Raw genomic sequence first — 121,896 nt, 5'->3', positions numbered from 1 at the left:
ATGGATAAAAGCTATAAGATCATTTCCAAGCAGCTTGATGTTCCAGTTACACATATTATTGAAGGAACATTGATGACAAATTACAGAAATGGATAATTGTCAGAAGTCAGAACTCTGTCTCCCCCCTCTGGTCACCATCCGGAACCATATCCACAGTTCTAACCGCATTTCCTGTATGCTTCACACCTGACTCTCATTCCACTGAATCAACCACAGCATACCTACACAGCTCTGTGTAATATGCACTGAGCTCGGCTCAAGAGGAAAACACTGGACTATTCTACAGTGGTCTTCAGTATGCCCTGACCCAAATACTATTAGACTTAATTGGAAGGTGCTGAAACATGCCATCTGGAAAAGCCACCCTTTAAACCAGAGAAAACTGAAGCAGTTTGTTCACGAGGAGCAGATCAAAACACCTGTCAAAAGGTGCAGGAATTGTTTGATTGCAAAGATATCCTCAAAAGCCACAAAATATTAAGTTAAGGGTGCCACCGTTTTGTTCAGGTCTATTTTAAGATTTTATTTTTGTAAATAGGCTGCACAAGTTCTGAAGATGGATTGTTGTAAATAATTTTCTCTGAATATCAGTTGATTTCATAGAATTTTTTATTTGTTACTTTTTTCTGATTCAAGTTATTTCTTCACCATTCTGAGTTTTTCTTTCATTGACCACAGGGTCGCAATAATTTTGTCCACGTGTGTAGAAAGGGTCTGGTGGACATCTCATTGATGAGGATTGCAGCAGTGCCCCTTGGAGGTCTATTTTTTTTTAAACTTTTAGGACTCAAACAAATCCAGTGAATCAGAGTCACAAGTATAAAACAGTGTAAGAGACGCCTTTAAAAAAAATGATGAACTGCAAAAAAGGTAAGGTGTTGAAGCTCAGCCTACAGGTAAAGACAAATTCTACAATTTGGTATGACTCTTTGTGATTTAAATCTGGGTATGCTTGGTGCCAGATTTATTCTGGGCTAATTATGTTAGGTTTTGTTTGGTTCTGGAAATATTTCAGTGACACTAGCACCACCATCACTATTATCATCATCATCAATAATCCTAAATCAGAAGTCTTCTCCATTAGGCTCAGCAACAGGCTCCTCCCCTTCCTCCTCAAGGCTTTCAGCAATTGGCTGGTGGATCAGAGGCTCTTCCCCTTTTCCAGCCCTTGAGAGGGCGTCCATCCACCTGCGCTGGAGCTCCTCCCCCTCAGCACTGAAGTAGAAGGTCAGGTGACTTTGGCAGATCTTAAAAGTATGTCTTCTGTCTAGGCGGTCACATGGCTCAGGGAAGGAGACCTCGAAGCCAATCAAAGGCACACTGCGCTGGGCCTTCACATCCTTAGGGAAAGCACAAGTGAATCAAGGTTTTGCTCAGCGCAGTCTCCAACATTCTGAACACGCTCACTGCTGTTGCATACCTGTGGAGCTCCATACACATAGAGCACCAGTGGCTCGTTCTCAGGGATGACTAGCCATGCTTTCTGCCAGCCCCGCCCCACCCCCTTCTCCATGATGTGAAGGAAGCTGCAGATAACACTGTTCTCTGCCGCCAGCGAGGCCTGTTTCTATGACAACAACCAAGTGTAACTGACATGCACATACACACCTTTGCTGTTGTCACATTGATATCACACAAACCTCTAGAATGGATCGCCTCCTCTGGTTACTGCCACTCAGCGCCCCTGGCAACACGCCCACCAGCATAATGTAGCAGTCCACACACACTCGGTTAGTGCGGTTATTATCGTATGATAGACGTGCACGGAACTCAGAGCACTTTCCACAAACCACCTGAAGGGTGGACAGAAAAGCAGAAGGTCACATAACGAAGGCAACAAGTAGAGAACACAAAAGGGTGAGGAGACACCCACGTGTCCGCAGGCCTTGCAGTGGTGCCGTCTCTTGGTGATGGAGTTGAAGGGCTCCTGACACTTCATGCATAGGGTCACCTCCTTCTCCCTAATTGGGGTGGGGGCTCTCTTTCCCAGTTCCACACAGCTCTGGAGGAACATACACAGTTTGGTAAGGTTCCAGCACTAAAGGCCAATACTGGGGTGCACTGTCTTAAAATACCGGGGAGTGGGGGGGCGTGGTTTCGTCATCTCGCAGTGAGCAGCTCAGAGGACGGAAGCTGTCCGGGGTCTGTTCATGGCGCTGGACTGCAGCCTGCAGGGCCTAAAGAGACAATGAAGGGTTATGCTGACTCATAAAACTCTTCAGAATTTCCGGCCTTGCAGGTCACATGTACTGTCATCAAGTGTGTGTGTGTAACACAGAGCTGGAACTCTCAGGGCCTTATTATGTTGTAAAGGGTTTGACCAATCAGGAGTGAGTGTTCACCTGGATCCATTCCTTTTTTTCCTCCTCCGTCCTGTAAACACATAATAGCGGTCAGTGCGACAGTCATGATGTACACACCCTGGTGCACATGCTGTGGGCATACCGGGCCTGCAGCTCCAGGGATCTCTGCTTTCCAGACACAATGAAGGTCCTGGGAACAGCAGGGCTGCTGGTCTCCTTGAGCTTTAGAGACACATTTAGTATCAGTTTTTGGAAACAGAAGAGAAGAAGAAAAGAGGCCCCTGGGCTCCTTCTTGGAATCTGCAAAGACTCCACTCTCAGAGGGAACTAGTGTGGTGAGCTTGCAAAAGTTGCAATCCCCTTTTACTCAAACATTTTTTACAAGAATATAATGAATATTGTCAACATTGTTTAAGCTGAACTAAAAGATATAACTTAAAATTTGACTATATTACGAATGTGGGCGTGGTTGACAAAAAAACCTCAGTTGCCAAGGAAATCCAAAAGTTTCTTTTTTCTGATTCTTTTAAATATAGGGTAAGATATGACTTAATTGATTCCTGGAGGGAAATTCAGTTGTTACAGCAGTCAAACAAGAAATATAGCAGTTAGAAAAACAAATAGCATGAGGAAGAATAAAAATAGTTATAAAAATGGAAGCAAAAGTACACTTCATCAAAAATGAGTAAATTCAGCAGCCGTTTCAGCGGTCCTAGATAGTGGAACTGCATTTGGGACAAAGGACCTCCTGTAGTGTTCCTTTCTATATATTCCACTATATTGTGCGTTTGCCATTTTGTAGTGCTGTCTAAATCTTTAATTCCAACATCGAGTGACCTACAATTTTCCCAGAAGTCTGGGAAAAACCAGTGTGCATCGATGCTCACTAGGTTGCCATTAAAGAAAAGAAGTAGTGAGCATGGTGTCTGAATTGTTTTTTAAATCCTGTTTTTTTTTCCGGAAGGCACGTTTAAACTACCCTGAACTCTGGCTAAAATCCGCCTGAACTTGCTTACTCTGGGTATGTCGGTTCCAAAAGACTGGATATGGGTTAGTGTAATTACACTCGAACGGTAACCTGGGCTTAATGCACGTGCACGGCAAGTACATAAAGACATTCTCAATGGATCACCAATTTCCGGAGTCACCATGGAAACGCATGAAGAAGAAAAAAAGAGCGCTATACTCCAGTGAGACGGAGTGTGAGATTTTAATGAAGACGTATGAAGATTATACGTCCATCAAAAAAGTTCAACCTAATTTTTACGTCTATCAAACTCAATAATTGTTTTTACAACTCAATTTACATATTTATCTAACTAAATGTCATTTTACTCCAATTCAAATAAATGTTTATCCATATTAATTTATTGTACTTATTGAACTCTCATATGTCTAAGTTTGAGGCTGCAGATATTTTCATTTTTCTAACTTTAAAATGAATGATTCAATGTGGATTTGCAATATGAAGAAGATATTCATCTATCACAGGGGTGGGCAAACTACGGGTGGACCCGCATCCATGTTTGGTCCGGCCCACGGAACAATATCAGAGACCTATGTTTTTTATTTTTATCTGGCCACACTATCAAGACCTGCATAGGACGTGACATTTTATTCTGCAGTCTGTGCTCCAACCTTTCTACATCGCAGTTCATCTTTCCTGGTTTAACTCATTCTTGTAGAGCGATTATGCTGCTTTTTTTAAACAGCGCACCCTGATCTGTGTCCTGATTGGCTGGAGACCCTGTCAATCAATCTCCTCTGTGCCCTGTCTTAGTACAGAAACGTGGAGCGCTTCAGATCTACAGAAATATGTGGTGGCGATCAGATCTTTGTTTTTTTTCTAAGATCCTGGACCTAATTTCTATGAAGGGTTGAGAATTTAACCAAGAGAAAAGGTGAAAATGTAAGAAACAGACGTGCAGGACACAGCTGCTCAGTTTTAGCGCAAACTGTGAGATGTGTGTGGAGCTGCAGCCCTCAAAGTCTCAATGGGTCAATGACGGGAGAGGAGCCACTATTTATTGTTTTATCTTTTTAATATATCAGTATACTTTTTCCTGACTTTTTTTCTTTGAAAACCAAAGTTATTTGCTCTTTTTTTAATTTCATAAATAGTGTTATTTATTTTATTAAAAAGATAATGAATTAACAACGCTTTATTATAGGGCTTTACAATAAAAGAAAGATAAAAGAAGTTTAAAGAAAAAGAGTTATTGTGGCCTCACAAGAAAATGTTTGGGACCTGCTCTAGCATCCATGTGGTGTTGGATGATTTGTTGTTTTTTATTCTTCCTATCATTCAAACACCACATGAACGCAGCATTACTCCAAGTTTTACCCGATGTACATTAAGCCGTTGGTGCAATTGGCTCTAAATTGATAACAAAAGTTTTAACCTAGAAACTCTAAAATGTTCTGTTTTAAAATATAATTTTCAATCTAAATGTTTTCATCCAGATTCCATGTTATTTCTCACTCCACGCATCTGCTCCTGGTCCGGCCCTTCTATCCAATTTTAAAACCCTATGTGGCCCGTGAGTCAAAATAATTGCCCATCCCTGATCTATCATAACTCTGAATTTAACTTCAGTTCTTAAGACATTGTGGAGCAATAGTGGTGCTAAATAATCACCATCCTCTCCCTCCCTCTCACTCATGGTGCAGAAATAATGAAATATAACAGGACAAAATAACTCGGCAAAACACAGCTAAACACTTTGGTCAAAAAGCCACACTTAAACCCCAATCCATCCAGACAGGCAAAGGGAATGGTATCCCACAATTCTTTGCGCTACCAATCTGGCAGCAGCACTACAGTTACACCTACTTAATTGAATGAATTTGAATGAAAGTAAAATAATTGATAACAACATGTTATTTTTAAGCAGACTTAACTAAAAAACTGATTTATCTTAACTAAAGCAAATAATTAAGTTAGATCAAAGTAAATAAGTTTATTTTTCCCAACATCCATGTGTGGTCTTATCACCCTCTCATGGTGGAAAAAGTATCATCTGAGCTTCTTCATCCACTAAATCATCTTCAAATGGACATTTCATGCTGCTTCACCTCTCTGTAAACAAACTAACCTTCAACTAAACCTGCTCCAGACCAGGTTATGTTCAGAGCATGAGTTACTATGGCAACTTGACATACCCTGAAACATACCTCCATTTCTGGAACAGAAAGCTGAGGTTGTACACTTCCTTAGCCTCAAACTTACCATGAGAGCTAGCATAACCTGCTTTCTGGAATACCTCCCAGGGCACTAGATCGTTTTTTTTAGTAGTTAGGGAGTAGGGAAGTAATTTGAACGTAGTCCAGGTGTATAGAATGCTGGCAAGGGACATGTAGTAGCTGCTTAGCAAGTGAGGTTGGGGAGCGAGGAGTGCCGGAGGGCCATACAAAACCACTTGCGGTTTAAATTCCTCTAAAAATCAGTTCTTCAGGTAGCTTCGACTTTCATTCATATTTTCAAGAAGGAAGCAGATTGACTGACAACATTCAGGATGTTTGACACTACTAGTCTACAATGGTGGGCTTCAAAAAGCTGAGTGTCATCTGAAGAACTGTGGAACATTATTCCATTATGAGTGACTGAGAATTTACTGGCTGGACCGCTGAGGTCCAAGAATTCAAATTCTGGGGCATTTACATGTCATGGAGATTCAGATTTATGAATCATACATTCAGTTTTTCTGCTGCCTCTGCTTGGAACTCTCTCCAAACTGAACTGAAATGGTCTAAACCTGTTTCATTCTAATTTCTTCATTACTTTATGTGTAGCAGAAAAAAAGATTTCATACAGTAATGGCATTGTTTTTAACCTAATTTTAATTTTGTTACTGATTACTAGTGCACCTTGCATCTCCTAAATGTTATTATTCTAATGATGCTAACTTGATAATAACTTAAGCACCTTCTATCTGACTACATTTCACAACACAGCCCCCTTGCTTCACCTTATACATTTTAAATTGTAATAACTCCAAGGTCATTGTTTTGATTAATATTATAACTATATTCCTTTGACGTGTGGTGCTGACCTCTTTGAGGGTGACCTCAATGGGTTTACTTCATTAAATAAAGGATAAATAAAATAAATGGTCACAGTGGAAACAATATGATTCTTCAAGATATGGATACCACCTATGGACACTACCTGATAATTCCAACCACTTTTCTAGTCTGTAAGTATTTCCTAATCCATGATAAAAGGCTGCATTCATATTAAGCAGCACTAAAACTAATGTTTCCTTTAAATCAGTAATGATGTAGATGGTATTTAAGGCTTTAACAAGTGCTACCCCAATTCAAGTAATATTTAATTTATTTTTTATAATGTGCCATTTTTAATCAAGGTTTTAAGAGTGCTTCACAAAAAGTTAAATATCAAGTCAAGCAATCATTATAATCACATTTTTAATGAAAGGACAGAACCCTGGATAGTTTTTATAACAGAAGCCGGGTCCTTAGAGATCTGGTGAGTAACTCAGTCACTCTGTAAAAGTTCAGAGTGGAGGTTTCTAAGAGTCCATTTTTGTTATCTAACATAATTTATGTGAAAAATAAATATGATTTAAAATCGAAGTTTTAAAAATTTATTCCAGTCTAAAAAAAGAGTAACCTAAATCAAGTCCTGAACTTTATCCATCCATTTCCTTAACCCGCTGTACGCCTTTCAGGGAGCCTAATCTGGCTACTGTTGGGCGAAGGTGTGGTCCATCTAGGACAGGTCGCCAGTATTGTCGCTGTGCCATACAAATACATACCCTCAAACACTAACAGTCACACTTAGGGAAATTTAGAGTAATAAATCAAACAATAAAATGTGTTTTTGGACTGTGGTAGGAAGTCAGAGTCCCCAGAGAAAACCCACACATGCACTGGGAGAACATGCAAACTCCACACAGAAAGCTGGGATTTGAATCAGGGCCTTTTCACAGTGAGGCACATGTGCTAACCACTGCCCACCATGCAGCCCTCCAAATTATTATAAATCATTGGTTTAAGGTGATAAATCCCTCAGAGCAGGAAGCCTCACCTCCATGCCATTAACGTCAATGCGTGCACGCACGCTGTACTTCTGACCAATCAGCCGGAGCTTAGGGACGCAGTAAAGCAGCCGGTCATAAAACTGTGGAACACACAAATTATCATTACTGCCGCTGCTTTGGACCCAGATCAGCAAAGCTTAAAAAACAAACTTAATACCAGAATCAGGTATCGGTCCTGAGTGGTGCCATTTTTGTTGGACAGTTTGAGGATGTGTCCCTCTTTGAGCAGCTCGTTCGTTGGATTAACAATGTCCTCCTCTCCACCCAACAGCTCGTACACCTTCAGAAGCTTCCTCATGCGTTCCTGATGGAAAAATAGAATTTAGGTTCTTTTGGTTCACTGACAAGCACACAAGTAACTGTGTGATTTTCCATCATCATAAGTGATGAATCTATGATATTAATGTTAACTCCAGTTTTTAACTCATTAGGTCTTGTTCTGAAGTATGCAGCTATAAATGACACCTCAATTCCAGAAAGATATTTCTGTTGCTTTAAAATCCCTCAGTCTTACCATCTTCCTGATTGCGGCATTGGAGTGTTCGGCTGCAGTAGCAATCAGCTCCAGAGACTCTACAGATACAGACACATGTGCAGACCATCAGACTCTGGCATAAGAAGAGGGTAAGAAGTAGTGCCTAAAGTTTAAACTGCAATATCATTCAGATTTTATCTCAGAAAAATGCAAAATGCACCCTCCATTTACTCCACATCCTTCATCAGATGTAGAACCTTCATAAGCTGTAGATTCATCTTTAACAGCTGTAAATTATTATATGCTCTAGACCAGGGGTGCTCACACTTTTTTGGCATGTGAGCTACTTTTGAGTCGACAATGTCTGGAAGATCTTCCTGTGTGCATATATATATATATATATATATATATATTGGAAATGGCAATGGAAATTGATCAATTAGCATGGAAATGGGGCAATTACCATCACAATGGCAAGCAATTAACATCACCCAGTGAGGGTCTTTGGACAAGACCCTTAGCGCTACCGCCTACTTCACAACATAAGAGACAATGACCAACATGTCATGCCGGTTCAGACGTCGCCCGACCAAACAAGGTCTGCGTCAGGTGCTGAGGGACCAGAGCACCCTGATGGAAACAGATACCTGGAAAGACCTCAGACCTCTCTGTCCAGAAAAGCGCAGTGCTAGGAACAGCTAAGATACTGCCCAGGACCCTCCAGCTCCAAGGCCTCTGGTAGAGGACCCGAGCTTGGAGGAGAAACCACCCGCGGAGGGTGAGTGGGGCGTGTTTTTTTTCTTTCTTATATATATATATATATATATATATATATATATATATATATATATATATATACTATTAGTAAGTAGTATTTTACTATTTACCAACATTTACTATTAGTAAATGTTTGTTTATGGGTTACATGTTTGTTTGAACATTATTGTTTATGTACTGATGATTAAAAACTACACAGTAAGATTACACAAAGATACTTTTGTATTAACAGATGAGGCGTTTTATTACAAAGACAGAAAGCAGCGACTATCATGTGTCATGTTCTGCTGTAAGGCGTGCTGTTGGGGGAGTGTGGCATTTCCAAAGCGCTGCTAGCTCCGTACGAAGCGCGTGCCACGGAAAAAAAATGCTTCCTTAATGAACTCGTATTTACAGGGCGAGAACTGCACAGCTGATGGCAGGAGGACAAAATAAACACTTCAATAAACACTCCGGTTGTCCGGAGTGGTCTTCTGCCGGAGTGGTCTTCTGCCGGGGACTTGACCTGCCACGGGACAGAAAGCGACTTTCTGATGACAGAATTTGTGCTCAGTGAATTTAAACATGCATTTGCAGTGACGTATTTTTCAGAGAATGTCCGATTGGCCGTTCTGCACATCAGTCATGTCCCGTTCTTCTCAGTGAGGATTTTGATTGGCTGGTGGATTTTTTAGAAGTCCTTTTTATTTTGGTTATTTATCTTTGCTGACCTCCAATCTACCCTCATGAATGAGGGTAGATTGAAGATCGACCGGTCGATCGCGATCTACGTAATGAGCACCCCTCCTCTAGACTCTCTTGCATAAATTGCTGACCCTTTATGAAATGCAGAACTTGCACTCGTTTTTGACCTCTTCTTTAAGCCAAAAAACACCTGCTGTACACTTCATTGATGTAGATCCCTCAATAGCTGCCTTTTATAATATTGTTGTTAATATCATATATTGTTGATATCATATCCCTTCATGAGTCGCCACAGCAAATCAGCTTTCACTGACTTGCACAGGTGGTTTTGGAGATTTTTTGTAAAAAAAGGATTCCCTTCCTTCTGCACACCTGTCCAGGCTCTCTGGCAGCAGGTATGTGCCGATCTATCAGTCTGGCTTAAGGTTTCAATCACGGCTTCACCGTCACTTTGTGTGCTTAGTGACATGAGTGCCATCGATTTAGAAGGAGGATTAATATCTATCATTTTCATAACTCTTTGTATTGCTAAAAAAACAATTTTAATAAATTGGAAAAACAAGAAAAATATAAATATTAAAGCTACAAGTAGCATTTAGCGGGCCCGAGCACGTGCCACCGCCTGGCACGAGCGACCGCCCCGTGAGCAACGCCCTGCTCGAGCCATTCTCGTTGTTTTTTCTTGTCCATTCTGGAGCTCCAAGATAATGTTAATATGACAGCAGCCTGTGTGTGGGGGGGGGGGGGGACTGTATTCTGTTCCCTTAAAGGACAAAGACTTATGCATATAGCATGAAAAAATTTTTTTAAATCTAAGCCTCATTTAGACCTGCTCAATTTCTCATCAAGTAGAAGAAGGTTTTTATCAGATTAAGAAACAAGCAATGATGATAATTGCTATCACTGTTCCTAAGAATGAGAACAATAGAACTCATTCAATTTCCACTACAATGTCTAGATGAGTGTCAGCTATGTCTGATAACTTTGCCAAATAGCTGGACCGGGATCTTGCAAAGTGCAGAGGGTTTACGTCCAGTGTGATGAGTCTGTGGACGGCAACAGTACAGCATAGCCTTTGGTTTCCACAAGAGAAGAACTCCTGACACATCTGCCCTAACAGACAACTACAAGAGGAGTTGAAATGTATAACACGGTGAAGGAGTTTTTGTGCAGAAAAAGGTACCATTAGAAAAGCCAGTAGCAGTGACTGCAGACAGGTTTCATCACTCACTGTAAGCTGTAAAGCTGACCCAGACTTTCCAAAATGTCTGCATTACTGCTGCGTCATTCACCAGTAGGCCTTATGTGCAGAAGTGATTGGTTCTGGACACATAATGACTCCTATTGTGAAAATCATAAAAAAAAACCTCAGCTGCAAAGCAAAACAGAACAGGATTTTTAAGGTGCTATTGGTGGAGATATCTGCTGAATATGGTGAATATGAATATGGTGAATCTGAACTTGTATTCTTGACTGACATTACTGGAAAACTAAACCACTTGATCTGCGAGCTGCAAGACATTGGCAAAACTATATTTTTTTATTGACCAGCCTGCCTGAGCCAGTGTTTTTCTTGTGGGGATCTTTTCTGCCAGGGCTTTCCGGCTTGGTCAGTGGATGTTGCTGCAGTTGTCTCCCTTGCTGGGACAGCTGGAGTTAAACATAGCAGCCTCACGGCTGTGAAGTGGACCCCGTTGCTGTCCCAGTCTGGATGGGCACTGTGGTGATGTTCCAATGTTCAGGCTGGCTCCTGGTATGAAGAGATTCCCAATTACCATTTCCTAACCGCAGAGCCAAGGATGTGTTTACATGTTTAGGTCAAAAATGTGATGAACAGCTTCATGTTGTCTATTGATGTAAGTTTAAACCTAAACATGCCACCCTGTTACTAATCCAGTTGATGTGGTTCTCCACCTGTGTCTAGGTGATAGAAAAGCATTTTTTTATATTTAGAGCTCTAAGCAAACAAACAGTTGTCTATACAAAAGACATTTTTACAATTGTGCACTTTTAGCAGGACTCTGAGTACATGTGACCAATGTATGGTGGATGTTCACAGACTTTGTTTAAAACTGAAGGTGACAGAGACTTTGGAGAAGTAGCTACATTGTTCTGGACTTCTTTGTTTCACTCACAGAAAAGTTAAATTGGTGGTGCTGAAAAAAATTATCTTTTTAAAATTGCAATTTCTAATTTGGGTTTTACATTTTGTGTTCCATTTTTTGTGATTTTATTAGAAAGATTTGTTATTTATTTGGTGTTTAAAGGTGGTACATATTGTATATACACAATCTTCTTAGAGACATTTGCTATATGTTGTGTTTGTTGTCATTGTAGTTTAATTTTATTGGATGTATTGAAAGGAAATGAAAAGAAGTTGCAGCATTGATTAAAAAAAGCATAAAAGAGACATTTACTGTCTGATGTTACATCTGTAGGAGTGTACTGAGGCTGGGTTTTGTTTTGGAGCACATTCATATGTTTTGTTTGTAAAAAAAAAAAAAAAAAAGATAAAATATAAAGTTAATTGTATTTTGGATGAATAAAAAAGCAATGATTAGTGCTAAGGATGTATAAAAGACAAACAAAACAAAGGAAAATGCTGTATTTTAGGGTTGAACTAGGCTTTCTAACTGTTCTACTTTCTGTCTGCCACTCCTGGCTAATTTACATGTGAGCACACAGCCGGGGGTTGGGGGGGGGGGGCTAACTCCACTCCTGCAGCAGGGGAGACTGATGAAAAGCTTGAGGATGTAAGATTGAATAAATAAAATCCTAGAGTTGACCAGTTCATTTTATAAATGTAAATATTTTTTATTTTGGTGCTGATAAACTAAACAGAAGTTATGATAAAAATATTTGCTTGAGTCAAAATGTCCCAAAATTTGCTTTTAGCACAATAGGGTGATTAAGGTGGTTAAATGTTTCTCGTACGTATAGAGCTGCTTTTCAAACGTGGAGCTTTGTAGGACGCATCTAATTCTGAAATCTCAGCTTCCTGAGACAAACGGCTGATTTCCTATAAAGCTTGATTATATGACTGCAACGGAATCGACCACTTCCTGTTTGGCAGTGCCTTACGCAGGCACCGTCAGATGTGCAGCCATGAAACTTGAGATGATGAGAGAAAAGCGTTCTGAGTATCTCCAGTTTTAATTTCATGCACATCGGAAAAAGCACATAGAAAATACAGGGCAGAATGTGCCCCATGCAATAACTAGGTGGCGCTATAGAGCTCGTCCAAAGTTGTCATATCCATTGGTTCAGAATGGAAGCCTCATCACCTCTATTGAATTTCAGTGAGATTGGACAAGGAATGTGCACGTGAGAGCAACTTTTGTGTGCATGGCGAGACGCCCAACTTCACCGCTCTGTCACGACCACACCCCCGCATTGAAAGTTATGGCTTTTTATCAGAGTAAACTTCAATGGCTTTTCAACAGGTGGACATCATTTTGAGGTGTGTCAGCTCATCCTACTCGGAGCAGTGATGCTCCAAGTAAAACATGTCATTTCCTTTTGCCAGCAGGTGGCGCTACACCTGTTCTGGATTTTTCCACTTCTGATGTGGTCAGGGTCAGACTACAATCATGCATATCAATTTTGGATCAGATTGGATTTTGCATGGCTGAGTAATGGCCATTTTTCTTTTCATGGCGTGTTTTCAAAATGACCTCCATTTTCGACGCGCCGCCACGGTCACAAACATCCGTAAAAACTTAAAAGCTTCGCAATTTAACATCGGACATGTGTTTAGTTTACAAAACCAAAGTTTGGAGTCATTACTCCAAAATCTCTAGGAGGAGTTCGTTCTAGAGCGAGGCCTGCAATTGTCCAAAATGAAGCAAAAATGACATATTGACCTCAATATAGCAGACTTCCTGTGCGAGTGACAGGTGGGTCCTTTCAGACTTTTTTGTAGGTCTCCATCTGAAGAACATGCCCTGTAAAAATCAAGCTTGTACGTTAAAGCGTATGCGGGGCGTCGGGACAAAAGTCACTGTAGGTGGCGCTATCGAGCCGTTTTTGTGCGCCCATGCCAATCTCCTATAAAATACGAAATTTTTCGCGACTCCTGATGTGTGTGCCAAATTTGGTGAGTTTTGGGGTATGTTAAAGGCCTCAAAAAGGCGACTCTTCCGGTAGAATAATAATAATAATAATAATAATAATAATAATAAACATTCGAATTACAATAGGGTCCTTGCACTCCGTGCTCGGGCCCTAATAAGTCAATACAGAAATCTGCTGTTTGATCATATCAGCTTGGAAAAAAAGGCAGCACAAAGTTCAAGTAACTTTGAAAGAACTCAGTCTCTCTGGTCTCCCATTGCTAACTCCATGACTCAGGGGGTGGGATGCCTGGTCGTCGCTGCTCCTTGTCTGTCTGCTGTGGTTAGGGGTGGGGGTCGGGGCCTACCAGTGCCAATTGGGGGGCGGTGGGGAGGCCTGACCAGAGCTCTCCCAGGGGCAGCGCCTGGGGGCAGGGGCCTGGGCTTGCTCTGGGGGGGCGGCTTTTTCTGGATCCTCTCTGAGGGGACCTGGGCCCTATGCTGGGGGGGGCTGGGGGACAGCTGTTTGACCACCGGGGGACAGTCTACCAGCTGTCCTCAACTTACCCCCTTCCTCATATAATCTCATATTAGGGTGAGGGGGTGGGGGATTTAGCCTGCAATGCACCATGGGGGGAGGAGCTACTTGGCAGTGGTCCCCCTCCCATGGTTGCCGTATGGAATGGGCCCCGCCTCTCTCGGTTTTATTTGCAACTTAGACATTTAGGGCCCCTTGGTGGGGAGGGTGATGGGACATCACTGAGTATTCAGGAGATGTCCCGTCAGTGCCCTACCCACCAATGTGGATAGCTCCAATAATGCTAGCGATTTTTGCTGCAGGATTAGGTAGTAAACTAGATGGAGGGCCTATAAACAGATGATGGAAAGTGGGGGTGAGCTTACTCAGGGCCAACAGTCCTGCCTTTAACAGAGAGATGAATGTCTTTGTTTTTTCTAACTTGTCCTGCCCAACAGTTGAGAGAAGAAAGCCTTTTGTGTTGGGCATATTTTACTGTCACAACAGGGATTATGAATTTTTGGACAACCAAAGTGTATACAGCCAGGACCATAAATATTTGGACAGAGACATTTTTTCTAATATAGTTTCTGTACATTACCACAGTGAATTTTAAATAAGACCACTCAGATGCAATTGAAGTGCAGATTTTCAGCTTTTATTCCATGGGTTGAACAAAAAGATTGCATGAAAATGTGAAAAAAATAAAGCATTTTTTAAACACAATCCCTTCATTTCATGGGCTCAGAAGTAATTGGACAATTGACTTCCATGCTATTGCATGGGCAGGTGAGGGTAATTCCCTTGTTATGTCATCATGAGTGAAGCAGATAAAAGGCCTGGAGTTGATTAGAGGACTTGTGCTTGAATTTTGAAGATTTGCTGTGAACAGACAACATGCGGTCAAAGGAGCTCTCCATGCAGGTGAAAAGAACCATCATTAAGCTGAGAAAACAGAAAAAAAAAACATGCCAGAAACTGCTACAGTATTAGGAGTGGCATAATCAACAGTGTGGTACATCCTGAGAAAGAAAGAAAGCACTGGTGAACTCAGCAACCCAAAAAGACCTGGACGTCCACGGAAGAGAACAGTGGTGGATGATGGCAGAATCATTTCCATGGTGAAGAGGAACCCGTTCACAACAGCCAACCAAGTGAACAACACTCTCCAGGAGGTAGGCGTATCAATATCCAAGTCTACCATCAAAAGAAGACTGCATGAAAGTAGATACAGAGGGTACCCTGCAAGATGCAGGCCACTCATAAGCCTCTAGAATAGGAAGGCTAGATTGGACTTTGCTAAAAAGCATCTAAAAAAAGCCAGCACAGTTCTGGAAAAACATTCTTTGGACAGATGAAACCAAAATTAACCTCTACCAGAATGATCGCAAGACAAAAGTATGGAGAAGGCGTGGAGAAGCTCCTGATCCAAAGCACACTACATCATCAGTAAAACACGGTGGAGGCAGTGTGATGGTCTGGGCGTGCATGGCTGCTAGTGGCACTGGGACACTAGTGTTTATTGATGACGTGACACAGGACAGAAGCAGCCCAATGAATTCTGAGGTGTTCAGAGACAAACTCTCTGCACAGATCCAGGTGAATGCAGCCAAACTGATTGGACGGCGTTTCATAATACAGATGGACAACGACCCAAAACATACAGCCAAAACAACTCAGGAGTTTATTAAAGCAAAGAAGTGGAATATTCTTAAATGGCCAAGTCACCTGGGGCCTCATTTATAAAACTTTTCGTAGGATTTGCATCAGAAGTGGCATACGGATGAAACATAGGACGTGCGTACGCACAGAAATATTCGGATTTATAAAACCGTGCGCACGCACATCTTACGGATTTTTCCCTTAATAAATCACAATCAATTCTAAATGTAGCGCAGCTTTTGCCGCTTCATGACACGCCCATAGTTGCCTATAAATAGTCAGTGAAACGCCCACAAGTTAATATTCATTGATTGCGAAATCATGGCAAACACAGAGAGGAAATCAAAAAAACACAACTTCACTCAATGTGAAGTAGAAGTTATCGTTGGCGAGGTGGAAAAGAGGAAAAAATTGTTGTTTGGAGGGCACAGTGTGGGCATTACTAATGCCAAAAAGGCACTTGAGTGGCAAACGGTGGCAGACGCCAGGAATCCTAGTGTTGTTAGGACTTGAAGTGGGACTGGCACGGCGTGGTTCCTCCGAGTGCTCCTCTGTAACGCCGGGCCCAAAAGCCTGCAGAGGTCCAACAGGACGGCTCGAGGAACTCGGAACCGGCTCATAAGCCACTCGTCCTCGTTTGCCAGCAAGTCTTCTTGCTGTCTAAAGATGCGTTCACTCCAAATTCTTCCATTTACCACATCTTCTAAGAGCGCAAGATCAGCCATTGTGCGTCATTACGCATTGTGATGGGGCATTTTATTTCCATCCATTTAATTACATCTGACAAGCTACAGATGTCCGTAATAATCGACGTGGAAATGGGAAATTGTTCAGCGCAAATGTAATGTCTTGTTGCTTTCTGAATGGTTGAGACATACGCCATACATTGTTTTATCAAAAATAAAACAAACTAAAGACATGAATACCATAATTCCGTAGCTTATGATGAAATGTTTTGCTATGAAAACAACTTTCCCCAGTGGACAATTAATACATCTGTCCGTCTAATTGCACCTATATCTGCTCCACCAGACGGACACATTAACGAGAATATCAGTTTTGTACATTATTTCGTTCTGTTAACTATATTATTTATGAGGATGAATTGCACAACATGCCAATATTGCAGAACATATTTCACTTTTCTTTTTGCAAATATGTGTTCATTTGAATTTCTGTTGTAATTTTCGTTTGATTTTTTTTGTTTGTTTCACTGCTGATCGATCAAACGGGTGTTCGTGTAGGCTGTTAATTGTAAGACTTGCTTTGTGAAGTCTTCTTGTTATTTATGAGAGGCAGTATTGTCATTTTCACTTTCACGTGTTTCTTCCATCTGTCAACCGTGTCGCCATTTCTCATTTCACCCGTTTTTGTGCGTACGCCTGGGTCAGAGCTTGTGTGAAGGACCGCACATTTGCCCGTCAAGTTTTTTTTTTTTTTTATAAAAATCAATTATTGCGTAGAGAGTGGCGTACACCTTTTATGCGTACGCAACGTTTATAAGGCCCCTGATCTTAACCCAATTGAGCAGCATTTCACTTGTTGAAGACTAAGCTTCAGACAGAAAGGCCCACAAACAAACAGCAACTGAAAGCCGCTGCAGTAAAGGCCTGGCTGAGCATTCAGAAGGAGAAAACCCAGCATCTGGTGATGTCCATGAGTTCAAGACTTCAGGCTGTCATTGCCAGCAAAGGCTTTCCAACCAAACATTAGGAATGACCATTTGGTTTTCAGGTTGTCCAATTACTTACCAGCCCCTGAAATGAAGGGATTGTGTTAAAAAATGCTTTAGTTTTTCACATTTTTATGCAATCTTTTTGTTCAACCCATGGAATAAAAGCTGAAAGTCTGGGGGGACTCAAGATGGCGGCGTAGAAGGGTTGATTTTCTCTTAGCTCTGCACCACTTCACTGTTTTTTTCAGCATAACCCCACTAAATCTGTCATCTACATCCTTTTTAAGGAAAAATAAGTAAAAACTGGCTTTTTATTATGAGCATTGATGAGTATTTTTTGAAGTGCCAGGACAAGATGCCACCGAAAGAGAGTAGAAAATCGGCTAAGACGAACAAGCCCGAAGCCACTGCTAGCTAGCCCGGCCAGCCTTCGATAGCTGAGGAGCAACAGGCACTAAATGACGCCGAGAGTGCTCTGGATCCGGCTTTTCGTCAAACCATACAAGTAATAACTGCAAACATAACTAAGGTGATAGACGAGAGGCTGTGCCCACTTTCAAGGTTGCTGGAGACCCATTCTCAACAGCTGAAGGAAATCGAGGAACGAACTACCGAAATGGAGGATCGGATCTCAGCGACGGAATACACTACCGACGTGGCCAAAAAACGGATCAAGGCGCTGGAAAGCCAAATACAGGCTATGACAGAGCATGTGGATGATCTGGAGAACAGAGGCAGGAGAAAGAATATACGAATTATCGGCTTACCAGAAGAGGCAGAGGGAAGTAACCCCACAAGGTTTTTCGAAACCTGGATCCCCAGCCTGCTCGGGATGGAGGCCAAAAACGGCCGTGTTAAAATTGAAAGGGCGCATCGCACCCTAGCTCCCAAGCCGGGCCCGAATCAACGACCTCGCCCCGTCCTGATCAGATTTCACAACTTTGTTGACAAACAGAGGGTCCTGGACGCAGCAAGACGCAATGGGTCTGTGAAATTTCAGGAGTCGAACATCATGTTTTTCCAGGATCTGTCAGCTGCAGTCATGCCCAAGCGGAAAGGATTTTACGAGGTTAAAAAACATCTGCGGTACACCAGCGCCAAATACATGATGCTGTACCCTGCCACCTTGAAAATCCTACATCATGGAGAGGCCAGGAGCTTCGACTCACCTGAGAGGGCCATGGCATTTACTGTCACTCTAAAATAATCTGCACGTGAGTCACAGGCGTCTCGGGATAGTTCCTGTCTCTCTCTCTCTTACGGAGCACTGCTCAGTTTGTTACAACCGTTCAGTTGGCTATATGCTCTACAGAAATTTGTTTGGTTTGACTTTGCTCCACTCCTGCTCAGAGTGGCTTCAATTTAGTGAAGCACATGAAACATTTAATTAATGCCATATTTTTATTTAACATGGTTTAATTCCCTTTCCCCAGAGGGAGGTTTTTCTTTTCGCTTCATTTTATTATACTTTTAAAGGTGGTTACCATGATAATAGTGGGTTGGTTTTTATTTTTGTATGTGTGTGTATGTGCGTGTGCGCGTGCATATATGCATTTATATGTATATACTTTTTTTTTCTTCTTTACATACGGAGCCTTAAGAGATGTAATCTGTGAGTGTGTAAGAGTATGGAGGGGTTTATGTTCTATGTCTGTTAATTTTGTTGTTGTTGTTTTTTCTGATTTTTTCGTTGGGTTACAGCCGGGTGAAAAATCAACATAAGATTTATGGCACAAGCGGGAGCTTACATCTTTTCTTTAGTGGAAAACATTATGGTTCTTGACACATTAAGATTGTACACTTGGAATATCAAAGGAAGTCATTCTCCTATTAAACGGAAGAAGATTTTGATGTCCCTGAAAAAGGAAAAGGTTGACATTACTATGCTACAAGAAACCCACCTGAATGATGAAGAGCATTTAAAGCTGCGACAGTGTGGTTTTGACCAGGTCTAATTCTCCTCCTTTACCAGTAAAAGTAGGGGTGTGGCAATACTAATTAGGAAAAACTTGCCAGTTAAAGTGTCCAAATGTATTCAAGATAAGTGTGGAAGATTTGTGCTCATCTCAGCCTCCTTGCATGGGGAAAATTTTGCCCTTCTTAATGTTTATTATCTACCAGGCAATCCTCTTAATTTTTTAGTGGATGTTTTTAACAAGATATCTGAGTTCGCAGTGGAAAACACAATTATAGGAGGCGACTTCAACTGTCTCATGAACCCTTTGATAGATAGATAGATTACCTGCTGGCAATACGCCCCATCAAAACAGTCGAGACAAATTTTTGGACTTTGTGAAGAATTGAGGTATGTGGATGTTTGGAGGACACTTCATCCAAAAGAAAAAGAATTCACTTTTTTCTCTAACCCTCACAAATGCTACACAAGAATTGATTTTTTCTTTGCCCCAAAACAACTCTTACAATCTGTAGTTTCTTGTTCAATCGGTAATATTGTAAAATCAGATAATGCAGCAACATATCTGAACGTTTCACTCAAAAAACAACCAAAAAAACCCTGCATGCTGGAAAATGGACAGCACACTGTTGCAAGATCAGGCCTTTGTGTCATACTTCTCAACAGAGTTTAGGGCGTTTCTCTCCATTAATACTCCTTCCGTCGACACTCCATCTCTGCTCTGGGAAACTGCAAAGGCTTATGCTAGGGGCTTAATTATATCCTACTCTGCCACCAAAAGACGCCAAAACTTGGAACAGCAAACTCTACTGGAAAGAAGATTAAACGAATCACAAATGGAATACATAAAGAAACCGACAGCAGCTAAACTAAAAGAAACTGTTGCTATTCGCGCTACGCTAGACTCCCTTCTAACAAATAAAGCAGGGGAAAAATTAGAATATGCTAAACAAAAATTATTTGAATTTGGAGATAAGCCAGGAAAATACTTAGCTACCCTAACAAAAAAGCGAAGGGCAACCCAGATGATTGAGTCAATCCTGAGTGAGTCGGGGACCTGTTTATCAGATCCTAAATTAATTAATTACACCTTCAGAAGCTTTTACACTAAACTATGTAAGTCAGAAAACACCAACAATGTCAAAACCTTAATAGAGGCCTTCTTTTCTGAGATAAACCTCCCAACTATATCTCAGGATTCAAGACTGAAATTAAATGCCCCGATCTCTGCCCCTGAATTACATCAGGCTATTAATCACCTCCAAACAGGCAAAGCTCCAGGCGGCGATGGACTCGGAAGCGAGTTTTATAAAGCATTTCAAAACCTTCTCACAGAGCCTATGTTAAATATGTTCAATCATTCATTTAAATGCGGAACTCTACCCCCTTCGTTAAGAGAAGCTAATATCTCCCTTATCCATAAAAAAGGCAAACCCTCCGAGGAATGCGGCTCATATAAACCAATTTCGCTGTTAAATGTTGATCTAAAAATCCTCTCAAATGTGTTAGCAATACGCTTGGAGAACCTTCTGCCACTTATTGTTAAGGAAGATCAAACTGGCTTTATTAAGTGTCGGAACTCGTATAATAATGTTAGAAGGAGATTAAATATCATTCAACTCTCTGACCAAAAAGCTTTGGACGGTTTGGTAATTTCCCTGGATGCGGAAAAAGCCTTTGACCGAGTAGAATGGTCGTACTTATTCTTAACACTTCAAAAGTTCGGTGTGGGTGATGGCTTTATTAACTGGATAAAGGTCTTATATACTCAGCCACTGGCTGCAGTTAGAACTAATGGCTTAAGGTCAGCTAATTTTGTGGTCCAGAGGGGTTGCAGACAGGGCTGCCCCTTGTTACCTCTTCTGTTTGTACTGGCAATAAAACCACTAGCAGAATATATCAGGCAGGACCCTCTAATGATAGGACTGGATCTGGGGGGGGAAATCACACAAGATCACACTATATGCGGACGATGTATTATTATTTCTGAGAAACCCCTCTCTATCGGTCCCTCGCCTTAGTCAGATCATGACAAGGTTTGCTGCCTTCTCGGGTTACAAGATAAATTTATGCAAATCAGAGGCAATGCCCCTTGGTTATGTGCAGCAACAGCCTAACAGCCCCAATCCCTTTCCATTTAAGTGGTCCCCTGCAGGCCTAATATATCTAGGTATACATATTCCTCCTAAATTTAACCAGATGTTTCGAATAAATTTTGACCCATTATTCAACAGAATAAAACAGGATCTGGAGAGGTGGAGCCTCCTTCCCCCTATCGTGGTTAGGCCGGATCTCCCTCCTGAAGATGTGTACCCTCCCATGTCTACTTCACACTATACAAATGATTCCCATTCTGTTTAATTGCAAAACCGTAAAAAAATTAAATGGCTGGTTCAGCAGTTTTATTTGGCGTAAACAGAGACCACGGATCAGGTTGTCTACATTGCAGTTACCGTGTGCTCTGGGTGGGCTTGACTTCCCTGACATCAGGAGATATCAAATGAGTGCCCATCTGAGACACATAGCTGATTGGATTAAAGATGATGCATGTTCAATCTGGCTGGATGTTGAGAAATCTCTTTCAGCCAGTCCCCTAAGTAATTTTCTTTTTATCAAAAAGCTAAAATTTATAACAAAAACTTTACAACAACCCAGTCACCGTCAATGCAGTCAGAGCATGGAGACTTACACAACAAATGGAAGGTAGGCAAGGGTGTACCTCGGCTCTCACCCCAATTACTGATAACCCTGACTTCCTCCCTGGCACCTTGGATATAGTCTTCAAAAAGTGGTCAGCTAAGAGAATCTGCTCTTTGGGGGATCTATTTAATGGTCCAACCCTTATGTCTTTCAATCAAATTATGGACAAATATGATATACCGAGGAGCGATCTGTTCCGATATTTCCAGATCAGAGACTTTATTTTCAAGGATTCTTCACTATTGACTGATGTGACAGATGGAAAAACTGGTACTTCTCCATCAGGGGGAGGTCTCCATGAGAACCTTTTACGCTGCCTTGAAGAATTGCTCTAATGCTATTTCTCGGCTACTAGTCGAAAGGACCTGGGAGAAGGAGCTGGGTGTCACAATAACAGAAGAGATGTGGGAAGACATTTGGGATAATGCAAAAAAATAACAGTGTGTGACCGGACAAAAGCAATACAACTAATGATTCTGCATCGAGCACATATTGCCCCAAACCGCCTTTCTAGATACAGAAAGGATATCTCTCCATTCTGCCTTAAGTGTAAGACGGGGATCGGCGATCTCACTCATTATTTCTGGTCTTGTATAATACAATAATATAGAGAAAAAATACAATTCTGTATCTTAATAGATACAGAATTACTGGAGAGATGTCTTATTTGAAATGCGAAAAATTCTGAAAGAGGACCTTAGGTCTGACCCAATTTCTCTGGTTCTTGGCATTCCCGGCTGCGGGATTACTAATAAATATCATAAAAGGCTTTATAACATATTGGCATTCTGTGCAAGGAAAAACATCCTTCACTACTGGATTAAAGACAAAACCCCCTCAATTTCTGGATGGCAGAGGACGTTAATGGAATACATTCCTTTGGATCGCCTGACTTGTCTCTCACACTCCAAAACTGATATCTTTGAGAAAACTTGGAGCCCATTCCTTGACTATATTAATGTGAACATTTCTGCCATTATAATAAGAGCATTTGTGCAGAAGTGTATTTTCTTTTCATCTGCTGTACTTTATTTATTCACTTAATTGCATATCCAGCTTAAGACTCCCCCTGCATTGTTAATGGATTGTGATAGAAAACCTTTGATGTACCCAACACATCTTGTCTGGAACTAGTTTTTCTTTTCTCCGGCTGTTTTCCTTTATTTTTTATTTTATATTTTTTTACTTTTTATTCATTTTTATTTTTTATTTTTATTTATTCACTTATGTATATATTTCTTTCTTCCCATATTGCTGAGATATAGGGGCTGGCTCCCCTCTTTGCTTGTTTGCTTTCGATTATGTCCATTTTATGTATTGTCTTGTTGTGTGTATATGGTTATTGACAAAATTGGAAAAAAAAAGTAAAAAAAAAAAAAAGCTGAAAGTCTGCACTTCAATGGCATCTGAGTTGTTTTATTTAAAAGTCAATGTGGTAATGTACAGAAACTAAATTAGAAAGAATGTGTCTGTCCAAATATTTATGGTCCTGACTGTATTCGAATAAACCGCTTTATATTAATTATGTTTGTAAACATGTAAACATGTACACAATGCAATTACAGTTCACTATCGCATACTTATGCATACTTATGCTTACAGTATGATAAAAAAAATCACAGGCCTCTCTCATCTTTCCTTTTTGTCCCACTGTAGACTACATCTTGTCTGAAGGATACCAGAGGCTGCATAGTAGGGGTGCAACAGATCACAAAACTCATGGTTCAGATGGTGTCACAGTTTGAGGGTCACAGTTTAAATCAAATAAAAAGATAAAAGCCTACAAGTATTTTTTTTATAAGCTTCAAAATATAAAGTACTTTAAACATATTTATATATACATAAAACAAATATATCACATAAAAACATATGATCATGGAGGCATATTTTTAGAAACAAAAAATTTATGACATTTTGACTCAAGATATTCTCAAGATGCTCATATAAACAAAGTGCAGTATTGTGCAATCTGGGAAATCTGGAAAAAAGACAAAGTATATGTAACTCTTGTGCTATCCTAGGCACTTTAACATTGGGAGTTGGGTCATCTAGACCCACTAGACAGAGCTCTGAACCTTTTTTCTTCAATGATTTGTGATCTTCACTGGTGTCCATGGATTACATGAAATCTTTCCACCTTTATCCACCTTTGTCATGGTAGGGAGAACACGTCAATGGAAGGGGGGGGGTCATCTAAGATGGCACAAGGGTTAAAGCAAAAAAGGAAGAGAAGCAGGGGATGTTACAATTCACCATTTTAAATTTCTTCAAAGATCCCTGCTGCGATAAAACCCCTCTCACTAGGGACAAATGGAGAAGCGGGTTTCTCCTGCCACAGTGTTGGGACGCGAAAAGCTGTCTTAATTCAGATGCTGCTACTGCTCCTCTTCACAATGACCTCATGAACCTAGACTCGCCCTGCTCATCTATGCTTTTGTAGAACTCTTCAAAATAAATAAAATAAATCTCTGAACATTTGTGTCCTCTATAATGAGGTCAAGAAAAACTTTTGGCAGTAGCACCTCCCACAGGCGGCGAGAGCGTGATGTCTATAAACACACTTTCGGACACTCCTCTAACAGCGACTTTGACGCATGTTAAATCAAAGATGGTGTACGTTAATTGCGTTAGGTATAATGCACACGCTTGGGGTAGTGGTGTGATCTGAGTTACAAATACGTGGCTAACTAGATAGATCACAAATTATTTGCACCCCTAATGCAAAGTATTGGTAGTTAAGAGTTTTTCCAAACAGCATAGAATGGTGGTGTGTAGGATGACTCTGAAGATAAAGAAAGGGCAAAGGTTTCCTCCTAAACCAAGAAAAAAACTGAGCTCATTACATTAGGTCCTAAAAATCTTACAGATGCTCTGTCTGATCAGATAGTCTCCCTGGATGGCGTAAATATAGCCCCCAATTACACAGTTAGAAACCTTGGGGTTTTACTTGACCAGGATTTATCATTTAAGGCTCACATATCACAGGCTTGTAAAACGGCATTTTTTCACCTGTGCAATATAGCTAAGATCAGAAATATACTATCTAAAATATACTGTCTAAAAGTGATGGTGAAAAACCCATCAATGCATTTGTTACATCTAAGCTCGATTACTGTAACTCTTTGTTAGCTGCGTGCCCTAAAAGTTCCTTAAGAAGTCTCCAGCTTGTTCAGAATGCAGCAGCTAGATTGTTAGCAGGAACTAGCAGAAGAGATCACATCACTCCTTTGTCAGCGTCCCTTCACTGGCTTCCAGTTGAATCTAGAATCAAGTTCAAAATCCTTCTGCTAACCTTTAGGGAACTTAAATGTTATGACCCTATCTATCCTATATTAAAAATCTCGTAGTGCCTTACCAACCAAACAGAAAACTTTGCTCACAAAATGCAGGACTGCTTTTCCCATTTGTTAACAATATTTGACTAGCATTGTGTGTATTTAGTACTACTATTTTTAGATTTCCAGTTTAGGAGGATAGTTTTCTTTGCGATACATACAACGGTGAGAACCATAGAAGCCTTGTTAGATTCTATATTGATGTTTTTCAGGTCACCTAGTAAGCAGAATTTGGGGCATTCAGGAACCTTATGATTAAAACATATTGATAAGCCCTCACAGACCTTACGCCAGAATGATTGGACAGGTGGACATAACCAGAAGGTGTGCATATAGTCGTCTATGTTGTTACTTGTGCACTGTGTGCATACAGCAGACTGATTGAGACCCATTTTAAATGACTTCTGTCCGGTGTAGTCAATTCTGTGGAGAATCTTGCATTGGATAAGTTGCAGATTAGGACTTTTGGTCATATTAAAGGCATTCAAACAGATCTGTAGCCAAAATTGATCACTAGAATTCAATGATAGCTAAGACTCCCATTTTTTCATGGGTAAGTAAATTGTATCATCAATGTTAGATATTAACTTGTAAATTTTGGAAGTGAGCTTTGGATTTTTAAGGTCAATGAAACGTGTTACTGTAAGGGGAAGGTCTAGGTCTATTTGGGTCAAGCAATATTTAGTGCGTATAGCTGATTTAAATTGTGATATTCTAGAAATTTGTTTTTACTAATCCCATAGATTGAGGATAACGTTGAGAGGGACATAAATGTTCTATTCTGAATTATATACTCAAACTGATGGATTCCTTTGTTCTTCCATGAAGCAAAATGAATCATGTTTTTGTTAATTAAAATGTCAGGGTTATTCTAAATGGGGGTAAGTTTACATGGAAATAATGTGAGGTTGTTTTTTTTAAGAAAATCCCACGAGGCTGTTAGAGATGAGCTGATGTTTAAACTTCTGAAGCATTTGTGTTGTTTAATTTTAGAACTGAAGAAAGGTAAATTAGAAATATCTAGGTTATCACAGAGATTTATAAGTACTTTATGTTGCCTGTTTGTAGTTTAATAGATGACAGATTTAGATAATTGCAATTAATTGGCAGAATTGTGCTTTTAGACCAGTTTATGGAGTATTCCGAAACTGAGGAAAATGCATCAATTAGGGAGATGATTTGGCAGATGGAAGATTGTGAATTTGGAGTAAATAGTAAAACATCATCTGCGTAAAGACTTATTTTGTGTTCTACATTTCTGGTTTGAATGCCTTCAATGTCTTGACTTTGCCTAATTGCAGCAACTAGAGGTTCAATAAATAGTGCAAATAAAGACAGAGATAGTGGACAGCCTTGTCTGGTCCCTCTTTGTAAGTTAAAGCTTGGAGATGTTTGATCATTTGTTCTGACACGAGTGTTAGGAGAGGCATATAATATTTTAATGCAGTTAAACGATTTTCCTAAGCCAAATTTATTCAGGGTGGCTTTGTTCCTCAGTTGGTCTAGGCCAGGGGTCGGGAACCTTTTTGGCCAAGAGAGCCATAAACGGCACATATTTTGAAATGTGATTTCGAAAGAGCCATACAACAATGTAGTGTCCCTGTCCCACACTGAGGCACGGAGACTTAACCTCTTCTAAGGTTCTTTATTCTGGTTACTGCAGACCGCAACAAACACCGTTCAATTAATTCAGCAACTCCTGAATCTCTCCCGCCGAGACGAGAGCGCTTCTACCAACTTTATATTCCCCTGCTCCTGCTCCAGCCCTCCCATTTCCCTTATTCGGCCCATAGCTGAACCCCATTGGTCCAAATTACCTAACAACAGGCTGAGCGACAGAACTGAGGGCCAATCAGATCTCTGCTTGATGCGTTCAATGAACTCCAGAACTTTTAACGCGGCCCAACAGCCAAGTTACACTCAGTCCGCGACAATTTTTTTAAAACTAAATATACGAGTGAATGTGGGCATTTGATTTAATTTCAACATTTTTAAAGTACAATAAGTCTGAGGATTCTTTTTAATAACATTGTTATGCTGTTGCTAATAAATGATGAGTATTTCTCGTGGTAGTTCTACTGATGCTCTTGTCTGGTTGATACGTGGTGAGTTTCTGCTTCATGCAGGCGTTGAGACTTTAACGTGATCGTAGGTCTGAATGTTCTGTAGATGTGAGACAGACTGATCACATGCAGACCTGGAGTCAAACACACACTCACACGCTGGAGTGAGTGACAGGAAGCGGGTTTTACGTTTTTACAATCCCTGCGGGATTCACCTGCTGCCTGTCCCCACAACACCTCAGCCCCACCCTCTGCTTTCTTCTTCACACATCCCGTCCTCGCATCTGCGCGCTCTTTCTCAGAGACGGGAGCGTGCAGTTTTAGGCACGGCAATTCACAGGTTTCCGGGTGGTACCAACTCTATGAAATAATAGATAATAGTAAACTGATAGTTTTCTCTCCAAGCACCGCTACTACTGTGCGCCTCTGGCATTGCATCGCGCCCGAGAAGGACTGGTCTAATTAAAGAAAAAAAATATATATAATTTTTTTTTTTTTTTTAACTTGTCCTGTCCAACAGCTAGGCAAACAGATGAGAGCTGAGGGCCTCTTGTGTTGGACATATTTTATTTTAACAAGAGGGGTTATTCATCTTCAGACAAACCAAAGGTATGTCTGAATAAACCCCTTTTGTAATTTCAATCATGTTTGAAAATCTTTGGTGTTGGACCGGACGGAAAAGGAAAGAGGGGAAGAAGAGAGAGGGACGTTAGAGAGAGGGGGGGTAGGAGGGTGATAATCGGAGGGGAAAGGGGGGCCTGGGCTTGCTCCCCCCCCGGAGCAAGCCCAGGCCCCCACCCCCAGACGCCGGCCCTAGAGGAGCTCCGGTCAGGCCTTGACGGGACCGAGGAGGCCAACTGGCCGAGGCAACCACTGATTGCCTCAGCGGAGACCCCGACCCGTTAGCCCCCCCAACCCGTACCAATAATAAAGGGTCTACTTTCTATTCTGGTCCTGTTAGACCTCAGTGCAGCCTTTGACACTATCGACCATGGTATTTTACTCCATAGATTAGAGCATAACATAGGGATCAGAGGATCTGCTCTCCAGTGGTTTAAATCCTATCTGTCCGATAGGTATCAGTTCGTTAATGTAAATGGACAGTCTTCTCAGTGCACTCGAGTTAAGTATGGAGTCCCACAGGGCTCAGTCTTAGGACCCATCCTGTTTACGCTTTATATGCTACCCCTAGGAAACATAATCAGGAAGCACAGCATTGATTTTCATTGTTATGCCGACGATATGCAGTTGTATTTATCCAATAACCTGACCAGAATGAGGATATAGAGAAACTGAATGCCTGCATCAGAGACATCAAGACCTGGATGACAATTAATTACCTCCTCTTGAACCCAGAAAAAACTGAGGTCATTATACTAGGTCCTAAAAGCCTCACAGATGCTCTGTCTGCTCAGATAGTCTCCCTGGATGGCATAAGTATAGCCCCCCAATTCCAGGTTCCAAGGGCAGGGATGCCAAGTATGGTTTAGTCTGTTTAGTAAGTTCAGTTTAGAACTTCCTATTGAATTCTATGTATTAATGATCCTTGTGATGTTATGTTTACATTAAAACTACCTGTACGAAGCTCATTGAGACGGCTGTTGCTGTGATTTTGGGCTATATACATGAAATTGAAGTTTAATTTAAATCAAAGGGAAGGAAGAGGACAACCCAGTGGAAGCTGAAAAGGGAAGGTTTTTGCATGACTTTTAAGAAGCTGTTAAAACAGGCGGTCAAACCAGGTGGTCAGGAGCAGTGACGTGCAGTGAGGGCAAAATATATAGTTTAAAAAATACACGAATTAAATATAACACTTAAACTCTTCAAAATTTAGAATAAAAATTACATATTTAAATATGAACGTTAATTTTTAGACATGTCTACTCTATGATTTCTTTTTTCTTTGTGGGTTCTCTAAGTTTCTTTGGTAAAAAAGTAGCAAAAGTATGAATTTCCTGTTGAAATACACGAGAAACCGGCAGGTGAGGCCCTGCGCCGCACACAAAGACATGTGTAATTAAAAAAAATTAATTAAAGCATTTTTAATTAATTTTTTTTCTTATTTCTCAACAACTATCTAATAACATTGGTGTCAGTTTGTGACTCATTTAGTGCTTTTTTCTGGTAAAAATGTGCATTAGAAATACAGTTATGAAAGTGTCTAGGAGATATGGCAGGGGAGTTTCACATTTATTTGTTTGTAGGATAAGCCCCTTGAGATGTGTCATCTCGTTTTGACTGGGTTGTTCAAAAGGATCTTAGGTGGTGTGAAGATACTTGAGGAATGGCAGAGAAATGTGATGGTGCCCATTTTTAAGAATAAGGGAGATGTGAAGAGTCGTAGAAACTACAGAGGACTAAAGCTGATGAGCCATACATTGAAGTTATTGGAAGGTGTCGTTGAAGCTAGACTAAAAACAGAGCAGTAAAACATGCATGCTAGTGTGTGTTTTAGAAAAGGCAGCGGGAGCAAAACTGAGTTGGTTGTGATTTATTTTTCACTTTTTCAGTCAATCAGCATCCGAGAATCCATCAAAGTCCTCATCTTCTGTATCTCAAATGAACAGCTGGGCTAAATTTCTATGAAACACGCCAGGTTCCCTATCATCATCATCAGAGTCCTTCTCGTTGCCGTGCGGCTCCTTGTGAATGATTTCTGTACTTTGAAAGCAGTGCAAGCAGACACGTTAGCTCAAGCTTCTACAATCCATTCACAAATTGGGGCATAACTTGCCTGGCACTGCCTCCCAAAACAATAAAAGCTGACTTTTTCCTGCCCCGTTGTGTGTTTTGCTACCGCGCTGCTCCCTTTCTTCTCGAAATTGTGACTCACCGGGATGTCGAAAGTCAGCGGTGCCTCGTCCATGTTGGTGATGTGGCTGGAAGTGATCTTTTTATTGCAGTAGGAGCAGAAGTTGATCAGCTTTTGATGGTAATCCGCTGGAAGTTGCAGCACCACTGTAGTCCTTGCCCGGATGGAAAGATGAGGGCGTTTCATAAAACAATAGCAAAAGCTTCCTCTGTAAGTGTTACTGCTCTCAGTCAAATGGTGACAGCAGAAAGAAGCTTCTCCAAGCTGATAGTTAATCCATCGCTGGAGTTGCCTTTTTTCCGCGGAAGCTCAGCAGCGTCTTCTTGACCTGTCGGAATTCGTTTTCCAGCTTCCTCCACTTATGAACCAAGGATTTATTCATCTTGAATTCTTGCGCAGCTCCTCCCATGTTCCTCCGCGTAGCAAGCTTGCAGTTCCCACAACAAAACATTAGGTGCACCGTCTCATATAGCGCCCCCTACATTTTGGAGAAAATTTAAGACTTTTAAGTGTGCCTTATGGTAATGAAAATACGGTATCTTGGGTCAACAGTTCAGAGGAATGGAAGTGTGGAAAAGAAGTTAAGAAATCAGAGCAAACAGGTTGAAATAGATGGAGAAAATTGTGAGATGTGAGGTGTGATAGTAGAGTTTCAGCTCAAACGAAAGGAAAGATGTACAAAACTGTGGTGAGACTAGCAATGTTGTTTGTCCTAGAGACAGTGCCACTGAGGAAAAGAAAGAAAAAAGAGCTGAAGGCAGCAGAAATGAAGATGCTAAGTTTTCACTCTTTGGGATTGACCAGGATGGATGGGATCAGGAATAAGTACATTAGAGGGACAGCACATGTTAGAGGTTTTGGAGATAAAGTCGGACATATCCAGAGGAGAAACAGTGAATATGTTGATACAAGGATACTGAGCCTGGAGCTGCTAGGCAAAAGGTCCGAAGCAGGGTTGCCTACACTTTTTTGGCATGCAAGCTACTTTTGAGACAAGCTCCAAAAGAACAACCTATGAAGGTTTGTATGTATGTATAAATAGGGTTAGGGTTAGGGTTATAATATATTATATATATATATAAATGTGTGTGTGTGTGTGTGTGTGGGTGTGTGTGTGTGTAAAAAAAAACGCCCCTCTCAACCTTCCGCGGGTGGTCCCTGGTATTTTTCCAGTTTCTCATGTTCCTTCTTCCTTATGTTCCCATCGCTTGGCACTGCCACATCCACCACAACAGCTTTCCTCTGTTCTTTATCCACCACTACAATGTCTGGTTGGTTCTCCGTTACCATTCTATCAGTCTGGATCTGGAAGTCCCACAGGATCTTTGCCCTCTCATTCTCTACAACTCCTCCAGCACTGTATCCTCTGCTCTCCATTGCTTGAGACATTCACTGAGCACACTGTCAGTTAGGGCCTTGAGCTTGATGCATTCATGCATCTTGGATGTTTCATCCTGGATAGTGGCTTCTACGCTCACTAGTCCTCTGCCTCCTTCCTTGCGGCTAGCATTCAGTCTGAGGGTGCTGAATTTGGGATGGAACCCTCCATGCATGGTGAGGAGCTTTCGTGTCTTAACATCCGTGGTCTGTATCTCTTCCTTTGGCCATCTTATTATTCCTGCACGGTATCTGATTACTGGCAGTGCGTAGCTGTTTATTGCCCAGTTCTTATTTTTGCCATTGAGCTGGCTTCTCAGGACTTGCCTTACTCGTTGGAGGTATTTAGCTGTTGCAGCTTTCGTTGTTGCCTGCTCCAGGTTGCCATTTGGCTGCGGAATTCCAAGGTACTTGTAACTGTCCTCAATGTCTGCTATTGTTCATTCTGGGAGTGAGACCCTTCGTGTGTGGACTACCTTGCCTCTCTTTGTCACTATCCGGTTTCATTTCTCGAAACCCGAATGACATCCCAATGTCAGTATTGTAGATCCTGGTGGTGTGGATCAGGGAGTCAATGTCACGCTCGCTTTTAGCATATAGCTTGATGTCATCCATGTAGAGGAGGTGACTGGTGTTGGCCCCATTTCTGAGTCGGTATCCATAGCCATTCTTATTGATTATTTGGCAGAGGGGGTTCAGACAGAACAGCAGTGGGGACAGAGCATCACCTTGGTATATCCCACATTTGATGGACACTTGTGCAAGTGGCTTCCCATTGGCTTCAAGGGTGGTTTTCCACTGCTTCATTGAGTTTCCTATGAAGGCTCTTAGAGTCCTGTTGATGTTGTACAGCTCCAAGCATTCAGTGATCCCCGTGTGTGCCATTGAGTCATAGGCTTTCTTGTAATAAATCCAGGCTGTGCACAGGTTGGTGTGTTGTGCCCTGCAGTCTTGAGCGACTGTTCTGTCAACCAGGAGTTGGTTTTTGGCTTCTGTGGAGTCTCTACCAAAGCCCCTCTGTGTGTTGCTCATGTATTGATCCATGTGCCTATTTATCTTGGTTGACAGACAGGTTATTGGCCGGTAGTTGGATGGGACTGCACCCTTTGAGGGATCCTTCTGGATTAGGATCGTTTGCCCTTTCATTAGCTATTCGGGGTGAGTCCCATCTCTCAACAGCTGGTTCATTTGTGCTGCCCAGGCGCTCGTGTAGTCCGGTGAGTTTCTTTAGCCAGTAGGTATGTATCATGTCAGGGCCCGGTGCTGTCCAGTTCTTCATACCTGAGACTCTTTCTTGGATGTCTGCCACTGTGATGGTTACTGGATTCTGTTCAGGGAGGTTGCTATGTTCTTTTCTCAGAGAGACCAGCCACTGGGCATTGCTGTTATTTGCTGTCTCTTTCTCCCATAGGTTTTTCCAGTACTGTTCAATTTTCAGCCTTAGTGGGTCTGCTCGGCTGTTTTGACCCTGCCACTGAGCGCACACTTTCACAGGCTGAGTTTGCAGTGTTACGGCTGTGGGCCGTATTTGGTCTTGGTTTATTTGTTTGTTCTTGTTTTCTGTGTGTATTTATTTATCAGAGTGGGACCTCTGTGTTTTTGTGCATCTTTTTGTATGTCTTTGGTTATTTTCAGGTGTGGTGGAAAGGGTGTGGCCTCCAATTGGACAAGCTGGTGGAGGCAGCCTTCAAAGCCACCACTTGGACCTCCAGCCGGTGAGAAGGGAGCTTGGCTGCAACCAGTCTCCAATGCTGCTTGGCCCTCTTCTCCATTTTGTTTTTGTCTTCCCCATTTTGTTTTGTACTTCACCACCTTGTTTTGTACTTCATCACCTGTTTAGTTTGTGTTGCACCTTGTTCTGTCGTCCTTCGTAGTTCTTCGTAGTTCTTTGCAGTTGTGGTTTTGTGCCCACTCTGTTTATCCTTTGGTTTATGATTTTGTTTAAGTGAAGCTGTAGGGGTGAACTGCCATTTTGTTTAGTACATGTTTTCTCCTGTTTTTGTTAGGTTGGGGAGGTCATTGTTTTGTCTTTGATTTCCCTTTTCTTTCATTTGCAGGTAAGATTACATGTTTCAGTTAGGTGGGGTTTTGTTTGTTATTTTGGCCTGGGTTCACCCTGAAGCCTTTTTGCTTCACTTTTAGTTCATGTTGATTGTTTGTTAATTTGTAAATAAATTTGTTATATTTTGTATGGAGACATTCGTTTGGTGTTTTTGTAAGTCAATTAGTAGCCAACAACTTTACTTTTTATGTTATGCCCCCCTAAGTACCCCTAGACTCTGAAGGGGGCGTAACACCAGTGCTTCAGGTAATGGCATCTGGCTGTATCTCTTAGGTACTTACTTTCTCAATGTACCTCTTTGAGGCTGTCAGCTTACTCATATCCTTCCGAGTTGCCTTGATTTTCTCTTAGATCTATCTATCTATCTATCTATCTATCTATCTATCTATCTATCTATCTATCTATCTATCTATCTATCTATCTATCTATCTATCTATCTATCTATCTATCTATCTATCTATCTATATACATATATATAGGAATAATAAGATGGCCAAAGGAAGAGATACAGACCACGGATGTTAAAACAAGAAAGCTCCTTACCATGTCTAAGGTGCGGTTAAAATTGGCAGGTAGGGTGCTAGGAGGACATCCGCTGCTTGCTGGCAGTGATGTCCAAGCACCCCCCCCTACCAAGGGCCCTACATGTCTAAGGTGCAAATAAAACCGAAAGAGGGGGGGCCCACTCCATACGGCAACCATGGGAGGGGTACCACTGCCAAGTAGCTCCCCCCCAAGGCGCATCGCAGGCTAAACCCCCCACCCCTTCACCCTAATATGAGGTTAAATGAGGAAGGGGGTAGGTTGGGGACAGCTGGTAGACTGTCCCCCCGGTGGTCAAACAGCCGTCCCCCAGCCCCCCTAGCACAGGGGCCGACAAGCCCCCACCCCAGACCCCGCAGCCGAAGCGGATGACCCCCAGAGCAACCGGGGGCCCCAAGAGGGTTGTCCCGTCCAAGGTTATAATAGTTTCGGATTTTTTATTAGTTTTAGTTTTTATTTCGTTTTGAAGTTTTGTTTTTAAATTTATTTAGTTTTAATTAGTTTTTAGAGGCAGCTTTACTAGTTTTTATTTTTTGAAATTGCTTCGTTTTAGTTTAGTTTTTATTAGTTTTAGTGTTAGTTTTAGTATTTTCTTTTTGTAAATTAGGATATTTATCAGGTGAATGATTCAAAATCCCCAGAATAAGTATTGTATAATAAAAACTCAATCAAAGATCCATTTTGAAACACTTATTATTCAGAGGACACAAGGACAACCATCCTTAAATTAAAATACAACAGCCGACAACAGCATTACGTTTCCTGCTCCCGCCTCTTTTTCGGGGGAGGGCGGGCGAGATGCTAGCTTGTCTAGGTACTGTTGATTTGCGTTTTTGTGTGCGCTTTTTAAATGTACTTTTCGTAGGGTTTTTTCCCTTTGAGGAGTGTTCCACAAATTTTGTCTCCTGCTTCGACTACAAGGCACTTACTTTTGTTTTCTACGCTGTTATATTCAAAAAAGTCCCAAATAGGACTCTCCCGCTTTCTCCCAACTTTTAATGCAGCCATCACGCTCATGTAAATGTCTATGACCACGCTAGCCGCCAGTGTCTGACAGACATCATGTGACGTCACAGACAACGTGATGCCGTAGGGAAGAGCCCTGCGCGGGACTATTTTCTTCATCCCGCTCCCGCCCACTGAATTTCTGACCAATCCCGCCCGCTCCCGCAACGTATGCGTTACACTCCCGCCCGCACCCGCAATATGTATGTCCTCTCCCGCCCGCACCCGCAAAACTCAGAGAATTTATTCCCGCACAGTAATAGAGATGCATTGATTTTGTATCGTCTCCAGTCCCGCAGGAAAAAAACACATATTTGTATTGATATTATTAAAGAGATTCATGTCCCTCCCCCAGCCTCATCTTTTCATGCATTCCTCTTTTGTGTAATTTGCAACTTAATTATTAAATATATTTTCACTAATCCTGTTCGGCTAAAAGTATGCGTGTGTCCGTGCGCAGACAGACAGCCTGAAGCGCGCTGAACCAGCTGGTAAAGATGCAGGTCAAAGTCATTTGAATTTATGGAGGAAAAAAAAACATTGTAATGGTTCAACAGAGCTGAAAATTTATGAATTAATTTTTTCCTGACGGAAAAATACTTTTTTTTAGCTTCAGCCTTTTCCAGTTTTGCTGATTCGCAGATCTGAGAACCATGCGTGACTCAGGATGAACCTCGTTTGTGTTTCTTTTCTACTTCATCAATTGACATCATGTCCCTGCCAGGCAACCTGCGCAGTGTTGCCGGATAGATTGACAGCTCTTTCATCCGTGTGCTGCGCTGTGGCGCCCGGACTATCGTGTCAACCTACGGTGACCGTATTTTGCGCTCTCTGTGTAGGACACATTGGGAGGGCGGGGATAAACAAATCTCAGCTACAGAGGATGAACAGGTGAACAGGTAGAGAGGAAAAGCAGGTAGAGGGGGGGGGGGGGGGGGGGGCTTTGGTTTCAAACTCTGTCAGAGAGATGCAAACACGGCGTCAGATTCAGACGCAGTTTTGACTGGAAGAGTTGAAGCAGAGACTTTCTCGGATGATTTTATGAAATCAAACATGGAAACATGATTACCATGTAAAACTCTTCAAAATAATAAACCTGATCTCTCCACATTCTTCGTGTCTACCATGCATTGATGCACACATCGCTCCATGCAGCGATCAGACCATAACTTTAGCTAGTAGCTCCGCCTACACGCGACCGCGGTATCAGGCTTTAAAGAACACACTAAGAGGCGGGGCGGGGCGTTGCACACCCCCAACAACAGGTGAGATGACAGGGGCCGTTGGGCGTCTCTACCTGGTGCGTTCACGGAGCTTCAGTACATAAGAATCCAACAGCTGCACAGCCTAACGTAGTCCGCTAATATATATTCATGAGAAACTCATGGCAGCACTGGTCCCGCGGGGTTTATTTTTTGCCGCCCGCTCCCGCCCGCAGCACAAGTCAAACCGCCCAATCCCGCGAGATTTGGATTGGGTCCCGCGGGACCCGGCGGGACCCAATCCCAATGCAGCCCTCTACCGTAGGGGCCAAATACACAGTAAAACTAGCAGCGTGAAGTAAATAGATTTTATTTCAACCCAAAAGACTTATGTATTAACAAAGACGAAAACGAAGTATTTTTTGGGGTTAATATTATTTAGTTTCAGTTCGTTTTATACACACAACAAACAGTTTTAGTTAGTTTTCGTTTTTTTTAAAACTCTCGTGTTTATTTTTATTTAGTTAACGAAATTTTTTTTTCAGTTCTAGTTTTAGTTTTTTCGTTCGTTTTCGTTAACTATAATAACCTTGGTCCCGTCCCGTCCCAGAGCCAGGGAAGGGCCGATCCCAACCCCATGTGTAGATGGTCAGCCCGCCCAGCGCCGCTGGGCCCCCCCCCCGAGCAGGGCCCCCCGCCAACCCCCCCAGCACAGGCAAAGGGACCACCCCCCCAAGCCAAGCCAGGCCACCACCACCCCCACGCCCCCCACACCCAAGCCCAGAGGACCACGCCGCGCCCCAACCCACCCCACCCAGGCACCAGACCCGACCACCCGACCAACGGAGCCCCCACAGCCCCCACCAGGCACCGGAGGCCCCGACCCCCACCCCAAACCATGGCAGAAGGGCAAGGAGCAGCGACGACCAGGCCCCCCACCCCCTAAGTCATGGAGTCAGCCACGGGAGACCAGAGAGACTGAATTCTTTCAAAGTTACTTGAACTTTGGGCTGACGTTTTTTCCAAGCTGATTTGATCAAACAGCAGATTTCTGTATTGACTTATATTTATATTTTTCTTGTTTTTCCAATTTCTTAAAATAGATTTTTTAAGCAATACAAAGAGTTATGAAAATGATAGATGCTAATCCTCCTTCTATATAGATGGCACTTATGTCACCAAGCACACAAAGTGACGGTGAAGCCGTGATTGAAACCTTAAGCCAGACCGATAAATCGGCACATACCTGCTGCCAGAGAGCCTGGACAGGTGTGCAGAACCACAGTGCGTGCATGTAGCTGTCGGGTAAATTACTGTCACAGTGCTCGCAAATGTCTGAGTTACTGAGACCCATCTTGAACATCCTCTGTCCAGTGTAGTCAATTCTGTGATGAGTTTTGAGATGGATTAGCTGCAAATTTGGTCTTTTTGTCAGTTTAAAAGTGTTTAGGCAGAGTTCTGTCCAGAAGCTTTCATCTGTGCTGATGCTCAAATCTGCATCCCATTTTGTTGTTGAAAGGGAAATATTGTTATCTAAATTACATAAAAGCTTGTATATTTTGGAGAGAGTTCTATTCATTGAAAAATTAATCAGAGTGGTAACTACATCTGGTAGCTTTAAATCATTGTTTTTATATTTAAACTTTTTAGTAATACTTGATTTAAGTTGCTGACATTCCAAGAAGTTATTTATTCCATGTTTGTCTTGAAATTCCTGGGGAGTTATGAATCTTCTATCAATAATTACGTGCTCTAGTTGTTTTATGCCCCCTGCTTGCCAAGCTGGGAAGTGAATCACTTTTTTGTTTATGAGGATGTCCGGGTTGTTCCAGATGAGTGTCATTTTGCACGGTCGAATTGATGATTTTGATATTTTGAGAAATTCCCACCAGGCTGTTAAAGTGGCGTTTATATTAATAGTTTTGAAACAATCCTGTTTTTTAACTGTTTGGCTAATAAATGGTAGCTCTGAGAGGTTGATCTTTCCACATAACGCCTGTTCCAAGTCTAACCATGAGTTGGTTTCTGGATTATTTTTTAACCATTTTAAGATGTATTGTAATCTATTTGCAAGAAAGTATTTGTGGAAATCAGGTAATTCTAATCCTGCACAGCTTTTTGCAGATTTTAAAGTTTTTAGACTAATTCTTGCAGGTTTATTGTTCCATAAAAAGCTTGATATGGATGAGTCTAATGTTCTGAACCATTTTAATGGCGGTTGTGTGGGAATCATTGAGAAGAGATAATTAACTTTGGGTAAGATTTTCATTTTAACCGTGGCTACCTTGCCCATAAGGGAAAGAGGCAGGTTGGTCCAGCGTGTTAGATCGTCCTGTATGCTTTTCAGTAATGGGGTGTAGTTTAGCTGCACCAGTTCTGATAGTTTGGGGGAAAAGTAGATAGCCAGATATTTGATATTTCCTGTTTTAACTGGAATTGTGAGCCTTTGTTCCATATTCCTGTTGAGTGGTAATAACACAGACTTATTCCAATGAATGGAATAGTCTGATATAGAAGAGAATTCATTAATGATCATTGCTGTTTCATTTACAGAATGTAAATTCCTTAAAAACAGTAATATGTCATCTGCATAGAGACTAATTTTATGATGGCTGTGTTTGGTTTTTATTCCTATAATGCTCTCATTCTGTCTTATTGCTGCAGCTAGAGGCTCAATGAATATAGCAAAAAGAGAAGGAGAGAGTGGGCAACCCTGTCTGGTTCCTCTTCCAAGAAAAAACCTGTTTGAGGTCTGTTTATTAGTTCTAACTGATGCATTGGGGTTGTGATATAATATTTTTATCCAATTGATGAATGCTTCTCCAAAACCAAACTTATGGAGGACAGCAATAAGGAACTTCCAATTTACTCTGTCAAAGGCTTTTTCAGCATCCAGCGATAGTATGGTCATTTCCTGGTTTTCAATGGTGGCAAAGTCTATTATATGAACTAGTCTACGGACATTGTCATCCGAGTGTCTGCCTTTGATGAATCCAGTTTGGTCGAAGTGAATTATGTGAGGAGTGATTTTTTTCTATTCTCTGTGCTAGTGCTTTGCAGATAATTTTTACATCTGCATTGATTAAAGAAATAGGTCGATAGCTCGAAGGACTAGTGGGATCTTTGTCTGGTTTTAGAAGAAGAATTATGTTGGCTGAGTTCATGTTAGGTGGCATTGATTGGCTCTCATTGATAGATGTGACCGTTTTATAAAATGTTGGTGCCAGCTGTTCCCAGAATTCTTTATAAAACTCAGCAGGAAAGCCGTCAGGCCCTGGTGCTTTACCATTAGGCATAAGTAACAGAGCTTCATGTAGTTCAGACAACGAGAGCGGAGAGTTTAAGTTTGTTATTTGATCCTCATTTAACCTGGGTAGGTTTACATTATTAAGAAATGAGTCAATACTTGGATTGATCTGTGATGTGTACAAATTTTAAAAAAGTTTTCAAATGCGTTATTCATTTTGACCGGGTCGTGAGTGACATTTCCTGTTTGGTCCATAATAGAGGTGATTGATGATTTTTCTCTATTAATTTTAAGCTGATTAGCCAGTAATTTGCCTGATTTATTAGAGTTTTCAAATATTTCAAGTCGTAGCCTTTGTATTTGAAATTGTGTTTGTTGATTAATGATGTCATTTAACTGCAGTTTTAAATTTTTCAGATCTCCCAGAATGTGTTCCTGTGCAGAAGCAGCATAAGCAGTCTCCAGAGTTTTGATTTTATTTTCTAGTTCTAATAAATCTGCTTTCTCTTTGCGTTTTTTGTGCGTTGAATAAGAAATGATTTTACCTCTCATGACTGCCTTTGCTGTTTCCCAAAGAAGGCATGGTGAGATGTCTGGAGTATTGTTGAAGTCTAAGAAGGTTGCCCACTCTTTTTTAAAGAATTCAAGAAATTCCTGGTCCTTTAACAGTTTTTTTGGGAAGGTTGCGTCAGGAAGGGCATCCGGCGTAAAACATTGCCAAGTTTACCATGCGACTTGTTCGCTGTGGCGACCCCTGATGGGAGAAGCCGAAAGAGGAAGAGGAATGTATTAAATCAGAAATGGAGCACACAAATGATGGATGTTTAAATTCATTTTTTAAGTTTTTGTCTGAAACAGAAGGGTCATCCAAAAGTATTTTGTGTGGAGTCTTATTGTGAAAGGTAGTGCACTGCTCATGCTATGAGTTGTCTGTCAACAAAGGAAAAAATACTTTATTGTTGTTTGGCCATAGTAAAAGGGAACTCAAAGACCTAAGGATATGACAACCGTAAATACTTCCATCACTTTCTAGGTAAGAATCGGTTTTAATTGTCTTTTTTTTTCAAAATGTCTCTGATGATTGTAATTAGCTAAAAGTGCTACATTGATGAGTTAACTGTTGCTAAAGGAAAGTTACACATGCGCAAAAGGAACCCTATTCTATGAGGCGCCGTATAAGACATTATTTATTCTGAACCATTCACATTCATACATTCTTGCTCTCACAGTCATATATACTCTCTTTCGCATACATATATTCTATTACGCATACATATATTCTCACTTGCACATACATGTATCCTCACTTGCGCATACATGTATTCTCAATTGCTCATTCATATATTCTCTCTCTCGCATGCATATATATTACCTTACACATACATACATTCTCACTTTCATTGTCACTCTTAAAAAAGAATATATGTATGTGAAAGACAAGTATACATGTGCGTGTGAGGAAAAGTATATATGTGCGTGTGAGAGAGGAGTATGCATGAAACGGAAGTGACTTTGCATGAAAAGGAAGCCACTTTGCATGAACCGGAAGGCAGATGATTTCTCGTGCTCTGATTGGACACAGTGGCACCTAGTCTAAAAGCAGCTGTCAGCTCTCGTCTGCCCCCTTCTGGCGAGGCACGCCTCTCCAGCCGCCTTTTATCAGCAATTATAGCCAGCTCTCTGATGGCACGTCACTGTTAAAACTGAGTCCTGCAGTCAGACATAAGGTTGAAGCACTCCGGAGCCTCACCTGGAGCTGTGATCGCGCATCACTCAAATTCGGCAATTTTAACCTCAGAAACTTTGGAAAACATATCTAGTCAACCGAAAATGTATCTTTAACACGGTGAAAAAAATAATATTTACTTAATTTGCTTTTTTCTATTTTATCATAATATGGTAGGAAGGGTCTGTAGGTTCTGTTATGACACATCTAGACCTGTCTCGTGATATGCACACGCAGTCATTTACTGACATGAACAAGTGCAATTCCACACTCTAAAGTCACAGATCTTAATAAGTGTAAATCAGAAGAATTCATAAATGGTATTAGTTTTTCTAAGACACAAATTGCTGCAGTTTACCTGAAAGCATAGCTGGTTATGCGGCTGGTACATTTGTCTGAGAACCCTCCCCAAGTGACCCCCCATCCACCACCCTAACTCCGACTGATGACAGGTAACGTACTGTAATTTCCGGATTATACACACACAAGCCACATGTTGTTACCAACTCTATCGGCCCGTCACTGATTATCCTGACCCACAGACTGCGACTGGCTGCAGTCTCAATGAGGGAGGAGTTAACAGTGCGTCAACCCATTTATTTGAACACACCCACACCTGCCAAACAGCCTGCACCTCACTTCTGTTCACAGGTCCCTCAGTTATGGTGAGAAAATTTACACCCGCGATTCCCCACTTCACATGAGTCTTAGGGGTTTAAGGCGGGGCTAACCCCCAGGTCGCCACAATGTGTTGTAGATTGAGGATGTATATGTGCTGAAACCGCGTGCATGTTTAAAAAGGAGCAGGGAGCTGCAGCGGAAGGAGGGAAAAACGGGAGAGCAGCTCTCCTCTCCTTCCCTCTGTGACATGGCCACAATATGGTGGTAACAGGGCTGGTTAAAAAAAACATACCAGTAAAAGAGAGCAGCAGTGACTTAAAAGCGCACACTTCTGCGCAGCGCGTGCGCCAGAAGTTTCCGGAGCAAAAGCGACACACTGTTGCACCGCAGACGCCTCTTGACCCGCTGGCTCCTTGTCTCTCCCTTCCTATCTTCCCTGACTGCCCTCGCGAGGGGGGGCCAGGGAGTAGTGCTTCGTGCCCCCTGACGTCTGGTCCTTGCGCGCAGGGTGCGGCTGCCGGTGGACGGTGCAAACCGTGTCTCTAAACAGACTAACCAGACTTAAGTTTTGTGTTTGAGGGGCGGAGAGGATGCTTTGTTACGTGTGGGATCCTTCGGACTGCCATCAGTCCCGCAGCTTTATGTGAACGAGCAGCCGAATACAGGAGAACCATGTCTACATCTCAAACAGTGGCTTTGGGGCGATGTGAGCTTTGCAAAGCAGAATGCCACTCAGTCCTTAGAAACTGTTCAAACAATCACGTGGATTTGTGTTTCTAGTCGTGTCCTGACAAAATAAAGGCTGATGTTATTCCCACATATTTACGTTCAGCCAAAATGCAGATTGCAGCATTTCCCGCATCGATTTATATTCATCCAGGATAAATGTTGTTGTTACGCAGCCTTCACCTAACCCGGCAACCCGCAGCTCTTTAGCGCTGCCCTAGTGGCTCGCTGGAGCATTTTCCAAAATGTTTGAAAATGTAAAAAGATGCGGGAGAGAAATATATTTTTTGGTTTTAATATGGTTTCTGTAGGAGGAAAAACAAGACACAAACATTAACAACGTTTTCCAATGCTTTAAGAATGCGTAGAAAAAACTTTTTAACGCCAAGCAGGTATGTCACTCGCAGAGGGCGAAATGGGAGCCACGCTGCCTGGGAGTTGAGCAGTAAATCAATTGGCTGCACTGGAGAAATGTCCGTGTCCCATACAAAGCACGTCTCCAAACAGTTTCAGAGAGGAGCAGACAGAAGGCTTAGGTGAGAACATAGTCTCTCTTCTGTCATTACAAGCCCCTTTACTTAGAACACGCACCACATTGAATATTGCACAGGGCTCATCAACCATTCCCCCTCCCACACTCATGGTGCAACATAAAGGAATAACATAAGAGGAAGAATGAACTAAGGTGGGACAACAAAACTGGCATATGAAAATAAACGTGGGCAAACAGAAACGCTCATGCTGAGCCCTTATTAGATCAAGAGACCGTATTCCACAACCCCCTGCTGCTAACAGACCTAAAATGCACATGACCGCCTGTCACGGCTGTGGTCGTATTTGGTTTTGGTTTGTTCTGTTTGTTCTGTGTTTTGTGTATTATTTCTTTATTAGAGTGGGACTTCTGTGTTTTGTGGATCTTTGTTTGTATGTCTGTGATTGTTTGCAGGTGTGGTGCATGAAGGTGTGGCCTCAATTTGGACAAGCTGGTCGAGGCAGCTTTAAAAGCACCATTTGGACATCCAGTCGGGGGGAAGGGAGCCTTGCTGCAACAGTCTCCACTGCAGCTTGGCCCTCTTCTCCATTTTGTTTTGTATTTCACCACCTGTTTAGTTGTGTGTTGCACTTTAGTATTTTGTATTCTTAGTTCTTCGTAGTTTGTATTTTTGTGCCCACACTGATTAGTCTTTTGGTTTATAGTTATGTTAAGTGAAGCTGTAGGGGTGAACCGCCATTTTGTTTAGTACATGTTTTCTCCTGTTTTTGTTAGGTCAGGGAGGTTAGAGTTTTGTCATTTATTTCTCTTTCTTTTCATTTACAGGTAAGATTACATGTTGCAGTTAGTTGGGGTTTTGTTTCTTGTTTTGGCCTGGGTTCACCCTGAAGCCTTTTAGCTTCACTTTTAGTTATTGCTGGTCGTTTGTTAATTTGTAAATAAAGTTGATATATTTTGTTTGGAGACATTCGTTTGGTGTATTTGTTACAGTTAATTTGTTAGCCAAAACTTTACTTTTTTATGTTATGCCTCCAGTCACCCCTAGACTCGGAAGGGGGCGTAACATAATTGGGGGCTCGTCCGGGATTTAAAACCAATTGTGTTCACATCATTTGTGATTTAAGCTGTGGGTTTTTGTTCAGATTTGATTGCATTTGGAAACTTTGGTTAACAGTTTTTTTTGGTTCACTTAGACTTGGTTGGCCAGCTTTTTTCTTTGTGGGCCATGTTTGGCTTCGGAGACAAAAGCATTTCAAAGGGCAGTTGTCTAAGCATGAAATGCTACAATCACCAGGCGGACCTTGGCTGGAGACATAAGTTGGAGGTGGTGTAGGCGACGGTGTAGGAGTGGAGGCAACTGCATTTGTTGCCAATGCCACTAACCCGATCGGGCGGCAGCAGGTGCGTAAGTTCCTGCAGCCGTAACCGGTGCAAGGGCAGACCCAACTCTTGTGTTTCAGACTGGGGTTGCCAGAGAGAACGTCAACTGCTCTTCAAATTATGTGAGTAAAAACATCGCTCTTAAGTCACTCTGAGCTTGTACTAGCAGGTTTGAGTGCATTGTGGCCTCTTTGTCTTGACAAATTTGAAGTTGGTGTTTTAAGCACACCACATGGTTTTTTGTACAACTGGAAAAAGAAAACTGTTAACCAAACTTGTGGTGATTTTTGTGTGGTGCAACATTCATTTTGTTTAGTTAATTTTGAAGAGTTCTTTTTGAGTACTAGTCTTGTGAGGCTAGTTGACGGGTGCGTGTCTTGCGGGGTGCGCACCCCGATTTGACGGGTGCATGTCTTGCGGGGCGTGCACCCCGAGTTGACGGGTGCGTGTCTTGCGGGGCCAGCACCCCGAGTTAACGGGTGCGTGTCTTGCGGGGCGTGTACCCCGAGTTGACCGCGTACCCCGATAGACTCGGAAGGGGGCGTAACACCGCCACTACAAAATTACTTTTTTTTAAACTTTATTTTACAAAACGAAAGTACAATACAAAACACAAATTTACAAATTAAACTTCAGATATGCCAGGGGAGCATTCTTTTGTTCGAATCCTCAAAATAAAAATGAGATCAAAAATCGGATTTCTTTATTACATTTCTTTAATTTTATCAAAGCAATGAAACATAATTTATTGATATTGTGGTGGTCACGTGACCTGCAGACACGATGGCTGTGGAGTACTGGTGCTCCTCCGTCTCATCCCCCATTACTTTTAATAATTTTGAATCTAGGACCTCTAGTTGGACTTTTGTTGGTTTATAGTCCGTTCAAAATGTCCAACAGCAAGAAATCCTGTGAGTCGCCGGTCAAAAACCCTCCTGCCAAAAGAAAACAACAAGAAACTGGTGACACGGCTAGCGCTAGCATACAAGAGACCTTAGCCTCGACTTTAGCCGCCCAGCAAGAGCGGTTGGAGGCCATGATGACCCGAATTTTAGACAATGCGGTGGAGAAACTCAACCATTCGATTACAAATATGCAGAAAGATCTGGATGCCCTGGTGGTGGATGTGCGAGGACTGAGTTCCCGGACCGAGCATGTGCAAAGTGAGATGAGAACCCTGAAGCATCAAGTTTTGGATAATATATCCGGACTTGAAAAAGTGCAGCTCAACCTTGCTTTGCTGGAAGATTATAATCGGAGGAACAACGTGAGGATCACTGGAATTCCCAACAATGCAGAGGGGGGGAACGTGGTCGCGTTTCTCCAGGAGAGCCTCCCCAAATGGCTGCCGTCACTTGCTAACATGACCATCGAAATAGAACGAGCCCATCGGGTCCGCAGCGCTAAACCTAGAGGGGATTTTCCAGAAACCATGATTCTTCGTTTGTTCCGACACGCAGATCGCACCGCAATTCTAAATGGGGCTCGCCCGGCGGAGAGGAACGGCCCGATCCAACATGCCGGTAACACGCTGCGCTTCTACGCAGACTACAGCGCCCAGACGAGCCAGCGCAGGAAGGCCTTCTCCGGAATTCAGAAGAAGCTACGCGAAAAGGGCATCATGTCATTCCTGATTTACCCTGCAACCCTGAGGATCTCTTTGCACGGGGAACACCACTCCTTCACAACCCCTGATGCAGCTGAAGGATTTCTGCGAGAATCTCAACAGATGGAGGAATGAACAGAAAACCTGTAACTTTCACCACCTGGCGTGATGAGGAAGTGATGCAAAGCTGGACATCAACATTTAAAGAAGCAAGAAACTGATTAAGTTTGATTTGAATGGCCCACGGTTCAATTTAGAATATAGTTCTGTGTTAAATAAATCTGTCATTGTTACATATTTGGTAATGCTTAGGATATTTTTTATTGTTAATGTGAGGTCAATTCAAGTGGTAATGGGGATGGGCAGGAGTCCTGGAGTTCTCCACGACTTGTGTTTTGAGGTTGTCACGTTACACAGAAATACAGATTCCGGGGGGCTCCCACTGAACTACGTAATACAGTCTTTGACAATGATTGAGCTCACCATGTTAAGTTTAAATGTACAGGGTTTGAACAATAATATTAAGAGGGTAAAGTGCCAACAGCTCATGCACTGACAAAAAGCAGATGTTGTATTGATACAAGAATCCCACCTCAAACAGGGGGATGTCTCCAAAATACAAGATAAACAATACAAATTGATCTCCTCCTCTAGCAGCAGTTCTAAATCTAAAGGAGTCATTATTGTGTTTAAAAGAAATCTTCCTACAAAAATTGAAAAGACCTATAATGATAATTTGGGGAGGTTGACATATGTTTGCACAACAATATATGACACAAAACTTGCCTTTGTTGCAATATATGCCCAAACAATTTTTGAGAAGAACTTCTACCCCAGTGTTATGCAGGAATTGTTGACTCTCTCAGAATACAAGTTGATTATTGGAGGGGATATGAAGGCAGTATGCGACCTAACACTAGATAGATCCACCGCTACGTTCTCATACGAGCAGCAACAAGCTTCGTCAGAGCTGAACAACATCATAGACAATCTTAACCTTATTGATATTTGGCGGATTCACAATCCAGACACACGTGACTACACGTTTCTCTGCACGACAACAGTCGTTCTCAAGAATTGATTATTTCCTGCTGTCCCAAAGTCTTAAGGAATGTACAGCTAATAGTTAATTAACAAAGACCCAGTCACTGATGCTAGGTTTATATGGATGGCGACTAAAGGTTTTATACGCGACTTCACAATATCCTACACTTCATATCAGACGTCTGGTAGTTTTGACTATGGAAATTGCAGTGAATTCTTACAAGAGCTAGATCTGCCCTCTCTACAAGTGCATGAGGCAGCTGATTTGGGTCGACCAATAACCTTACAAGAACTAAAAATCACACTGAAGAACATGTCAGGTGGTTAATCCCCAGGCCCAGATGGAATCCCACCGGAAGTATTGTTGAACTTTTGGGACCTTTTGGGGCCGATTTTGCTTAATGCAATAGAAGCAGCAGTGGAGAAAGGTGCCTTTCATGAGCATACTAATGTTGCTTTAATCACACTAATACACAAGAAGGGCAAGAATCCACAAGAATGTGCCAGCTATAGACCTATATCTCTGATAAATGCTGACATGAAGCTATACTCCAAAATGCTAGTAACTCGTTTAGAAAGCTTCATGGATAAACTTATCCACCCTGATCAGACAGATTTATGAAGGGCCGCCAGGCTGCTGACAATGTACGTCGCTTGATACATGTAATCGAGGGATCTAAACAGTTACATGAACCGTGTGCTGTTTTGTCTCTCGATGCGGAAAAAGCATTTGACAGACTTGAATGATAGATAGATAGATAGATAGATAGATAGATAGATAGATAGATAGATAGATAGATAGATAGATAGATAGATAGAGTACTTTATTAATCCCGAGGGAACTTGCATAACCATCCGATGCTGCTCAAACATTCAATAGAAATTTAAAGTAGTTGAGTAATAAATAGTCATAAATTCATAAAATAGTCACCCCACTAAAAACAGAATAAAAGGAATAAAAATATAAGAGCAGTAAAAACAAAATAGAAGAAGTAAAAGCAAAACCATAAAAGTGGTAAAAAGTAGATGCCCGTTTAGTGACTCCTCCTCATGCCCCCTCCCCTCCCAGCAGCATTGAACAGTCTAATTGCACTCGGTGCAAAGGACTTCCTGAGTCTTTCTGTGGAGCATGGCAGAGAGCGAAGGCGGTCGCTGAATACGCTCCTCTGGTCACTAAAGAGTCCATGTAGGAGGTGACCAGTGTTCTTCATGATGCTGTCTATTTTGGACAGCATCATGGCAATACTTATGGGCTGTACTAGAGAGATTTCAGCTCGGCACAAAGTTTATTCAATTAAATAAACTGCTATATGCTAACCCCTCCGCTATGGTCACCACTAATGGTTTAAACTCAGCCCCCTTTAGCATTTTTTGGGGTACAGGACAAGGGTGTGGGCTGTCCCCCAGTCTGTTTATCCTTTCGCTTGAACCACTGGCACAATATTTAAGACAGTTCCCTGTAATATCTCCCATTTTGATTGGACCGAGTTCTCACATAATATCAGCTTTTGCAGACGACATTCTCATATATCTGACAAACATAGATCAATCTATCACCTCTCTCCTGAGTCTGTTCGTAGAGTTTAAACAACATTCAGGTTATAAAATTAACACAAAATCTGTTCTCATGCCACTAAACGAGGAAGCACAAAATATCTCAATATCCAGCCCAATCTTATTATCACGGACCATGAAATAGGAATACAGATCACAACATCTCTTCAGAATATTGTTAAAGATAATTATACAAATACCTTGAATGTTCTCCCTCGAATCAATTTCTTAAGCATGATGATCCCAATATCCCCTTCGGCAGACTTCTGGGGGAAAATTGATAGAGAGGTGCGCCAATACATATGGGGTGCTGGTCGGCCGAGACTCAAACTCTCTGTGCTGCAAATACCTAAAGATCAAGGAGGACTCTCTCTCCCTAATTTTAAAATTTACCATCTGGCTTTTCAACTGTATCCTATCAGGACCTGGCTTGGTAGAAGCCAATCAACCTCTTGGTTAAGTCTTGAGAAACATATAACTTATCCCAGAAGGCTGGAAGACATTTTGTTCTCAGGAGTTAAAATAAATTACTGCAAGACACACTTTGGACCCATCATTTCTAATATGATCAATAACTTCAGACTGGTAGAAAGAATTTTGAAAGGAAATACAAACTGGCATTGCGACTCCCCCTTGTGGCATAACCTAAATATTCTGGTTGCAAACAAACCTTTAGAGTATAAACCATGGATGCCCAAAGGTATTTCTAAGATTTTAGATTTATTTAACAATGAAGGCATGCTTAGTTTTCAACACTTACGTAACCTCTATGATGTTCCCAACACATCCTTTTTCTTTTACCTACAAGTTAGATCCGCACTTACGTCACATAAGGTCTCATTGAAGACTAAACCCCCCTTCACCCATTCATGGATTGGATAAACTCTCATTCTACTAGAAAGCTGGTGTCTGGATTATATTCCAAATTAATGTTTAGTAAACAGAAAAAGTTATTGGTGTTCAGTGCATGGAGGAGAGACTTGGGTCTGGATGACAATGATATACTTTGGAAGAAAGTATGGAACAATATTTGTAATTCTTCCAAAAACTCAAACCACCAGCTTATACATTTTAAGTTTTGCCAAAGACTTTATTACACCCCTGCTACAATGTTCCGTATGGGACGGGTTCAGAGCCCAAATTGTAATTTGTGTTCACTTAATTCTTTTGGTAGTTTTAAGCATGTGATGTGGGACTGTCCCCCTGTTCAGGAATTTTGGAGTCGAATATCGAAGATACTTTCTGAGTTAATTGGTAAAAGTATTCCATGTGACCCTATTGTGCTACTTCTCAATGATGACTCTCAGCTCGGACTCAATAAGCGGCAACAGCGATTGTTGCTGGCAGGTCTTGCAGCAGCTAAAAAACTGTTAGCCAAAAGATGGCTGCCACCTCATGATCTCTGCACCAGGAAATGGTTGACATACTTCCATGACATTGTATTGTTGGAACTATCCACTGCCAGGATAAACAGAGCACGATCCTTGACTTTGGACATGTGGTCAGAGGCCACGTATGACGTGGCACACCCAGATTGCTGGAACCCGGAAGAAACTTAAAGCAAATTGTAGTTCCAATAGATTTAATGCTTTCTCAGCGGCGTAGTATTGTTCATAGGCAGGAACAATGACGTCAGTATTCTTGCCGATACTGCGTGGCGTTGGAATAGGATCCGAAGCGGGGCGAATGGTCTCCGATCCCGAAGAGGTTCTTAGACTGGAATCTTGAAGGTCAGTACAGCGAGAGACAGGAGCGTGGCGTGATGGAAACAGGATGGATTGAGCTGCTTGCGTGGAGGCTGGACCAGGTAGACACTTGTGATGATGAAAATCTGAGAGACAAGACGACGTAAGTACGAGGACAGAATTGAACCATAAAACTTAGCTTAAGGCGACCAGACATATGCACCGATTAGAAGTAACGAACCGGCGATGAATGCTGGGGTTGGATCTCCTTATGAAGGCTGGAGCAAGATGAGGTGAGTATCCACAGCTGGTTCTAATCAGCAGAGCAGAGAGGGGAGGGGGAGAGTAGGCTGCCAGAGGCACCATGACACATACTTGGTATGTTATCAACAGGTCGCAGTGCTTAAAGAATATAACATTCAGCACCACTATGAATGTTGAAGTGAAGATCACAAATCATTGAAGAAAAAAGTTCAGTGTGGGGTCTAGATGATCTCACTCCCAATGTCAAAGTGGCAAAGATAACACAAGGGGTACATGGATTTTTTTGTTGCTTGAGTTTTCATGTGGAGCTGTACTGGCTTCAGGTGGCCTAAAGATAGTGTCAAATGAAGAAGCTTTCAAAGAGGGTTCTACCACTACCTGGACTCCATGGGGTTTCTCAATCCCCCATTTTATCATTAGTGATTGAACCCACTTATTTAAAAGTCCTCAGGTGTGTGGTGATGTTAGTTCAGTTATTTGAGTTTTTCCTAAGTTGCAAGTTATTTTGAGTTTGTTAAGTTGACCTCTTTTATGGGCCCCTTTAAAAACATGTCTGTTTAGTTGGATTTTTGACATTAAAAATCATTTATTTTTGAACTAAACATCTGTGCTCTTTGCCGTGATTGTCTGATCCATCACACTGACCAAGGTCCTCAATTTATATCATCTGTGTTTGAGGGAATCTGCAAATGATGGAATATCCAACAAAAACCAACTTCCCCATATCATCCCGAAACCAACTTAACAGAGAGAATCAACCAGAATCTAAAGGCGATGATTGCATCTTATTTGCACAATAACCACAAAAGCTGGGATAAATATCTGTCTGAATTCTATTTTGCATTAAACACAGCAATGCACGAGTCTACTGGTGTCACCCCTGCTGAGTTGAAATTGCAACGACCACTTAAAGGACCCTTTGATTCTGAACTTATTCCTTAACTGTGTACACCAGATGTTCCTGCATATACAACAGCAAATGCTGAACTGCCATAGTTTTTCAAAGCTAATATTAATTATGTAAAAACTATAACTGAGAACGAAGGGATGGGGAGTTCCAGGAAAAAGACAGTATGGCTGCATAGACATCCATAGAGCAGACTGGATAAGTCATTCATTCATACATCATCTTCTAATCCATTTTATCCCTTTTGTGGTCACGGGGCAACCGGAGTCTACCCCGGCCATTTGCAGACGAAGGCAGGGGACACCCTGGACAGGTAAGTCTGTCGCAGGGCCACAATCACATTCCATGCACTCTCACATTCACACCTATGGACAATTAAGAGTGACCAGTTAACCTATGCAGCTTGTTTTTAGGACAGTGTGAGGAAGCCGGAGTCCCTGGAGAAAACCCACGCATGCCTGGGGAGAACATGCAAACTCCACACAGAAAGGTCCCCCATTGATATTCTGTTTCAGGTCCCCCAGCCGGGGGCCTTCTTGCTGTGAGGCAAGAGCGCTAACCACACAGCCTGGATAAGTTCTTTTCTGGAAAGTTGGCGCCGTGATGGAAGGGACCTTATAGGATTACAAGACAAGTTGGACCTCTGAATTTTGAGGTTGTTCTTGAGGATTCTGGTGAGGACCTGCGCATTCACGCACAGGGAACAATACCATTGAGTCCTAACACTTTTCCAAGAATTGTTAATGACAAGGATTTGAAGGTTTTGTGTGATTTACTGGATCTTGAAAAAATAAAAAAAACAGGGGAAAAGGAGTTTGACAGTTTGCATATCACCCTGATAAAATTCCCCTGTACGGGTCAGAAAGGAGAGGCGTGACCTCTAATTAAAGGGCCATCAGCTGTGGGACAAGGAAACAAAAAGAAAGGCAGATGATCTGGGAAGTGAGAAGTCAGAGAGAGGAAGAGGAAGCTGAAAGACGCTCCAACTCTTAACCCGCTTCCACAACCTGAAAGTCCGATATCGTCTGAGTGGAACCCTGATCAGATGCAGCAGAGCCTTCCCCGATGGTTTACTGCACAGGGCCTCATCCTGCATCATCAATTTGCACTATCCACCAAACATCTGCTCATCCACACACTGTCACAACATTTGCAAAATCTTCCAAGATTTTAGTTTTAAGTTAATGTTTGTTCCTTTCGTTCTTTTCACCTGCAAAAGTTGACCCCTTCTGTTTCAGACAAAAACTAAAAACATTATTTAAACATATATTATCTCTTTGCTCTAATTTCGATTTAAAAGATAAATCAGAAAATCTAAAAAAAAAATGTTGTTGTGTGATGATTGAATGATACACGGATTCATCATGTTCCTTCTGTCCATCTTTTATGTCTTAAGTATGAGAGGAAATAGATATATAAATCAAAACAACCTGCTGATAATTAAAAATTTCTCTTATAAGCAATAGTGTTCAAATTTGACAAATATATATAATATAACATAATATTATATATATATATATATATATATATATATATATATATATATATATATATATATCTTTTTTGCCTGATATAAAAACTAGCTTTAGAGTAGAGAGTAGAGAATGCAGGGTTAGATGGGTTAGATGGAGGAAGCTGTTTTGCTTTTAGCAACACCCGAAGGGAAAAGCCCACAGAAAAAGAAGAAGTTTTGGTGTGTGTTGCGTACTTTGAGCATCACTGTGGTCTGGTGCGTCCTCAGGCAGTCGATGGAGGTAGTCTTTTAACAGCAGCTCATAGCGAGGAATCCTCTGGACTGGTTCAAGCATATGGTGCTGCAGGGTCAGGTTTCCACAGCGCTCCTCCCGCTGCACAAGCACCAGAGCACACAGATACAAGCTGTCACACACAGGCAGAATCAACTTAGATCTTCTCAGCACCAGCTTTGTACCTGTATCTCCTGGATGATGGCCTTGAACTGAGTTGACCTCTCCATCCAAATGTTCACCAGTTCCATAGCCCGGTCAAAATTCTTCACATACTCTCCATACATCTTTAGGAAAGGAGCGAGCTTCTGTAGAATATCACCAATCCGAGGGTTGGTGGTCCTGTGGTACAATAAAAAATTAAATGAAAGCAGCTCTTGAGAAGGACAAGCTGAAGAAGAGAACAGGCCTCCTACCACTCTTCCATTCGTTTCTGCAGAGCTGGCAGCAGGAACTGCTGATGAAAACAGTAGATGGAGCAAATATTGGAGAAGATTCCCTGAACCACATCATTGGGAAAGGATGAGCGGGACCGAGCCTCCTCTAGGAGTCGGGCACAAAAAACCTGCAGAACATGGAGGTTTGAGTCAGAACAGACACCTCCCATCACTGGCTGGAAATGTGGACAGGTTTTCATGGCAACAGGATAGCAATACATAAAAAATGCTCTTCAAAGATTATCCACTTGCTAAATTTTCCTCCCGAACTCACTTGGTCCAACAGGTGGAGCTTGGACACATATGAGATCTCAGTGTGCAGAAGTTCATTGGCGATGTTGAAGACTCTCTGGTGGACAGACAACTGGACGAAGAGACAGACAAACCTAACATAAGAATTAATAAGAGCAAGTGAGAAAGCAGCTGTCTTCATAGTTGTAGGACCAGGATCCAGCTCCATGTATTATAGAAGGTTCTCACCAAAGTGACACTGCAGAGTAATCTTGCTTAATCTCTATAAAGTGGAAGCCTATTAAACTATTAAACTTAAAGACCCACTCTATAAGAAAATATGTAAATTCTTAGTAATTGCATTGCAGATTGTCTTATCAACTTGTAAAGAGCAGAGTAGGGAGATCCCTTCTGGTTTGGAAAGGATAACTCTGCTCTTTAAACAGATATATTTGCAGCCAGTGTTTAAAGTCCACCTCCGATGAAAATCATGTTTTTTTTTAGTTTTTGACATGTACTTGTGGCATTTTTCTTAAGAAAGAGAACAAAGGTGATGAGAAATCATTTCATGCAATACGCAAGCTCCCTGATTCACCCCATCCAGTGTGCACAAGTTTAAGTAGGGGACAAGAGAAGATGGTACATTTCTTCAAGTCTTGCACTTATTTCTAGAGTGTCCAAGGCTGGATTTTGTTAAAGATCTAAATGTGTTCTCCGCATTTGTGTTCCCTCTCTGAGTGAGCTAGAAGGCTTTTTAACGCATTAACCAGAGAGGGTAAAAATAAAAACAACAATAAAATTGAGGGGGAGGTTGGCGGACGAGTGACTAGACGCAGGCGTCTGTTCTCCCGAACTTTTATAGCTTTTACAAGTCAAATCCCTAATTATCTGACCCTGTCCAAACCGTGTTGTCATTATAACTCGAAGAGTAAATTTTGACCGTGAACATGTCGCGTAAAAACAGAAGACACGAAGAAAAGGAGGAAAAGAGTAATGTCGGAGTCTTCACGGCAGTGCTAAAGGCTAAGCTAGCGGAAACCAAAGCGGAGTTGCTGGCTGATATCAAATACACTATGTATGAAGCCAAATTGATTAATGTTCAAGCCTCCATTGACCACTCTGAACGCATTGTTCCAATGGAAATAGCAGCGGATTCTACCGCTGCTTAAGTGGCTGACATTCAGTCCAAGCTCTCTTCCCTAACTCTGGACAATGCTAAGCTAAAGGCAAAGCTAGTGGATGCTGAGGGACGAAGCCGCCGCTACAACATTCGCGTTGTCGGGCTACTGGAAAACATCGAAGGCTCTATGCCCACTGCCTTCGTCTTGCAGCTACTTTTTGAAGTGCTTGGAGCAGACATTTTGACATCTCCCCCAGAACTAGAAAGAGCACACCGCTCGCTTGTTGCTAACCCAGGCCTTCGGAGAGACCGCGGCATGTCCTGGTTTGCTTTCACCGCTTCCAGACCAAGGAGCTTGTGGTGCGGCCGGCGCACAGACTACGAGGAAAGCTGACCTATAGAGGCTCTCCCATTCACATCTTCGAAGATTATTGCCCGGAGGTTTTGGAGCAGCGCGCCCAATACCGAGACGTGATGAGGAGGCTTTATGGACTGGGCTTTAATCCGGCCCTGAGGTACCCGGCAAGGCTGTCAATTGTGCTGAAAGACGGCTCCAGGAAACATCTTCCCTCCGTTAAGGATGCCACAGACTTTCTTTTTCATCATGGCGGAGAGTAGGGGCCAGAGGTGAGTGGACTGTTCTATAGGTCATAAAGCTACGCATAGCATGATACCTAAAACAATCATACTTAAAAAGAAAAAAAAAAGAAAAAAACTCGCTGCTAACTTGTTTCTCAGAGATTTACATACATCCTGTTGTAAGTTTTCAAAATTTTGTTAAGCTAATGTTCTCCATCTAAAGGATCTTTTCATATTGATAGGTTTAGTTTGTTTTAATTATATATATATTTTTTATTTTATTTTTAAACTATTACCTACGCTCCTTTTTTTTTCTCTTCATCACATTCAAGTTCTGTTCCCGTTTTACCTCATTACAGTTAGTGCTTTTTCTCTGTACTTATTTAAAATTTAGAAATTCGTTTTGTTATTTCCATTTTTTACTGCTACTTATATTTTATTATTTTTAACTGCTTTATTTAAATTGCACCTTTCGATGCATACAGTTTGAATACAACACGCATTTCAGTTTCTTTCGAATTTGACTCAACCATTAGTTTATATTTGGGAATTGAAAATATGTAAATTCAGGTTGCCCAAGGAGGTTCTTCAACAAAGTTCGACAAAGTGGCTGTTTTAAACAATGGCGATTTAACAGTCTTGTTGGCAGAAGAACCCTACAAACATTTTATTCAATCTCAGATTTCCTTATTTTTTTATTTGAATGATTTGCCTGGAACAAATAGACTCATCTTATGGGAGGCTTCCAAAGCGTATATCAGAGGTCAACTCATTTCTTACATTTCCGACAAAAAGAAAGTGGAGACAGCACAGATTAATAACCTCTTAAAGGATTTAAAAGACATTGACCAGCAGCTCTCTGTTGATCAAGATCCGGAACTTTATAAAAGACGCCTTATTCTACAAAGTGAGCTTGATCTCCTATGCCTTATGCCTATCTGTGACTGATCGCAGGCAAAGTGTGAGCTTTGTCCATTCTGTCCTGCAGCTTTCTGGCGTATTCCAGTCCAGCTGGAGCCCCCAGCACATCAGAGGGTTTCCCAAAGGACATTTCTGCTGGCGTGCGTAGCTCACGTCCCAACAGGTAGGTAGGTGTGCATAAGGTGGAGTCGCTTGACGAAGCCATCAATCTGGGGGTGTAAGGGAGTGGTCAAAGTTCCTCCCTTGGTCACTGAATGACCTCAGCCGCCCTAAACCTGGAGAACATGCCTTCCACCAGGGCATCTGCAATGGTCTCTGCCTCTTGGTCTGCAATGACATATGCTTCTAGGCATTTTGTAAAATAGTCTATGGCAATAAGTACATAGTGGTTACCTCTCTCTGTGCGGGGACATGTGCCCGTGTCCACTGCCACTCTCTCCATTGGGCCTCCACTATCAGCTGCTGGAGTTCAGCACGAGAATGATCAGGGGGACCTTTGTACACTGTGCAGATGTGACAGCAGCGGCAGAATTCTTCCACATCCCTCCTAAGCTAGCCCCAGTAAAACTCCTGTCAGATGTGACAGAGAGTCTTTGGAACCTCAAAGTGTCCGGCCCCAGCAGCTCCATGGCAAGCCTGGAAAACTGAGTCTCTCAGTGTCCTAGGGACCATCAACTGCCACCGCTCTTCTCCGGTGGCTGGCTCTCTCCATGCCCTTTCAAGCACTCCGTCCTTCAATTTTTGGGATTAAATTTTTCATTTCCTGCTCTTACTGTGCTCTCCATTTGGTGGGTAAACACCCTGTGTCAGTCTGCAGACTGGCCCACCGCCTACACAGGTGTTGTTTTGCTCCTCTCTACTGATCTTGGCTTCTGGGGCCTCTCTCTTTTCGCAGTACCATCAGCAGACCTGGGCACAGGGGCATCGAGACATGGCGTCGATATTAGCATTGCAAGCTCCTGGCCTGTGCTCCACTGTAAAGGAGAATAAAACCAGCTTCTTCAACCAGTGAGCAATCTGATCTTCAGGCTCTTTAAAGGTCATTAGCCAATGCAGAGCAGAGTGGTCTGTCCGCACCATGAAGGAAAGGCCACACAGGTAGTATCTGAAGTGGTCTATGGCTTTGACGATAGCCAAGAACTCTCTGTGAATCCCAAAGTTACGACGCTTTGTTTTATTGATTATCTCGCTGAAGTAAGCCACCACTCTTTCACCTGATGACCCTGCCTGGCTCAGCACAGCCCCCATTTTAACATTATTGACATCCGTATCCAGAATGAAAGGCACGTTGTGGTCTGGGGGGTTAGAGAGTTTGTCAGAGCCTTCTTCAATTAGCTGAAGCCCCGCTCACACTGATGTTGAAACAAAGTTATAATCTTTCCTCTGCAGGTGAAACAGAGGGGCAGCAATACAGGGAAACTGCCTGTAAGAGGAGGCTAGCCTGAGGAAGCTCTTTAAGTGGTGGGCATTGGCCAGTACTTCACAGTCTGCACATTCTCCTTTAAAGTGCTGATGCCTTCACCCCCAGTTTTGTTTCTCAAAAACTCCAGTTCACTCCCCATGAAACAGCAATAATTGGGGTGAAGCTTTAGGCATACTGCAGCAATTCTCTGCAGGACTTTACTCTACGATCCAAGTTCTGTTGTAAAAGAGTCCGAATGCACCAGAATGTCATCCAAGTAGACCAGGCACTCTTGTCGGGGGGTAGTGGCCAGCATTTTCTCCATGAGGCACTTAAATGTGGCTAGAGCGTTGCACAGGCCAAAACTGAGAACACAACACTGCCAGATCCCCCGCCCGGTGCAGAAAGCAGTCTAACCCAGCTAGTACGCAGCATGACCTTTGCATGATGCAGCATGACCACCAGACCCTTCCAGAAAGGAGAGCGCCCTATGGACCATATAGAGGACTGCATCCTCCACTCCCATACTGTCCTGATAAGAAAACTGAAGGGGGTCTAGCGCCCCCTCCAATTGAGGTTTGAGCTCCTGGAGCAGCTTCTAAATGCAAACAAATCTTGGCCTCCACAGATGTTGGTATCCACAAACAAAAGCAGTAACAGTAAGCTGTGAGTTGTTAAGATTCAGTTTGTTGTTGATAATAAAGCAGAATAAAAAAGTATTTATGAGCCAAGTCAAAACTCAAAACCAACAGACCCAGTTCTGACCCAACAAGTTCAACACAAAACAGTTTGGCCCCCTCTCTCTACACAGCTTCTTCAATAAGACCAGGCTCCTACAGCTTGACCATTCAACTTCAACTTGACCCAGTAACATTACTTCTTTAGAGGGATCCCATCCCTCTGGGATATCTTTATAAAAAAAGCTCCTCTCTTCCTGAAAAGCAAAGGATCCTATTATTTTAATAAATATGTACCACACCACATCCCCACCCCACCCACCAAACTGATAAACACCCTCTTTGCACAGCACATGTGTTTGTCTATTTTACATAGAAGAACTCTTCTTACCTCAACAGAGTCTTGCATGTCTGTCTTAGGGGTCTCCATCACTAATGTGACCTCTACTTCCTCCTCCAGATCGCTGTCTCCCTCCTCAGAAAACTCTCGTCTCTTCCGGCCCCCCCCTTTCACCTCCCTTTCTTCACATGTGTAAGAGGATGAGCTAGAGGGGCGCAGTATGAAGGTGGGGCTGCATGGATAAACCATGCCTCCATCATCCACACTAGTAAAGCAAAGCTCCTCACTGTGCGATGGTGAGCTGATGCTGTCAATGCCACTGTCGCGATTGGCTACCTTTCCATCTGTCTGCAAGTAGGGGAGGGACATACTCTCAGAGAGCAGCTCCGATTGGTTGAGAATCGCCGCTGGCTGCAGCAGTTGATCATTTATCTCCATAGTGACCACATGAGCATCCAGGTGTGTTTCTGAAGTGCTGTAACTCAACTCTATGGACAGATGTTTCTGACAGACGCCATCTAGACATGCAGTAGCCAAATCTTCATCCTTCTCATCATCCTCTTCATTAACCTGCAGCGCGCTCTCTTCTCTCTCACCGTCATCAAGCTGCATTATATCATTACTTTCTGTTCCCTCACTTGGCGGCTCATTCTCAGGAAGGGGGGGGGGCAACGATGACAATGGTTGTAAAAAAGGCAGGGATGAGGTAGGTTCCAGTGAGCGAGCACTTAAAGCTCCCGCAGTGATGTCAGGAACCACGATAATCTGCTCTCTGTAAAAAAACAGAAACACTCATGAAGACCACCAGCACATTATTCTGACCTTGTTCTATGAACTTTATCTTCCCCGGTACCATCAACAAATAACCAGCTAATGAGACCAGCTGATTATCTGTGTTGGGAGCATTTCTTTTTTTTTTTCCGAGCGTTTGACATTCACTGTCTTCTGCATGACATGGGGAAGTAATCATGACTGGCTAGGTAGTCAAGTGGGAAGGGGCAACCTCAGGCTCTCCAAGCTGTGCAGCACAGCCGCCAGGATAAAAACAATTGGACGTTTCAGTGACAAAGGTTGCATGTTCAGGCTGGAAATGTCTACACCATTTTACTTTAATTCAAACAAAAGTAACAAATGTTAATGACAAATGCTCGAGGTTTTCCGGAACAAAGACATTACCGACATCCGTCCGATTCGGCAAAGATTTTATGTTGGATGCCCTTCGTGATACAACCCTGTGTATTTATCCAGGCTTGGGAACAGCACAATGAGACCCTGGCTGGGGCCCCCTTGTGGCTACACCAACACACTCATCTAGAAGTTTCTTTTCTTGTTAGGAGGCCTTCACAGGGCCTATATCATGCAAGATCAACTTTATGAGCTTTTAAGTGTATTATAATGCTCATTCCTCACAAAAAATAACCCCAAAGCGGTATTTTGATCCATTCACACATCTCTTAACATGTCTCTACAACCTGCTCCCCAAGCGCCAACCCCTCCCAATCCACGAAAATGAGTTACTTCTCACATTGTGACGTAGATAAGTGAGGAACAGCCACTTCCAGGAAGAATCTTCCCTGCCAGCACTGAGCCCTAAGCTAAGACGGACACCCACTTTCTCCACAGAGCTTGCTAGCGCTAATCCACTTTTCACATCGATTTTTGGTAAAGTTCGGATGTTGTTTGTTTTCATGGGCGGGATCGAGACATGCTGCTGAGAATGGGGCACCCACAAAAAGGAGCAAAAGGCGGTGGCTCAGAGATTGAGTCATCTTACTTTCGGGTAGTAAAAAAGGGCTTCAAAAACAAGTCATCGTTCATAAAAAAAACGTTTTCTAGTGTGCCAATAGTAAAATATCATCATATACAGTGGGGCAAAAAATAATTAGTCAGCCACCAATTGTGCAAGTTCCCTCACTTAAAAAGATGAGAGAGGCCTGTTATTTTCATCATAGGTACTGTATACCTAACCCAGGGGTGCTCATTACGTCGATCGCGATCGACCGGTCGATCTTCAAGGACATGAGGGTAGATCGCAGGCCAGCAAAGATAAAAAAAAAAAAAAAAGTACTTCTAAAAAAATCTACCAGCCAATCAAAGTCCTCACCGAGAAGTACGGGACTCGATTGACATGCAGAATGGCCAATCGGACATCCTCTGATACATACGTCACTGCAGACGCGTTTAAATTCAATGAGTGCAAACTCTCTGTCATCAGAAAGTCGCTTTCTGTCCCGCGGCACGTCATGTCCCCGTTAGAAGACCACTCCGGACAACCAGAGTGTTTATTGAAGCCGCCCTGCGTGTGCCAGGTCTGCAGTTCTCCCCCGATAAATACAAGCTCATTTAGGAAGCTGTTATTTTCTGTGGCACGCGGTTCGTACAGAGCCATCAGTGCTCTGTTAAACCGTGCATGCTCCCCGCATTGCACGGTTTAACAGAGCATGACATACCATGGTTGATGCTTTCTGTCTTAAAACGCCTCATCTGTTTATGCAAAAGTATCTTTGTGTAATCTCACTGTGTAGTTTTTAATCATCAGTACTTAACAATAATGTTCAAACAAACATGTAACTAATAAACATAACTAACATTTACTAATAGTATTTTTATAATATATATATATATATATTCAAAAGTAGCTCACACGCCAAAAAAGAGTGAGCACCCATGACCTAACCTATGAGAGACAAAATGGAAAAAAAAAATCCCAAAAATCACTTTGCCTGATTTTTAAAGAATTTATTTGTAAATTATGGTAGAGAAAAAGTATTTGGTCAATAGCAACAGTTCAACTCAATACTTTGTTATATGCCCTTTGTTGACAATGACTTACAGAAAAGGTTTGACAGCTGTTTTCACAAGGTTTTCGCAGACTGTTGCTGGTATTTTGGCCCATTATTCCATGCAGACCTCCTCTACAGAACAGGCTATCAATTCCCTCCTAAGATTTGCTATGGGGTTGAGATCTAGAGATGGGCTAGGTCACTCCAGGACCTTATTACAAAGCCACTCCTTCGTTACCCGAGCAAAATGGGTTTGGGATTGTTGTCATGCTGAAAGACCCAGCCATGGGTTGGGGCGACAGTGGCTCAGGTGGTTGAGCGGGTCGTCCAATAATCGAAGGGTCGGCGGTTTGATCCCTGCTCTCACCGGCCAATTGTCGTTGTGTCCTTGGGCAAGACACTTCACCCTCCTTGCCTCCAGTGTGGCTCCACTGGTGTGTGAATGTGCATGTATGATCCCGGTGATGGTCAGAGGGGCCGTAGGCCCCCAGTCTGCCCCAGGGCAGCTGTGACTACATCAGTAGTTACCATCACCAAGTATGAATGAGGAGTGAATGAATAATGGACACAATGTTAGCGCTTTGAGCGTCTGGAAAAGCGCAGATAAATCTAATCCATTATTATGTTTTTTCTTCAATGCCCTTGCTGATTGATGGAGGTTTTTCACTTAAAATCTGATGATAGATTGTTGTGAGACCAGAGGAGCTTTGCAGTATCCAAGCGCGGACACAAAAATGGAGTGGCGAACTGGGTTTTGTTATGTGGCAGAGGGGATGAATGGAGGGGAGGAGAACAGGCCGGCAGGTGAGCAGACTGGCAGGAAGGCAGACAGGCAGGAAGGCAGACAGACAGATGAGCAGACTGGCGGAGTTTGCTGATAGGCAGGGAGGCAAATACACGGGCTGGCAGATTCTCACTCATGAGGCACAATAATCTGGCGTTTGCCGACTGCTCCATCTCTGAATAAATAATCTCTGTAATGAGCTGCAGGTGACGAGATGATGAGAAGCAGGTGAGGAGTAGTCACTGCAGAGGCACGCACACGGAACCACAACATAGATGGTCCATTCATTCTTTTCTTTAAACAGATCAGTCATCCTGGTCCCTTTGCAGAAAAACAGCCCCAAAGCATGATGTTTCCACTGCCCTGCCATGCAGTAAGTAGGTGTTCTTTCGAAGCAATCAGCATTCTTCCTCCTCCAAACATGACGAGTAGAGTTCTAACCAAAAAGTTCCATTTTGGTTTCATCTGACCATACAGCATTCTCCTAATCCTTTTCTGGATCATCCAAATGCTCTCTAGCAAACGGGCCTGGAAATTTAATGGCTTTAGCAGGGGGACACGTCTGCCACTGCAGGATTTGAGTCGCTGGCTTTTGTTACTTTTGGCCCAGCTCTCTGCAGGTCATTCACTAGGTCCCCCCACGTGGTTCTGGGGTTTTTGCTCACAGTTCTTGTGATCATATTGACACCACGGGTTGAGATCTTCCGAGGAGCACCAGATGGAGGGTAAATAATCATTGGTCTTGCATGTCTTCCATATCCTAATAATTGCTACCACAGTTGATTTCTTCACACCAAGCTGCTTACCTTTTGCAGATTCAGTCTTCCCAGCCTGGTGCAGGTCCACAATTTGGTTTATGGTATCCTTAGACAGCTATATGGTCTTGGCTATAGTGGAGTTGACTGTGACTGTTTGAGGTTGTGGACAGGTGTCTTCTATATAGATAAGTTCAAACAGGGGGCATTAATACAGGTAATGAATAAAGGACAGAGGATTGTCTTACAGAAGAGGTTACAGGTCTGTGAAAGCCAGAAATCTCGCTTGTTTGTAGGGAAATTACTTATTTGCCATTTAATTTTAAAATACATATTTTGTCTCTCATAGGTGTTAAACATGATAAAAATTACAGGCTTCTCATCTTTTAAGGGCTGACTAACACCTTTTGCCCCACTATAGCTTAATCTGAAAGGTTTAAAAAAAAATCATCATGTAGGCCCCTTAAAGTGAAGGAACTGGAAGCAGCACGCTCACCGCTCAAACCTTTCGATGAGTGACAGCACGCAGGTGGGGGACGCCATTCCATCTCCATGTGTCTGCAAAGTCCTGCATCCTTGAAGATCTGCGTGCAGGGGTCTGCAAGTAGGTGGAGGTGGGAGGGGCTTATCATACATTCGCGGGCGTGGCTTTGAAAGTCCTGCTTGCTGTTGAAGGTGGGCTGGCTTCGGTGGCACTGTGGAGAGTAGGATCACATGCCAACTTTGTTAGAAGCCATGAGGCCATGGAACCGTGGGGATGAGTAAACACTAACCCTGTGGTTTAGGTCCAAGTAGCACAGGCTTGTTCCGGTTCAGCAATGCGGGGGAAGGCAGCTCTGGTGGCCCAGCGCTGTTCACGGGTGGCAACTTTACCAGCTCCCCACCCTGTTCAAGGGATGCTGGGCCTGACAAGACTACATCAGGCCCCAGGCCAGAGCATGACTCCTGGGGAGGGACAGCATCAGGTACCCCTTGGTGGCCACAAGAGGAGCAGGTTGGCTCCAGAGAGAGGCTTTTCATCAGCAAACTGGGACTGGAGGAGGAGGGGCCTAAGGAGGAAGGAAGAGTCAGCAAGGCCCTGTTCACCAAGAAACTTTTAGAATTTCACTTTCATAACATTTCCAACTGAATACAAAAAAAGCTTCTGACAATCCTGACATAATAATCAATTTTATTTGTTTGGTGCCTTTCTTGGTAGATAAATAACAGTTTAAACCAAAAATTGAAACAGCAGTACAATATACATTTATAAAATAGGCCAAAGCAGTCAAGGTAGGTATGCAAGTAAGAAAAGATGGATATTTAGCTTCTTGGTGAATAGAGAACCAGTGTTTCGGTGGTCAGGGGCAAGGGAGTTGAAAGCAGCTAAAAGCTCTGCTCCCATCTGTGACAAGGTGAGCAGTAGGGACAACCAGATGGAGAGAGGAGGAGGAGGAGGATCTGTGGGAATGGGTGGGTGTGGCAAGGCAAACAAGGTCTGACAAGAATGGAGGGACAAGAATGTGGATAGAATTAAAAGTTAGGAGAAGTATTTTTGTATATGATCCATTTGTGATGTTTAGGCAGTGGAGCTGCTGCAGTAAAGGTGTGATGTGTTGGATGGATAGAGTTTGTGTGATGATTCTGGCAGCTGAGTTGTGATCATGTGGGAGTTTACGGAGTGTTTTCTGACGAAGTACAAACGGTAGGGATTGCTGTAATCCACGCAGGAAGGAACAAGGCTATGGACCAGGAGAGCAGTGTATTGAAGACTGAGGGAAGGGCAAAGAAGACAGATGTTGTGAAGGTGTGGATAGGCAGGCCGGGTGCAGTTATCATGTGTGAGGTTAAAAAGAGGGTGGTGCATGACATGCTAAGTTTCTTCTAGACTGCCAAGCTTCCACTGCTATTTCAAATAAAAGAAGCGCCAGATTCTCCATAAGGTACCCAGGAGGTTTCAAAAAAAATTTAGTCTATCAATATAGTTTCAGAACAACTATGTTTCTGAAGGACTGAAAATGTTATTGCTTTTCAGTTTTGGTTTCAAACAAAGAGAAGGTTCTGAACACATGCTCTCTTTGCTTGTTTTGACTGATTGTTGACACGGGCATCATGTTTTAGGATATTCTCATGTAGATTACTATGAATGTTTTCTTTAAAGATTAAACGGCTTTAAAGAATAAATGATAAAGATCATCAATGATTCTATGCATTATTAGAATTTGAAAAAATGGTTGGTTCAGATAAAGCTCAAGCAATCCTGGGTAAGCAATGTATTCTTTCTTGTGTTTCCTGTTGTTGAAAATGAGGCAAAGGTTTGGCATAGTGTGGTTTCTGCTATGATCCGATCCTGAAAATAGATGTTTCAAACCAACAGGAGAACCTCTATAACAAAACCTTACAGGATTTAAAACGCACAAATGTGCACACTCATCAGAAACGCAGAGGGTTCAGGAGAACAGAACCAGAACCATTTTGTAGTTCTTCCTCGGTTCTGGACGTATCAGGATACCAGCTCACAGCAGCAAGAGGTTCCGAGACTGCCGCAAGTAGGGGGCGTGTCTGCATGTCTGCAGCATCACAAGCATGCGCATGCTCGAGGCTCGGTTCGGTTTCAGACACGATCGACCCACTAGCATTTGCGGATCATTGATGCACTCGCACTGATCAGCAGAGAGGTCACGTGGTGGTCAGGGCCTCGGTCAATTCAGCACATCTGGCCTACATTCTTTGCGGATGTCGGCCAGCGGCCCCCCCCCCCACCACCACCACCACACACACACACCCACACACACACGCGCACACACACACAGTGAGCGCGTGCGCATGCAGCATTAAAGCCCAGCGCTGCGGCTGTGTGGAGACTCAGGACTTACCCCCCCTCAGGATGCTTCGGTCCATGAACATCGCACAGCACAGCCCGAAGCCGCTCATTAAAGAACGGCAGTGCGGGGGGAGAGCGGCTCCCCTGTCCACAGCACGAGAAACCGGGCCACACGTGCGCGCGCACCGAGCTGATTTGGACCTACTCTCGTTCCGCGCGGTCTGATCTCAGATCTGCCCGGCGCGCGTGTGGAGGAGGCTGGGAGGGGGCGGGGAAGCGCCTCAGCTCTTTCCCTCTCTCTGGTTTCCATGACAACTAATTAAAGAGAGAGGGGGCATCAAACTGCCGATTACCACGTGGTCTGAAAACAGAGAACGTGATCGGAATTTGAGTGTGACAAAACTGATGAGATCTGCTGACTCCTGATGGCTGCAGATCTACAGTAGCCATCATGGGACACGTGCCCTGAGCACCAGTATCAGATTCTAAAGTAAACATTAATGTTTTATTTAACTGATTCTGTTGAGTATTTTGTTGGGCACGGGCACGTCTTTTATATATCTAACTCATTGCTATTTTGATATTACTGCTATAGATTTACATTGTACTTTCAGTACATACTGCACAATGTGGTTTGGACCTCTAACTATCCCACAACTGACTGCGTTGCAGTTCCATTATTTCTTGTGCTTTGAAGCTGCCATCTATGGAGTTATTTCAGTCTCAATAATCAGAAATGCACACAACCGGTTTCGTAAATACACACGCTCCGATTCACAAATGTCATTTTATGCAAACGTGAAAAATAAATTCGGAAATACACACCCTGTGTTTCACAAACACACACATTGTGTTTCACACATGCACACTAAATGTTTTACAAATGCACAATGAGTGTTTCTCACAAATGTGCACACTGTTTTTCACAAAAACATTTTAGAAATTCACAATAAATATATCAGAAATGCACAGTAAGTGCTTCACAAACGTGATTTTTAGGTACACATGTGATGTGAACTCACAGATCATTCGAATTGCAGACTGTGCATTCAAAATCCCGTTCTCGTTTGTGAATCTCCCCGTGTGTGTGAGAGATTTTTCTACGGTGAATATTGAGACTCATCTGACGGAGCGGGTCGACTAATCTCACCATTGGCTAGTGAATCTGTCAATCAAACTCATCGGCAAAGCAGGCGGGTTCGCTTTTAGCCAATCGAATGGCCCCTTACACTTTCTCTACGCTTTCTGCAGGTGGCAAAAGCCCCGCCCATATTTGATTCTGTACCAGTCGGTCATTAGCGTGTTAGCCCTAGCATGGCTTGTCGGTTTATTGCCTTCGGTTGTCAAAAATGACTGGCTTGTGCAACTTTTCAGTGGACCTGGGAGCAAGGCAACAGTGGTTGAATGCAGTTGACATTGAATCCTTCGAACTCTGTACTGGTCATGGGATTTACAATGAACGTTTCACTCGGGATCGTTTGTACGTTATTCTCTTAGCTTTCATGCTAGCGTCATTTCAACACTCAGACACGGTTTGGATCATATGAAGGTGGAGGAGAAAAATCTGCAACTTCCACAGAAGGTTTTGTGGAGAAACTGGCATCACTTTGCTCCGTACCACGCAGTGGGACTACATTACCTCAAGTTCATCTCACTGTCAATCACAGATACCCAATACACCTCCCCTGCTCAGCCCGAAGTCACTTTGCTGGACCTTAATTTTACTTTTTTAATAACACAAATGTCATTGATTTTATATTGTAACCATATAAATATACACCTCTTGGCCAGGTCACCCTTGCAAAAAAGATCCTCATCTCTCTGGGTTTTATAGCTGGTTAAATACTACACAACAAAAGATGGTCATAGAACAACAAAGTGCAAACATTCACCCTTTATTGCAGAGTAAAATTCAGAGAAAACATGGACAGATTAAAACATCAAAATTTAAGCAAATGTGGGATCTCTACTGATTTGAATTTTATTTAAACTGGAACTAATTTTCATAACTTCCTTACATACAATGAAGTCCCTTGAACAATACAGCAGTATTGATTTGAACTCTGTCTTGCTCCCCTCAGTCTCTCTTCTTCTGTATGTAATTATGTCGCCTAAATTAAGTTCTAAACAAACGGGACAGTAAAGATGTAATTCCACTCCCAAACGGTCTGAATTAAACAATGGGTTGATGTCGTCTTGCAGTTCCAACATTTGTGGACCCAAAAGGGGACTGTCCCATACCGGGACATTGATCCCAGGATGAGGTTCAGTCATGGATCCACTCTCCTCCCATTCAATCTCTGGAACCAGCATACCCTGACAAAAAAAAAAAAAAAAAAACTGTTTATGAACAGCACTGTTTTTTTTTTGTGTTTTAGATTATGTAGGAACAGACACCCACTAATAATAACTTATATTGTTGCTGGCAGGCAGACCTCATATCTCCATAACTGATTATAATTTGCAAATAAGTGATCCCTAACAAAGTAGTGACATTAGTACATATGATGGCTCATAATGCCATGCATTGTGATGCATTTTGAACTTGCAGATGTGCTATTCTTCCTACAAACAAACAATTTAGGGAAATTGTTTGCACCACACAACAATAATACTTTTCATTCATTTTTGATGAAAATTCCTTGTAGTCATTGTGATTTCATCATACTGTTCTTGATACTTTCCACTTTAGTCGAACTGCACACAAATCAGTTGTCCAGTACAGTGAGATTAAATAAAGCAGGGTTTTTCAACCAGTGTGTGTGCCGCGGCACAATAGTGTGCCGTGGGAGATGGTCAAGTGTGCCGTGGGGAATTGCCCTACTTCACTGATCTAAAACCATTTCCCATCTCCAGGAAATCAGCTCTTTGTTCATCCAAACAGGCCCTGATAAAATACTGAGTAGTTAAGAATATGAAAGATCTTAAAATGACTTTTTCTTTGTGTTTATTTAATTCTATAAAATACATTTTGATAAGGTTGACGGTACCGCGATTTAGCTGCAGCTATAACCTTGTAAGGAAAAGTCCCGCCCCTTTAACTGTCTCCGCCAATCATTCTTGAAGGCTTAATCACATGTCATCAGTCTGACCAATCAGAAGTGGTTAAAGTCTTCACTTCCTTGTTCTTAATTCTGCTGGTAAAGTCTCTCAGTTCTAACAAAAATACCAGCTAAAGCTCGTCTTTAGCGGTGTAACTTTCCACAGATTCCGGTGTCAGACCGTGGAACAAGAGAACAAAGGTTGAAAAACACTGAAATAAAGCACTTACCCGGGGATCAGAAACAGGGTTCTGGGTCAAATCCAACTGGCACAGCTGATTTGGTGTCATGCTTTGCTCCGTCCTGATTGGATGGCTGTCCCACGCGTCACTAAACACATCCAAACTGGCCTGAATGCGTGGTAGGAAAATATATCTGGCAGCAGAATACGTGATGTTACTGATATTGAGCAAGTCTTGGTCCTCAGGAGAGTGCAGGATGTTGTAATATAAACCAGTAACAGTCATGAAGACATCACACCAGAGGGGCTCAATCCTGTATTTGGAAAAAAGCAAAAAGAAATATTATATTGTCAGATTTATTTTTAATACATCATTCACTTTTATGTATATATTAAAGCGTCTAAAACTAGGTTCAACTCACCGTTGATTGTGTGTACACTTTTGCTGCAATGAAGCTGTTTGTGTCAGTTCTACGTACTGTGAGCATTTACTCGGCTATGCCCACATGTTCTCCTCCGTGATCTCCTCTCACCCTGACAATAACATGAAAATCATGTCTCAAACACATAATTACAAATGCATCGCCAATACGGTACACATCAATTTAAAATGTAATGTTCTTATGTATGATGCCAATAAGTAGAATTTCTAGGTTAGATAAATTGCAGGAGTGGGTTACATGTATCTCTGGGGGAAACATTGAGGTGAAAGAGACTGTTAAGGGGGGGGGGGGGTAAAATGTTATCCATGAGGGGAAAGAGTTTTAGAGTTGCCTTTGTTTTCAGAGGAGTCTAAAAAAGTTATTTTATTTTTGTACAAATAACCAAGTGCTTATACTGCCTGATATGTGAATGAAATATTTCTTTATGAATAACATGAATACCTCAGAGGAAAGCCATACACGTTCACAGCGTCACTGAAGAAGGCCAAGTCTGCACAGTTGTTGTCTGCTATCTTCAGGTACAAGATCTATGGAATACAAGTACAAATACTTTCAACTGACAGATATTTACAGGGGCAAAAATGCTAAGTTCCCAATTGATAGGTAAAACAGTAATACAATAGGATGATAAAATATGAAATAGAAGGGTATTTAATAATCCCTGAGGACATTTTTTGAAAATGGCCATCTTAAAAAAACACATAAACACACATGCATTACAAATAGAAATATCACAAAATAAAAAGATTGATAAAAAAAAGGTAAATAATTGGAAAATCAGTGGGTAAAATTAAAAGAAATTACTTGTAAGATGCCCTGCCAGAGAGTTGTATTGCCTGATGTCAGGAGGAACAAAAGATTGTCACGCTGTCACGCTTCAGTAATTCCTGGAGAATAAATAAAAACACGACAAACATGGATTAGATCATTTAGCTGTCTGAGATTAAATTACATCATTTTCAAATATTTGAAAGGGGAATTTTTTAAAACACTCTTGCTATGATAACTTGAGCTTGTAGTAAAGAACAGCGTTAAAAATAAACAATCAGAGACAAGACACTCATCACAGGAAGCCTGTGTGTAATATTTACAGTAACTTCTACTCAAATCACTGTTGACAGCATATTTCTCCCATCCACCCTTTCTGTGACTACTTATCGACTACAAAACAGCCTAAAAACATCATAATGTTTGGGATTCTTGTCATTTCGTCATTGGAAGTAAAGATACGGGGAATTTAGTGGCTGTCACTCTGACACAATCTCACAGGGCTGGTCAGCACAATACGGGTTCTAACGTTAGAAACTTAATGAGGCTTCTTTCATTCAACAGTGGATTCACGTCTGTTATATTTAAAAAATGCCGTTTTCATGAATGTCATATGAATTAACTTTCTTGCACAATCCACCCCATCTTAAAGTCTGGGTTGTGAAAAGACTGTGTCTAACTTTAACCCGGCTCGCGTTTACATAAAGGCAGCACACGGAACAGCTAACTAGTTAGCATAGCGTAGCATCAGTGTTTAAACAAATCCCCGTCTCTAAATCAATACTTTTTATTAAACTTTCTGTGCTGCTGTAAATCCGGCATGCTTTTCCCCTTAGTTCTATCTGAATCATGGTAGAACCTACAGATCATTGGCTACAGGCGCTAGCTTTAACCGAAATCGGCTTGAAGTTCACCCACAAAGGCAGACACAACTTGAGTCGAAAGCCGGCTAGTTTCGAGGCCCCTGGTTGGTTGTAGTTACTCGTGTTGTGTGAAGAGCTGGTAAAACTTGACAAAACCATAAGTCCTCCCCCGCTTTAAAACCATTAAAAAAAATATGACCGCACAGGCAAAGCAAAGCTAAGCTAATTAGCGGTGGGGGTACTCTGCAAACGACTCGGCTGAAATGTTTATAAAGCATTCACACATGTCACTTGGCTAAGGAGAACGCTTCAACTTAGTATTCAATAACATTACAGGATGTACAACGAGGGAATAATAATCAAATAAGTGCATTACTTACGGGCTGAGACTGATCCCGTTCGGAAGAACTCTCCGCCATGTTTGCCGCCCGCGTCCTCCCAACTGCTGTGCTGAACAGCTCCCTCCCTCGTCAGTTGAGAGTGAAGAGTGTAAGGGGCCATTCGATTGGCTAAAAGCGAACCCGCCTGCTTTGCCGATGAGTTTGATTGACAGATTCACTAGCCAATGGTGACATTAGTCAGCCTGCTCCGTCAGATGAGTCTCAATATTCACCGTAGAAAAATCTCTCACACACACGGGGAGATTCACAAACGAGAACGGGATTTTGAATGCACATTCTGCAATTCGAATGATCTGTGAGTTCACATCACATGTGTACCTAAAAATCACGTTTGTGAAGCACTTACTGTGCATTTCTGATACATTTATTGTGAATTTCTAAAATGTTTTTGTGAAAAACAGTGTGCACATTTGAGAGAAACACTTATTGTGCATTTGTAAAACATTTAGTGTGCATTTGTGAAACACAATGTGTGTGTTTGTGAAACACAGGGTGTGTATTTCCGAATTTATTTTTCACGTTTGCATAAAATGACATTTGTGAATCGGAGCGTGTATATTTGTAAAACCGGTTGTGTGCATTTCTGATTATTGAGACTGAAATAACTCCATACACAAAGCCCCTTGAGGATGCATTCACGTCTTCCAGGCAGAAAATATTTACACCTTTTGCAAATGTTTACTTATTTTTAAAGAACTAGCAGCTTTCTTTGTGACAGCAAATGACAGTCATTGACACACCGCCAATGCACGTTGATTGCATCATTGCTACATGTGCCACTATTCGGCCTTATTCCCATATGTTTTTGTTTTTTTTATTGTTAAAATAATTGTCCATATATATTTGGTTGCTGAATATACGGTGCATACTTATCTGTTAATACACAGAAAATTCCTTCTTGCTGTTAATACAGCTTTAACTGATTTGTTAAGACAATAAAGGATAATGTATGTAAAATGCAATGTATTTAAAAAATGTTTCTTTCACATTTTTAAATATCTTTTACCTGGGTCATGGGTACTGAAGAAAATGAGAAATCAGTCGCTTTGAGATTTCTTCCATGCGTGTTCCTAAGTCGGGAGAAAGACCAGAAAATGCGAACGGAAGAAAATTAAGATGTTTTATTGTCCCTAACAAAAACCTCTAAACAAAGTAAAACAGATCGATCTGGGTGTCCAAAATCAAGGCCTGCAATACGTAAGACATTACAATCCGAATCACATGCAGCTTGTCTGGAGACAAAGCTTTTTCCAAAGTATGGCCCTTTTAAACATGTGGTCAGAGTCCCTCCTCCTGCAGCAGGATGGCTGCTGAATCTCCGCCTCTGGTCGCTAGTGATTGGCTGACAGAGGAGCCCGCCTACTTCCTTCAGTCCATACTTGAAATCACAGCATCTGGTCTCTGGGGGCGACCTCACAGATGGACACGGTACGGAATCCCCATGGGTGGCAGGAACTGTCACCGCAGGAAGTCGATCCTACAGCTTTGTTCTTCACACGTGAACGGACGCCTGAAGTGGTTCCCATAGCTACAATCAGTCCCAGAGATTTAATTTATGGCCCATGTCATCCAGCTGAGTGTCCTTCCTCTTAACCCCATCATTTCTGATCACTTTATGATTACCTTCCAGTTTACACTGGAACATCCTTCTGCCCCAGTGAATAAGAAACAGCTTAGAAGAACCTTAACTGACCGTTCTGTGTCTGAGTTTAAACACACAGTTCAGCCATTACTTAGTGATATTCTGAGAAAATACTCTGTTAATGATGCCTTACAAGCCCTCAGGAGTACACTCGATGTTGTTGCCCCCCTGAAACCTAAGTTCGTCAGACAAAATCGTGTAGCACCGTGGTTTAACGCTGAAACTCGTTCTCTTAAACAAGAAACCCGTAAGTTGGAAAGAGAATGGCGCCGCTCCGGTTCAGAGCAGTCTCTGGATATCTGGAAACATAGCCTATTAAATTATAAAAAAAGCTCTGCGTAGAGCTAGAAGCCAGTACTATTCAACCTTAATATCAGAGAATGGAAACAACCCAAGAATTCTTTTTAGCACTATTGCTAAATTAACTTGTAGCCAGAGCTCAGTAGAACCACATGTTCCTGTTTCTCTCAGCTCTGATGATTTTCTCACATTTTTCGATAGTAAAATCTCAAATATTAGACATAAGTTAAATCAAGTTATTCCTACTATCAGCCCAGAACAGGCTGAAGCGGTAGAAATGGAGGCATCCATAGAAACCTCTGTAATATTAGACTGCTTCACTGCTTTGGATCAAGCAGAAATAACATCAATTATTACGTCCTCCAAATCCTCAACGTGTCCGTTAGTTTCGCTCCATTGGCTCCCAGTTGATTCCAGAATCAAGTTCAAGATCCTCCTGTTAACCTATAAGGCCTTACATGGAATGGCCCCGTCCTATATTAAGGACCTCATAGTCCCTTACCATCCAATGAGAACACTTCGCTCGCAAAATGCAGGACTGCTTGTGGTTCCTAGAATTAGTAAAAGTACGGTTGGAGGTAGAGCGTTTAGTCACCAAGCCCCTGTCTTATGGAATAAACTCCCAGCTCATGTAAGACTGGCCGACTCAGTCTCTACATTCAAAGTTAGACTGAAAACATTCCTCTTTGGACAGGCTTATTGTCAGACTAGTTAGTATTTAGAGATTATTTAACTTAATGTTAATTTATTTAAATTAAACTTAATAACTATTTCTTTTAAAAGGCTGCTAGAAGTTGAAGCTGGGGTAACTATGGTGCACTGGGATTCTGTCCTCTTTTCTTTTCTACTTCTACGCTTCCTCTCCTCTATTCTTGATCATAATTTACCATTTAGTTCTCCATGCCTCTGTTTGGTACAGTGCGATTCATGTATTGTCCCTCTTTTCCTCTCCCCTCCTGGGGAGTGGGAGTGCTTCCAGACTCCTGTTGGCTCATCCGTGCTCCAGTTCCTGACCGTGTACCTCGCCTTTCTTCCCGCTCCTACACCTGGCTGTGGATCCTGCCTCTGGCTCATCTCTGGCTCGTCTCTGCTCTGTACCTGACCGAGTACCTCGTCTCTGCTCCTGCTCCTACACCTGGCTGTGGTTCCTGTCTCTGGCTCGACTCGCGCCTTTGACTGTCCCCACAACCACGGCTGGATGAAGCTCGTCTGCTGGACTTTTATATATGTAGTTGTAGATTTAGATAAGTTAATTCTTCTCTAAGAGTTCTGGTAAATCGCCTGTCCGTCCTGGGGGAGGATCCCTCCTTCATGTGGGCACCCCTGAGGTTTCTTCGTTTTTTCTGGAATCCGTTTTTTTTGGGAGTTTTTCCTTACCGCGAAGGAGGGTCTAAGGGCAGGGATGCCAGTATAGCATAGTCAGTTCGTTAGTTCATTTTAGTATTTTCCTATTGAACTCTTTGTATTCGTGATCTTTTTAAGTTCATGTTTTACTTCGAAGCCCATCGAGACGACTGTTGTTGTGATTTTGGGCTATACAAATAAAATTGAATTGAATTGAATGTCAGACCTACAACCAAATGGCCTCTGAATATCAAAAGCTCTGTTGCAGAGCTTTTGATATTCAGCTCTGTAGTACTTGCAGCTGTAGTACTGAAATCTCCTTACATATGCAAACTGAAGGATGTCCCTTCAAGGATCAAAGAACGTTAAGACACACACAAAACCTTAATAAAATGAAATGAAAATATAAATTCCTTCAGTACCAAGACTCCTCAGCTTCTGTCCCTGTAAACCACCGTTATTGGCACACACCTTCAAGAGACGAAGAGACAGAGCATCCAATTTCATGAAGAACTTTGACTGCAGCTGGACTGTTGTGATTCTCTGGAACTCTGCATTCAACTTTAAAAAATCAAAATACAAAGATAACAAAGTAATTAGACAACAAAGTAGTTCCCGAATGATGAGCTCCACAGCCTTTCACAAAAAAAGTCTTATTCCTTCACAACTTAATTCTGCTTACCTAGCGCGCACTGAAGAGTGCTAGCCACCTTGTTTTGAAATCGACTACCTCCTGCCTTCTATGTGCAAAGGACTTCTCCATCATTGATGACACATTGACGTCATTGTTTCATTCCATTACCTCAGAGAGGAGTGTCACTCTTATATTTTCTTGTTTCTCAGCAGTCTCCCCTGGTGGATAAGAGGGGCAGTTATTCACCTCTGCTTTTTTTGGCTTCTTCACAGCATGACCTGCCCTGAGTCTACCATCTCTTTTACTTAAAAGAGCATTCACAGTAACTTCTGGGCAACAAGCTGCCTCAGCTTCACACGATAGTTTGCCAGTTTGTACTTTAAGCTCATTTTCCATCCGCCGTACCCAGTGATGGAACCAGGTTCTTTCAAACAGGGGTGTGCCAAAACGAGAGCTTCTGCCACATCTTCAAACTTACCATCTGAAAGGTATACTTTGTATTTCAAAGTCAAGCCATCAAGAACAGAAAATTTAAGCTTTGGATCTGGGTTCAACAAAGTTCCGCTTTCTTTGAGAGCATTGTTGGCCCTGCTCAGCTGCAGTTCCATATCATAAGAGAATTAGGGCACATGGAAAAAAAGTGGCCATCCAGAAGATCTTGCGGAAGTTGATTCTGGAGAAGACAGGATGTCCGTATCAAAGGAAGTTCCAGACGAATTAGATGAAGGCTGATCTTGATGCATGGAGATTGCAGCAGGTGAGTTTGGAGAAGATCCCAATCCACCAGCCGGGTTGTTTAATTTGAATTAAAAATTAATTTGATTGTACTTTTGTCCTGGATTTCGGTCACTGAGACCAAGTTGGTGATTCATTTCCAAAGTCGACATCCATAAACTGAAGTCTAAAGTATTCTACAACTCCACACTGTCTCTTTATTTGCTGTTGAAGTTCACCAAGAGACTCTGGAATCCCACCGGGAAGGATCAATCGCTGGACATTATTTTCTCCTAGAATGACTCTGAGCTTCACTGGAGCAGCCATTTCAAAAATGTCTGTAAATGTAAAAACAAACAAATTAAACATTAAATAAAACAAGATCGGCCACTTTGGCACATGTACTGGACATATTGTGATTATTGGATCTTTGGTAACATTTGTCCAATATTTGCAACAAAAATAAAATAAAAAAGTTTATATATAAATTAAAGCCGCAAGCGGCGTTGTATGGCCCGCAGACGCAACCCGCCTTCCACGCCCAACTCTACGCACCACCGCTGCCCTTACAGCCCGCAAATTAAAAGCTAGTCAAAGCTGGATTTGCTAATTATGCTAACAATGCTAACTATGCTAAAGTGGCTAAAAGTGCTAGCATTGCGATGAGCATCATCAACTGACTCAGAAAAACACATTACCTAAAATGCTAATTATGCTAACTATGCTAGCTATGCTAATGTGGCTAAAAGTGCTACCATAGCAATCAGCATCATCAACTGACTGAGAAAAACACATTATCTAAAATGCTAATTATGCTAACTATGCTAGCTATGCTAATGTGGCTGAAAGTGCTAGCATTGTGATCAGCATCATCAATTGACTCAGAAAAACACCACAAAATGGCTGCCAAGCCGTAGGTCGTGTGGCCATCCCATAATGATTTCAAAACTTCTTGGGGATATCTCCAACACGCGTGTTTTGGTTTCGTAACTGTATTCCGAAATATTTTTTTTTGGCCCCATAAGCGATTTTCGGCCCATTCATTTTTTTTACGGGAACGCTCGCTGTGATGTCATCGACTTCGGGGGGGTGACGTTCTCTTTGTCGAAAATTCATTTTCAATTTATCCCAGATGTGTGCCAATTTTGGTGAGTTTTCGGGTATGTGGCGGGGGTCAAATTTGAGCTCAACGGATCCGTAAGAAAGAAGAAACGTAATAAAAAAAATAATAATAATGAAACAAAGCAGAAACAATATAGAAGTTTTTGCAGTCAGGTGGCCTATGTATTTCAATGCGGCCTGTCTTTTACTATAGGCTGGGCATGTCTTTTTGGCTTTAAACCTGTCTTTTGAGGGCTTTTTGGGGCTTTTTTGTGTTTTTGTCGTCATTTTTGCGACTACAATTTTGACGTTTGTGCGGGTGTGTTGTGCGTGTGTGTGTATATTTTTGTTGCGTTACACAATTGTCGTGTCGTTTTGTGCTTTGGGCGACTTTTGACCCCATTTTTTGGCGTTTTGACGCGTTTTTTTGACGTTTTGGACTTTTTGAGTGTTCGACCCTCGTACCAGTTACAATATGGTCCTTGCAGTCTATGACTGCTGCGACCATTCACACTACATTTGGAATCGGTACAGAATTCCGTCTGCCGTACTCTCTTTTGGGCGAGGAGAAACTTAATTCTATGCGCGTTAAGTACCACGATTTGCAGATTTTGATCATTGATGAGATTTCCATGGTGGACCACAGACTATTGATCTACATCCACGGCAGACTGAGACAAATTAAACAAACAGGTGACTTTTCCCCATTTGGAAAAGTGTCAATTATTGCTGTTGGAGATTTCTATCAGTTGCCTCCCGTTAGAGGGAAACCACTTTATGCAGAAAAATCGGAGCTAAATTTGTGGTCCATGTGCTTCAAAGTGGTTGAACTGACAGAGATCGTCCGACAGAAAGACCAAGCATTTGCACAGATGTTAAACAGGCTTAGGACGCGTACAAAAGACACCAAATTGTTGCCCAGTGACGTGCAAATGCTGAAGCAGTGTGAAACGGGCGAGGACAGCACGGCTTTGCACATTTTCCCCACCAATGCCCAAGTGTTTCAACACAACTTGGAGCAGCTGAAAATTACATGTGAAAATTATTGTGAAATTGTTGCAGAAGACTTCATCCCGAGTAAAGAGACGGGTAAATTGCAACTGATGAGTGGGCATCACAAAAAAGTGAAGAACAGCTGTTTGGAAGAGAGGCTGTTATTGGGAGTCAACGCTCGAGTGATGCTATGCAAAAATTTAGACATCACAGATGGATTGGTAAATGGGGCATGCGGCATAGTCACCCACATTGAATCCTACACAGAGGGGGGTTTTCCAAAACATGTTTATGTGAAATTTGATGATGAGGAAATTGGGAAAATAGCTCGGAGAACGTGTGCCAAAGCTGACTTGCCTGGTTCCACTGCTATAGGGCCCGAGGAAGAGCGGGTGAGCCAAAAGGGGGGGATGAGGAGACAGTTCCCACTCAAGCTGGCATGGGCTTGTACCGTCCATAAGGTACAAGGCCTGACTGTGGACAAAGCTGTGGTCTAAAATCTACAACTTCTAATTCCAACATTTTTTACACAGTAGCTTGCCATTGATGCCCAAAAAGTTTTGAGACGATCGAAGAAAATTCCAACGACAAGTTTACGTTTGAATCAGGTGGTTAAGGTGTTTTTTATAGAAAATTCAAGATGGCCGCCTTTTCCCGAGGTCAAAGGTCGACGAAACTCCAGAGGTGATTGAACACTTATGCTAGGGACATGCGAGTAAAATTTCGTGAAAATCGCTCGAAAAAAAGTTCATTTTTCCATATCGTGTAAAAACGCGAAAAACGCAAAATGGCAGATTTTGGCACAAAATGGCCGCCAAACCGTAGGTCTTGTCGCCATCACGTAATGATTTCAAAACTTTCTTTGGATATACCCGACAAAGTTATCTGGGTTTCGATAGCCGATTCTTAAAAATAAAATCCGAAAATTTTTTTTTTTGCAGAGTCAGCACTTTTTTTTGCGACGGTTTTTTGTTTACCACGGCCACATTCCTTTATCGATTTTGTCGTATGTGACATCGTTTTGTTCAGTGTGGGCCAGGGTATCGCATATTTCAGTTTCAGGCTATTCCGATAAAATATGTGCGAGCTAGCTAAAATGGCGACGGTTGCGAATTCGCCACGCGCACGCGTTTCAAATTCTACAACTTCTAATTCCAACATTTTGTCCACAGTAGCTTGCCATTGATGCCCGAGAAGTTTCAAAAAGATCGATAAAAATCCCTAGGACGAGTTTTCGTTTGTATCCGTTACTAAAGGTGCTTTTTTATGAAAATTCAAGATGGCCGCCCCTTCCCAAGGTCAAAGGTCAACAAAACTTCTTTGGTTATTGTAGAATCATGGTCTTGGCATGTGTGTGCAATTTCGTGAAAATCGCTTAAACAAAAGTGTCGTTTTCCCATATTGTCAAAAAACACGAAAATCGCCATTTCTCTGAGTTGGCCACAAAATGGCCGCCAAGCCGTAGGTCGTGTGGCCATCCCATAATGATTTCAAAACTTCTTTGGGATATCTCCAACACGCGTGTTTTGGTTTCGTTGCTCTAATTTGAAATAATTTTTTTTGGCCCCATAAGCGATTTTCGGCCCATTCATTTTTTTTACGGGACCGCTCGCTGTGATGTCATCGACTTCGGGGGGGTGACGTTCTCTTTGCCGAAAATTCATTTTCAATTTATCCCAGATGTGTGCCAATTTTGGTGAGTTTTCGGGTATGTGGCGGGGGTCAAAATTAAGCTCAAAGACGCCGTTAGTGTGCAAGAATAATAATAATAATAATAATAATAATTAAAGCCGCAAGCGGCGTTGTATGGCCCGCAGACGCAACCCGCCTTCCACGCCCAACTCTACGCACCACCGCCCTCACCGCCCACTTTTGATAATGGCTAGTCAAAACTGCATATGCTAATTATGCTAACTATGCTAGCTATGCTAATGTGGCTAAAAGTGCTAGCATAGCGATCAGCATCATCAACTGACTCAGAAAAACACATTACCTAAAATACTAATTATGCTAACTATGCTAGCTATGCTAATGTGGCTAAAAGTGCTAGCATAGCGATCAGCATCATCAACTGACTCAGAAAAACACATTACCTAAAATGCTAATTATGCTAACTATGCTAGCTATGCTAATGTGGCTAAAAGTGCTAGCATAGCGATCAGCATCATCAACTGACTCAGAAAAACACATTACCTAAAATGCTAATTATGCTAACTATGCTAGCTATGCTAATGTGGCTAAAAGTGCTAGCATAGCGATCGGCATCATCAACTGACTCAGAAAAACACATTCCTCCATTGGTGAGAGCTATATGCCATAAGTTGATAAAAAAACCCACTTTTTTCAAAATGGCGGCTTTTTTGTTTATTTTATCTCCATAGCAACCATTTTATGTTTTTTTCCCCTTGAGAAGACGAACAGATTGACGTCAGTTTCGGACAAATCGGTAAAAGTAAACTTTTTGTCGTCCTTAGCAACAGTGGTTTTATGCTAACCACGCCCACATTCCTTATATGTCCATTTCCAGTCTTTTTCAATGTATTCAGTTTCAGGCATGGATGCATGCATTCAATTTTCACTGTATTGTATTGAAATGCATGGGAGTTATAACAGTGCGCCACTTTGCTAGCTTGCCACACGCACGCCGTTCAGAATCTACAACTTCTAATTCCAACATTTTTTCCACAGTAGCTTGCCATTGATGCCCAAAAAGTTTCGAGACGATCGATAAAAATTCCATAGACAAGTTTACGTTTGAATCCAGTGGCAAAGGTGTTTTTTATAGAAAATTCAAGATGGCCGCCTTTTCCCGAGGTCAAAGGTCGACGAAACTCCAGAGGTAATTGTAGACTTATGCTACGGACATGCGAGTCAAATTTCGTGAAAATCGCTCAAAAAAAAGTTCCTTTTTCCCTATTGTGTAAAAACGCGAAAAACTCAAAATGGCTGATTTTGGCACAAAATGGCCGCCAAACCGTAGGTCGTGTCGCCATCACGTAATGATTTCAAAACTTTGTTTGGATATACCCGACAAAGTTATCTGGGTTTCGTTAGCTGATTCAAAAAAAAAAAATCCGAATTTTTTTTTTTTAGCCGAGTCAGCACTTTTTTTTGCGATCGTTTTTTGTTTACCACGGCCACATTCCTTTATCGATTTTGTCGTATGTGACATCGTTTTGTTCAGTGTGGGCCAGGGAATCCTATATTTCATTTTCACGACATTCCGATAAAATATGTGCAAGCTAGCTAAAATGGCGACGGTTGCGAATTCGCCACGCGCACGCGTTTCAAAATCTACAACTTCTAATTCCAACATTTTGTCCACAATTGATTGCCATTGATGCCCAAGAAGTTTCAAAAAGATCGATGAAAATTCCTAGGACGAGTTTTCGTTTGTATCCATTACTAAAGGTGCTTTTTTTTGAAAATTCAAGATGGCCGCCCCTTGCCAAGGTCAAAGGTCAACGAAACTTCTTTGGTTATTGTAGAATCGTGCTAGTGGCATGTGTGTCCGATTTCGTGAAAATCGCTTGAACAAAAGTGTTGTTTTCCCATATTGTCAAAAAACACGAAAATCGCCATTTCTCTGAGTTCGCCACAAAATGGCCGCCAAGCCGTAGGTCGTGTGGACATCCCATAATAATTTTATAACTTCTTTGGGATATTTCCAACACGCGTGTCTTGGTTTCGTTACTGTATTTCAAAATATTTTTTTTTGGCCCCATAAGCGATTTTCGGCCCATTCATTTTTTTTACGGGAACGCTCGCCGTGATGTCATCGTCGTGGGGGGGGTGACATTCTCTTTGCCGAAAATTCATTTTCAATTTATCCTAGGTGTGTGCCAATTTTGGTGAGTTTTCGGGTATGTGGCGGGGGTCAAATTTGAGCTCAAAGTATCCGTTAGAAAGAAGAAGAATAATAAAAAAACATTCGAAAAACAATATAGAAGTTTTTGCAGTCAGGTGGCCTATGTATTTCAATGCGGCCTGTCTTTTACTATAGGCTGGGCATGTCTTTTTGGCTTTAAACCCGTCTTTTGAGGGCTTTTTTGGGCTTTTTTGGGTTTTTGTCGTCATTTTTGCGACTACAATTTTGACGTTTGTGCGTTGGTGTTGTGCGTACGTGTGTGTATTTTTGTTGCGTTACACAATTGTCGTGTCGTTGTGTGCTTTGGCCGACTTTTGACCCCATTTTTTGGCGTTTTGACGCGTTTTTTTGACGTTTTGGACCTTTTTGAGTGTTCGACCCTCGTAGCAGTTACAATATGGTCCTTGCACTCTGTGAGTGCTGCGGGCCATAATTAAAGCCGCAAGCGGCGTTGTATGGCCCGCAGACGCAACCCGCCTTCCACGCCCAACTCTACGCACTACCGCGGCCCTCTCCGCCCTCACCGCCCACAAATTAAAAGCTAATCAAGGCTGGATTTGCTCATAATGCTAACTATGCTAACTATGCTAATGTGCCTGAATGAGCTAGCATTGCGATTAGCATCATCAACTGACTTAAAAAAACACATTTCCTAAAATGCTAATTATGCTAACTATGCTAGCTATGCTAATGTGGCTAAAAGTGCTAGCATAGCGATCAGCATCATCAACTGACTCAGAAAAACACATTACCTAAAATGCTAATTATGCTAACTATGCTAACTATGCTAATGTGGCTAAAAGTGCTAGCATAGCAATCAGCATCTTCAACTGACTCAGAAAAACACATTACCTAAAATGCTAATTATGCTAACTATGCTAGCTATGCTAACATAGCTAAAAGTGCTAGCATAGCGATCAGCATCATCAACTGACTCAAAAAAACACATTTCCTAAAATGCTAATTATGCTAACTATGCTAGCTATGCTAATGTGGCTAAAATTGCTAGCATAGCGATCAGCATCATCAACTGACTCAGAAAAACACATTCCTCCATTGGTGAGAGTTATATGTCATAAGTTGCTAAAAAGCCCACTTTTTCCAAAATGGCGGCTTTTCTGTTGATTTTATCTCCATAGCAACCATTTTATGTTTTGGTCCCCTCGGGAGGACGAACAGATTGACGTCAGTTTCGGACAAATCGGTAAAAGTAAACTTTTTGTCGTCCTTAGCAACAGTGGTTTTATGCTAACCACGCCCACATTCCTTATATGTCCATATCCAGTGTTTTTCAATGTATTCAGTTTCAGGCATTAATGCATGCATTCAATTTTCACTGTATTGTATTGAAATGCATGGGAGTTATAACAGTGCGCCACTTTGCTAGCTTGCCACGCGCACGCCGTTCAAAATCTACAACTTCTAATTCCAACATTTTTTCCACAGTAGCTTGCCATTGATGCCCAAAAAGTTTGCTAGTGGCATGTGTGTCCGATTTCGTGAAAATCGCTTGAACAAAAGTGTTGTTTTACCATATTGTCAAAAAACACAAAAATCGCCATTTCTCAGAGTTCGCCACAAAATGGCTGCCAAGCCGTAGGTCGTGTGGCCATCCCATAATGATTTCAAAACTTCTTGGGGATATCTCCAACACGCGTGTTTTGGTTTCGTAACTGTATTCCGAAATATTTTTTTTTGGCCCCATAAGCGATTTTCGGCCCATTCATTTTTTTTACGGGAACGCTCGCTGTGATGTCATCGACTTCGGGGGGGTGACGTTCTCTTTGTCGAAAATTCATTTTCAATTTATCCCAGATGTGTGCCAATTTTGGTGAGTTTTCGGGTATGTGGCGGGGGTCAAATTTGAGCTCAACGGATCCGTAAGAAAGAAGAAACGTAATAAAAAAAATAATAATAATGAAACAAAGCAGAAACAATATAGAAGTTTTTGCAGTCAGGTGGCCTATGTATTTCAATGCGGCCTGTCTTTTACTATAGGCTGGGCATGTCTTTTTGGCTTTAAACCTGTCTTTTGAGGGCTTTTTGGGGCTTTTTTGTGTTTTTGTCGTCATTTTTGCGACTACAATTTTGACGTTTGTGCGGGTGTGTTGTGCGTGTGTGTGTATATTTTTGTTGCGTTACACAATTGTCGTGTCGTTTTGTGCTTTGGGCGACTTTTGACCCCATTTTTTGGCGTTTTGACGCGTTTTTTTGACGTTTTGGACTTTTTGAGTGTTCGACCCTCGTACCAGTTACAATATGGTCCTTGCAGTCTATGACTGCTGCGACCATTCACACTACATTTGGAATCGGTACAGAATTCCGTCTGCCGTACTCTCTTTTGGGCGAGGAGAAACTTAATTCTATGCGCGTTAAGTACCACGATTTGCAGATTTTGATCATTGATGAGATTTCCATGGTGGACCACAGACTATTGATCTACATCCACGGCAGACTGAGACAAATTAAACAAACAGGTGACTTTTCCCCATTTGGAAAAGTGTCAATTATTGCTGTTGGAGATTTCTATCAGTTGCCTCCCGTTAGAGGGAAACCACTTTATGCAGAAAAATCGGAGCTAAATTTGTGGTCCATGTGCTTCAAAGTGGTTGAACTGACAGAGATCGTCCGACAGAAAGACCAAGCATTTGCACAGATGTTAAACAGGCTTAGGACGCGTACAAAAGACACCAAATTGTTGCCCAGTGACGTGCAAATGCTGAAGCAGTGTGAAACGGGCGAGGACAGCACGGCTTTGCACATTTTCCCCACCAATGCCCAAGTGTTTCAACACAACTTGGAGCAGCTGAAAATTACATGTGAAAATTATTGTGAAATTGTTGCAGAAGACTTCATCCCGAGTAAAGAGACGGGTAAATTGCAACTGATGAGTGGGCATCACAAAAAAGTGAAGAACAGCTGTTTGGAAGAGAGGCTGTTATTGGGAGTCAACGCTCGAGTGATGCTATGCAAAAATTTAGACATCACAGATGGATTGGTAAATGGGGCATGCGGCATAGTCACCCACATTGAATCCTACACAGAGGGGGGTTTTCCAAAACATGTTTATGTGAAATTTGATGATGAGGAAATTGGGAAAATAGCTCGGAGAACGTGTGCCAAAGCTGACTTGCCTGGTTCCACTGCTATAGGGCCCGAGGAAGAGCGGGTGAGCCAAAAGGGGGGGATGAGGAGACAGTTCCCACTCAAGCTGGCATGGGCTTGTACCGTCCATAAGGTACAAGGCCTGACTGTGGACAAAGCTGTGGTCTCCTTTAACAAGATCTTTGCTGCTGGACAGGTATATGTTGCTGTGAGTCGGGTCAGGACCATAGAGGGGTTAATCATTCGGGATTTTAAGGAAAAGGCCATTTACTGCAATAAACATGCGAAGGCTGCTCTGGAGAAGATGCCCCCCCTCCTGAGTGATGAAAGAAGATTTGACCAGTCTTCTTTCAGAGTTTTCCTGCTGAATGTTCAGGGATTGTGCAGACATGTCTCCTATCTGGCCCACTGTACACAGCAGCTGCAGCCTCACTGCATTGCTGTGACGGAGACATGGCTGACCCCTAGCTCTGCCTTAGAAGCTGTCCAAATGGACGGCTTCAGTTTCCACAGCCGTCCGAGAGGGCTTTCCTACAGTGGAACCAACCCAGCATTAGTTGGCCTGAAGAGCCAGCAACATGGTGGTGTTGGAATCTACTGTACGGACGGAGGAGACTACCAAATTCTGGAGAAGCCAGACCTTAATTTAGAGTGTGTTGTTTACAGGAGTCTGGCTCTAAATTTAGTGTTAGCTGTAGTGTATCGGCCCCCCTCCTATCCTGTAGTGCTGTTTAGGTCCCACCTACAGGATTTAGTACTTTGGTTAGAAACTCAAAGTGAATCAGTAGTAGTGATGGGAGATTTTAATGAAGACATCCTGAAGTCCTCTTCCATTTTTAATCTGATGACGGACAGAGGCTTCAGGCAGCATGTCACTTCTCCCACAACAGAGAGGGGGGAAACCATCATAGATCATGTCTATGTTAAAACATCCAAATTCACTGTCAAGGCCGTGGTCAGTCAAATTTACTTCAGTGACCACGAGGGGATCCTCTGTTCATTTAGTGCATCCTAGAGGGGGGAGTTTTCTGCTGGAGACAGCCTGGTGTTTATTGTAGGGTGGGGTTTTGTCGTTCGATTTGGTGGAAAATTTGGAGGGAGGGGGGTCTAAACCCATCGTAGTAAATTGTCTGGTAAACAGTTTTTATAGCTTTCTTTGATATTAAATGGCATTTGTATTTTAAAAGGTAAGTGCTTGATTTTTTTTTTATTTTTTTGTTCTCTTTTAATGCATGTGTTCATGTTCATTTTTGAAATGTTCGGTTTCTTTTACTGTATTTCAACAAGCATGTGACACAAAAACATGTAATTTCTGATAGCTTTTTAAAGCAATTAGATTAACATTCACTACTAGTGTGTTTGATCAATTGAAGTCGCATGCTGGTTGGAATACAGGTTTTGCTTCCATGTTCAGTCAAAAAAGCAAAAGGCACTGGTAGTTGGTACTCTGGCTTCAGCCAGACGGGGTTCAACTCCCTGCAGTGTCCTTGAAAATTCTTTGACTTTGACATGAAACATTAGAGTAAGTAATACAATATTATTCTAAATTTGTACAGATTATTATATGTTGGTAAAGTATCTTTCAGATTTGATAAATATACCAATACTGAATGTATATCAACTTTTCATCAGGTTAGCGGATGACACAACAGTGGTTGTTGAGACCCACCACTGCATCTTAGAGACCACCTACAGAAGGGAGGTGAGCAGGCTGGCTCTGTGGTGCAAAGACAACAATCTCCACCTGAATGTGGAAAATACAAAGGAGATGGTTATGGACTTCAGGAGCATTCAAGCACCCTATATTGATCATCAATGGTGCTGATGTGGAAAGGGGGAGATTCAAAGTTCCTCGGGGTGCGCATCTGCAAGAACGTGACTTGTAACCACAACACTGCATCACAAAAAAGCCCAACAATGCCTGTACTTACACCGCAAAATGAATAGGGCCAGAGCTCCTCCCCCCAACCCTCAGACCGTCTACAGGGGGGCCATTGAGAGCATCCTTACCAGCTGCATCACTGTGTGTTACGCGGCATGACAGAAGACTGCAGCACATTGTAAAACAGCTAAGAAGATCATCTGAGTCCCTCTCACTGCCCTCTGGGACATTTATCACTCCTGCCTCACCCGCAAAGCCATCAGGATTGCTGGGTACCCCTCACACCCATCACAGAAACACTTTAGACTGCTGCCATCAGGGAGGGGATTGCCAAGCCCAGAACCAGCAAACTCATTCATTCATTTTCTGTTCCGTTTTTCCGTTTCAGGGGTCACGGGGCTGCTGGAGCCTATCCCGGCCACTTATGGGCGAAGGCAGGGGATGCCCTGGACAGCTTGCCAGTCTGTCACAGGGTAGAATATCCACACATCCATTCACTCGCACCTAGGTACAATTTTTAGATTTGCCAATTAACCTATGAAGCATGTTTTTGGATGGTGGGAGGAAGCCGGAGATCCCGCAGAGAACCCATGCATACACGGGGAGAACATGCAAACTCCACTCAGAAAGGACCCCCATTGATGTTCTGTTTCAGGTCCACCAGCTGGGACTTGAACTGAGGGCCTTCTTGCTGTGAGGCAAGTGCGCTAACCACTGCGCCACAGTGCAGCCACCAGCAGATTCGCCGAGAGTTTATACACTGAAATAGTTTCACACCTGATTCAGAACATCATCTCCACCAAAGACTACCATCACCGACTCATGTACTTACTGTTCTTAGCAATGTTGTCAATCTAAACTTTACTATATTTTATTATTGTATAAGCTGATTGCACTGTGGGGCGAGAGGGAGGTAATTTCATCTGTATTGTATGTCATGTGTATTTCAGCCCATTTGACAATAAAGCTGACTTTGACTAAATGTGTTTTTTATTCAATTGGTTGCATTGGTTTTATGAAATTGGTGTCAGCCTGACACTTTTTTGTCCCTTAAGTTTCAGAAATGAGAAGTTAGCTGCTGCGGCTTTCCTGGAATTCTCTTTTCATGTGAAACGAGATTATGCAGCAGCTGAAAAATGCTTTAACTTCATATTCCAGAAAGGTTTAACCTGTCATCTGCTAATCCCTGGGCTCCAGAGTTCATGCACATTCATGTTAAAGACATAAGGGCTCTCTCAATTGAGCACGGAATTCATGATCCACCATGGAAAGTGAAAGCGGGGGGAAATGTGTGGCATATTTCACAGAGGCGACATTGGAGGTCTTAGTGAATGCATGTAAAGAATTCAAAACTGTATTTTCTACTAAAAGCAACATAGCTGAATCACTAAGGGAAAGAGGGTCAGCTTGGCCAAAAAAGAACTGACAGAGTAAATGCATGAGTTCATAACAATTACTCACACTTTAATTCTGTAATAATAATAAACGGGCAATTCAGGGCATTTAAAATGTCTATTCAGTTGCCATTTTATTGTATAGCTGAACAAGCGTGACTTTATCTCCTGGCACCAATTACCCATGCTATAAGTTGACTCAAAATATATTGTGTTGTAGATGAAATGCTATTGGAACCTGAAAAACACAGTCAAGTGAAGATTAAACATAATGTTCTAAGCAGGTAACAGTGAAATCAGGTAATCACTGGAGTCATAAAGGGCTTTTAAGTAACTTTTAAGTCATTGTGCCTGTCTGTAGCTACAAGATGAAGCCTGAGGAAGTCTGACTGGTGGGTCTACATCATTTCCAGTCATTCCTACAGCTACATAATTGCAGCGTATCGCTCATGACCAAATGTACATAGTGGTTTAAAGGTGTATTATTGTATAACTATTTTTACACAATGTGTCTAAATGATGCGACCGGCATCATCAAGTTACTCAGGAAAACACATTAAGATGCTAATTATACTAGTGATGCTAATGTGGGTAAAGGTGCTAGCTTAGCAATCAACATCATGGACTGACTCAGAAACACACATTAAGATGCTAATTATCCTAAATATAATAGCTATGTTGATATAGCTAAAAGTGCTAGCATAGCGATGAACATCAACTCTCTCAGTAAAACATATTGCTCAAAATGGTAATTATGCTAATTTTGACAGCTATGCTAATGTGGCTAAAAGTGCTAGCACAGTAGCGATCAGCATCATCAACTGACTCAGGAAAACACATCATTTAACATGCTAATTATGGTAACTATGCTAGTTATGCTAACATAGTTAAAAGTGCTAGCATAGCGATCAGCATCATCAACTGACTCAGAAAAACACATTACCTAAAATGCTAATTATGCTAACTATGCTAGCTATGCTAATGTGGCTAAAAGTGCTGGCATAGCGATCAGCATCATCAACTGACTCAGAAAAACACATTACCTAAAATGCTAATTATGCTAACTATGCTAGTTATGCTAACATAGCTAAAAGTGCTAGCATAGCGATCAGCATCATCAATCCACTCAGTAAAACACATTCCTCCATTGGTGAGAGCTATACGTCATAAGTTAGTAAAAAACCCACTTTTTTCAAAATGGCGGCTTTTCTGTTGATTTTATCTCCATAGCAACCATTTTATGTTTTTGTCCCCTCGGGAGGACGAACAGATTGACGTCAGTTTCGGACAAATCGGTAAAAGTAAACTTTTTGTCGTCCTTAGCAACAGTGGTTTAATGCTAACCACGCCCACATTCCTTATATGTCCATATCCAGTGTTTTTCAATGTATTCTGTTTCAGGCATGAATGCATGCATTCAATTTTCACTGTATTGTATTGAAATGCATGGGAGTTATAACAGTGCGCCACTTTGCTAGCTTGCCACGCGCACGCCGTTTAAAATCTACAACTTCTAATTCCAACATTTTTTCCACAGTAGCTTGCCATTGATGCCCAAAAAGTTTCGAGACAATCAATGAATATTCCAACGACAAGTTTACGTTTGAATCCGGTGGTAAAGGTGTTTTTTATAGAAAATTCAAGATGGCCACCTTTTCCCAAGGTCAAAGGTCGACGAAACTCCAGAGGTGATTGTGGACTTACGCTAGGGACATGCGCATCAAATTTCGTGAAAATCGCTCGAAAAAAAGTTCATTTTTCCATATTGTGTAAAAACGCGAAAAACGCAAAATGGTAGATTTTGGCACAAAATGGCCGCCAAACCGTAGGTCGTGTCGCCATCACGTAATGATTTCAAAACTTTCTTTGGATATACCCGACCAAGTTATCTGAGTTTCGTTAGCCGATTCTTAAAAAAAAAATCCGAAAAATTTTTTTTTTGCCGAGTCAGCACTTTTTTTTGCGACGGTTTTTTGTTTACCACGGCCACATTCCTTTATGGATTTTGTCGTATGTGACATCGTTTTGATCAGTGTGGGACAGGGTATCGCATACTTTAGTTTCAGGCTATTCCGACAAAATATGTGCGAGCTAGCTAAAATGGCGACGGTTGCGAATTCGCCACGGGCACGCGTTTCAAATTCTACAACTTCTAATTCCAACATTTTGTCCACAGTAGCTTGCCATTGATGCCCAAGAAGTTTCAAGAAGATTGATAAAAATCCCTAGGACGAGTTTTCGTTTGTATCCGTTACTAAAGGTGCTTTTTTTTTTAAATTCAAGATGGCCGCCCCTTCCCAAGGTCAAAGGTCAACAAAAATTCTTTGGTAGTTGTAGAATCGTGTTTGTGGCATGTGTATGAAATTTCGTGAAAATCGCTTGAACAAAAGTGTCATTTTCCCATATTGTCAAAAAACACGAAAATCGCTATTTCTCTGAGTTCGCCACAAAATGGCCGCCAAGCCGTAGGTCGTGTGGCCATCCCATAATTATTTCATAACTTCTTGGGGATATCTCCAACACGCGTGTTTTGGTTTCGTAACTGTATTCCGAAATATTTTTTTTTGGCCCCATAAGCGATTTTCGGCCCATTCATTTTTTTTACGGGAACGCTCGCTGTGATGTCATCGACTTCGGGGGGGTGACGTTCTCTTTGCCGAAAATTCATTTTCAATTTATCCCAGATGTGTGCCAATTTTGGTGAGTTTTTGGGTATGTGGCGGGGGTCAAATTTGAGCTCAACGGATCCGTAAGAAAGAAGAAACGTAATAAAAAAAATAATAATTAAAGCCGCAAGCGGCGTTGTATGGCCCGCAGACGCAACCCGCCTTCCACGCCCAACTCTACGCACTACCGCGGCCCTCTCCGCCCTCACCGCCCACAAATTAAAAGCTAATCAAGGCTGGATTTGCTCATAATGCTAACTATGCTAACTATGCTAATGTGCCTAAATGAGCTAGCATTGCGATTAGCATCATCAACTGACTTAAAAAAACACATTTCCTAAAATGCTAATTATGCTAACTATGCTAGCTATGCTAATGTGGCTAAAAGTGCTAGCATAGCGATCAGCATCATCAACTGACTCAGAAAAACACATTACCTAAAATGCTAATTATGCTAACTATGCTAACTATGCTAATGTGGCTAAAAGTGCTAGCATAGCAATCAGCATCTTCAACTGACTCAGAAAAACACATTACCTAAAATGCTAATTATGCTAACTATGCTAGCTATGCTAACATAGCTAAAAGTGCTAGCATAGCGATCAGCATCATCAACTGACTCAAAAAAACACATTTCCTAAAATGCTAATTATGCTAACTATGCTAGCTATGCTAATGTGGCTAAAATTGCTAGCATAGCGATCAGCATCATCAACTGACTCAGAAAAACACATTCCTCCATTGGTGAGAGTTATATGTCATAAGTTGCTAAAAAGCCCACTTTTTCCAAAATGGCGGCTTTTTTGTTGATTTTATCTCCATAGCAACCATTTTATGTTTTGGTCCCCTCGGGAGGACGAACAGATTGACGTCAGTTTCGGACAAATCGGTAAAAGTAAACTTTTGGTCGTCCTTAGCAACAGTGGTTTTATGCTAACCACGCCCACATTCCTTATATGTCCATATCCAGTGTTTTTCAATGTATTCAGTTTCAGGCATTAATGCATGCATTCAATTTTCACTGTATTGTATTGAAATGCATGGGAGTTATAACAGTGCGCCACTTTGCTAGCTTGCCACGCGCACGCCGTTCAAAATCTACAACTTCTAATTTCAACATTTTTTCCACAGTAGCTTGCCATTGATGTCAAAAAAGTTTCGAGACAATCGATGAAAATTCCAACGACAAGTTTACGTTTGAATCTGGTGGTAAAGGTGTTTTTTATATAAAATTCAAGATGGCCGCCTTTTCCCGAGGTCAAAGGTCGACGAAACTCCAAAGGTGATTGTAGACTTACGCTAAGGACATGCGAGTCAAATTTCGTCAAAATCGCTCGAAAAAAAGTTTATTTTTCCATATTGTGTAAAATCGCGAAAAACTCTAAATGGCAGATTTTGGCACAAAATGGCCGCCAAACCGTAGGTCGTGTCGCCATCACGTAATGATTTCAAAACTTTATTTGGATATACCCGACAAAGTTATCTGGGTTTCGTTAGCCGATTCTTAAAAATAAAATCCGATTTTTTTTTTTTTTTGCCGAGTCAGCACTTTTTTTTGCGATCGTTTTTTGTTTACCACGGCCACATTCCTTTATCGATTTTGTCGTATGTGATATCGTTTTGTTCAGTGTGGGCCAGGGAATCGCATATTTCAGTTTCAGGCTATTCCGATAAAATATGTGCGAGCTAGCAAAAACGGCGACGGTTGCGAATTCGCCACCCGGACGCGTTTCAAATTCTACAACTTCTAATTCCAACATTTTGTCCACAATTGATTGCCATTGATGCCCGAGAAGTTTGAAAAAGATCGAAAAAAATCCCTAGGACGAGTTTTCGTTTGTATCCGTTACTAAAGGTGCTTTTTTATGAAAATTCAAGATGGCCGCCCCTTGCCAAGGTCAAAGGTCAACAAAACTTCTTTGGCAGTTGTAGAATCGTGCTAGTGGCATGTGTGTACAATTTCGTGAAAATCGCTCAAACAAAAGTATCGTTTTCCCATATTGTCAAAAAACACGAAAATCGCCATTTCTCTGTGTTTGCCACAAAATGGCCGCCAAGCCGTAGGTCGTGTGGCCATCCCATAATGATTTCATAACTTCTTTGGGATATCTCCAACACGCGTGTTTTGGGTTCGTAACTGTATTCCAAAATATTTTTTTTTGGCCCCATAAGCGATTTTCGGCCCATTCATTTTTTTTACGAGAACGCTCGCCGTGATGTCATCGTCGTGGGGGGGTTGACGTTTTCTTTGCCGAAAATTCATTTTCAATTTATCCCAGATGTGTGCCAATTTTGGTGAGTTTTCGGGTATGTGGCGGGGGTCAAATTTGAGCTCAAAGGCGCGATAAGAAAGCGGAATAATAATAATGAAACAAAGCAGAAACAATATAGAAGTTTTTGCGGTTAGGATTTCCTATGTATTTCAATGCGGCCTGTCTTTTACTATAGGCTGGGCATGTCTTTTTGGCTTTAAACCCGTCTTTTGAGGGCTTTTTGGGGCTTTTTTGTGTTTTTGTCGTCATTTTTGCGACTACAATTTTGACGTTTGTGCGTTGGTGTTGTGCGTGTGTGTGTGTATTTTTGTTGCGTTACACAATTGTCGTGTCGTTGTGTGCTTTGGGTGACTTTTGACCCCATTTTTTGGCGTTTTGACGTGTTTTTTGACGTTTTGGACCTTTTTGAGTGTTCGATCCTCGTAGCAGTTACAATATGGTCCTTGCACTCTGTGAGTGCTGCGGGCCATAAAAATAATTAAAGCCGCAAGCGGCGTTGTATGGCCCGCAGACGCAACCCGCCTTCCACGCCCAATTTCCCGCAGCCGAAGCGGATGACACCCAGAGCGACCGGGGGCCCCAAGAGGGTTGTCCCGTCCCGCCCCAGAGCCAGGGAAGGGCCGATCCCAGCCCCAGGTGTAGATGGGAAGCCCATCCAGCGCCGCTGAGGGGAGACCCAGGAGAAGAGCGACCAGTCCTGTAACTCAGTCAGAAACTGCAGCCGAGAGAGACAAGGTACTCCACTGTGGAGAAGGAAGGACTTGCCATTAAGTGGGCGCTGGACAGCTTGAGGTACTACTTACTTGGCCGAGAGTTTGACCTTGAGACAGACCACAGAGCCCTTACATGGATAAATACCATGAAGGACTACCACAACCGGCTTACACGCTGGTATTTGGCGCTTCAGCCTTACAAATTCACCGTTCGTCACCGGCCTGGAAAACAAAATATAGTGGCGGATTTCCTATCCAGATTGCCGCACATCGCCAATCTCCCAGAGGAGGGGGATGATGTGACGGTGTAGAACCGTCAGCTGCCGCTGCAGGCGCACACACGTGCACACACGCTTGCACACACATGCGCACCGACGCGCACGCACGGACCCGTAAAACACGTCATTTACATTAACTTACCCTTTTCGTTACGTCCCTATCCCCCTGCAGGTAGCCCTGGGTGCACACTAGGTTGCCGACTCATCATCCTCATGCATACATTCACACGAAGCACACACGACGCCAACATTATCGTTGGTTTGTTTACCCGGAAGTAACCCGGTAACCCGGAAGTGGTCATGGACACCCTGGGTCATGTGAAGCATCGGTCACTGTTTGTATTTATTTCTTTAGTAAGGATTATTGTTATTTCTCTTTACATGACACAGAATGTTTCTATGAATGAAACTGTTTATTTCTGTATGTTTATTTATGTTTTTGAACTTTGTAAATTCTTTTCCTCTCTCTTGGGACTGATGGAGAGCAACGCCCAGGAGGAGGGGCTTACCATTTAAAAGAGAACCAGTTACAGCTGTCAGTGTGGGAGTCTGAGTGGAGAAACAGACGTTGGTTAGCCTTTGTGGAGCCATTGGTGTGTTCTATTCTTAAATAAAACAAGAATACTTTCACCTTGGCGCCTCTGCCCAATTATTCCCTGGTGGGACCCACGACACCGGTCAAAATTAATAACGCATTTGAAAACTTTTGTAAAAACTTGTACACATCACAGATCAATCCATCAGAGCGAAGTATTGACTCATTTCTTAATAATGTAAACCTACCCAGGGTAAATGAGGATCAAATTACAAACTTAAACTCACCGCTTTCGTTGTCTGAACTTCATGAAGCTCTGTTACTTATGCCTAATGGCAAAGCACCAGGGCCTGACGGCTTTCCTGCTGAGTTTTAAAAAGAATTCTGGGAACAGCTGGCAGCAACGTTTTATAAAACGGTCATATTTATCAATGAAAGCCAATCAATGCCACCTAACATGAACTCAGCCAACAAAATCCTTCTTCTAAAACCAGATAAAGATCCCACTAGTCCTTCAAGCTATCGCCCCATTTCTTTAATCAATGCAGATATAAAAATTATCTGCAAAGCACTAGCACAGAGAATAGAAAAAAATCATTCCTCACATTATTCACCTCGATCAAACTGGATTCCTCAAAGGCAGACACTCGGATGACAATCTCCGAAGACTTGTTAATATAATAGACTTTGCCACCATTAAAAACCAGGAAATGACCATACTCTCATTGGATGCTGAAAAAGCTTTTGACAGAGTAAATTGGAAGTTCCTTATTGCTGCCCTCCATAAGTTTGGTTTTGGAGAATCATTCAATTGGATTAAAATATTATATCACAACCCCAAAGGCATCAGTTATGTCAGGGTTGGGGGGGGCTGGAGAGCAGGTAGGACCCAGACACAGAGGCAGGAGGCACACGGTTCCAAGGCAAGAGGGTTTATTGAACAAAAAGTGCTGCAGAGTAGGAAACAAAACTAGAACTAGACTCACTGTGTCTTGGCAAGAACAGGAAACATGGCAACATCCAAGACATAAATGACGCTACGACATGAAGACGTTAAGACGCTAATGGACCAGCACAAGAGGAAGGGAAAGACGAGACTTAAATACAGACAGGGCACACAAGACACAGGTGAACAAGATCAGGACAGATAGGGACAAGGAAGTAAAACTCAGGAACATGACAAAACAGAACACCTTTCAAAATAAAACAGGAAACAGAACCAAACATGACAGAACAAGAAATAAAGCAAAAACCAAGACAAAAAAACCCCCAAACCATGAGAAGTTAGAACTAATAAACAGACTTCCAACAGGTTTTTTCTCGGAAGAGTAACAAGACAGGGTTGCCCACTCTCCCCTTCTCTTTTTGCTATATTTATTGAGCCTCTAGCTGCAGCAATAAGACAGAATGAGAGCATTAAAGGAATTACAACCAAACACAGCCATCATAAAATTAGTCTCTATGCAGATGAGCTGTTACTGTTTTAAAGTAATTTACATTCTGTAAATTAAACATCAATAATCATTAATGAATTCTCCTCCATATCAGACTATTCCATTAATTGGAATAAATCTGTTTTATTACCACTGAACAGTAATGCGGAGCAAAGACTCACGATACCAGTCAAATCAGGAAATATCAAATATCTAGGTATCAGTTTTTCCCCCAAACTATCAGAACTGGTGCAGCTAAACCACACCGCATTACTGAAAGACATACAGGACGATCTAACACGCTGGACCAACCTGCCTCTGTCCCTTATGGGCAAGGTAGCCACGGTTAAAATGAAAATCTTACCCAAAGTTAAATATCTCTTCTCAATGATCCCCACACAACCGCCATTAAAATGGTTCAAAACATTAGACTCATCCATATCAAGCTTTTTATGGAACAATAAACCTGCAAGAATTAGTCTAAAAACTTTAAAATCTACAAAAAGATGTAGAGGCTTAGAATTACCTAACTTATAAATAGATTACAGTAAACCCTTGTTTTTCGCGGGGGTTACGTTCCAGAAAGAACCCGTGATAGGCAAAATCCGTGAAGTAGAAACCTCTATTTTTTTTAACAATTATTATACAATTAAATACTCTTTTATACATTGAAAAGAAAGAACAAACCGTTTTACAGGCTCACGCACTTGTTTCACAAATCAAAGTACTTTAAAAACGTTTTTTTTTCAACAAATAACTTCTGTACTGTACAGTCAAATAATAACTTTAATCATCGATGTAAACAGAAGGCTTCAAATCGCGGAGATTAGCCCCGCCCACCGCGACCCGAGAGTAATTGAATTAAACGGGCGAAAATTTAAAATGATCATGAAAAAAATACAAAGTACAAACGGAAAAATAGTGGCTCAGGTGTATTTCAATGCTCTTCAGTCTGAGAAGCTGCAGTGTTTTCTCCTTCTCAAGCCCACGGTGCAGCTGTGTGTGTTTGTTCGGGAGAAGACATAGTGATTGACAGTTGGTGTTGCTCTTTTTCTATGGGTTTTAGAGAAACTTGAAATTGCAAGATGATTTGCATGTACGTAATTTGGAAAGCTGATTTACGTACGTGTACATATTAAACTGCAACATTATTGACGCACAGGTAGAGAAAAAGCGTAGTGACTTTTTTAGCCAATCAGAATGCAGAACACAATGCACGATGCAAATCCGTGAAGTAGCGAAACCGTGAAAAGTAAACCGTGTTATAGCAAGGGATCACTGTACAAGACATCTTAAAATGGTTAAAAAATAATCCAGAAACCAACTCATGGTTAGACTTGGAACAGGCGTTATGTGAAAAGATCAACCTGTCAGATCTACCATTTATTAGCCAAACAGTTAAAAAACAGGATTGTTTCCAAAGTATTAATATAAACGCTACTTTAACAATCTGGTGGGAATCTCTCAAAATATCAAAATCATCAATTCAATCGTGCAAAATGACACCCATCTGGAACAACCCACCATCCTCATAAACAAAAAAATGATACACTTTCTCAGCTTGGCAAGGAGGGGGCATAAAACAACTAGAGCACATAATTATTGATAGAAGATTCATAACTCCCCAGGAACTTCAAGACAAACATGGAATAAATAACTTCTTGGAATATCAGCAACTTCAATCTGTTATTACTAAAAAGTTTAAATACAGAGACAATGATTTAAAGCTACCAGAAGCAGTTACCTCTTTGATTAATTTTTCAATGAATAAAACTCTCTCCAAAATATACAAACTTTTATGTAATTTAGATAATAATATTTCACTTCCGACAACAAAATGGAATGCAGATTTGAGTATCAGCACAGATGAAAGCTTCTGGTCAGAACTCTGTCTAAACACCTTTAAACTGACAAAAAGTCCAAATCTGCAGCTAATCCATCTCAAAACTCTTCACAGAATTTACTACACTGGACAGAGGATGTTCAAGATGGGTCTGAGTAACTCAGACATTTGCGATCACTGTGATAGTAATCTACCCGACAGTTACATGCATGCACTGTGGTTCTGCACGCCTGTCCAGGCTCTCTGGCAGCAGGTATGTGCCGATCTATCAGTCTGGCTTAAGGCTTCAATCACGGCTTCACCGTCACTTTGTGTGCTTGGCGACATGAGTGCCATCGATACAGAAGGAAGATTAGTATCTATCATTTTCAAAACTCTTCGTATTGATAAAAAAACTATTTTAATAAATTGGAAAAACAAGAAAAATATAAGTATAAGTCAACACAGAAACAACCCTCTTGGGACCCCCGGTAGCTCCGGGTTTCATCCGCTGTGGCTGCGGGGGCTTGTTGGCCCTGTCCCGTGGGGGGGGGGGGGGGGGGTCTTTCCGGGGGGGGGGCACTATTGGTACGGGACCTTGGGGGGTTGACGGGTCGGGGTCTCCGCTGAGGCAATCGGCGGTTGCCCCGACCGGTTGGCTGCCTCTGTCCCGTCGAGGCCTGACCAGAGCTCTCCCAGGGCCGGCGCCTGGGGGTGGGGGCCTGGATTTGCTCCGGGGGGGCGGTGCTTTCTTGCTCCTCTCTCTCTGTGTGGGGTGGGTGGTGCTGGGCCTGGGGTGTCGGTGCCTCCGGGGATGGGGCCCCTGGGCTGAAGGGAGCTGGGCCGTATGCTGGGGGGGGGGGGGCTGGGGGACAGCTGTTTGACCACCGGGAGCAGTCTACCAGCTGTCCCCAACTTATCCCCTTCCTCATATAATCTCATATTAGGGTGAGGGGGTGGGGGGTTTAGCCTTCGATGCACCTTGGGGGGGGGGCTACTTGGCAGTGGTTCCCCCTCCCAGTGTTGCCGTATGGAATGGGCCCCCCCTCTCTCGGTTTTATTTGCACCTTAGACATGTAGGGCCCTTGGTAGGGGGGGTGATTGGACATCACTGCCAGCAAGCAGAAGATGTCCACCTAGCACCCTACCCGCCAATTTTAACCGCACCTTAGACATTTAGGGTCCCTTGGTGGGGAGGGTGATGAGACATCACTGTGAGTAATCAGGAGATGTCCCCTCAGTGCCCTACCCACCAATTTTAACTGCACCCCCTTAGTACACACAACCTTTACTCCTCAAAATATACATTCAAACAAAAACACACACACATGCACACACACTAGGGCTGGGCGATATGGCCTAAAAATAAAATCTCCGATTTAATTTTTTTTTAATTCGATTTCCGATTTTTTCCCGATTTTTCCCCCCCACCCTACTTAAGGAAAGCAATAAGTACAAACGGCAGACAAGTTCAAGCAAATGTTGCTTTTATTTAATCACCCCAAGACAAATGTAACGCCCATTTCTGGGATGAATAATAAATTAAAGCCGCAAGCGGCGTTGTATGGCCCGCAGACGCAACCCGCCTTCCACGCTCAATTCTACGCACCACCGCTTCCTTTACCACCCTCACTGCCCACTTTTGATAAAGGCTAGACAAAACAGAATTTGCTAATTATGCTAACTATGCTAGCTATGCTGATTTGGCTAAAAGTGCTAGCATAGCGATCAGCATCATTAACTGACTCAGAAAAAGACATTACCAAAAATGCTAATTATGCTAACTATGCTAGCTATGCTAATGTGGCTAAAAGTGCTAGCATAGCGATCAGCATCATCAAGTAACTCAGAAAAACACATTACCTGAAATGCTAATTATGGTAACTATGCTAACTATGCTAATGTGGCTAAACGTGCTAGCATAGCGATCAGCATCATTAACTGACTCAGAAAAACACATTACCTAAAATGCTAATTATGCTAACTATGCTAGCTATGCTAACATGGCTAGAAGTGCTAGCATAGCGATCAGCATTATCAACTGACTACGAAAAACACATTCCTCTATTGGTGAGAGTTATATGTCATAAGTTGCTAAAAAACCCACTTTTTCCAAAATGGCGGCTTTTCTGTTGATTTTATCTCCATAGCAACCATTTTATGTTTTGGTCCCCTCGGGAGGACGAACAGATTGACGTCAGTTTCGGACAAATCGGTAAAAGTAAACTTTTTGTTGTCCTTAGCAACAGTGGTTTTATGCTAACCACGCCCACATTTCTTATATGTCCATATCCAGTGTTTTTCAATGTATTCAGTTTCAGGCATTATTGCATGCATTCAAATTTCACAGTAGTCCTTTGAAAAACATAGGAGTTATAACAGTGCGCCACTTTGCTAGCTCTCCACGCGCACGCCGTTTAAAATCTACAACTTCTAATTCCAACATTTTTTCCACAGTAGCTTGCCATTGATGCCCAAAAAGTTTCGAGAGGATCGCTGAAAATTCCAACGACTAGTTTACGTTTGAATCTGGTCGTAAAGGTGTTTTTTATGGAAAATTCAAGATGGCCGCCTTTTCCCGAGGGCAAAGGTCGACGAAACTCCAGAGGTAATTGTAAACTTACGCTAGGGACATGCGCGTCAAATTTCGTGAAAATCGCTTGAAAAAAAGTTCATTTTTCCATATTGTGTAAAAACGCGAATAACTCAAAATGGCAGATTTTGGCACAAAATGGCCGCCAAACCGTAGGTCGTGTCGCCATCACGTAATGATTTCAAAACTTTCTTTGGATAAACCCGACAAAGTTATCTGGGTTTCGTTAGCCGATTCTTTAAAAAAAAATCCGAAAATTTTTTTTTTTGCCGAGTCAGCACTTTTTTTTGCGATCGTTTTTTGTTTACCACGGCCACATTCCTTTATCGATTTTGTCGTATATGACATCGTTTTGTTCAGAGTGGGTCAGGGAATCGCATATTTCAGTTTCAGGCTATTCCGATAAAATATGTGCGAGCTAGCTAAAATGGCGACGGTTGCGAATTCGCCACGCGCACGTGTTTCAAATTCTACAACTTCTAATTCCAACATTTTGTCCACAGTAGCTTGCCATTGATGCCCGAGAAGTTTCAAAAAGATCGAAAAAAATCCCTAGGACGAGTTTTCGTTTGTATCTGTTACTAAAGGTGCTTTTTTTTGAAAATCCAAGATGGCCGCCCCTTGCCAAGGTCAAAGGTCAACGAAACTTCTTTGGCAGTTGTAGAATCGTGTTTTTGGCATGTGTATGCAATTTCGTGAAAATCGCTTGAACAAAAGTGTCGTTTTCCCATATTGTGAAAAAACACGAAAATCGCCATTTCTCTGAGTTCGCCACAAAATGGCCGACAAGCCGTAAGTCGTGTGGCCATCCCATAATGATTTCATAACTTCTTTGGGATATCTCCAACACGCGTGTTTTGGTTTTGTAACTGTATTTCAAAATATTTTTTTTTGGCCCCATAAGCGATTTTCGGCCCATTCATTTTTTTTACGGGAACGCTCGCCGTGATGTCATCGTCGTGGGGGGGGTGACGTTCACTTTGCCGAAAATTCATTTTCAATTTATCCTAGATGTGTGCCAATTTTGGTGAGTTTTCGGGTATGTGGCGGGGGTCAAATTTGACCTCAACGGATCCGTTAGAAAGAAGAAAAATAATTAAAGCCGCAAGCGGCGTTGTATGGCCCGCAGACGCAACCCGCCTTCCACGCCCAACTCTACGCACTACCGCGGCCCTCTCCGCCCTCACCGCCCACAAATTAAAAGCTAATCAAGGCTGGATTTGCTCATAATGCTAACTATGCTAACTATGCTAATGTGCCTAAATGAGCTAGCATTGCGATTAGCATCATCAACTGACTTAAAAAAACACATTTCCTAAAATGCTAATTATGCTAACTATGCTAGCTATGCTAATGTGGCTAAAAGTGCTAGCATAGCGATCAGCATCATCAACTTACTCAGAAAAACACATTACCTAAAATGCTAATTATGCTAACTATGCTAACTATGCTAATGTGGCTAAAAGTGCTAGCATAGCAATCAGCATCTTCAACTGACTCAGAAAAACACATTACCTAAAATGCTAATTATGCTAACTATGCTAGCTATGCTAACATAGCTAAAAGTGCTAGCATAGCGATCAGCATCATCAACTGACTCAAAAAAACACATTTCCTAAAATGCTAATTATGCTAACTATGCTAGCTATGCTAATGTGGCTAAAATTGCTAGCATAGCGATCAGCATCATCAACTGACTCAGAAAAACACATTCCTCCATTGGTGAGAGTTATATGTCATAAGTTGCTAAAAAGCCCACTTTTTCCAAAATGGCGGCTTTTCTGTTGATTTTATCTCCATAGCAACCATTTTATGTTTTGGTCCCCTCGGGAGGACGAACAGATTGACGTCAGTTTCGGACAAATCGGTAAAAGTAAACTTTTGGTCGTCCTTAGCAACAGTGGTTTTATGCTAACCACGCCCACATTCCTTATATGTCCATATCCAGTGTTTTTCAATGTATTCAGTTTCAGGCATTAATGCATGCATTCAATTTTCACTGTATTGTATTGAAATGCATGGGAGTTATAACAGTGCGCCACTTTGCTAGCTTGCCACGCGCACGCCGTTCAAAATCTACAACTTCTAATTCCAACATTTTTTACACAGTAGCTTGCCATTGATGCCCAAAAAGTTTTGAGACGATCGAAGAAAATTCCAACGACAAGTTTACGTTTGAATCTGGTGGTTAATGTGTTTTTTATAGAAAATTCAAGATGGCCGCCTTTTCCCGAGGTCAAGGGTCGACGAAACTCCAAAGGTGATTGTAGACTTACGCTAGGGACATGCGCGTCAAATTTCGTGAAAATCGCTTGAAAAAAAGTTCATTTTTCCATATTGTGTAAAAACGCGAATAACTCAAAATGGCAGATTTTGGCACAAAATGGCCGCCAAACCGTAGGTCGTGTCGCCATCACGTAATGATTTCAAAACTTTCTTTGGATATACCCGACAAAGTTATCTGGGTTTCGTTAGCCGATTCCTAAAAATAAAATCCGAAAATTTTTTTTTTTGCCGAGTCAGCACTTTTTTTTGCGACGGTTTTTTGTTTACCACGGCCACATTCCTTTATCGATTTTGTCGTATCTGACATCGTTTTGTTCAGTGTGGGCCAGGGAATCGTATATTTCATTTTCACGACATTCCGATAAAATATGTGCGTGCTAGCTTAAATGGCGACGGTTCCGAATTCGCCACGCGCACGCGTTTCAAATTCTACAACTTCTAATTCCAACATTTTGTCCACAGTAGCTTGCCATTGATGCCCGAGAAGTTTCAAAAAGCTCGGAAAAAATCCCTAGGACGAGTTTTCGTTTGTATCCGTTACTAAAAGTGCTTTTTTATGAAAATTCAAGATGGCCGCCCCTTGCCAAGGTCAAAGGTCAACGAAACTTCTTTGGTTATTGTAGAATCCTGCTAGTGGCATGTGTGTCCGATTTCGTGAAAATCGCTTGAACAAAAGTGTTGTTTTACCATATTGTCAAAAAACACAAAAATCGCCATTTCTCAGAGTTCGCCACAAAATGGCTGCCAAGCCGTAGGTCGTGTGGCCATCCCATAATGATTTCAAAACTTCTTGGGGATATCTCCAACACGCGTGTTTTGGTTTCGTAACTGTATTCCGAAATATTTTTTTTTGGCCCCATAAGCGATTTTCGGCCCATTCATTTTTTTTATGGGAACGCTCGCTGTGATGTCATCGACTTCGGGGGGGTGACGTTCTCTTTGTCGAAAATTCATTTTCAATTTATCCCAGATGTGTGCCAATTTTGGTGAGTTTTCGGGTATGTGGCGGGGGTCAAATTTGAGCTCAACGGATCCGTAAGAAAGAAGAAACGTAATTAAAGCCGCAAGCGGCGTTGTATGGCCCGCAGACGCAACCCGCCTTCCACGCCCAATTCTACGCAACACCGCGGCCCTCTCCGCCCTCACCCCCCACAAATTAAAAGCTAGTCAAGGCTGGATTTGCTCATAATGCTAACTATGCTAACTATGCTAATGTGACTAAAAGTCCTAGCATAGCGATCAGCATAATCAACTCTCTCAGAAAAACACATTTCCTAAAATGCTAATTATGCTAACTATGCTAGCTATGCTAATGTGCCTAAATGAGCTAGCATTGCGATTAGCATCATCAACTGACTCAAAAAAACACATTTCCTAAAATGCTAATTATGCTAACTATGCTAGCTATGCTAATGTGGCTAAAAGTGCTAGCATAGCGATCAGCATCATCAACTGACTCAGAAAAACACATTACCTAAAATGCTAATTATGCTAACTATGCTAACTATGCTAATGTGGCTAAAAGTGCTAGCATAGCAATCAGCATCTTCAACTGACTCAGAAAAACACATTACCTAAAATGCTAATTATGCTAACTATGCTAGCTATGCTAACATAGCTAAAAGTGCTAGCATAGAGATCAGCATCATCAACTGACTCAAAAAAACACATTTCCTAAAAGGCTAATTATGCTAACTATGCTAGCTATGCTAATGTGGCTAAAATTGCTAGCATAGCGATCAGCATCATCAACTGACTCAGAAAAACACATTCCTCCATTGGTGAGAGCTATTCGTCATAATTTAGTAAAAAAAAAAAACACTTTTTTCAAAATGGCGGCTTTTCTGTTGTTTTTATCTCCATAGCAACCATTTTATGTTTTGGTCCCCTCAGGAGGACGAACAGATTGACGTCAGTTTCGGACATATCGGTAAAAGTAAACTTTTTGTCGTCCTTAGCAACAGCGGTTTTATGCTAACCACGCCCACATTCCTTATATGTCCATATCCAGTGTTTTTCAATGTATGCAGTTTCAGGCATCATTGCATGCATTCAAATTTCACAGTAGTCCTTTGAAAAACATAGGAGTTATAACAGTGCGCCACTTTGCTAGCTTGCCACGCGCACGCCGTTTAAAATCTACAACTTTTAATTCCAACATTTTTTCCACAGTAGCTTGCCATTGATGCCCAACATTGGTCATTGGTTTCGTTAGTCCATTCTCAAAAAAAAAGTTCCGAATTTTTTCGTTTTTGCCGAGTCTGCACATTTTTTTGCGACGGTTTTTTGCTTACCACGGCCACATTCCTTTATCGATCTTGTCGTGCGTAGCATCGTTTTGTTCAGCGCGGGCCAAGGAATCGCATATTTCCTCTTCACGACATTCTGATGAAAAATGTGCGAGCTAGCCAAGATGGCAACGGTTGCTAGCTCGCCACGCGCACGCCGTTCAAAATCTACAACTTCTAATTCCAACATTTTGTCCAGAGTAGCTGGCCGTTGGTGCCCGAAAAGTTACGAGACGATTGATGAAAATTCCAACGACGAGTTTTCGTTTGTATCTGGTGCTAAAGGTGCTTTTTTGAGAAAATTCCAGATGGCGGCCTTTGCCCAAGGTCAAAGGTCAACGACACTTCTGGGGTGTTTGTAGAGTGGAGCTGGCAGCAAGTGTGTGCAATTGCGTGAAAATCGCTCCAACAAAAGCGTCTTTTCCCCATATTGTGGGAAAACACGAAAATCGCCAATTCTCAGAGTTCGCCACAAAATGGCCGCCAAGCCGTAGGTCGTGTGGCCGTCCCATAATGATTTCAAAACATCTCTGGGATATCCCCGACACGTGTGTCTTGGTTTCGCGGCCGTATTTTGAAGTACATTTTGTTCGGCCCCATACGCGATTTTCGGCCCATTCATTTTTTTGACGGGATCGCTGGCCGTGATGTCATCGTCTTCGGGGGGGTGACGTTGACTTTGTGGAAAATTCATTTTCAATTTATCCCAGGTGTGTGCACGTTTTGGTGACTTTTCGAGCATGCGGCGGGGGTCAAATTCTCGCTGAAAGGCGGCGAAGTCGTCGTTCCAACTGCGAAAACAATATGGTCCTTGCAGTCAGTGACTGCTGCTGCGGGCCATAATAAAAAAAATAATAATTAAAGCCGCAAGCGGCGTTGTATGGCCCGCAGACGCAACCCGCCGTCCACGCCCAACTCTACGCACCACCGCCCTCACCGCCCTCACCGCCCACTTTTGATGAAGGCTAGTCAAAACTGCATATGTTAATTATGCTAACTATGCTAGCTATGCTAATGTGGCTAAAAGTGCTAGCATAGCGATCAGCATCATCAACTGACTCAGAAAAACACATTACCTAAAATGCTAATTATGCTAACTATGCTAGTTATGTTAACATAGCTAAAAGTGCTAGCATAGCGATCAGCATCATCAACTGACTCAGAAAAACACATTACCTAAAATGCTAATTATGCTAACTATGCTAGCTATGCTAATGTGGCTAAAAGTGCTAGCATAGCGATCAGCATCATTAACTGACTCAGAAAAACACATTACCTAAATTGCTAATTATGCTAACTATGCTAGCTATGCTAACATGGCTAAAAGTGCTAGCATAGCGATCAGCATCATCAACTGACTCAGAAAAACACATTACCTAAAATGCTAATTATGCTAACTATGCTAGCTATGCTAATGTGGCTAAAAGTGCTAGCATAGCGATCAGCATCATTAACTGACTCAGAAAAACACATTACCTAAAATGCTAATTATGCTAACTATGGTAGCTATGCTAACATTGCTAAAAGTGCTAGCATAGCGATCAGCATCATCAACTCACTCAGAAAAACACATTCCTCCATTGGTGAGGGCTATATGCCATAAGTTGATAAAAAACCCACTTTTTCCAAAATGGCGGCTTTTTTGTTTATTTTATCTCCATAGCAACCATTTTATGTTTTGGTCCCCTTGAGAAGACGAACAGATGGACGTCAGTTTCGGACAAATCGGTAAAAGTAAACTTTTTGTCGTCCTTAGCAACAGTGGTTTTATGCTAACCACGCCCACATTCCTTATATGTCTATATCCAGTGTTTTTCAATGTATTCAGTTTCAGGCATGAATGCATGCATTCAATTTTCACTGTATTGTATTGAAATGCATGGGAGTTATAACAGTGCGCCATTTTTGCTAGCTTGCCACCCGCACGCCGTTCAAAATCTACAACTTCTAATTCCAACATTTTTTCCACAGTACCTTGCCATTGATGCCCAAAAAGTTTCGCGACGATCGATAAAAATTCCAACGACAAGTTTACGTTTGAATCAAGTGGCAAAGGTGCTTTTTATAGGAAATTCAAGATGGCCGCCTTTTCCCGAGGTCAAAGGTCGACGAAACTCCAGAGGTAATTGTAGACTTACGCTAGGGACATGCGCGTCAAATTTCGTCAAAATCGCTCGAAAAAAAGTTCATTTTTCCATATTGTGTAAAAGCGCGAAAAACTCAAAATGGCAGATTTTGGCACAAAATGGCCGCCAAACCGTAGGTCGTGTTGCCATCACGTAATGATTTCAAAACTTTATTTGGATATACCCGACAAAGTTATCTGGGTTTCCTTAGCCGATTCTTCAAAAAAAAAATCCGAAATTTTTTTTTATTGCCGAGTCAGCACTTTTTTTTGCGATCGTTTTTTGTTTACCACGGCCACATTCCTTTATCGATTTTGTCGTATATGACATCGTTTTGTTCAGAGTGGGTCAGGGAATCGCATATTTCAGTTTCAGGCTATTCCGATAAAATATGTGCGAGCTAGCCAAAATGGCGACGGTTGCGAATTCGCCACGCGCACGCGTTTCAAATTCTACAACTTCTAATTCCAACATTTTGTCCACAGTAGCTTGCCATTGATGCCCGAGAAGTTTCAAGAAGATTGATAAAAATCCCTAGGACGAGTTTTCGTTTGTATCCGTTACTAAAGGTGCTTTTTTTTGAAAATTCAAGATGGCCGCCCCTTCCCAAGGTCAAAGGTCAACAAAAATTCTTTGGTAGTTGTAGAATCGTGTTTGTGGCATGTGTATGAAATTTCGTGAAAATCGCTTGAACAAAAGTGTCATTTCCCCATATTGTCAAAAAACACGAAAATCGCTATTTCTCTGAGTTCGCCACAAAATGGCCGCCAAGCCGTAGGTCGTGTGGCCATCCCATAATGATTTCATAACTTCTTTGGGATATCTCCAACACGCGTGTTTTGGTTTCGTAACTGTATTCCGAAATATTTTTTTTTGGCCCCATAAGCGATTTTCGGCCCATTCATTTTTTTTACGAGAACGCTCGCCGTGATGTCATCGTCGTGGGGGGGTTGACGTTTTCTTTGCCGAAAATTCATTTTCAATTTATCCCAGATGTGTGCCAATTTTGGTGAGTTTTCGGGTATGTGGCGGGGGTCAAATTTGAGCTCAAAGACGCCGTTAGAAACGAGAATAATAATAATTAAAGCCGCAAGCGGCGTTGTATGGCCCGCAGACGCAACCCGCCTTCCACGCCCAATTCTACGCAACACCGCGGCCCTCTCCGCCCTCACCGCCCACAAAATAAAAGCTAGTCAAGGCTGGATTTGCTAATAATGCTAACTATGCTAACTATGCTAATGTGACTAAAAGTCCTAGCATAGCGATTAGCATAATCAACTCTCCCCGAAAAACACATTACCTAAAATGCTAATTATGCTAACTATGCTAATGTGGCTAAAAGTGCTAGCATTGCGATCAGCATATTCAACTTACTCAGAAAAACACATAACCTAAAATGCTAATTATGCTAACTATGCTAGTTATGCTAACATAGCTCAAAGTGCTAGCATAGCGATCAGCATCATCAACTGACTCAGAAAAACACATTACCTAAAATGCTAATTATGCTAACTATGCTAGCTATGCTAACATAGCTAAAATTGCTAGCATAGCGATCAGCATCATCAACTGACTCAGAAAAACACATTACCTAAAATGCTAATTATGCTAACTATGCTAGCTATGCTAATGTGGCTAAAAGTGCTAGCATAGCGATCAGCATCATCAACTGACTCAGAAAAACACATTACCTAAAATGCTAATTATGCTAACTATGTTAGCTATGCTAATGTGGCTAAAAGTGCTAGCATAGCGATCAGCATTATCAACTGACTCAGAAAAACACATTCCTCCATTGGTGAGAGCTATGTCATAATTTGATAAAAAAAAACACTTTTTCCAAAATGGCGGCTTTTCTGTTGATTTTATCTCCATAGCAACCATTTTGTGTTTTGGTCCCCTCAAAAGGACGAACAGATTGACGTCAGTTTCGGACAAATCGGTAAAAGTAAACTTTTTGTTGTCCTTAGCAACAGTGGTTTTATGCTAACCACGCCCACATTCCTTATATGTCCATATCCAGTGTTTTTCAATGTATTCTGTTTCAGGCATTAATGCATGCATTCAATTTTCACTGTATTGTATTGAAATACATGGGAGTTATAACAGTGCGCCACTTTGCTAGCATGCCACGCGCACGCCGTTCAAAATCTACAACTTCTAATTCCAACATTTTTTCCACAGTAGCTTGCCATTGATGTCAAAAAAGTTTCGAGACAATCGATGAAAATTCCAACGACAAGTTTACGTTTGAATCTGGTGGTAAAGGTGTTTTTTATATAAAATTCAAGATGGCCGCCTTTTCCCGAGGTCAAAGGTCGACGAAACTCCAAAGGTGATTGTAGACTTACGCTAAGGACATGCGAGTCAAATTTCGTCAAAATCGCTCGAAAAAAAGTTTATTTTTCCATATTGTGTAAAATCGCGAAAAACTCTAAATGGCAGATTTTGGCACAAAATGGCCGCCAAACCGTAGGTCGTGTCGCCATCACGTAATGATTTCAAAACTTTATTTGGATATACCCGACAAAGTTATCTGGGTTTCGTTAGCCGATTCTTAAAAATAAAATCCGATTTTTTTTTTTTTTGCCGAGTCAGCACTTTTTTTTGCGATCGTTTTTTGTTTACCACGGCCACATTCCTTTATCGATTTTGTCGTATGTGATATCGTTTTGTTCAGTGTGGGCCAGGGAATCGCATATTTCAGTTTCAGGCTATTCCGATAAAATATGTGCGAGCTAGCAAAAACGGCGACGGTTGCGAATTCGCCACCCGGACGCGTTTCAAATTCTACAACTTCTAATTCCAACATTTTGTCCACAATTGATTGCCATTGATGCCCGAGAAGTTTGAAAAAGATCGAAAAAAATCCCTAGGACGAGTTTTCGTTTGTATCCGTTACTAAAGGTGCTTTTTTATGAAAATTCAAGATGGCCGCCCCTTGCCAAGGTCAAAGGTCAACAAAACTTCTTTGGCAGTTGTAGAATCGTGCTAGTGGCATGTGTGTACAATTTCGTGAAAATCGCTCAAACAAAAGTATCGTTTTCCCATATTGTCAAAAAACACGAAAATCGCCATTTCTCTGTGTTTGCCACAAAATGGCCGCCAAGCCGTAGGTCGTGTGGCCATCCCATAATGATTTCATAACTTCTTTGGGATATCTCCAACACGCGTGTTTTGGGTTCGTAACTGTATTCCAAAATATTTTTTTTTGGCCCCATAAGCGATTTTCGGCCCATTCATTTTTTTTACGAGAACGCTCGCCGTGATGTCATCGTCGTGGGGGGGTTGACGTTTTCTTTGCCGAAAATTCATTTTCAATTTATCCCAGATGTGTGCCAATTTTGGTGAGTTTTCGGGTATGTGGCGGGGGTCAAATTTGAGCTCAAAGGCGCGATAAGAAAGCGGAATAATAATAATGAAACAAAGCAGAAACAATATAGAAGTTTTTGCGGTTAGGATTTCCTATGTATTTCAATGCGGCCTGTCTTTTACTATAGGCTGGGCATGTCTTTTTGGCTTTAAACCCGTCTTTTGAGGGCTTTTTGGGGCTTTTTTGTGTTTTTGTCGTCATTTTTGCGACTACAATTTTGACGTTTGTGCGTTGGTGTTGTGCGTGTGTGTGTGTATTTTTGTTGCGTTACACAATTGTCGTGTCGTTGTGTGCTTTGGGCGACTTTTGACCCCATTTTTTGGCGTTTTGACGTGTTTTTTGACGTTTTGGACCTTTTTGAGTGTTCGATCCTCGTAGCAGTTACAATATGGTCCTTGCACTCTGTGAGTGCTGCGGGCCATAATTAAAGCCGCAAGCGGCGTTGTATGGCCCGCAGACGCAACCCGCCTCCACGCCCAACTTTACGCACCACCGCTGACCTCACCGCCCTCACAGCCCGCAAATTAAAAGCTAGTCAAGGCTGGATTTGCTAATTATGCTAACAATGCTAACTATGCTAATGTGGCTAAAAGTGCTAGCATTGCGATCAGCATCATCAACTGACTCAGAAAAACACATTATCTAAAATGCTAATTATGCTAACTATGCTAGCTACGCTAATGTGGCTAAAAGTGCTAGCATAGCGATCAGCATCATCAACTGACTCAGAAAAACACATTACCTAAAATGCTAATTATGCTAACTATGCTAGCTATGCTAATGTGGCTAAAAGTGCTAGCATAGCGATCAGCATCATCAACTGACTCAGAAAAACACATTACCTAAAATGCTAATTATGCTAACTATGCTAGCTATGCTAATGTGGCTAAAAGTGCTAGCATAGCGATCAGCATCATCAACTGACTCAGAAAAACACATTACCTAAAATGCTAATTATGCTAACTATGCTAGCTATGCTAATGTGGCTAAAATTGCTAGCATAGCGATAAGCATCATTTACTGACTCAGAAAAACATATTCCTCCATTGGTGAAAGCTATATGTCATAAGTTGATAAAAAAATGACTTTTTCCAAAATGGCGGCTTTTCTGTTTATTTTATCTCCATAGCAACCATTTTATGTTTTGGTCCACTTCAGAAGACGAACAGATTGACGTCAATTTCGGAAAAATCGGTAAAAGTAAACTTTTTGTCGTCCTTAGCAACGGTGGTTTTATGCTAACCACGCCCACATTCCTTATATGTCCATGTCCAGTCTTTTTCAATGTATTCTGTTTCAGGCATGAATGCATGCATTCAATTTTCACTGTATTGTATTGAAATGCATGGGAGTTATAACAGTGCGCCACTTTGCTAGCTTGCCACGCACACGCCGCTCAAAATCTACAACTTCTAATTCCAACATTTTTTCCACAGTAGCTTGCCATTGATGCCCAAAAAGTTTCGAGACAATCGATGAAAATTCCAACGACAAGTTTACGTTTGAATCTGGTGGTAAAGGTGTTTTTTATAGAAAATTCAAGATGGCCGCCTTTTCCCGAGGTCAAAGGTCGACGAAACTCCAGAGGTGATTGTAGACTTAGGCTAGGGACATGCGAGTCAAATTTCGTGAAAATCGCTCGAAAAAAAGTTCATTTTTCCATATTGTGTAAAAACGCGAAAAACGCAAAATGGCAGATTTTGGCACAAAATGGCCGCCAAACCGTAGGTCGTGTCGCCATCACGTAATGATTTCAAAACTTTCTTTGGATATACCCGACAAAGTTATCTGGGTTTCGTTAGCTGATTCTTTAAAAAAAAATCCCAAAAAATTTTTTTTTGCCGAGTCAGCACTTTTTTTTGCGATCGTTTTTTGTTTACCACGGCCACATTCCTTTATCGATTTTGTCGTATATGATATCGTTTTGTTCAGAGTGGGTCAGGGAATCGCATATTTCAGTTTCAGGCTATTCCGATAAAATATGTGCGAGCTAGCTAAAATGGCGACGGTTGCGAATTCGCCACGCGCACGCGTTTCAAATTCTACAACTTCTAATTCCAACATTTTGTCCACAGTAGCTTGCCATTGATGCCCGAGAAGTTTCAAAAAGATTGATAAAAATCCCTAGGACGAGTTTTCGTTTGTATCTGTTACTAAAGGTGCTTTTTTTGGAAAATCCAAGATGGCCGCCCCTTGCCAAGGTCAAAGGTCAACGAAACTTCTTTGGCAGTTGTAGAATCGTGTTTTTGGCATGTGTATGCAATTTCGTGAAAATCGCTTGAACAAAAGTGTCGTTTTCCCATATTGTGAAAAAACACGAAATTCGCCATTTCTCTGAGTTCGCCACAAAATGGCCGCCAAGCTGTAGGTCGTGTGGCCATCCCATAATGATTTCAAAACTTCTTTGGGATATCTCCAACACATGTGTTTTGGTTTCGTAACTGTATTTCAAAAAAAAATTTTTTGGCCCCATAAGCGATTTTCGGCCCATTCATTTTTTTTACGGGAACGCTCGCTGTGATGTCATCGACTTCGGGGGGGTGACGTTCTCTTTGCCGAAAATTCATTTTCAATTTATCCCAGATGTGTGCCAATTTTGGTGAGTTTTCGGGTATGTGGCGGGGGTCAAAATTAAGCTCAAAGACGCCGTTAGTGTGCAAGAAGAATAATAATTAAAGCCGCAAGCGGCGTTGTATGGCCCGCAGACGCAACCCGCCTTCCACGCCCAACTCTACGCACTACCGCGGCCCTCTCCGCCCTCACCGCCCACAAATTAAAAGCTAATCAAGGCTGGATTTGCTCATAATGCTAACTATGCTAACTATGCTAATGTGCCTAAATGAGCTAGCATTGCGATTAGCATCATCAACTGACTTAAAAAAACACATTTCCTAAAATGCTAATTATGCTAACTATGCTAGCTATGCTAATGTGGCTAAAAGTGCTAGCATAGCGATCAGCATCATCAACTGACTCAGAAAAACACATTACCTAAAATGCTAATTATGCTAACTATGCTAACTATGCTAATGTGGCTAAAAGTGCTAGCATAGCAATCAGCATCTTCAACTGACTCAGAAAAACACATTACCTAAAATGCTAATTATGCTAACTATGCTAGCTATGCTAACATAGCTAAAAGTGCTAGCATAGCGATCAGCATCATCAACTGACTCAAAAAAACACATTTCCTAAAATGCTAATTATGCTAACTATGCTAGCTATGCTAATGTGGCTAAAATTGCTAGCATAGCGATCAGCATCATCAACTGACTCAGAAAAACACATTCCTCCATTGGTGAGAGTTATATGTCATAAGTTGCTAAAAAGCCCACTTTTTCCAAAATGGCGGCTTTTTTGTTGATTTTATCTCCATAGCAACCATTTTATGTTTTGGTCCCCTCGGGAGGACGAACAGATTGACGTCAGTTTCGGACAAATCGGTAAAAGTAAACTTTTGGTCGTCCTTAGCAACAGTGGTTTTATGCTAACCACGCCCACATTCCTTATATGTCCATATCCAGTGTTTTTCAATGTATTCAGTTTCAGGCATTAATGCATGCATTCAATTTTCACTGTATTGTATTGAAATGCATGGGAGTTATAACAGTGCGCCACTTTGCTAGCTTGCCACGCGCACGCCGTTCAAAATCTACAACTTCTAATTTCAACATTTTTTCCACAGTAGCTTGCCATTGATGTCAAAAAAGTTTCGAGACAATCGATGAAAATTCCAACGACAAGTTTACGTTTGAATCTGGTGGTAAAGGTGTTTTTTATATAAAATTCAAGATGGCCGCCTTTTCCCGAGGTCAAAGGTCGACGAAACTCCAAAGGTGATTGTAGACTTACGCTAAGGACATGCGAGTCAAATTTCGTCAAAATCGCTCGAAAAAAAGTTTATTTTTCCATATTGTGTAAAATCGCGAAAAACTCTAAATGGCAGATTTTGGCACAAAATGGCCGCCAAACCGTAGGTCGTGTCGCCATCACGTAATGATTTCAAAACTTTATTTGGATATACCCGACAAAGTTATCTGGGTTTCGTTAGCCGATTCTTAAAAATAAAATCCGATTTTTTTTTTTTTTTGCCGAGTCAGCACTTTTTTTTGCGATCGTTTTTTGTTTACCACGGCCACATTCCTTTATCAATTTTGTCGTATGTGATATCGTTTTGTTCAGTGTGGGCCAGGGAATCGCATATTTCAGTTTCAGGCTATTCCGATAAAATATGTGCGAGCTAGCAAAAACGGCGACGGTTGCGAATTCGCCACCCGGACGCGTTTCAAATTCTACAACTTCTAATTCCAACATTTTGTCCACAATTGATTGCCATTGATGCCCGAGAAGTTTGAAAAAGATCGAAAAAAATCCCTAGGACGAGTTTTCGTTTGTATCCGTTACTAAAGGTGCTTTTTTATGAAAATTCAAGATGGCCGCCCCTTGCCAAGGTCAAAGGTCAACAAAACTTCTTTGGCAGTTGTAGAATCGTGCTAGTGGCATGTGTGTACAATTTCGTGAAAATCGCTCAAACAAAAGTATCGTTTTCCCATATTGTCAAAAAACACGAAAATCGCCATTTCTCTGTGTTTGCCACAAAATGGCCGCCAAGCCGTAGGTCGTGTGGCCATCCCATAATGATTTCATAACTTCTTTGGGATATCTCCAACACGCGTGTTTTGGGTTCGTAACTGTATTCCAAAATATTTTTTTTTGGCCCCATAAGCGATTTTCGGCCCATTCATTTTTTTTACGAGAACGCTCGCCGTGATGTCATCGTCGTGGGGGGGTTGACGTTTTCTTTGCCGAAAATTCATTTTCAATTTATCCCAGATGTGTGCCAATTTTGGTGAGTTTTCGGGTATGTGGCGGGGGTCAAATTTGAGCTCAAAGGCGCGATAAGAAAGCGGAATAATAATTAAAGCCGCAAGCGGCGTTGTATGGCCCGCAGACGCAACCCGCCTTCCACGCCCAACTCTACGCACTACCGCGGCCCTCTCCGCCCTCACCGCCCACAAATTAAAAGCTAATCAAGGCTGGATTTGCTCATAATGCTAACTATGCTAACTATGCTAATGTGCCTAAATGAGCTAGCATTGCGATTAGCATCATCAACTGACTTAAAAAAACACATTTCCTAAAATGCTAATTATGCTAACTATGCTAGCTATGCTAATGTGGCTAAAAGTGCTAGCATAGCGATCAGCATCATCAACTGACTCAGAAAAACACATTACCTAAAATGCTAATTATGCTAACTATGCTAACTATGCTAATGTGGCTAAAAGTGCTAGCATAGCAATCAGCATCTTCAACTGACTCAGAAAAACACATTACCTAAAATGCTAATTATGCTTACTATGCTAGCTATGCTAACATAGCTAAAAGTGCTAGCATAGCGATCAGCATCATCAACTGACTCAAAAAAAACACATTTCCTAAAATGCTAATTATGCTAACTATGCTAGCTATGCTAATGTGGCTAAAATTGCTAGCATAGCGATCAGCATCATCAACTGACTCAGAAAAACACATTCCTCCATTGGTGAGAGTTATATGTCATAAGTTGCTAAAAAGCCCACTTTTTCCAAAATGGCGGCTTTTCTGTTGATTTTATCTCCATAGCAACCATTTTATGTTTTGGTCCCCTCGGGAGGACGAACAGATTGACGTCAGTTTCGGACAAATCGGTAAAAGTAAACTTTTTGTCGTCCTTAGCAACAGTGGTTTTATGCTAACCACGCCCACATTCCTTATATGTCCATATCCAGTGTTTACCAATGTAATCTGTTTCAGGTATGAATGCATGCATTCAATTTTCACTGTATTGTATTGAAATGCATGGGAGTTATAACAGTGCGCCACTTTGCTAGCATGCCACGCGCACGCTGTTCAAAATCTACAACTTCTAATTCCAAAATTTTTTCCACAGTAGCTTGCCATTGATGTCCAAAAGGTTTCGTGACGATCGATGAAAATTCCAACGACAAGTTTACGTTTGAATCCAGTGGTAAAGGTGTTTTTTATAGAAAATTCAAGATGGCCGCCTTTTCCCGAGGTCAAAAGTCGACGAAACTCCAGAGGTGATTGTAGACTTACGCTAGCGACATGCGAGTCAAATTTCGTGAAAATCGCTCGAAAAAAAGTTCATTTTTCCATATTGTGTAAAATCGCGAAAATCTCAAAATGGCAGATTTTGGCACAAAATGGCCGCCAAACGGTAGGTCATGTAGCCATCACGTAATGATTTCAAAACTTTCTTTGGATATACCCGACAAAGTTATCTGGGTTTCGTTAGCCAATTCTTAAAAAAAAATCCGAAATTTTTTTTTTTAGCCGAGTCAGCACTTTTTTTTGCGATCGTTTTTTGATTACCACGGCCACATTCCTTTATCGATTTTATCGTATGTGACATCATTTTGTTCAGTGTGGGCCAGGGAATCGCATATTTCAGTTTCAGGCTATTCCGATATAATATGTGCGAGCTAGCTAAAATGGCGACGGTTGCGAATTCGCCACGCGCACGCGTTTCAAATTCTACAACTTCTAATTCCAACATTTTGTCCACAGTAGCTTGCCATTGATGCCCGAGAAGTTTCAAAAAGATCGATAAAAATTCCTAGGACGAGTTTTCGTTTGTACCTGTTACTAAAGGTGCTTTTTTTTGAAAATTCAAGATGGCCGCCCGTTCCCAAGGTCAAAGGTCAACGAAACTTCTTTGGCAGTTGTAGAATCGTGTTAGTGGCACGTGTATTCAATTTCGTGAAAATCGCTTGAACAAAAGTGTTGTTTTCCCATATTGTGAAAAAACACGAAAATTGCCATTTCTCTGAGTTCGCCACAAAATGGCCGCCAAGCCGTAGGTCGTGTGGCCATCCCATAATGATTTCAAAACTTCTTTAGGATATCTCCAACACCCGTGTTTTGGTTTCGTAACTGTATCTTGAAAAAAAAAAAATCGGCTCCATTTGAGATTTCGGCCCCATTCATTTTTTTTACGGTTTTGCCGACTGTGAGGTCGTCGGGTTTGGGGGGGGGGGCGTTCACTTCGCCGAAAATTCATTTTGAATTTATCCTAGGTGTGTGCCAATTTTGGTGAGTTTTCGAGTATGTGGCGGGGGTCAAATTTGAGCTCAAAGACGCAGTAAGAAAGAAGAAACGTAATAATAATAATAAAAATGAAACGAAGCAGAAACAATATAGAAGTTTTTGCGGTTAGGATTTCCTATGTATTTCAATGCGGCCTGTCTTTTACTATAGGCTGGGCAGGTCTTTTTGGCTTTAAACCCTTCTTTTGAGGGCTTTTTGGGGCTTTTTCGTGTTATTGTCGTCATTTTTGCGATTACAAATTTGACGTTTTTGCGTTGGTGTTGTGCGTGTGTGTGTGTATTTTTGTTGCGTTACACAATTGTCGTGTCGTTTTGTGCTTTGGGCGACTTTTGACCCCATTTTTTGGCGTTTTGACGCGTTTTTTTGACGTTTTGGACTTTTTGAGTGTTCGACCCTCGTACCAGTTACAATATGGTCCTTGCAGTCTATGACTGCTGCGGGCCATAATAATGAAACAAAGCAGAAACAATATAGAAGTTTTTGCGGTTAGGATTTCCTATGTATTTCAATGCGGCCTGTCTTTTACTATAGGCTGGGCATGTCTTTTTGGCTTTAAACCCGTCTTTTGAGGGCTTTTTGGGGCTTTTTTGTGTTTTTGTCGTCATTTTTGCGACTACAATTTTGACGTTTGTGCGTTGGTGTTGTGCGTGTGTGTGTGTATTTTTGTTGCGTTACACAATTGTCGTGTCGTTGTGTGCTTTGGGTGACTTTTGACCCCATTTTTTGGCGTTTTGACGTGTTTTTTGACGTTTTGGACCTTTTTGAGTGTTCGATCCTCGTAGCAGTTACAATATGGTCCTTGCACTCTGTGAGTGCTGCGGGCCATAATAATTAAAGCCGCAAGCGGCGTTGTATGGCCCGCAGACGCAACCCGCCTTCCACGCCCTACTTTACGCACCACCGCCCTCACCGCCCACTTTTGATGAAGGTTAGTCAAAACTGCATATGCTAATTATGCTAACTATGCTAGCTATGCTAATGTGGCTAAAAGTGCTAGCATAGCGATCAGCATCATCAACTGACTCAGAAAAACACGTTACCTAAAATGCTAATTATGCTAACTATGCTAGCTATGCTAATGTGGCTAAAAGTGCTAGCATAGCGATCAGCATCAACTGACTCAGAAAAACACATTACCTAACATGCTAATTATGCTAACTATGCTAGCTATGCTAATGTGGCTAAAAGTGCTAGCATAGTGATCAGCATCATCAACTGACTCAGAAAAACACATTACCTAAAATGCTAATTATGCTAACTATGCTAGCTATGCTAATGTGGCTAAAAGTGCTAGCATAGCGATCAGCATCATCAACTGACTCAGAAAAACACATTACCTAAAATGCTAATTATGCTAACTATGCTAGCTATGCTAATGTAGCTAAAAGTGCTAGCATAGCGATCAGCATCATCAACTGACTCAGAAAAACACATTCCTCCATTGGTGAGAGCTATATGCCATAAGTTGATTAAAAAAAACCACTTTTTCCAAAATGGCGGCTTTTTTGTTTATTTTATCTCCATAGCAACCATTTTATGTTTTGGTCCCCTTGAGAAGACGAACAGATTGACGTCAGTTTCGGACAAATCGGTAAAAGTAAACTTTTTGTCGTCCTTAGCAACAGTGGTTTTATGCTAACCACGCCCACTTTCCTTATATGTCCATATCCAGTGTTTTTCAATGTATTCAGTTTCAGGCATGAATGCATGCATTCAATTTTCACTGTATTGTATTGAAAGGCATGGGAGTTATAACAGTGCGCCACTTTGCTAGCTTGCCACACGCATGCCGTTTAAAATCTACAACTTCTAATTCCAACATTTTTTCCACAGTAGCTTGCCATTGATGCCCAAAAAGTTTCGAGACGATCGATAAAAATTCCAACGACAAGTTTACGTTTGAATCTGGTGGTAAAGGTGTTTTTTATAGAAAATTCAAGATGGCGGCCTTTTCCCGAGGTCAAAGGTCGACGAAACTCCAGAGGTGATTGTAGACTTACGCTAGGGACATGCGTGTCAAATTTCATGAAAATCGCTCGAAAAAAAGTTCATTTTTCCATATTGTGTAAAAACGCGAAAAACTCAAAATGGCAGATTTTGGCACAAAATGGCCGCCAAACCGTAGGTCGTGTCGCCATCACGTAATGATTTCAAAACTTTCTTTAAATATAACCGAAAAAGTTATCTGGGTTTCGTTAGCCGATTCTTAAAAATAAAATCCTAAAAAAAATTTTTTTGCCGAGTCAGCACTTTTTTTTGCGATCGTTTTTTGTTTACCACTGCCACATTCCTTTATCGATTTTGTCGTATGTGACATCGTTTCGTTCAGTGTGGGCCAGGGTATCGCATATTTCAGTTTCAGGCTATTCCGATAAAATATGTGCGAGCTAGCTAAAATGGCGACGGTTGCGAATTCGCCACGCGCACGCGTTTCAAATTCTACAACTTCTAATTCCAACATTTTGTCCACAGTAGCTTGCCATTGATGCCCGAGAAGTTTCAAAAAGATCGAAAAAAATCCCTAGGACGAGTTTTCGTTTGTATCCGTTACTAAAGGTGCTTTTTTTGAAAATTCAAGATGGCCGCCCGTTCCCAAGGTCAAAGGTCAACTAAACTTCTTTGGCAGTTGTAGAATCGTGTTAGTGGCAGGTGTATGCAATTTCGTGAAAATCGCTTGAACAAAAGTGTCGTTTTCCCATATTGTGAAAAAACACGAAAATCGCCATTTCTCTGAGTTCGCCACAAAATGGCCGCCAAGCCGTAGGTCGTGTGGCCATCCCATAATGATTTCAAAACTTCTTTAGGATATCTCCAACACCCGTGTTTTGGTTTCGTAACTGTATCTTGAAAAAAAAAAATCGGCTCCATTTGAGATTTCGGCCCCATTCATTTTTTTTACGGTTTTGCCGACTGTGAGAACATCGGGTTTGGGGGGGGGGGCGTTCACTTCGCCGAAAATTCATTTTGAATTTATCCTAGGTGTGTGCCAATTTTGGTGAGTTTTCGAGTATGTGGCGGGGGTCAAATTTGAGCTCAAAGACGCAGTAAGAAAGAAGAAACGTAATAATAATTAAAGCCGCAAGCGGCGTTGTATGGCCCACAGACGCAACCCGCCTTCCACGCCCAACTCTACGAACCACCGCTGACCTCACCGCCCTCACAGCCCGCAAATTAAAAGCTGGTCAAGGCTGGATTTGCTAATTATGCTAACAATGCTAACTATGCTAATGTGGCTAAAAGTGCTAGCATTGCGATCAGCATCATCAACTGACTCAGAAAAACACATTATATAAAATGCTAATTATGCTAACTATGCTAGCTACGCTAATGTGGCTAAAAGTGCTAGCATTGCGATCAGCATCATCAACTGACTCAGAAAAACACATGACCTAAAAAGCTAATTATGCTAACTATGCTAGCTATGCTAATGTGGCTAAAAGTGCTAGCATAGCGATCAGCATCATCAATTGACTCAGAAAAGCACATTACCTAAAATGCTAATTATGCTAACTATGCTAGCTATAATAACGTCGCTAAAATTGCTAGCATAGTGATCAGCATCATCAACTGACTCAAACACATTACCTGATATGCTAATTATGCTAACTATGCTAGTTATGCTAACATAGCTAAAAGTGCTATTATAGCGATTAGCATCATCAACTGACTCAGAA

The 121,896-nt window shown here is 41.9% G+C and overlaps 1 protein-coding gene and 1 long non-coding RNA gene across 4 annotated transcripts; both read right to left on the bottom strand.

Moving 5' to 3' along the window:
• Positions 1-591: 591 nt before the first annotated feature.
• fgd1 (FYVE, RhoGEF and PH domain containing 1) lies at positions 592-66,372 on the bottom strand. Of its 2 annotated transcripts, XM_078949991.1 has the most exons (19): positions 66,105-66,368; positions 64,023-64,298; positions 63,746-63,944; positions 63,301-63,429; positions 58,979-59,699; positions 53,932-54,021; positions 53,637-53,785; positions 53,406-53,562; positions 53,184-53,322; positions 7,881-7,939; positions 7,524-7,670; positions 7,354-7,446; positions 2,446-2,525; positions 2,343-2,373; positions 2,076-2,177; positions 1,874-2,002; positions 1,641-1,793; positions 1,421-1,567; positions 592-1,340 (listed from the first exon to the last, which is right to left on the bottom strand). In XM_078949991.1, the coding sequence occupies exons 5-19, from the start codon at positions 59,537-59,539 to the stop codon at positions 1,065-1,067; spliced, it is 2,313 nt and encodes a 770-aa protein (XP_078806117.1). In that variant the 5' UTR covers positions 59,540-59,699; positions 63,301-63,429; positions 63,746-63,944; positions 64,023-64,298; positions 66,105-66,368; the 3' UTR covers positions 592-1,064. The 2 variants fall into 2 exon arrangements, with proteins under 2 accessions (XP_078806117.1, XP_023812892.1); XM_023957124.2 differs by lacking the exon at positions 63,301-63,429 and having other exon boundaries at positions 66,105-66,372.
• Positions 66,373-67,931: 1,559 nt separating this feature from the next.
• LOC144993955 (uncharacterized) lies at positions 67,932-72,123 on the bottom strand. 2 transcript variants are annotated; one of them, XR_013657265.1, is made up of 7 exons: positions 71,729-72,123; positions 71,404-71,493; positions 70,522-70,604; positions 70,159-70,244; positions 69,697-69,808; positions 69,324-69,588; positions 67,932-68,368 (listed from the first exon to the last, which is right to left on the bottom strand). It is a non-coding gene; the product is annotated as an uncharacterized LOC144993955 (long non-coding RNA). The 2 variants fall into 2 exon arrangements; XR_013657264.1 differs by lacking the exon at positions 71,404-71,493 and having other exon boundaries at positions 71,729-72,119.
• Between the last annotated feature and the right edge of the window lie 49,773 nt (positions 72,124-121,896).

This window comes from Oryzias latipes, chromosome 7 (genome assembly GCF_053564925.1).
Source record: "Oryzias latipes strain Hd-rR chromosome 7, Olatipes_Hd-rR_3.1".
Classification (NCBI taxonomy): Eukaryota; Metazoa; Chordata; class Actinopteri; order Beloniformes; family Adrianichthyidae; genus Oryzias; species Oryzias latipes.
The sequence above is the reverse complement of the archived record's forward strand: the minus strand, read 5'-3'. Positions and strand labels throughout refer to the sequence as shown.

Bases quoted from the DNA above. Each gene is read 5' to 3' on its own strand.
- fgd1 (XM_023957124.2), bottom strand. From the start codon at position 66,162: ATGAGCGGCTTCGGGCTGTGCTGTGCGATGTTCATGGACCGAAGCATC. The intron at 54,022-58,978 runs GTAAGAAGAGTT...CTCTTCGTCCAG, and splicing joins ACATGCAAGACTCTGTTGAG to TTGTCTGTCCACCAGAGAGT. The intron at 2,178-2,342 runs GTGAACACTCAC...TTGTCTCTTTAG, and splicing joins AAAAAAAGGAATGGATCCAG to GCCCTGCAGGCTGCAGTCCA.